Below are 121,896 nucleotides of genomic sequence, written 5' to 3'. Positions count from 1 at the left end.
TCGGGTGTGAAGAGCAACACCGACATCTGCTGCTAAGAATGCAGTACAACCCCGGCATCTGCAGTGGAGGAGGAAAGTTTGGTGCTTTACGTGGGTCAGAAACATCAAAACTATGACACCAACGTGGACTAAAACATGTTTTACTTTGCTATGATTTTAAAAGTCTTATTTGATATGAAATTATGAGTGAATGCTACAGTATTGCATTCTTATTTTGAGAGAGTAGAGCCGAGCAACAATCCAGACATGTAACTTAAGTAAAAAAAATCTTAGTAAAACTGGTTGTTTGAAACTCTTTATTTTTAGTGGATACAAAAAATACCTTTGTGACCAGATAAATATTGTACATACAGCATCAAATCATAAATCCCACGTGGTTGGTTAAAGAAAAAACACAACATCTATTCATAACAGAACGAGTAACTCTTACTGTATCGCCGTTAATAGTTGGACAAATCAGAAGACAGTATACTTTAGGGTCATTCTTATATTTACAGATTAAAAACGTTTTGTTCTTAGTGGTTGGACGATGAAATAAGGAACTAATTCAGCTCAACATTGAAGAGGGACTTGGCAAAAATGAATTTCAACAACTTCTCACCTTCAAACACAAATTGTCACATGCTCATTGACTGCAGTCTAGTGTTAGTCTCTAAATCTAAAGTGTCCACGGATGCTCTTTTATATCAGCCTCACGACATAATCGGCAGGTAGGCCAACAGCCAAGGCATTGTGCTGTATAGCAAAACACTTGTTTATTAACACCCCAGGTGGGATTAGATTGGCATAATGTTCTGATCCAGAGAGGACGAGGCTCAGGCTCTCACCAGCCCGGTCTTCAGCCGCTCGCAGGGCAGAAGTAAGGCACTAATATTCAATGCAGACCAGACACAGGCATGGACAGACTGAGGACATGAACTGCTGATCATTTTAAAATATACAGCTATATATATTTAATCAAGCTGATTTAAAAAGGAAAAGAAGAAGAAAACACCTTTATTTAATAAGGGCATGAAACTATTTACTTTTAGTTTATTTGGAGGTTTCATCTCATGGAAGCTTAAAAGTTCTGTCTTCAGTGCAAAAAATATCATTAGATTCACAGCATAATGTATGCTAATTTAATTCAAGAACCCAGAAACATTGCAAACAACTCGTTTCTTACCAAAGACAGCGCAGACTCATTATTATCTGTCTTGAATATGAGTAATATATTGCCGTAGATGTTACAGGTGTAGGTCGAAAAATGAAATTACTTCGTGGAGGAAAATGACTGTATGCGAGCGTGTCTGTGTACAGTATCGGGCACTTAAACGAAATTTGACCAGTGAAAATAGTGGAAGAATTCAAACATGAAGACAAAAGAGAAAAAAACCCTTATAAATAATGTAAACATACTCATATTACCTTATGCAGCTCTGTGGCGTTACATTAAGTTAAATAATGTACCAACAGTGAGACATATTTGGTCATATTTTGTCCAGACTCTGAATAATACACATTACACCCTTCTGCTTTTTAACAATTTCTTGAAGTTTGTCCGATTGTAAAAAAGTGTTGGGCTACGGTGTTATTTTAACTCGTCAGTCTGCTCAGTCAGAACTTCCCTGTGGCGTCGAGATAGATCACCCACCCACTCTAAATCATTGATTTTTTTTAAAGATTTGCTGATTTAACAGTGATTCCCAGATTTGCGTTTTTAGTAAAATGCAAGCTCCTTTTGGCTCTATACTACTCTATTGGTTAGTAGCTTTCTTGATATGTTTGGAGATTATGGTGCATGCAAGTCAGTGGTGAAAAGAGGCATCGCCTTCCTGCCTTTATATTAATCCTTGGAGGAGTTTTACATTTCAAACACGAGCTACACGAGTCTTTAGTTGCAGAACTATCATTAGTTCATCATATTTGCTCTAAATCCTCAACAGTTACAGAACATTCAGTGGTTATAGAGGAATTCTGCATTTGAGATATCTTTGATTCATAATTGTAACAGTCAGTAATACTCAAGAAGCACTATCACCAACAAAGCAAAGAAACATTTATCACAGAACTGAATCCAACTGCTGCAGGTTGCTCACAATACCAACCGTCTTAATGTCAATGACAAACACATACCACACACATACGCACACACTCCCACAAATACACAGAGAGCACAGGCACTTGTTTTTCTCACCAAACAAGCCTGTTTCAAGTGCTGTAAAGTCATTGGTTTTGTGACAGCAAAGAAGCTGATAGCACATTGGCAACATCTCCTCCTGACAAGGAGGTCTCATTTGCACATCAGCTCGCATCCGATCTGCTCAGCTGATCAGCCCTCGTCCTCTCTCAGCTCACTGGGCAGGAACTTGTATTGCTGCTGTCGGATTTGAGCCAGCTTCTTCCGCGCTTCCTCCAGCTCCCGCTCCTTCCTCAGCATCTCCTCCTGAGCTGCGATAATCTAATGAGATGGAGAGCGTTTGTTAGAAATGGCCTTCCACGGCTACATATCCGCATCCCTGAGCTCACACGTCTACATCCTGTTAACTCCATGCAAAATGAGAGCGCCCAGCAGTGGCACCTCAGACCCCTCTCCTCAGTCTCCTGCTGGTTGGAGGACGGCAGGATGTTTTTACTTCCTCGTAGAAGTCACTTTCCAGAACTAGGGCCACAGACGGGAGGAGAGAAGTCCAGGTAGAAAGTGCTCCAAAGATACGCTCCACTTGAGCCGATACTGATACAATACTATAATTTAAAACTGTGATTTAAGCCTGAGACAAGTCCAGCAGGAGTCTTTTATTCAGTTACAAGGGTTATTTTTCTTCTTTGACTCCCACAGAGCCTGAAAGTTAATAGTTTAACTGGAGCTATTTTGATCTTTTACGTGTTCACATCAGAAATAATGTGCTCAAACACAAAGTGAAATAAAATAGCACACAGTAGCACACTGAGGCAGTGTAGCTGAAGGACCTGTGGGCTCTGTCAGCAAACATTCCTGTTTGTGTCAGCAGGGGTTTGAGACTGAACAGGAAAACCACTGGAAGTTTGCAAGTGAAATAAGGTAAAGATTCAGTCACCGGATCACATATTTCTTTCCTCAAACATGTTGCTGCCCTCTTAAGGTGAAAAGACTGTTTATTGGGTCAGTTTATAACAACAAGACATATATTGTTCACACCTTATTACTCACAACTGTGATTGTCACTTACTGCGTAATAACGTAGAGAACGGCAGGAGCAAATTATTCTGTATTGCTACATTTTGTCCTGTCGCCTAATCGGTTGTTATCTGATAAAGACTGAACAGGATGGTGAATGTATGAAGATGTACAGTAATACGGAGGGAGGGAAAAAAAAAGCTTTTCACGAACGGTACTTGTCAGGTATATGAACATATCTATCAGTGCTTTAAGAAGACAAAGGTATCACAGGTTTCTCTCACATTAACAGTGACACTGGAGAGATTGAATGAGTTCCACCGCTGGCTGAGACAGAAACCCAGTCAAGATTAAAGGAAAAAGAAAATGAAAACGACAAAAAGGTTCCTGTTGATTTATTTTCAAAGATGGAAAAGAGCCAAAGATGGAAAGAACATTCTTTTAGGATCTTCCTGTGACGGTAAGATCCTAATACTCCTCACAAGATGATATTTTGCAGCTTTAGATGTCTCAGAATTTTTTTTTTAAAAGCTTGGACTCTGATGAGGTGTTTATCTGTTGGAGCTCATGGCAATTTCAGAAAAACTACTGTGGCATTTCAGCATATCAGCGAACGACACAAACACTGAGTAACATTCAGCGAAAAGGGCAAACCAAACAATTGGAAAGATTTCTATTCCAAGATTCTGTCTCACCTGAGCAATGCCTCCAACAAATTTCGTCTTTACCACAACACTGTCATCATCCGTCTTGTCAAACGCTGCTTTCTGAGCTGCCTTCACCAGGTTGTCGGAAGCTCGCTTCACAGCGTTGCCAGCGGCCTTTTGGAAAGACTCTCAAAGTTAGAAGGCACGTGATCCATAAGCTGATGAATTAGAGCTGTGTTTCAGTCTCACCTGTAGCCTCCTCATGGCTTCAGAGTCCTGGTCTGCCTTCACCTTGCAGGCTACCAGCAGCTGAGCGGTGGAGGCCGCAACCTGCTTGGCTGAGGAGATGAGCTTCTCCTCGCTGGCGTGGCCCTGGACCGAGGCATTCGCTGCCTCGCACAAGTTACTGGTGGCAGCCGCTACCAAACGCGCCTAGACCACAACAGATCCACATGTGCTCTTAGCCTGGCTTTATTTTATTTATCATCCAATCACATATTGTAATAAGTTCATTCAGTAATTTGTGAAAGCAACTTACAGCTGATATAAGGCCCTGTGACCACTGGCCATCATCTATTGCATTAGCTAGAATGGATCCCACCTTAGGTAGAGTTTACGGGGAAAATGGAAACATTTTATTGCACCATTAGTTATCATATGTGAGGTTTATATTTCTGATAGTGTAGAGACTGACCTTGCCTTGCGCCACCAGTTCTCTCTGAGCTGCTGATGCAGATTTAACAAGCGCGCTGGTTGCCGCGGCAATGGACTTTGCAGCTTCGAGAATCTGTTCCTCAAAATCCAGAGTCTCATCTGCCTGCTGGAGGGAAACCCAAACACAAATTTACAGAAAGCAATCTGTAATGGGAAAAAAAAACAGTGAAATGAGCATTTTGTTTTGTGAGCAGCTTATTTTTTAATCTGCTTATAAAATATCCGCCAAAATACTAGCTTTTAGCTGCCAAATCTAATCCAGCAAAAATCTCTCTAAAACTGTCAAAATTCCACAAAATCCTGGAAGACATGAGGTTTGTGTTCTCCGTGTTAGCTATCGTCCTAGAATTCAGCATTACCTACAGTCTTTAGATTTATCTTTTTCCAAAAAACAAATGAAAAATAAAGATCAATTTTAAGTGACAGCACATGATAGAATGGTTCATTTCTCACACCTGAACAAGAACGCAGGATGACGATCACGGGGCATTTGGAGATTAAATGTTTCAGGGACATTTAACAAATAGCCATCTCTGCATCTGCAGTCAACAGCGTGTGATTGACCGCAGACCTCCATAAACACAAAAGGCACACGTGGCTGGAGACAGGGCGGGACACTGTAGGAATATGTTTGATATATAGTTGGACTGAATAACAACCTAATATATCAAACATATCAGACAGAGCCCTGCAGAGAAGGCTTCCAGGTCTACAATGGCTCGGGGAGAAGGGGGCGGGGGCAAGGAGGCATGCTGGGAGCAGGAGAGCTCTTCCCCTTTTGGTGGGAGGGATGGAGAAGCAGAGAGGAGAGGGAGCAAAGAGGAGGAAGAAGAAGAGTCAAGGCTGTCATATAGAAAAATAAATGACTTTGAGTCTGTGGGCTGTTTAACGGTCCCTATGCCATGTAGGGATACAGAGTATGTGCTGTTTTCTTAGCTTTATAGTCATCTTTTCTGTCTCTGAGAAAATAAACTCAGGCCACAACATTGTTATAAATCCCCAAAAATAATAAATAGAGCAATTGCAATATTTAATTTGAGAACCACAATCTAGAACGAATGTTTGCCTTCTATGCAGCTTTCTCATTCCCAGAATGCTCTTTTTCTTTGCCCAGCCAGAACTTTGAGGATTTAATTTAGTCCTTTTAATAACAAATCATTAGATGCCAAATAAATCAATGATTAAATGTCAGCATGACCAGTGTGTAAAAGATTCTGACGCTCCCCTTCAGACGGTGACGCTTGGACCCCGTTACACCACTAGAGGGAGACACTGACATCTAAACGAGGGAAAACCTTTCACCCACTAATCCCCATTTCATAAACACAAAATCCTGATAAACACAATCTGTGGCTGGGGGATAATAGTATGAGACGGAGCTTTGTATGATCTTTATTAAAACTGGGGCAACCTAAATATGTGTATTTTCATATCACACAAAGGGAGGGTTGAACTGATAATCAGGTTTACAGGAAGAAACACAGAAAAGGGGGAAAGCACTAGAAGAACAAGACCACAAGTATCCAGTCTCCAGAGACAGATAAACAAACAATACACTCATGCAGAACAAAACCACAAAGACAAACCTGCATTGCATACAGAACAACGTAAACGTGGTGTGACTTTACAAAAGCTGTGCCTCTATCGTCTGCTTTTCTGTGCGATATATGTTAAAGTTCTTTCCTTTTTTTTTTGTTCTGCAGTGGGCGTGTATGCATGATGCCCTGAGTTCAGTTTAGAAATGAGGAACTCTGCAATAAAACAAAGGAAATAAGTTCAATAACACACAGAGCCTCTCTTTCACAAAGGGTCACGACAGGTCACTGCACATTTGTGCGCCGTCCAACACAAGCTTGACGACCCAGCTGTGTAATTGCGTCTCCTGGCAATGCAACTAAAAATAATGTCAGAGAGTACCTTTGAACAAAGTTTTGTAAGCTAGTTCACCAGACCGGCTCTGCTCTGTGAGTCAACGCACTGTTCGTAGCAGAGAATCATTCTTTTCTTTCATGATATCACGTTAGCAAGTTCAGTTACTGAAAAAGATGACTCCTCTTCAAAGTCAGAGTCACCTTTTCCTACCTACACCCCACATCGTCTCCCGGCTGATTAATGGCAGGAAGCTGCGTGTGGGTTTATGTAGGTGGAAAGGGTTGAGCGGGGCACTTATTACCTTGGGCTTGGCCCTGGGCTTGAGCTGCTCTAGTTTCTTGGCTGCAGCTTCAATGGATGCTGCTGCACCGAGAAGCTCGGTCTCAGCGATGATGGTGGGGTCCTCGGGGTCCACGCTTTCTGATCCTGAGGAAGTGCAACAGCAGACATTGATTACCAAAGGATTTTTTTCTTTCCTTTTTTGCACAGACTCCCACAACAAACAGCAGCACAAATACTCTGCTATCATTTTTCAGTAAAAAGAGACTTTGATTATGCTTTTCTCATGGCTTAATTCAAAAGATATCACGCAAAATCTCAACTCCCTTATACACCCAAAAGAATAGTTTGCGGTACGACAGTGATGCCTCAAAGTTAAGTAAGGTAAACTTAAGTTACTGTAGAGGAAATGCACTTTTGATGGATCATTGTCTTTTTATGGGCCCATAAAATGCTTGGGGACAGCTTGGTAAAGCAGATGGTATGATGTTTTCATAGATTATGTTGATCACTGGGGAAATTTCATGTGCATCCCCCTCCCGGGCCATCTATTCTCTACCCCCTTCTAACTCTGATGAAATGTGATATAGGGGAACAAAACACACCATATACCACTTACCTCCATCTGAGGCAGCGAGGAAAGGGGAGAGGAGAGGGAAATAGAGAGCACATGGGACATTAGAGAGGTGAAGTGGAGAGCCCTGTTGTGTCTCAGGCTTTGCACTGAAATCTAATTCACATCCAAACATAATCTATTACCCCCTGTCAGATGCAGTACTGCAGCTTCGAGAGAAAACGCTGTGGCGGCTGTCTGCCATAACACTCCTAAGGAGTTTAATTTGGAACACTTTGCATAACAATCAGTTTATGCTACAGTTTCAATATTCTGGAGGGATTTTCATGACCCGTCTTTATTAGATGCAGGCAGGTTTGGGGGCTTGATTCAATAGCCCTATAATGTTTGACTAACCCCTAACATCTCCACCATTGAGTCACATTTGGTTTCTCTTTTTGACATTGAGCACATTAAGAGGGCTCTTTCCAGCAAACACCCTTTGTTTCACATGCAATGTAAAACAGGTTCATCAGTTTTACACTGCTGGGACATTTCAAACTTAAAGTATGCCCCCCAAATTACCTCAATAGCTAATAAAAACAACAGAAAAACAAAAAAAGAAATTTTTCCCTTTATAGGGTCCCACAAACCCTTGAACTGCTACACAAACTTAAATTTTTTTCATACTCCATAAATTGATTTCTTCCATAAGAATGGGGTCATCTGTAGCTAAAAGTCTTCAAGCCTAGACTCTTGCTTGTGTGTGTGTGTGTGTGTGTGTGTGTGTGTGTGTGTGTGTGTGTGTGTGTGTGTGTGTGTGTGTGTGTGTGTGTGTGTGTGTGTGTGTGGCGGGCCTCACCTTTCATGGCCTCAGCTGTCTGGACGAGCTCTGTCACACACACCGCCACATGCTTAGAGTGCACAGCCAGCTGCTGCTTCTGCTCCAGTGTGGGTCTCTGCAGCACCTGAAAACACAAGATCCCAGCATGGTGAGATCCACACACACAAGCCTTTCTCCATTACAGCTCAGCCTCTCAAAGCTTTATCATTTTTTTCTTGATTTAAAAAAAAAAAAAAAAATCTGAAAAGTTGAACGAAGTTCAAGAGAGTTTTGAAAAATCTCAAAGGCCTTCTCCAAATTCTTTGGAATTCGGGGGTTTCAGAAGTCTTGTTTCTTTGAACTAAATTTCTCCCTTTTTTTCCAAAAGTACTTTCCCAGCACAAAATATTCACCAGATCGTTTCTGTATATCTGTGGCTTCATGTTTTACAGTGATTGAGTTTATAACCAACAATTTTGTACCCACTCGGGGATACCGCCACCCACTGTGGCATCGGTAATAAAACACATGACGTAAACTGCAGCGGTTCGGTGGGTGGTTGTGTCCTCATTTAAAAGCAACGTTGGCATAAAAAGGTACTTTGAAGTGGAGGAACATTTTCGTCTGCTCTCACATGTATCAAACCTTCCTTGACCACGCGTCAGCTCAGCAACACTAATAACTGACTGACAAAAACTGGAACTAATTGACTTTCTTTCGAAAATCAATTAACATTTTTTTCTTTTTATAAAGCACTTTTTCTGATTAATAAAGCCACAAAATACACACCGTTTAGTGCACAGTACATTGGTTACCCAAAGCCCAAGAAACAAAACCGCATTTTTATTTATTCATTATATTTAGTTATTAAATAAATGTGGAGACACAAAAACAGTTTATGGATAAGCAATTTAAAAAAATATTCCACCCTACGTTTGTTGGCACACAACATTCGTTAGTTAAGTTGTCAGTGGACGGTCATATTGCAGTTAGTGCAGCGATAGGTTCAGCTCTGAAATACTCGTCCAGCACTCAGGGATTTAATTTTGTACATTGGAACTGATTAACCTTCTATAATTAAATATCATGGTCCATTCACTCATGGTAAGAGACACACACACACACACACACACGCACATGTCCCCATAGCAATGCCCAGAACCTGAACTCTCACACATAAATCACTTCCATCATTTATTTATGAGACACGTGACTACTTCATTCCAACCTGCAGTACTTGCTCCAGAAGGTTGATGTATCCAGTTGTGCACTCAGAACCAAACTGCAAGGCCTTGCTTCTTGACTCTTCCCCCACTTCAGGATGGTGTGCTGCTTGCTGTAAAGTTAAGAAAGCAATGCTGAATGAAGGACATTTTAAAAGGGCATTGGTTTTGCACTGGCAATAAGTAACACATGTTTCAATATTGAGGTAAAACATGCTATATCAGGTCAGTAGGATCCTTTATACAATATACTATTTCATGTGAATTGTGATTTAGCTAGCTCTGACTATGAATAGAAATCCTAGGTAATGAAATCAGATGTTCTAGCATTTTTTTTTGGTGATGCTTTGATTTAAAGACATAGCCTACAACGGACAAGCTCCCATCTGTCACCTCCCATTTGTTACAAGTGCTCTGCAGGCGCTGAAGGACTTCATGACTGATGCTTCCCTGTGTGACTTTGAAAAAGTCTCTACCTGAGAGATCAGCCACGGAAAAGGCTAGACTCCATATAATCTCCTCTCAGAGGGCTGGACTCATGTGATCCCTGGCAGCCCCGTGTTGTCTGTGCGAGGCCTGTTTTTGGCAGGGTGGAGTGGATTATCACCTTGCAGGTAGTCAGCATGTCAGAGATGGCTTTGCGGCTACGGTTGGCCGTGGCGATCACATCCTCCTGCTGAGCGGAGTTGCCTGCAGCTACTGCCTTGCTTGTTGCTATGGTGATGCCCTTTGTCATGCGGATGAACTCCTCGGGCGAAGTGGACTTCTCTGGGACGTCCTTGGACTGGAAATTCTGACATGATGATGACCACATAAACAGTGTTTGATGGGTATAGAGGGGACTCAGAGAGGAAATCAAGTCGTGCATTCTATGTTATATAAACACGCATTGGGGACTCAAAACATGCATGTGCAGTATATATAACAATACATAATGTAGGCTGATATATCATATAGGTAATATAATTATCTGGGATTAGGCTTTGCTTTGGTAAAGTGCCTCTTAGGCTTGGGCGGCGGCGGTATCTGCACACATACACAGGGGAAGAAAAAAGAAGCTCTCTAAATCTCTTTTCCCCTTCTCATTCTGGCCGCCTGATAAGAGCAGTGGGAAACCTTCAGGGTCTAAGGGAGGAAGAGGAGGAATAGTGCTGTGCAGATAATAATAAAGGGAAAAAAGAGAACAAAAAGCCCCATCGTTTTCTTCAGAAAAATAGAAATGGATATCCCTGACCCTTTTTTTTTTTTTTGCCATTTCAAGCAGCTTTGCAAGAGAGGCTGTGTCTCATCATTTAACTCCCCACAGACCATAAGGAGGGGGCTCGGCCTGTCAGGCCCTCTTACTGTCAGCTCCTGCTTGATGTACTCAATGGAGGCCTCCAGTGCCCTCGTCCCACGAGTGGCCTCATCCTCCACGGCCTTCACTGTTTTTAGAAGGGACGTCACGTTGGTCACCATAACCTGTCACATAAGAGCAACAATAATGTGGCCTCAGCCAAACCAGGAGTGAGATCAACATATCTGATTAAATGTCATTATTTTTGCTTTCACTGCTCCTGATTCCTGCGCAATGAAAAATCACGATGTAGTTGCTTTTCTCAACTAAATTAAGGCCATGACAAAGGGGTGTATTTCAGGTGAAATCAGGATGATTTACTGCTGGTGTAGCAGTTTATTTGTGGGCTCAGGATTTAAAAAATAATAATTTCACTGACCTGTGGCAATATATATTGTTATGTGCGCTGTGTACAGCAACAATTTGCACACATTGTTGAGTATTATGTGAGTGTGTGTATGTGTCTGGTTATGAGTGTGGTTGAGGATGAGGATGATTGTTATCTGTGTATTGTATGTGTATGTGTTTGAATGTGTGATGAGAGTGAGAGAGTGTATGTACTGTTGGTCTCTATTGTGCACTTTATGATTTGGCGCTCTTGTTTCCGTGCTTTTATTTATTAGTGCATTCTGTCAAATTTTTAAATATTATGGTTATTATGTCTTATTTCAATTAATCTTAATATTGTATCTGCTTAGCACTTTACCTGCCCAGGGACTACAGGCGGAAATTAGCAATTGTTGCTATAACCTGGCTCAAAGCATCTCTTCTTGTTTTACAAGATTAATGTTTTTTTTGTGCATTGTCCCTGTTTTAAATAAATAAATTCAATCAATCAATGAATCAACGTGCACATTTGTTTGGTTAGGAATTTGAGAAACATGATGCTAGGACTTTGAGGGTGTCCCATTTGTAGGTCACCATATGTTGGAGGAACAGAAACAATCTGTCAATATGAGCATGTCCACGGGTGGCCCTAATTCCATTTGAATTGGAATACAGAAGAAACCCTGTGTAAAAGTTATCTGAACGAGTAAATATATAGTTATTCAGAAAATGTGCACAGACCTTCCGAGGCCCAAATCTCTTTGAAGGTGTTTCGAGGTACCTGAAAGTATGTTACTAATTAAACACTTTGATCTTGGTACATTCCACTCAGTGACCACAGCTGCACCAAGGTTACATGCCAAAGCTCTGATCTGCAGGTCCCGTTCCTCGGGGGGGGCTGCTGCTGCGAGCTAAGTGACATCTCTTAGTCTAGGCAGAATTTCTGAAAATGTGCTTATTTAAAGTGCTGAAGGCATTTTGTGAATATTTATAATATACAACATTTCTAGGGGTATTAAAGGGTGCTGAATCCAAATCTGCTGTATATGAAGCTCAAAAATGTCCCAAAATGCTTCAAAATTGAGAAATCCAACATGGCCGCCACTGCCAGGCTGAAATCTATTTTTCAGTATATCTTTTTGACTAAACAAGGTACAAACATGAATTAAAAGTGCTTTTGTAAGTTTTCCTACATGGGCAATTCGATGTCATATTCAGAATTGAGATGTAATGTGAAGAAACTGCTTATATATTACAAAAATAGTTTTTAACTATGAATAATTACTCAATTATTATTATTATTATTAGGCTACTTTTACTTACTTTGTATTTTGTTTTGAGGTAAAATGTATCAAATGTGCTGGAATGGAACCTTTGCCATCCCCAATATCACCCCACCACCCAAGCTTAGCTTTTCTCACACTTCTCAGAACGGCTGATCGGAAACATGAGACAGCTAACAGGTAAAGTCATGTCCAGTGTATATTTTGATAATGTGACATGTTTTATGTAGTTTAAATAATCGCAGAATATATTTTTAGCATTTTTGATCACTAAAAGAAGCGTAACTAGCTAATGTTAGCCAGCTAGTTTCTGGGATTAGCTAACGTTAGTGGCTAGCTAACATTACTGGCTCAATGAGCTAGCTAAAAAAATAAATATCGATGTCTTAGACTTTGCATTCGACTTCTAAGACAGTTATGCATCATATGCCAGGAAGACAATAAGCAAAATCTCATGACAATTAGTAAGGATGGCCTCCAGTCAGCTGACACTATAAGACAGCTCCGGATGAAATTACATCATGACAATTTCCGAAATGCAACCAATTGACTTACTGAGGTACTTCAAGGAGAGTTGCCTCAGCAATTCTTATGGCATAGGAACTGCCGAGCAAAATACATGAATAAACGTGAAATAGAAAGGAAATTGAAGGCAGAATCGAAAAAAGATACCAAACTAAGTTCGTCTGCATCCACCCTAACTCCGCAAAATGTTAGTCTACGGAGCAAAATACCTCCAATAGATTGGAAGCAGTGTATCTTTTGCCACCAAGATCAGAAAGAAAAACTACATCTCATACAAGAAATGAAAGTCAGCAGCAGAATCCTACAAGCAGTAAAATGTGATTCATTCTTAAGAGTGCGACTTGATTGAGTAAATTATCTTATACCTGCAGAAGGAAGTTATCACATGAAAAACAGGTTTGAACGTAGGACCAAACGCATGGAGTCACTTCCGAGCACGGAAATGCCATTAGAGTGGATCTGCCAAAAACTTGAACAATCAGCAAAGTAAGCGGATATTCTGGATCTTGTACATGTGTGGGACCGGCACTCTACACTAGCTAATGAGGCTCAATTAGATATACCATCTAGATTTCTAAGCCGAAGGAACTCCTTCAAGGAACAAATAGCTGATCGTCTTGAGGGCATATACGACTTTGTTGTACTGCATGATCAGCCTCGAAATGAACCTTGTACTGTCTTGGTTCCATCCAAATACCGGCACATTCCAGTATCAGCAATGGTGAAAGATGACACCTCCAATATTCATAGAGTCCTACATTCAAACACAAGGATCAAGATATGTTCCTGAACATGGTCCATGTGGCCTTGCACATCCGAAGAGATATGATCTCACATCCAAAACAAGAGGGGATAGACATCAGTGAAAACAGAGCAATAGACAGCATACCCAACAGTCTGTACATGTTCCTCAACTTGTTACTAGGTGGTCAGCGCCTGCTGGGGGATGACGTTGAAGATTATGATAATAACACAGCCAAACGACAGCTTAATACAATTCAATTCAATTTTATTTATAGCGTCTAATACAACAGATGTTGTCTCTAGACGCTTTCCAGAGACCCAGAACATGAACATAAACCCCCGAGCACATATTACATAAACAATGGCAGGTAAAAACTCCCCTAGTGGGAGAAAAGCCTTAAGCCAAACAGTGGCAAGGAAAAACTCCCCTTTAGGAGGGAAGAAACCTTGAGCAGGACCAGGCTCATAAGGGGGGACCTTCCTGCCGAAGATCCTCAGCATTGCACAGGATCTTATGTACACAGCTAGTGGAGACAAGTTCCTCACTCCGAAGCACATAGGACTGGCCAGTACCCTTCATCAAGCTAAACGTTCGAAGGAGTTGGTGAACATGTTTCACCAGGCAGGTCATGTTATGAGTTACCGTGAGGTAATCAAACTTGACACTGCACTGGCTAAGACGACCTTGGAAACCATGGGGGATGATAGTGCCGTTGTTCCACAAAATCTGATATAGGGTCGCTTTGTTCATTTCTCAGCGGACAATGTTGACATCAACGAATACACTCTGGACGGAAAAGGGACATTCCATGCCACTCAAGTGGCCGCCTGGCAATGTGGTCCACCTGAAGGTGATCTCCTTGAAGGAATTGATCTTTACTCCAAGTCAAAAAACCCTCAATATCCCCAAGGCAATGACGAATATAGTACCTGCACCAAAGAGGAATCACAGAGCGGACTGTAGTAGCAGACTGTTTCACGCAGCCATCTGAACAATGATGCCTAACTGTGGGTCCGAGGACATTAAGCTTTCTTGGGTATAATCTATTGCTTCAGCCATGGTTTCTGTCGCCAACTGACTAATTCAGACCTACAAGAAAGAGTGAGTTTTCTTAGAATACGAATGCAAAGTCTAAGACATCGATATTTATTTATTTAGCTAGCTCATTGAGCCAGTAATGTTAGCTAGCCACTAACGTTAGCTAATCCCAGCAACTAGCTAGCTAACATTAGCTAGTTAGGCTTCTTTTAGTGATCAAAAATGCTAAAAACATATTCTGCGATTATTTAAACTACATAAAACATGTCACATTATCAAAATATACACTGGACATGACTTTACCTGTTAGCTGTCTCATGTTTCCGATCAGCCGTTCTGAGAAGTGTGAGAAAAGCTAAGCTTGGGGAGTGGGGTGATATTGGGGATGGCAAAGGTTCCATTCCAGCACATTTAATACATTTTACCTCAAAAACAAAATACAAAGTAAGTAAAAGTAGCCTAATAATAATGATAATAATTGAGTAATTATTCATAGTTAAAAACAACTATTTTTGCAATATCTAAGCAGTTTCTTCACATTACATCTCAATTCTGAATATGGTATCGAATTGCCCATGTAGGAAAACTTACAAAAGCACTTTTAATTCATGTTTGTACCTTGTTTAGTCAAAAAGATATACTGAAAAATAGATTTCAGCCTGGCAGTGGCGGCCATGTTGGATTTCTCAATTTTGAGGCATTTTGGGACATTTTTGAGCTTCATATACAGCAGATTTGAATTCAGCACCCTTTAATACCCCTAGAAATGTTGTATATTATAAATATTCACAAAATGCCTTCGGGGTTCTGATTTTGTGAAAATTGACCCTGTCTATCTTCCCTCTCAGGGAACTGGGAACTGTTCAACATCGTTTCTCTGATCAAAGAAGTATACAGTAAAGCAGGTTCAAAAAGGTGATGGATTAGCCGGCTTCATCAAACCTTAACCACCCATTCGGAGACTGTATATCACAGCAGGGGTTATTATCTTTTTTTATTATTTTTCAACCCAGAATTTCTTCTTCACAGGAGGAGGTGTTTGATCTGTTACACTTCTGCCAAAAATTGGGAGCGGCTTACTTTAGTTATGAGGGAAAACACATTCGAAAGGAGATCTTTGATGATTATAAAAATATTAAGGACATTAGTCTTTTATAAACTACAGTGCAGCGTGCTATCTGTGGTTTCTGTTGATATCCAATATTAATTTAAACCTAGTAAATGATGTCTGAAGATACTGATGCAAACACTTAATTAGTGCTTTGTTTAACCCCTATAATGCCGTATGAATCACATTTGATTCGTGAATCCCCCGACACTCACAAAAAGAAAAAAAATGTTTTGTACAAAGACAAAACAATGACCGAAAAATAAATACTAAGTTAATATAACAATTCCGAGAAAACATATAATTTAGAAATTCTTAAAGACAAAATTGAGGATGTTTTTGATTTCTATAAAATATAAGCATTTTTTTTAAAAATTTATTATTATTTCACAAGGGATCATTTTACTTACTGATTTGTTGTCTGTGATGAATGCTAATAGACTGGTCAATACTACCATCTGTGTTCTGAGATACAACATCAGTTGTGTGAGGCATGCGGCTGCAAATCAGGACTAAACTCACAACCATGTTACCAGGTCAATGCACACACCGGCTCTTTTCCTGAGACAGAAGATGCAGTTTGCTCTTTCACAACAGCAGGGCTTCATTTTGTGGCAGGTTTGCATGCACGATGTACTCCCTCATAGAGAATATCATCAGGACGAGCAACGGTGATAGGGTTTCAGTTCTATTTATTTATTTTTTTGCTGCTGATTTAATCAAAAGGTCTGAACAAAACCAGAGCAGTGTTCGCAGGAGTTACCATGGTGACGAGACCAGGCTAAGACCTTGCTAGCATGGTTACACTGATGAGGTGATGGTGCTGAGAACAAACAAGTCCAGCAAAAAGCTTGAAGCCACTTGGCATCATTTTCCCCATTACTCTCTACAAGTTTTACTGTCGAGTCAGAACTGTCATTTTTGCACCCTTTTTTTTCGGCCCTTTACCATAAAGCCCACTTTAACTACATAACTAAAATGTTCTTTGGTAACCAGCTAAAACAACACAGCAAAAGGCAAAACCATACACTACATACAGTACTGCATGTTGGTGTATTTCTTAGGAGAAAAAAATAGCCAAAAGCTTATTTTATAATGACATCGTTGGTGTTTTTTTTTTTTGCTGGGTTGAATTTTACCTGAAGCAGGTTTTGATTTTGAAGCAGCCACAAAATCCCTGCTGTACTGCCGTTCAAGCAGAAACACCAGAAGCAACACTCCAGAAAGTGTTTGAGATACAGCATTCCTCAATAAAGCAAACCAACAGTCTCTCTTACTCAGACAAATGCATGTACACAATATGCAGGTACGGCTCAAGTCTAAAGAGATGGGAGAGAAGACGCAACATCTTGATAAGAGCTGTCACACTTTTCTAAAAAAAAAAAAAAAAAAAAAGGCTTTGCACTGTGCTACCGGATACATCAAACTAGACATGTTAATATAAAAAGAGGATTTGCAGAATCTATGTTAATAGTCTCATCTTCCGGGTGAAGGAGCGCATGCTGCAATCAAAACACAGCTAACATGTAGCATGACAGGTGTCTCTTTTCCTGGTTAATTTCTTTACCTTTGCAGCGCTCTTCAGCTGATACATGGAGGGGTCGTCAGGTGGTTTGCCAGCGGCACATTTAGTGGCACCGATGAGTTCTGCCAGGGCCTTGGCCACATCCCTGACTGCGTTTATCAGCACCACCTGAGGAGAGAGAACTGGAATCAATAGGGCACAATGGTCAGAGTGTGGGCTTATCGGTTGTGCCTTAGGGAGGGGATTTAGCACGTATTACTCCCAGCTTGTCATGATACTTGGTGGAGAGCGGAGATAGAAGCATGCATTCAGGGCCAAGAAGAGGTACAATATGAATGACTGGTGTTTTTTGTGGGAAGGGTGAGACAATAAGTGTAATAAGCTGATTATTAATAGCATATTATATATGTTGTTATGACAAGCAAAAAGAGCGTTGAGTCTTCATCACCTGTGTCTCGGGGTCCTCAGAGCCCATGCTGGTAGCTCCCAGTTTGACCACCTCAGTGAGCTGAGTGATTGTCTTGGCCGATGAGTGGGCAGCCTGAGCCAATTTCTCCTGACTGGACGCAGCTCCCGCGACCAGCAGCTTGGTGTCCTCCACCAGCGTCTTGGCTGTCTTCAAGATGCTTTCCCTGAGGGATGGGACACATTGTGTGACAATCTGCTCCAGTCACGCTCAAGCACCAACAATATAAAAGGAGGCTGCTTTTGCTTCTCTGAACATAATGTTTATCTAGTACAGGCAATGTATGTCATTCTTGAAATGCACCTAAATATGTGGCTGTGTTGGCAAACTCCAGGAGCTCCGTAGTGTGGCCAGAACTGTAGAAATCTGGCAAGTTCTATCACCTCTGAGCTCCAAAAATAGCACATCTACTGCCCATTCTCTGTCTTCTCTTATTCTCTTTTTTTTAAATAGGCTTTTATGCAATTGTCTCGGTGACTTGTCCTGTTTGTGATGGGGTTACCGCACCTGTGATCAGCAAAACACTCTTCATTCTCAGGGCTCAGGGTTCCAGCTGAGGCAAACATGATGGTGGTGTCCAGGTCAGCGATGATCCCAGAAACGGCGCTGGCTGCTGTGATGCAGGCCTGGGTGCCTTTGTTTCCTGCTTGCAGTGCTGACAGTACCAAGGACACCTGCAACATGTGAGGGATTACATTGGACATGCTGAAAAAGCTCCTTGAAATATGCTGTTTCCTTCTGGCTCTGGCTTCTAATTATTAAACATTATTATTAAACCCTTTTATAAGGTGCTAGCAGGGCCTTTTATGTATCAAGTGTGAACATTTTGGATGCAAAAGAGGAAACTGGCACTAAAGGAAGGAAGAATTTATGAACATGCATAGAATCAGTTTGCCTCACAAGCGCATATAAACCAAACACAACGGATGCAAATCTCAAAGATGTCCATTTCAAAAAGGCAAAAGCTTACATGTTGAACGGACAATTATGTTTTGTAGTGAATCAATTCGAGGGAGAAATGTGTCAGCAGCATGGCTAAAAGCTTCCAGGATCACAGCATGGAGACGTGGTATTATTGTTAACTGCACAGTGTGAGAGTGGTCCGGAAAATCTGTTCTTATGATTGGTACAAAAAATGTATTTAAGCAACAGGCATTACTTCTTACAATAACATACAGTACATTAAACCCATTTTCTCGTAAATGTGTCCTCGGTTCAACATTAAAGTTAAATGTCCCTGTGTGTTTTTAAATCAGAGACATCCAGGGTTTCATACCCAACAAACCTCAGAAAGACCCTCCACCGTGAGGAAAAGTAGCTAATGCATAGATTTCCAAAAGCTTGATGAGGCAAAGTTGTGCGGGATTATTGGAATGAATAAAAAGACGGCAAATAGGTCATTGTGATGAATAACAATAACTACTTACGGTTGCCCAGAGAACACGCTTTTAAAATACAAGCAGTTCTGCTACGGTAGGAACAACAAATCATACCATGTTCTTGTGAGGTCTTCCATTTTCATGCAATTGTGTTCTTTATCTAAATATCTAGAGTCAAATGAAAAAAGGAACACCTTCTTTTAATTTAGAAGCTTTACCAGTCAGGACATAAAAATAAATAAATAAAATATCACCTGGTTCTTACAATGCAACATATTGCCTTGTGTCATGATTTATGGAGCAGAAACTGAGCCAAGATAAGCGGGGTACTTGGTATATTTTTAGCACTTCCATAGGAATTAAGAAGGAAGGTAGCAGCCAGGCATTACATATCAAACTAATCACTTGATTTTTTTTCTCCAATTTTCTGCATATATTTTGATGGTTAATACCAAATTTGTCAAAAAACTGATAGCCACATATATATGCTTTTTGATCTTGCAACAGAGGGATTTTTTGTGCTTGGGTGTGTGTGGGAATGCCTTTCCTTTACCAGCCCTGCTGACAGTCTACTGTATTTTATTGATCCCTATAAAAACCAAAAACAGATTCTGTCAAAGAGGACTAAATCACTGTCATTGGGAGACAAAAGAGAAAGTAAGAGAAGTCAAGACAACGGTGGGTGCAGCTTGGAGACTGTGTGGTGTGTATGTGGAGGAGTGTTTAATGAATTGTGGATTCCTGAAATTGTACAATTTTGACCTATGGCTGCTACAAGAGGTTCTATGAAGATGGCGAATAAAGATGGGGAAGGAGACATCTGAATTAATCAGACAATGGGCGATAACTTGCAGGAAAAGTTGGATCTTTGCCAGCTTTTATTATTTAAGACATGATAGCAGTGTTCATTTCTGTAGGGGGCGCCCAACAAACTCACTTGATCAACTGATCCTCAGTAAGAGGGACGGTGACTACAGAAGCAGAGGTTTTCACAGTTTGCTTGTCTCAAGCATTTAGATGTGTTAACATAATGTAAAGGAGGAAATAATCAGCAATAATCTTAGATAAACAATTATTGCTGCTGATCAATATGGGAATGGTTATGCAGTGATTTCCAAACAATTTGCAATCCATCATTCTACCGTCAGACTATTCTCATACTTCACATTAAAGTTCACACCTAAGCTTTCAAGAGAGTGGACGTCCTAGCAAGTTCCCCCCGAGGTCAAGAGAATTTTACAAAAATGCAAGCGACACTTTAGTCACAACAATTTTAGCGCTGAATTACATCATACAGAAAACAATGACCTCAAATTGTTGCTTTCTAAGTTGTGTCTCCAAGCTATTGAATCATAGGGCGTATTTAGTTTTACACACTCTGGCAATTTAACTAAAATAAATCATTTTTCAGCCCTGTCATGGACTATATAAAACCACTGAATAAATCAGCAAGTATTTTCATGAAGATTCAAACTTCTCCCGGGTTTCAAACAACAGATGGTTAACATTATGAACCCAAAAACAGAGAACAGGAACAACAAAGATTGGCATTTATTCACAAAGTTGAGGTGACTGACTTTTTTTTGTTGTTTTTTTTAATGACATCGCTTACCTTTTCTGTGACTGCTCGGGCACACTCAATGAGCTCCCGTTTGGAGAAACTGTCGGAGGGGCTGAGCTGCAGCGCTCCAGCCTTCTGGACCAGACAAATGCAGCCATGCCCTAATTCTTGCACCCGTGTCCTTATTTGGAAAGCAACCTGAAAGCATAACGCATCATCAGCTTACACATCCATGTTCTCATTTGAGTCGCGACGCAGCAAAACTCAAAATCGTCTCCTAAGCTTTCCAGCTGGTGGATAAAAATGATTTTAAGCACCTTCAGAAATGAAACGCTAGCAATGCACATTTTTTTTTTCCAGACTGCAATTTACAGGTGGGTACATTACAAGTATTGCTATAGGATTTTAGACTTGTAGAGGTGCAATGTCGCTATGGTAACCACTGGGGTTTCCAGCAGCTTGTTATACACATGATATTGATATGAGCTGTGTGTTTATTACCGGGTATATCAATATTTCCACACATTGCTGTTATCTTGACAACACAGAAAAGCTGTATGTAGAGTGTGAGTTGGTGATGAGAGAAAATGAATGTTGGAAGCACATATCTCTATTCAGCTCATATTGTTTGTGCAACCTTGAGGAAACTGCAACATATCAATGAATAGCAAATATCCGCTCTCATCTGTGTTTTAACAGCAGATGTAAGCTGATGTAAGTCGGACATTTCCGTGGCCCGGTTGTGTATGGATAGTCTGTAAAGCACAGTAAACTGAATATTTTGTATGAGTACAGTCTGAAAAGCCAAATATGTGGATTCCCACCTCCTCTGGCTCTGCAGTGGCTGCAGCAAGGCGTCCTTGGTGGGCGAGCTGTCCGTAGTCCACCGTCACCTGAGAGGCAAGGCCACCAAGCTCTTCTGTGCTGGTTACTGACTTAGTCATCTGGGTGCAGGAACATAGAATACTTTCAGCAGAAACCGACTAATCTTTCTTAAGTTATACAGTTCAATTATTTCATTGAAAACAGGAAAAGTCATAGGAAAAATTATCGAAAAAACAGGCAGGAGTCAAAGATAGATCTCATTGTGCTCACCATCTCCTGTGCAGTGATGGAGATGGCCTTGGAGAACTTCACCATGGTGGTCTGGTAGTCCACAAAAGAGCCCTCTGGTTCTGGAGGCGTTCCTTCATCCAGCTGTTGAGATAAGCTCTTTAGTGGTCTTTCACATGGGCATTCTCCCTCTGAGCGAGGTCTCAAAAGCTCTCACGCAGGTATAGTTGTCAGACAGGTACAGAACTACTTCGCAAACACTGAATATTAAAAAAAATCATCACTGCCAATAAAGAGTACATAATAGAATCTTTATTTTACGTTTATTCCGACCCTCTTACAATTTAATTATTACATTTAACAGCAAGATTTACTTCATTGTAAAGTGAGCTTGTTAATAACAGTCATCATAATCAGTGTCCACCCGCCTTATTGATTTATTTTTTAACGTTTTTAAAAATCATTTTTTATTTTCCCACCTTTTGTGTTGCCTAACTGTTATCTTTTGTTCTTGTCATTTATCAGCGCGGTCTGCATGATGGTGTGATGCCACCAGGTTAGCCCCTGGTCTCAGGTCTCCCTGAGCCTGTGTTGGGTTTTTCTTGGTAATCCAGTTTCCTCCCACATTCCCAAAACACGCATGCTTGGTCAATTGGTTATAATAAAGTCACACTCGGTGTTGAACATGAGAATGCATGATTGATTGTCTCGGTCGGGTCATTTGACAGCCTGGTGACCCAATACGGCATGAAGCAAGCATTACAAATGAATGGAATGAAAGGGTATGATTTTGTGCTATGATTGTAGTGCTCTGTTTTTGTGTTCCTCATACAAGTTACATTTTTGTAGCAGAACAGAAAAGGGGGATGACTTGAAAAAATGGACAGATTTTCTCAGTAATGTCTTATGATACTTCTACAGTAAAGCAGGAGCGATAAAACATACATAACCCCTCAGTGGGATTTTTACAGTGGATAATTTTTTGTTCTGTTTAATGTATTATTTATCAATTCTAAAATAGTTATTACAACACTTTCCAATGGGCCATTCTAAAAGCTTAATGAAATTACAAAATATTGTAAATTCGATAAATGTAAAACTGTATAAATGTATCATAAATTTAGTCATTTAATTGCTTTGTTGGCCAAATGTAAGGCCTCTCAGACCTTCTTGCTTTCTCTTTCTTGAAAAGACCTCCAATCGACCTGTTTTGGAAAAAGGTTGAAGAATGACTTAGAGGGTGACCGTTAGACGAGTTGAGACAAGAACCTATTCAAAATGTACTTGTTAAATATGCATTTGCATGCAGTGATGCATTCTGGCCCAACAGAAAGTGAAGGAGGTGGAGATTATCAGGTGTAAATGTCTTAAATGGTTTGCAGGGTCCAAGTTAGTAAAAGGTCATTTAATAAACAACGGAAAAGAGGCTACAAGGATATGCCGAAATAAAAATGCAAATAAAACAAAAACAGACTGGACAAAGTGTATTATTTCTGCATAATACACTGATGTGTCCTCTTGCAATGATGAGTGACAGATAATGTCACCATGTGCATTTCAATCTAGTCATCTGTTGGACGGATGATATTTACTGGCAAGGACAGACCTTCAGAACGGCCACTGCTGAAATAAATACCCTTGAGTGTAAACCTTGTTCTGCCCTCAGAGGAATGAGACAGGAGAGACATTTCCAGCGGAGATCATTTCAAACCACTTGAAAAGATGCCACGTCAGACTGCAGCCTGCATAGATACATGCAGTACAGGCAAACACATGGCCTGACTCACCGTGCACATGGACTCGGCGATGGCCTCCACCATGCCCCCGACCATGCCGCCCTCACTCGCAGCTTCATTCAACGTCACCATGATGTCGTCCACGGCCTCTCTCATCAGCAGGGCTGCCTCGGAGACGGCATCATGCGTGTGACATGCCTGAGGAAGCACGAAGCCAAGGACTGATTGTTGATGATTACTCATGATTGAAGCAGCTGTGTTCTGCAGCAGTGGTTCACCACTCAGAAACTACCTGAATACACTTTTTCTTGGCTTTAATGAGGCTGAATGCATTTGAGTAAAATCACCCAAGAGCATGACTAGAAGCTAGGGATCACAGAGCTTTGAATAGAATATCAATAAAAAAAGAAAAGAAAGAACACTGATAGATTCATAAAGTCCAAGCACAATTGCCTTGGGCTTTTCTTCTCCTCTCTTCACCACAGAATAAAATATATAACTGACAGAACAACACAGATGATAAGAAAGTTAGAGAACCTTGGGTGAAAATCAACTTTTCGGCCTAGAAATAAAGAATAGCTTTATTGTCCTTAAAATAGAGAATTTCGCTTGGAGATATCTGACTTTCTTTTACAGTCGAAGTCACTTCTGAGACTGGGACTCATGGACGGTGGCATTATAAGCTACTACTGTATGTACCTTGGGGTTTCCTCCGCCTTCCTTGGCAGCGTAGAGCATCTGCAGGGCTGACTCTGAGAGGGTTTTCGTCTGGTCCAGGATGGTCATCTGCTGCTGATGGTCTTGGAGCTTTGAAGCCAGCCCGACTGATGCCACAATGAGAGGATCAAAGTAACTGGCGAGCTGGGTCACCTGGGGGAATGTTTTTTAAGAGAGCTGTCTGAGAGAGAGTTGAACCACAGCAGAAAACAGAGAGCAGTTTTTCTTTCATAATCCAGCGGGGATGAAGAGAGACACGATGAAACCAGCACCTTGTGCCCGAGCTGGGCGGCTTCGCCTCGGGCTACTGTGGAGACAGGATCAATCAGATGACCAATCTCTTGCACTGAGGATGTCAGCTGCTCCTGGAGCGCCTGTTGAAGTACAACGGCAGAGAATTACAGGAAAAGTCACAACAGAAAAGCTACAGATCCCATTAAGTTCTTTCTCTCACACAGGAGAGTGATGATGGGCTACTTGCACTCACTTCCATGGAGATATCATCTCTGCAAGGCAGAGTCTGGCCAACTGCAGCCAGAGAAGCTTGCTCAATGTCCCGGATACACTTGTTAATGTTGTCAATAGAGTAATCACACTCCCTCTGTCCTGGTGCCTTGTCCCTGTCACCAAAAAATGGAAAGAATATGTATTCATTCATACACTGTGGGGCAAAATCTACTGTATTTTCTGGACTATAAGCCGCTACTTTTTTCCTAAGTTTTGAACCATGCGGCTTATACAAAGGTGCGGCTATTCTGTGGATTTTTCTTCCACCGCTCGGGGGAGTGCTAACCGGAATTAGAATTAAAAACTAAGACAAAATAAATGCAAAGAAGAATACGCTACTTCTTCTTTAGCAGATAGAAGTAGAAGCAGATTTCAAACAGATAAACAGATAAATAAATAGCTGTTATTTTCTCTTGGTTCTGTCCCGTTTTAATCAGCAAAGTTGCTGCCGTGTTAAAAGACACTGTTAGGAAAGGATCTATTTAGGTACAAACATGTACATCATTTACAGTTCAAAATCCTTCTGTACATGTAGTAAATATCTAATCTGACAACATAAATATCTGCGGCTTGCATATCTTTTTTTTTTAAATAGAGCGGATGCGGCTTATATACAGGTGCAGCTTGTATATCTTTTTTTAATTGTTTTTTAAAAAATAGAGCGGATGCAGCTTATATACAGGTGCGGTTTATAGTCCAGAAAATACGGTAATTTAATCTCTAATGATAATTCAATTTAAAGTCATACTTGAATATTTTGAGAAATCCTCTTTTCTTGCTGACTCTAAAGAAAACTGATTCTCATGTCTGTACAAATATGAATCTAAAATCCTCAGCCAATGAGCTTAGTAACATAAGGAAACTGGAAACACGGGGAAACAGCACAAATGGCTTCGGCCCAAGCTAAAAAAAATCCACTACCCATGTTCAAGCATCTTAAAAGCTTACTGATTAACACATGTTTATTTAATCTGTAATCTAACTTTTCTTGCCAAGGGTGGTGACTTCCTGGAGTCTTGTCATCACCAAGGAGGTTACCAGGCAACCAGCTGACACTCATAACACTCAGCACTGCTAATCAGCGGCTGGCCTGAGATTTGCATTTAGCATTAGTGGGATCAAGGTGCCACATTTATTATCCAGCTCTTATTCAGAAGGTACTTATCCAAATGGTGGACTATAGCTTTAAAAAGCTAGTTAGGAGGTGTTTTCCAAACTTTAGCTGCTGTCGGTTGTGTGCTATAATGATGATGAAGCTGGGTGGAGTACCACATGGTGAAATGTGTTTCAGATCAAGCGTCCTTGTCTCATTTCTCCGGAGTGTGAACTGATCTACCGCAAATCAGTAGGAGCTTTCAGCAGCTATAAACTAAAGTATTTATTTACTACTTAGTGAGACACACATTAGGGAACAAGCCCCCTGGTTGCAGAAACGATTATACCTTCAGCTTTGCAACAGCTTTGCAAACGTTAACGCTGGATAATCTCACAGAGACAGGTGAGATTGTGACTGGGATTCATACCAACCTAATGGAGGTGATGAGACTTTTGATGGAGTCCGAGACTGTCCTGGAGTGACCGGCTAAAATGGACCACGTAGGGGGATCTTTGGGGTTGAGGACCAGCGAGCGTGCCGTTTCTATCAGGTAAGTGGAGCTATCGAGCATTGAGCGGGCCGAACGGACAATAGGCTCCTGCGCTGCTGAGCCCTGGGGAAATGAAAAAGATTAGTGTAAGTGAAACAGCAGCCCAGGTAGCAGCTGAACAGCTGAGGATCTAGCCACGTTGGTCTGACAGAGTTGTTGATTTTCTTTGACTACCTTGGAGAGATCAAAGGTGCAATCAAAGGGAGGGATGAGATTAGGAAAGGTAGCTTTACACAGACACAGGAAGAAACACCTCCAGTCTTTAACGATAGAAGCCAAAATCTCCCTTGACAATTAGATTAACAAGCTAAAGATCAGAGCAGCTGTGCTAAGAGAAAGTGCCGTTAAACACTGCCCTCCAACAGATTACAGCCATAAAGCTTTAGAGGACTATGCAAGCGCTGTTCTGCTGAGAATGGAAACTAAAAATCCATCCTGAAACTTGCCTTGATATGAAAAGAAGGGAGAAAAAAATGGATTTCAATTAAATTCCTCCTAATATAACTGCAAAGGTCATTACAATTCACCACAACCCGGCTATAATATGAAATTAACTCATACACTTTGGACTTTTTCAATACCACGAAAGCCGTTATTGTGTTAAATTGTCGGGATTGGAAAATACAGATTATGAAAAAAAAGGTGTGTTACAAACAAACATCAGAACTGACAGCTACCTCGTTACTTATTTGAGCTGGGATGCTTGCAAACTCAGGGTTGTTGGCAAAGGTTGACAGGTTTTCTACAGCCTCGAGGAGTGGAGCTGTGGCAGCCCGGCACCTGCTTTTGTTCTCCTCGGAAAAATCTCCATCCAGAGCCTAAAGGAAGACAACATTACACAAATAAAAATCTGCCCATTCTGGCCTTACGCTGGAGAGAGACTTGAGTTATACATACACATCTGCACCTTCTCACTTGACGACAAACAAAAATTCTGTACCAAATTTACACTCAACGTTTTGATCAGTTGGGGAGTTGACCTTGATGGTTTTGACCAGGTTGGCTGTGGTGTTGGCCACCTCTTTGGCTGACTGGACAAACTGCCTCCTAGCCACCGGGTTGGAGGTTTTAGAGGAAGCTAGGCGGCAGGCGTTACAGAGAGCCGAGGTGTGCTTGGCTACAATTGTTGCTGCAGACAAGACCTTATAAATAAACAAACGAGAAACATCAAGACAGAATACAACAGTTGCATACATTCAGATAATCAAGAGGACTGTGCAGCGCAAAGCGTTTAAAACAATAACTGGATATTTATTTAAACTGACACAAGATACCCTGCATACACAGATAAACCACTGTCTAGTTGGCTGTCTTTTGTCCAAACAACTCTGACTTGTCCAGGTATGGACACAAGAGGGTCGAGGCCGTTGGTGGACAAACAGCTATTTAGATATTTAGATAAGTGTTACATCTCAAAGTGTCATCCACATGAATGCCAGGATTCGGGTTTTCCGGGCAGAATAATGCGACTGTGACAAGATGATCAATTTATTGATTTAACCTAGTCATAGTTTCAATGTTGTGGTTTAATAGCCGTGTTAAGACTAATTACTTTTAATCCAACTCACAATGGAAGGACCAAAAAAAAAACAAAAACAACCAACTTCATCTCTTACCTACGGAGCCCCTCTGGTGACATTTGAAAAAAATAAAATAATGCGTGGCCACGCATTATTAACTCATGGCCACGCATTAATAACTCGTGGCCACGAGTTATTAATGCGTGGCCACGAGATAATCAATGCGTGGCCACGAGTTATTAACGCGTGGCGAGTTATTAATGCACGCATTGATTATCTCGCCATGACAATACTCTTGCTCTTTAATATAAATAGACTATAATTACCATTATTAATGATGAATAACCATCCCACCAAGGAAGTTGCATCCACGAAGTCCAGACAGTAGGTTATAATGCCATCCACGAGTAAAATAATGCGTGGGCACGAGATACATAATGCGTGGCCACGCATTAATAACTCGTGGCCACGCATTAATTATCTCGTGGCCACGCATTGATTATCTCGTGGCCACGCATTGATTATCACGTGGCCACGCATTGATTATCTCGTGGCTACGCATTATTTTATTTTTTTCAAATGTCACCAGAGGGGCTCCATACTTACCATTATCTTTGTATGAAAAAAAGAAAAAAAAGGGAATATGCAAACCAGCATCTTGGTGATAGGATGCCATGTGAATAGAAAAAAAAAACTAAAACCAAAGCTAATTCTATCTTAAACTAAGACAAAAGTGGGTATAAACTTGATACAGTCTTTACATCAAAAATACCAGGTTTTAACACATTTTAATATGGATGCATCCACTAAAACAAACTGATTAAATTCTTTCAGGTTACGACCCCGTAACTACCTTCATGTGGACCCGACTTTAAGCTACAACTGTAAACTGTAGACTGCAAACCAGTTTCTTTTCCGAGACAGGTGGGACTGGTTTATCATTTCTGACTGCACTAAGGACATAAAATACACACGACGAGATTCAAACTGATCTGCAGCTGTCGCGCAGATGGGTAAAGTCTTGCCCCTTGTATCAACGACTGGTCGCTGTCAGTTTAGGAGCATCCGTCTGAAGCGTTACGGTTGCTAAACGTGTTTCTAGAAGATCAAAAGAGAACCATACCCACTCTTGCAGAACCCTCATTGAAAAGAAACTGTGATACAGATTCAAGGTAGAGATGATGAAAGTCTGTGTCTGCTGCCGAGTCGGTATTAATCAAGGCTCAGTTGATTATTAAACACTGAACACACAAGTCCAATCAAGATGTTTAAATGTGTCATTACCATAATTAAGTAAAATATTCAAATGTCAGTTGTGGACTGCTATTGTTCTTAATGTTAGGCTACAATAATGTGTCAGTATTGAAACTCGTGCTATAGTGGAATATTAGAAATAATATATGCGTTTTAGGTCTTATCAAATGTTATCCACGCATTGTTGGCTTTTCCATGTTTTTATCTTCTTTATTGCATTTTTTTGGCACCTACTGTCTCTGAATGGAGTGGATTTGTGTATGCTTTGTGTAATCTCCACATGTCAGGACACAGCTGTGTTATGAATGTTTTGCTGCTTGTTATATACCACGTTACCTGTGAGGGGCTACTGGCTGGGTCCACTAAGTTCTGACAAGCCATCTGTATAGCTTGATGGGCGCGTGCAAACTGAATGGGGTCCACCAGTCCTTCGTGACCTGACTGACTGTGGGGATCCGAAACGCCGACGAGATAAGACGCCTGCGGGGGAAGAATATGAAAACATGGTTAATTAGTATGTTGGAAGATCACTAGTGTGACAGACAAACACAACCCCCACCCACATGACTGACATGCTCTGACTTACACACTTGAATACTAAAAACATAAATAGATAGACCATACAGATTCAGTTTGTAGATGTAGATGGATGGTGCATAATAGAGGGACTTCTGGAAAGTGAATAAGAAGCGTGAACAAAGGATCTGTGACAGTGGCCTTTTCCTGAAAAAGCAGCTGCATGCTGCAAGGAGATGGGGATGTTATTTTAAAGCTTTAAAGGTGAGACTCTGTAAAATCTGCAATGAAAGCTAGTGCACCCCGCCTCGCTGTCTTTGGCTCCAATTAAAAGCACCCTGGTAGACTCTAAATGTCATTCATAATGGGTTTCAAGCCTTGAATTTATTTTCATGCGCCATTTAGAAAGCTTTGTTAGCCTTAACAAGATCAATAATTTTCAACAGGAAAATGCATAATTAATTTTTTTGGAGAAAATAACAATAGTAATATATTTACAAAGACCCACAGTAATCAAACTAAACTTCAAAAGAGCAGAAATGCCAGGATGGCAGCAGATTCAGGGTGTGTTGTTAACATGCTGGGATCTCACCTGTCCTGCCGCCTCTGTCAGACCACACAGGGCTTTGGATGCTAAACTCACACTTTCCCCAAAGGCTCGAACATCACCTGTCTTGCAGTGTTGAGAAATGCCTGCCATCGACTCTCCCAGGACCTGAGGCGCGAGGAAGTGGAGAAAATGTGCACAAATGAGATCCTCAGCTTCCTGCTGTTGGAAGTTGTAAATTGATTTCTTGGGAAAAAGGGGCAGATTAAATAAGATTCTTCTTCTTTCTGCTCCCTTTCATTCAGAATTTAGGAACGTTTGTGTTTATATTAAATTGTTTTTTTTTTTTATTTTATCAATGAATGAAATAAAGAATAAATTAAAATGAAAGTCAATGTGCACAGTGGACAGAATGATTTGGAAAACCTTTTACCTTTGAGTTCTCCATGACGCTCTCAATGCAGTCAAAGTAGGAGAGTTCGCTCACAGGCTCGTTGGGGTTGTCTAGGAGACCTCTGACAGCCTACCCACAGATTGAAGATGGCACTGATTTAAAACTACCATGGACACATCAATGAACACTTCTGCTATGATCCTACAGTTAGCCACTTAATCCAGATCTTAAAATGCATTTTCTGGGTAAAAGCAGCTAAGCGACCATGACATATATACACCTTTGCCCATACATTTGGAAAAAAAACAGAAAAAAGATGCTCCAATAAGTATCAGCAGTGAGGCTACTGCTAATTTTGATCTTTATAAAAAAGAAACAGAAACATACACTACATGCACATTTACACCGACTTAGAGGCATGTACACAAAAACAGGACAGTATCTGTGTGTTAAGTTGTGTGTGAGGCCAGCTACCTCCAACTCCCTCAAGGCATTGTCACACTCCTTCTGTCCCGCTGCTTGCTGGGTACATAGCGTTATCAGCTGGTTAATACTCTCCGTCACCGCCCTGAAACACACAGGCAGCAACACAAGCCTCTTTAGGTCCCACATGTGAGCACTGCATGCATGCAAAGGCTGGCTTCGCCTTAAACATGATATTAGCTCCCCTGTTCAAGCAGTGCAATGCTGGCCACTCTCTCAGTTCGGATAACACGGGCACACAGGAGTTCCAAGAGTGTCTTGAGTTTGCGTTCAGCCTTGCTGAGCACAGACAAGCTCTAGCCAAAGCCTCCATCTTCCTAATTAGACAGTGAGAAGTCAGTCAGGCCTAATGCCCTGTGGGACCAGCTGCTTGGCTCTCCTCCACTAAAGGGAGGATATGCACTTCCTTTAGCAAGGCTGAACACACATAACGTAGGAGTGGCATACAGATGCAGCAGGGAGGCATTTACTGCATCCATTGGGGTGTAATAATAGAGACAAAGATCTTTATTTGGTGCAGAAGAGCTGTTTACCAGCAAATAGAAGGTTTTATACCACGGTCTGTGTGAATACTCGATTCTGATTGGCTGAAAACAAGTTCGGTCAAATTGCCTGATAACTTTAATATCATTGCGCTGGATCAACTGCCAAGTGGTAACCACGGCAACAGAGATTCAGACAAGAAGAGCCGGCTACCGCAGGACGGCGACATGAGTGATTTTGTAATTTATTTTAATTTATTTGGTGAATTTAACAATTTTGATGACTGGGGTGCAGAAGAGGAGAGAAAAGAAAATAGCCGAGCGGAACTGAGCGGACTAGAATATCTCCCGTTACCAAGGAAACTGAGTTATGGCTTGTTAAAAAACGTTGTAACTTACCAGGTTACAACGGCTGCAGACGAGAGATTAAATAGTCCGCTCAGCTGTGGCTTGTTATAAAACTAATGATTTCAACTGAAAACACATTAAAGCATGAATAACTTATGTAATATTTATGTTTTTTGGTAAGTGACCTTGGTATAAGTGTTAAGTGGTATAATATTTCTGATAATGTACACCTTGTCGGGCATTATCCCTTACATATTTATCTTCATTATATTATATTCATATTCATCACAATCAATACATATCAGCTGCAGTGAGCATCGTTTGGCACCTTGCTGCTACAGCTAGAAGATTCTTTGCGTTGGCTGCGCCCGGATCCACGGACAGGGACTTAGCAGCCAGCAGCAGCTTACTGGACGCCATGGAGATGTTTTTCAGATTACCAATCACCTGGATCTGGTCGTCTTTACTCTGCACATGCAAGGAAAAGAAAAAGAAGGATACATTATAAAGAAAAAAATCTATCTATCTATCTATCTATCTATCTATCTATCTATCTATCTATCTATCTATCTATCTATCTATCTATCTATCTATCTATCTATCTATCTATCTATCTATCTATCTATCTATCTATCTATCTACATATACACACACATATATATATATATATATATATATATATATATATATATATATATATATATATATATATATATATATATATATATATATATATATATATTGTATACATATATATATACACACATAGGTCATTTTATATGAAGAAAAAGCTTCACGTAATTACAGATATGAATATATACGGCACTTACAATATAGGCCACAGCTGGCTAAAGATAATGAATTGTACTTTTTTTTTTAAATATATTGCTTCCACCTAATATTCTTTCTTCTCATCCAGCAGGCCTCTCTGAGCCTGATTGAAGCTTTGGCTTCACGCTACGTCAACTTCCATCCTTGACCATCTCTTTAAATTAATGAGCAAAGTAACCAGAACAAGAACATCACAAGATCTCATTACTCTTTGGGACTACCCACGTAATGTCCCTACGTGAATGAGATGAAAGGCTCCAATGAACAAGTTACTTACGCAGCCATGTTAATAAAGTGGCACGCATGCACTCTGCATTTACTGCCTTCAGTCCATCAAAGGCTTGAAGGATCCACCGGATTATTATCTGAGTGGAGTGTGGAGGGGTTTGTTGTATGATCATGAAACCTACTTGGGTGTGTCCTGCCATCTCAATGCCAGCATCCAGGAACTCATCAAAGTCTTGGCTGAACTTCCCCGACGCTGCAGCCAACTGGCTGCTTGTCCCACGAGAGGAGTGGACGACTTCGCCTGCTGAATGGTTTAGTTCTGCAGCTGTGTGGTTCAGATCAGTCTGGGCCTCCTGGAATGTCTTACTGCAGGGAGGGAGCTTCAAAGGACACATAATTAGGCCACTCTTTATCAAAGCATGGCCAGAAACAGTCAAATAGAAAATGGCCTGTTTGCATAAGCACTGATATTTGAATGGACTTGTACAAATTAAATGTTTTGTGTGATTATGTTGAAGCAAAACTCACAAAGTCTACCAGCAGCTTCTTGCTGGCCTCTCCAATGCTCCTGAGGGCCATATCAACATCCTTCTGGCCCGGCAGGCAATTCACACAGTTATTAAGGGAGTGTGACACCGCTTTGGCTACCTGAAACACAGCGCGACATCTTTCAACAGGCAGACATTAGAACGGCAACATTTATGCATGCACTACACAAAAAAGCCCGAGAGCAAAGCTATATTAGGGTAAACACTGGAATTGAAAATCGAGCTCAAGGCGCCGTCGCTAGTTTTTGCTGCTGTCAGTTCTGAATAGCTGCGGCAGAATGAATAATTTTACTCCTGAGGGAGAAATATCAGGCAACAAAGACTCAGCAAAGAGAAAATAGCAACGCTTGGAGATGATGATTAATTTGTTAAAAAAAAAGAAAGAAAGGAAAAGTTCTATTTACAAATCAGTGAAGGATGGAAAAGCGGGCCTGAAAAAACAATGTGATAACTGTACAACATTAATATCATTGCCGGTGGGTATAAATTACCCGGACCTATGCATAGCTAGAGGAGGCCAATTACGAGCTCAAGAGTATTCCTCGTGGGCCGCTTAACAGCTGGGCTGGTGTTCCATTTGGTGTGAAAATAAGATAAAATCAATTATTATCAAAGGCTTAATTCAGTCAAAGTATCCAATGTTTACTTTTTTGCAACTAAAACTGCGCAATATCAGCTTCAACTGAAGTTCATGAAGCTAAAAAAGACAAAAAAAAACAGGCACAAAACTGGCTACTAGAGGTAAAAAGAGAGATCCTGGTACAGTAATTATTATGGTCTGTCACACTGTCAGCATATTGCTGAGAAAAATGTCAAATCTAAGTATGTGCTTCAAATATCAGAGAAAGGTAAGAAAAGGTAAGAAAAAGACTTTTCTACGAATAAGGGATTTTCTTTTTGTCAAGATTTTATGCTTCTTGCGATATAATCCAATATTTCCAATCCAAATGTAAACCTTATTTCCTAACCTATGGGCCAACATGGGGTATTTCTCTTGTATGAGTCATTTCACTGTCAAGGAATCTCTCGATAAAATTTGGTGCCTGAATGACTTTTGCTGCACTTTCAATGTTGCATCACAATATATAACAGAACAAAAACAATAGGGATCCAGCAGCTTCACTGTTTGGACCCCTGATAACGACACTGATGTACCTTGACCTTGGAGTTCAGCTTAAATATCTTTGTAAGTTTTTCTGGGCTTCTTCAATTTATCATCAATTTTCTTCGAAGCCACGTCCAGGAAGGTTGGTTACAGACCCGTGGACCCTAAACCTCAGATTAAAATTTACAACTGTAGTCACAGGATCATCCCACTGCTGGGAGATGGTGTCACAGTCTTACCTTGAACAAGCAATTTTTGTATTATTTGATATTTACTTGTGTCAGTTTCAAGTTGTGTTTTATTTTTTTCGGTCCCAGTCTGGCCCAGGACGTGTGCTACCTGTGCAAGTCTCTGCTGACTCTCTGCATCTCCTGGGTGAACCAGAGCCTGATGGGCCTCGTGGATCAGCATGGCCGAGCCCTCCATCACACACTGGGCTGAGTCCAGCATTGCGGCTGCAGCCTGAGGCTCCTTGGTGCTTGCTGCCACACCTCTGGCTGCTTGGGCCAAAGTTCTCAGAGCCTGAGCCGTTTCTCTGGCAGCAACACCTGCAAAAAAAAAAAAACCCAGACGCACTTTGAAAAGACAATAAATACTGAAGATCACAAGGAGATAGGAAATGAGAAAAGCATGTATGACATTTCTCCACTGTGAGACGAATAAAGGTTCAGCTCATCCAAGATTTATCTTATAAAAAAAGGGTTTCGTAAAATAAGCATAACAAGAGCAGCAGGCCAAAACAAATGTACAATATGTTTCTCATCTTTGCTATTCCTGGACTAATACACTGTTAGCAGCACTGTGTTGTGACAGAACTGTGACACTGGCATGGCCTCATTGTTTAAATAAATGAGGTCATATAATAAGTACCACACCACATGGGGGCGGGGGGTGGTGGTGGGGGGGGTTGCCCTTAAATTATATGACCTTAAAAAAGGGGAAGGGGACATCATTTTGCATTAACTAATAGAGAAAAGCCATTTGCTGATGGAACACTAAATCCAGTGAAAAAATAATGAGCAGCAAGCAGCACCATAGGCCACGGCAGAAAGTGGTGCCTGGGCATGCCTTGTGACAAATGTTATTCTCTGTCCGCCTTTCATCTTCACAGCAAAACAGCCAAGCCATGCTGGATTTAAAGATAATCACTGTACAAAAATTTGAACTATAGTCAGCAGTGCAAATATATGTATCAAATCTGTCCACTGCAGCAAAGTAATCATATAGAAACTGAAGCGAACTGTTTAACTAAATGTCTATTTAAGCCTCTGTGACCTGTGGCATGTACAGAAAACACTACCTGTATAATGTTCGTTGCCCTGTGCAGCACATGTCAGCAGCTGGGCCATGGAGGAGCCGACAGCCTTAGAGGTACTTCCCAAATCCTGGGCACATTTTTCCAGCTGTGTCACACACAGAAAAAAAGAGCAATGAATTGGTGATTGGATCAAGTTGGTACGACACTGTTTTTAACTTGGTGAACTTGACATATGTTCCTGTATTTCTGCATAAATATGACTTAAAGCATCAACCTTTTAATGTCCTTTAAAAAGGACTCAAACAGAACATTATTAATTGTAGATGGTGATCCATGTATGGAGGACCAAAACGGACATAATTAAAAATAAAAGCAGAAATGTATATATTTTGTTTTTCCTTTTCCTTATACGCGCATTTTCGTCATGATTTGGGGCAAATGTTTAAGTCAAGCAGAAATTCGGTCCATTCACCCAAATCTAACAGAGATGTAATAGTAGGACCTAAAGGGAACAGTTCATGTGAAGAAGTGGTCCAGCATCCTGGGGTTTAGCTTGTTCTGTTAAGGTGAATGAGCCAAAGTGAAAATGTCATTATGTTTTGGGTCATTTTTTCCCCGAGAAATATCAAGAAAATATCCACTGTGTGGTTATGTGTGTTGCAATTTACTAACTGTTTCTCCAGGCAGAGGCTTGAGTTGGCCATCAATCACACACATCTTGGCATCCTGAAGCTCACTCTTGAGGGTCTGTACAGTCTTGAGAGCTGAGTCTATCTCCAGAGGACCACAAGCTTCATGGGCCTTTAAACAATAGCCAAACAAAAAAAGCTACTCAAATCCCATATTCAGAGAAGGCAGGAGAAATCACTTTGTTTCGCTGGTATCTCTATATGAGATCAAAGACCTGGACTGGCATGAAATATGCAAGCAGCAAATTTTAGCATCAGCGGGTAGAATTGTGTTGTCTCTGACAGTGTTGTGTGTGAACACCTTCTGGGTGGCGGTCCTGAGCTCCGCTAAGCAGGTTGCTAAATTCTTGGCACACTGGCCTAGTTGCATAGCGGCAGCCTGGTCAGCCACCGTTGGAACTGCTGACTTTGCTGATGCCACCATCTTACTCCCAGGCTAAGAGATGGACGGAAAATGCAAAAAAAACAAACAAACAGACTCTGGTGTTTTTAGTGTATCTTGTTATGCAGGGCTAGACTGTTAATCACGACATTCCATACTAACCTGCAAAAAGCTCTGACTGGCCATGATAAGGGTAAGCTGCGGGCCAAGCTCCTCAGGCTGAGCCTGGCTGCTCCTCATTCCTTGCACCAATTGGGGTACACTATCTGCTACTGCCTGAAATTACATATAATGAATTCTTTACATGCAATTGTAGTGCAATTGTATGACCAAGAAGGAAAAATGACTCCAGTGTGAACTAGAATTGATAAAAATGTGTAATATAAAGATCTAGCCTCCCAGTGCAATGACACTATCTTTAAACAGAATAGTATATTTGCACAAAAAAAGACATGAAAAAGACTACATGATCATACCTTGCAGCTGTGCACTAACTGCTGGTGTGAAGCAGTATTTTTGTTGGAAGCAGCAGCATTTTGGGCAGCTGCGATGGTCTGTGTGGCAGCAGCCGCCGCCTGCTTAGCTGCTATCTGTTCATCAGATACAGACGGACACAATTTAGTATAAATCACATTTGCTCTGTGTAATATTATGATGTCATGTTCTGTGTTTAGTCAGTTATATTCAGACAAGGAGTAGACATGGCCAAAATATTTAGTAAAAGAAGGGAATAGTGATAGAAATGATTTGTTTAGTGTTTATGTCGTGAACTGAAACGCTTCCTCGCCTGTGATGTCACGAAAAAAAGAAACACAAGCTTAGAAAAAATACATGATTGAAAGAAAGATAAGCCATCTTAACTGAATGCAGGAGGAAGGAAAAATGAAGACAGGAACATACAGTAAAATACACAGAATCATTGTACAGATGAAAACACCTATAAGTACATGAGAAATATTGATACTCCAGGTAGGACTTGTGACCTAAAGTACATCTAAAAAGAGTTGCAGATGTTTAGAAAACGCTGAATTTTCTTAAAAGTAAAAGTGAATGACATTTTGTCTGGACACAAACAAAAATAAGGCGTTTAACAGGGCCTGAATGTCTGTGAGATAATTGTTCCAAGCACACTCGGAGATTAATAACACTCTTCTTCACTGGCTTACATGCCGCCTTGATGGAAGCGACCATTAGCACCATTACTGTGACCATCTGATGCAAGGAGGCGGACTGAGATGCATGTCTGATAGCAGGCTGATCCCGGCCCCTGGGTAATGAATAGTTTATGTGCCCGGGAAATTGAACATTGGGTGCTCTACAGCAGAGAGGTGGTAGTCATTAGGGGCAAGCTGATACCAAGGGCTAAACACAGATCTTTTCACTCAGATAGTTCATTCATAGCACTACTGGGATTTATAACTCGCTGCAGTGGGAGAAATGACAAATATATAGACAAATACAGTATATACAAATGTTTTTTATTTGAACTAACACCACTGCAGACATGATTGTGAAGTTAATAGAGAAAGGATGAGAAAATGTGAGAATGTTTGTGTGACATCTCTGCCGGTTAGGAGGGTGACACTTGGCTTAAGGCTAAACAACAAATGGAAACGACTCACCTCTAGCCTGTTAACTAGTTTTTTCTTTATTGCATTCTGAGCTGCAGCGTTTGTAGCAACACGTAGCCCCTCGGCCGCCTCCCTTAGCCTCTGCTGCTGGTCCTCGTTCTCTGGATAGGCGGCTGCACCCTGGGGGGCACACATACACACATTGTCATGACACAAACCTTTCACAGAGAACGTAACGACATCTACTAGATTTCAGGATCCTGATAACTACCAGTGTTGGTTATAATGCACTCGATGCCTGGTAAATGCAAAAAAGCATTTCACTCCGTCTGCTTTCTGACTGTTTCCAAGGAAACCGTCAGGGCCAGATCCTTACTTCCTCTTTGATAATGGCAGTGATGTGGTGATTAATGTGTCACAGATCAAAAAAAAATCTTAACGAGCTATACACAGTGTTTGATTTGCATGGATATTTCACAGTGATGATATCCTGTTCCACAGTGCCAGGGGCTCATTAAGAGCCACTCATGCTGCACCCTTTTATTTTGGCTGTAAAATGATGCTGGAGCTCTGGCATAGAAAAATGCTGAGACGTATTGTCTAAAAAAAAAAAAAGAACAACCCAGCTTGGATAAGTTATTTTAAAATCTGATCTTTAAGCCAGTAGCACATACTATACAAGAAAGTCTCAGCATTACTTCAACATTCAGATCAAACTGATGGCCTTAAAGTAATAATTGTGCCCACAAATTAATTTGAAATTAAGTAATAATCTAACAACAGTGAAATAATATTGTTGCACATTATTTGAAAATGCAGTATGTCACCAGATTGAAGAAAACAGTTTTTAGATCAGATTGCTCTCTCACCTTAGCAGCTTCCACCATCCGAGCGGTGGCATCAGCCAGGAGTTTGGCTGCAGCGAGCAGCTTTTTCGAGTTGTCAACATCAACTTCTGCCTCGGCGTCTGACCTCATTGCATTGACCAAATCAGAGGTGGCCTGGGCTAACACCCTGGCCTGTCGCACCATTTCACCTGTTCACACAAGAAGATCCCACTTAAATCCACGTGGTCCGAACAGAAATCAATGTGATCGACTAATACAAGTCTACGATGCAGCTGGTTTTTAGCACAACGCTGATTTTGTATATGTTTGTCAATGAAGTCAAAAATGTTTGAAAGAAGTGTTTGCGAGTCAGAGTTGTCATGACCCATCTAATAATCAATAAACTCAGACCAAAAACAACAATACATCCACGTCAGTGGAGAGAGACTAGGGTGGATGTGCCTCAGCAGTTTCCCTTCTCACATCCCCCATTAATCGTCTGACTGACTGATACCTTGTGTAGTAAAACATTATGTGTTTAAAATTTAAATTGACCATATCTAATTTTGGTGCGCCAGTTCAATAATACAGAGAAAAAAAAGTGATTTATGCACCACATTTACTGATTTGCAATATTGCATAAATGTAGATACAAATACCAACAGAACCTTGTAAGGAGTACTTGCAGCAGGGGCAATGGTAAAGTTTGACCAAGTAATATGGTATATTCATCTAAAAGAACCCAAACGCTTGAATCAGAAAGTGCAGTGTGTGTTCCACTCTTGCAAATGCATATAATCGTTTTCACCATTATGGTTTCTTATAGCTGAAGGTTCCAAATGACTCATCCTCACTCACAGAAATATCTTTGGGATATATGTAACAACTCCCCACACATCTGCTATAAAAGGCCGTGTTTCCCAATCACCCACCTTCGGACCAGAATAACTCATCCAGAGAAGTCTATGAAAGACATCTAGGTGCTTTACAACCTGATCCAAGGACCTTTGGAATCAACCAGTAGTGTCATCACTGAAGGCTGAGTTAAAACTCCGAATCAGAAAGCAGTGGGGCAGTATGGGGAAAGAAAAGAAAAGACCCCCCCCATCTAAGATATTTCAAGTTGTTTCAGCAGCTAGATCTCATTTTTTAAAGTGGATTTTTTAACACATTAAAAAAAAAGTCTGGATATGTGTCATTTATTGCTACTTGATTAGTAAGTAAGTTAGTAAATGAATGAATTATGTAATTTTATAACAGGTAATGTCAACAGGTGATTTTAATAATAATTTGGTAGAAAGCTCTATCCATAAAAGAGTCTTTGAGGCACAAAGACAGGCAGAAGATTTGCACCTTGTCATAAATGTGTGATAAACTGATTAAGAATGACCAAAACATTTTTTCTCAAGGGAAGATTGGAAGGGATTTGCATATAATATTCATGAATAATGCAAAATACCATCTCCCTCTGCGTGATATGATTAGACGATTGAACAGATCTGGGTAAATTTCAAGATTTTTCAATCAGGAACACAATCCTAACTTGGTAACAGTATGATCCCTGATCCCTCAGATGGCACTGCATCATTCATGGCATTATTACTGGAGGAAACCTTTGTCAAGCATGATCAGTATGGAGCTACGTTCACAAACATCACTTAAAGCTTTACTGTGGAAAAAAAAAATGTCTACATGTAAAAACAGGCTTGAAGGCAGAGTCCAGTGGATTAGTGTATCATGATCAAACTGACAGGATTGTTGATGGCAGCATTAATGTGGAAGAGAAAAGTACAATTTGAATATGTACTGCATATAAAATATCATAATTTCCAGAAACGTCCATGCACCTTAGCATTGAACAATACAAATGCATTTTTTGCACACATTACAAAGGCATTGTTGCAGAAGAGGAGGGTGCTGGACCGGCCTGAGAGCAGGCTTGAAGGGTCCTGAATGGGGAATGTGGGCAGAAAGATAAAACAAGAAATAACTAAAATAACTATTTCTGCTCCAGACCTTTAAACATGTTTAAGGGACGAATGGGACAAAATAACGCTTTAACTCCTTTCCTAATTTATTTTGTCAGAGCTACAATTTCTTTCAAGCATTGTGAAATAGGAAAAAATGCAAAGTAGTGACGCATGACTGTCCCGGGCTTTTGAGAATGACATGCAGTTCTAAAATAATTTAATGTACATATATTTAAAAAATACAATATAACAGACAAATCCATAAATATATTTGGTTCCTACATTAAAGCAAGTTTAAGAATTTCTCTTTCTCTTCTCTTTTATTTTTCTTTTCTTTTTCTTTGCATTTGTTTTGGTGGAATTGCAGTCATGTGGTTCTTGTTACATTTCAAAGGCACTCAAAAGCGGATTGAGACCACATTGTGAACCCTGGAAAGGTTTTAGATGACATGTCTCCTAAAACTCCTTGACAGTTGACTTGCTTTGAAACTATTTAGGCCCCATGGATCAAATCATAACAAACAACCTGAACTTTAAACCTTCTCTAAGGATTTTTAAGCTCACTTAACATGGAGACAAATGGAGACAGGATCTCAAGGCCCCGATTGCAGACAAAACACATCAGAGCAGGTTACATGAAAGCAGGTATTCACTTAAGAACAACTCATTTCCCTCTGTGCTTCTTCTGTTACTCACCAGCATCACCCATGGAAGTGAAAATATTTTCAGTCACGTTCATAATCGTGTCTGTGGCCTGGTCGTAGCGTCCGATGGGCTCTCCGCAGCTGGCGTAGTGACGGACGTGTTGCAGAAGGTCGCTGAGGGCCTGGCTGACCACCCCAGCTGCTGCAGCGACTTGTTTCAGCAATTCGCCGTCGTCATTGGCCGAGCGGCAAGCTTTTACGCAGGTCTCAACAGAACGGTCCACCAGTTTCCCAGCCTCAACAAGCTGCTCCTGACACACTGGGGAGCTGATGGTTGGACTCACCACCTGCACCGAACACAGACGTTGGCAGAGTCTCAGACAACTCAGAAAGTGAAAAGTACTGCATGCATAACACATCTTCAATAATTTTTGTTTCATCCAGTCAAGAACAACCCGGAGAAGCTTCGAACACATTGCGTATATTTGTGTGTGTGGAGTTGAACAAGTTCACGATGGGTACCTTGGTGCAGGCTACCAGCTGCGAGGTGGAAAGGGCACACTGAGTGGCAGCTGCGATCACTCGGTTCTGCAATATGGTGTCCTCGGCCACCTGGGCCACGTTCTTGGCCTTCAGGACTAACATAGCAGCTGCATTGGCCACCGCTTTAGCCAGATTCATCAGGGTGTCCTGCAACATATTAATCAGTGTCCTTCACTGAAACACTACACAGCTGTGCGCAAGTGACAGAAGGGACCACGGAAGTAAATGTTTTTGTTTTTTCATTTTGTTCAGCTAGTGTGATGTGATTACTGCTCAAGTGATACAAAAGGACCAACAGGTCTCTCACTGAGGCGGCAGACCGTCCGTGTAATATTGTAGAATATTGGTAATTGTTTTAATGTAGTGGAAGAATAATGGCTCGAGATCAATGAGACCAAGAAAGCGGGTGATTCATGAGTTCTCCTCTCCACCCTAAAGAATGGCATGAAAAATGTGAAAGGGGGGATTTTGACATGTAAAGAATGTGAACGCACAAAGGAAGCAGTCAGGGAGAACTACTGATAAGCATGTATCATTAGAGGTCCTTGGCACTGCATTTTCATTTAACAAGTAAAAGCTCTTCGTCATATTCTTTGTTTTAAATCCACATGAAGAGGCAGGCTAAGAATAAAACCCGAGGTAATTACATAAATCTGCAGTGACACTTTTAAAGGAGCCCTGAGAATGTGTGTGTGTGTATCTTCCTGCTTGGTCGGAAACAGTGTGTGGGCGGCGTCCAACCTGGAACTTCTCATCAGTCTCGCCCTCCCCCATGTGACGGAGCAGGTCCCCGCTGGCTTGTCCAATGCTTCCTGCTGCAGTCAGCACCGTCTGTCTGGGCTGCATGAGGATGACATCAGGACATTCATTACAGAGGCCTTGCCTGCTCTCACAGAGGGCTCCAAACTTTCCAAACAGCAGACTTCGGGATCAAAAATCATCGCTGTAAACGGCCTCTGCAATACATCTTCAGTAGTATACTGATATAAAAGATGTATGCAGTTCAACACCATGTGCCTTTTTGTGATTACTGGGATTACAGTCGATAACCACAATAATCTGTAAGTTCCTCACCTCGGCGGCTGCAGGCTCAACAGATCTGAGCAGATCTGACACAGCTCCCGCAAGCATCCTGGCAGCGCCCATGAGCTTGTGTCCGCTCCCCACCTCATCATCCATTAGTGCCGCGAGCAGCTTGACACCCTTAGACATCTCTGTGAGGTTGGAGGAGATGGTGGTGATGGCGCAGCCCACGGCTGTGTAGTCAGTCTCTGTGGGCTCACCTGAAGAGGAGAGACAGCCATCACTGCAAACGACATCAAACCCAATGTCTGCTGTGCATCTTAATTTGCTATGCTGCTGTGGCATTGATTTAGCAAAGCCAGAGGGCAGCTTGCGTGTCATATGCTTTAACACAATCATCAGTGTTCAAATTAGAGCCAATTTGAAAGGGCTCCACGGAGATGAGCATATTGATGGATTAAGTGGCCGTGAAGAAGAAAAAACATGAACTAGTGGAGGATGCATAAGGGAGACCAAGCAGATGGCACGGTAAAATATAAACTTGACAAACATTGTGCTTCAAGACACAGGGAGCTGAAAGAGCTGAACTTAAGAGAAACGAGTTCAAGATTTACTCCTTAGTAGACATATCTACAGAAGAAACTGGGGCATGACCCCGTCACTTGTTAATAATGGATTAGAACACATTTATTGATTCTTTCCTTGAGTTGCAATCATAAAGAGATAAACTGTGTTTACACTTCTTTTTTTATTGAAGGTGCAACCCCCTCCAACTTCAAAAGCACGTGTTCAGCCTGTTGAAATGATTGAAAATGGAAAATTACAGTTGGTTCCATCTGGACACTTTAGTCTGCAAACTCACCGGCCGTGAGATTGACCACGGATGCTGTTCCTGCGGTGATGGCATCAACCTGAGAGTGGATTTCATGTTTGGATTCATCCACTTTGTTCTGAACCCAAACTCTGGATGCCTTTTAGGGTTAAAAAAAACAACAAACAAACAAACATAAAAAAACATGAGAGCCATGTGACACAGGGGAAGCTTTTTCAGCTCACATCCGATTCTTTTGGATTAAATGACCAGGCTGTCACCTATAGCTTTGTGAACACTCCTACCATCTTCACACTCACAGCCAGGTCCATTACATAATTAAATCTGAGAAATATGACTTGGATGCGATTAAAATGCTTGTTTCTTTTTGCTCTCTTCTTTGCTTTGAACATCTGGTGGCTTCTAAATAAGCAATAAAGTACTTTAAAATGTTAGAAAAGTAGAGCTTCAAGGAGATTGTGAGAATGTGCTGAGGGACTTTGTCTATTCAGGCTGCATTTGTCCTAATATATCACTCCAAGAGTTGCGCAAAAGTAGTGGAGCTCACCAAGTCGTGGCCCAGTGGAGGCAGATGATCGACATGTCCCAGGTCAGCCTGGGCCTGCTGGACCGCCTGCATACTGCTGTTGATGGTTCCCATCAAGGCCTGTTGGGCAAGACTCTGACAAAAAGCAAACAACAGACACTAACATTACAAAACAGAAAGCCTTCTAAATACACTGTTGTGAAATGTGCTCTTGGAATAAGATATATATGGACAGCAATTATCTAACAGCAATTGTCAACAGCCACCAGGAGAAATGTTTCTTTGACTCACCAGTGGGGGCATGTGTCCCCGGTGCATTTGCCCCGTGGTGATTTGCTGCTGGGCAGTGGGCATGGACCCCACGTTGAAGGTGTCAGGGCCTCCAATGGAGCCTGAGCGTATTATGCCCGGTATGGCTACCGATCCATGCTCTACGCGGCCTACCCGATTGAACTGCTGCTGCAAAATTGTGGATCTTATACAGAAGGGGAAAAAAGGGGGGTAAGTGTTGAATTTCACAATCAGTCATGCTTTAATCTTTGGTTGTTTCATTGTGCATGTGTTCTGGGTCACAGGGGGGAGTTTGATGAGAGATCTATAGATCTAACTTCTCTCCCTCTTCTAAACAGCACCATGGCACAAATTACAAAATTGTTATTAAAACAATTATAATATAATCCTTAAATAATTCCACAGTTTCCACCCAGGGGCCGGGGAACAAAAAAAGGCTGTAAAGAAAACGGGATTTTCATGCTTCTCTTGGCAGACGCTGCTTACTCCATTGGTTGATTATGGCTTGTTTAGAGAGGCACCAGTCATGTTTTTGCAATAGGAACTACAACATGAGTCAGCTGCTCCATAAGCAGTGCGATTAAGCTGCTTCATTCTCTCGGAGAGTAGTCTACCTCAGAGCAATGTGGATTTCCATTGTGATCAAATTTCCCAGCTCCACTGCTTTAAAAAAAAAAAAGAAAAAAATATAACCAGTGCGATACAGTTTCCTTTGCCAAATAAGACGATAACATTTTGGCTTTAACCAACATCAATTTGTGTTGTATGATTTTAAATTATTAGCACTAATTTGGTTTTAATTTGAACATTTCCAATGTCAGGTGAGAACTATTCCGGGAGAGCAGAAGCATATTAGTGCAGTATTACGGTTTACATGCACAAAGAGTAACCGGCCAGCACTCAGTGAGACGGAGCGGTCGGCACCCTCCTGCAGCAGATAAAACATGAACATGATGCACCTCTTAGGGGAAACTGATTCCTCCAGCATGGTGGATTCCTCATCTCCCTCCAGGCCAAATCGATCTTTGCTCTGCTTCTGGATGGAGGTGAGACATCAATGTGAACATTTATATGACGGCTGATTGTACAGAAAACTGTGTCTCTCTTGTATTAATACATTATTATTGCTTTTAAATCAGAATGACTTGCCTTTTTAAGAATGATGTCGATGTATCCAGCGATAAGTTGGGATATCTGTTCTCCTTCTGTAGTCTGGACTGAGTAGTAACTTTCCTGGTACTCTCCAAAATCCTTTATAGTGCAATAAAGACAGAATTCTTTCAGCCCAAGGATATCTGAATGAACTTGACAGCACTTTCATCATTTCCACTCTTAATGTAAAGATGGAGTAGTTTCCTCAGAGCTTCCCGTTCCTGTAAAGAGCTGGTTAGAGATGAGATTTAGCGACTCTGAAAACTGCTCACTTCAAAGAATTCTGTAGAAACACTGGGATGACTATTTTTAGTTTAAATCAATGTTGGCGAGTTCTTTTTAAAATTTGCACGATCTGTTCATCCTTAATGTAGTAACCTTCTCCAGTACAGGAACAAACAGCCAGAATCTTGAGAAAAGAAATTGAAAAATTCTTTAGATAAATAAAACATCTAAATTCTGCATCTTTTCCATTTGGAATCGGTTGTTTATTCAGATAAAATAGCTAGCTGGAATGCTGAAAATGCTCAATATGGCAAAAATAAGATAATTCTAGGTTGTAAATAAAAAGCGATGGGTTCAAACTGCACATATGAATAAATGCATAAGATAGAAAAAAAAAGTTATTCCTAGGTAGTGCTGAGGACTTAATGCAGAGTCACACCGTACCAAGGTGAAACTCTTGGGGGAGGCCGCCCATCTCTTGACCGTTGTGAGGGGCCATTCCTGCACCACATCCTTCGTCTTCTCATCAACCCGCATCACCGACTCTTTGGTTATCCCCAGCAACCGTGGGACCAGCTTATTTTTACCCTTCATCTTTTCCTGTCAGATAGGAAAAACATCAGACAACATTTAAAGTCGGTGCCAAACACCTACGCAGATGATTCATGCGAGGCGCGGACGCAGAATAACGGTGCCATTCAGGTGGCGCTGTCATAATACGCATGATGCGTCTGAGGCCTGAAACTCCCCGGACGGGGGAGGAGGAAGGAGACGGGTAGCTGTGAAGTGACCTGGCAGAGTTCAGGTTTGTTTAAGAGCTGGTTTACTGAGCAGGGTCTCCACTGGCTGTACACGCTGTCAGCCCAGAGGCTTGGTGTTTCCACCGAGCCGCTGCCTGGTCAGCTCTGCTGCCCACTGGAAATCTATTACCCCTCATTCCAAACTTGGCCCTCTCAGGAAATCTAAAATAGCAAAGTATAAAAATGTGGAGGTGAAAACACTTCTATCCATTGTCTCAGAGCTTTTGTTTTAAATTCACAGGGTCAAAATGGAGAGCCTGGAGAAGCACACAAAAGCCAGCTAGTACGGCTCTTACACTCAAGGACAGATAACATTATTCCAGTGTTCATGGCATGTTTGTGGAAAGGTGTACAGTAAAAACTTTTATTGTGTAACACTATGTAAATGTCATAACAATCAAGGCTACCGTACAGTCGAGCAGGAAGGGTGGATTTATAACCTAAAGTGAAAAGTTGATTTATTATGTCAATTCATATTGTTTAAGCCTGATTATTGAAGGGAAATATCTGCGAGTGTGAGACAATGCAACAGAAGTCTCACGTCACACATGCCTGCAGGCTAGGATAGGAGCAAACTCACATGCTAAACAAGCTTATTTACTTCAATGTTCTGCACTGCATCATTTTATTCAATGTATGTTCTTAATAATGTGACTCTTCCCTCCCTAAAACCTGCAGTCATTAAAGACAGACAGATGAGAGCTGGTAGGTAACTACAAATACTCCAACAATGCCTTGTCTGCGCTTTTTTGCATTTGCAGACTTCAATAGCGGAGTAAGCTGGGGTGAATTATTTAGCACAGCCTTGCAATCTGCATCTCTGTATCTCCTCTTTGAACACAGACAGCGCTCGCACTCGCACATTTCCATAACTGCTCCCAAAGATTGCTTGAACCCCGCAGTGTGTTTTAACTACGAGGCCAAATATTGCACTTATGGTCCATTAAGACCTCAGCAGATAACTGTGCTTTTAATCTTTTTTACCTCTTTCCTGCAAGTTTGAAGCTAAATGGGCTGTTGTTGTCGGAGGGCTTTTATAGCACTCGCCGGTGCAACTTCATCCCGCTCACATGCTGCACTTACAATCCATTTCGTGTTTGCCGAACCAGAGCAGAACAGAATTGCTAATGTCGTGAGTAACACACAGCTGTGGACAGCCGCTGAACAATGAGCGCACAAGCTTCCACAATGAAGCTTGTGATTTGTTGAGATAATGGGGTTATTGGTGTTTTCAACAAGATTTCATAACTGTTTGATGGCACAGTATAAATCACAGAACATATCAGAGCAGCTTCTTAATCACAGCTGCCAATCGCTTGCACAGTAACGTTCAATCACACTACCATATCAGTTAATAATGAGTGAAATTCACTAAAATTCAGTTTATGTCAACAAAACGAGACAAATATGCAGTCATATTATCTACAACTTTGAGTGGAGTTAAAATCAAAAGCGCATTTTGTTTTTGCTATCCATATAATTTGGAATATAGAAAGAAATCAGTGAATCGTATAACTTTTATTTTGTTCAACATATTTATTTTAATGGCTTAAATCCACACAGTTTTAGCCCTTACCTTAACCAGAAAGAAGGACACTCCATATGTCTGCAGGGACCTTGCAAGCTTCACGTATTTGACTTTTCCCTCGATCTCTGTCATCTCCCCACAGTCTTTATGGTCCTGCACAAATGACGGAGACGGATTTCCAGCTAAGTCTGATCCCTTTGTAAGTTAATAGTGAAGATGCTGTCCCCAACATGTGTGCATTCTGCCCATTTGTTTTTGAAAACAGAATAAATAACCATTTTCCAATGGATTTTAACTTCAATGCAACATTTAATCAATGTAACATACATACTTGGAATATTTTCTTCTCGGACCCTCTCTGCTTGACATATTCTTTAGGTAGGAACTCCTTCAGGCTAGAGAGAGGGATAGAATAATTACACGGTTACTTGCTGGAACTACAGGCCTTTCCTCTTCTATCAACATACCTCTACATATGAGGTCACTCTTGCTTTACTATATATGTATCAGGAAACAGTTGTAACAGCTGACATCACTGCTGAGCTGCTCGCTAGAGGAAATCCCTGAGGTAACAGACTGTACTGAAACAGGCGATAACAGCTCTACAGCTGTGAAGTGAACATACAAAACCCCCCAAAACATTGTTATACTGAACTTTGTACTAATTGATCACTTTGATAAGAATGCTTACTCCAGGAATCCAGGCTTGTGTTTGTGTTCCACGTGGGGGCCGAACTGGATCTGGGCTTGGAAGCCTGCAAACTCACAGGCTTTATCAAAGGAGACAGGGTGGGATCCATTCAATATGTCATCCCTCGCCTGGAGGAGACATGAAGACAGGGAGATATGGCGTTTAAGGGAGACGCACATTTAGAAAAATGACAAAACTACAAAGTAGTAAATCAGAAAGATGTAAAATTCACCCAACAGAACTTCATTTCATGAGCACTTGACGGCTGGAAAAAGTCTTCCTAGTTAATGACTAAGCTCCTAGAATGCATACGTCTTAACTGAGGAGCCAAATGAAATTTGTTCGTGGCAATACAAGTAATCGTGCCAGTGCTCGAATATAACAGCTTCAGAAATTTGTCATCAGAGCCAATTATGTGTTATGAAATAACAGCGGACAGAACAGAATATAGACGAGTATCACTCTTTCACAACAGTCCGTCTGCATTAAAGACCTGCTCTCAACGCGTCCTATCGAATCATTTTTCCTTTTCTTTTTTTGCCGCTTATTTGGCAATTGAAATATCACTTACTGTATGCGTCAATGCATTTTCAGGCAGGCTCTCTGCATTATCTCCCCCGTTTCCAAAGACAGAGAGAGAAAAGCCTTTGTTGACATCTCCCGAATAGTTCTCCCTGTGTGCTGTTTTCTCCAGGGGGCAGTCAGCTCTGCCTTACTCTCTCTTTCTAGTTCACTGCTGCAAATTTAATGGCTCCAAGAGCTGAGAGGCCACGCTGATAGTGAGAGAGGCTCCATCCGTGCTTTTAGGATTGGCATATCAGTGCACAGCGTGGACTCGACTCATTCTAATGTCCCATTACATCAGCGAAAAAGTAAGCAGCAGCTTGCTGTAATGAGGACTACGATCTCCTCTCCTCACAATCATTGCAATCACGTCCTCCACCAAGTGCAATTCACTATGAAGCACATAAGCTCTTTGTGAGCACAAGAAGACGCTCTAAATTTAGTCCTTGCACGCGCCATTCACACTGGCACACTTAGTGTTATAGAGAGTAAGATGAAAGGAGTTGTGAGAAAACTAAATGCTCTAATTTTGGAGCAAGAATTGCTTGCAGAGTATTTAGAGAGCAGGATCCACCAAAGCCTCCCAGGGACTCAAATTATTGATGTTGCAATAGACTAAATAAGGTGTGGACTGTGTAAGCCATTGCACAGACCCTCTACTATCATCACCTGTGATCATGTAAACTGACTAGATGCAGGCAACATTTTACTTTTTTGCCCGTTTGCTGGTTTTTGGTTTTGTGACGTAAATAATGGAGTCAGAGACACAGAGAAACCTACTGTATATTAGCACTTTTATTTTACTTTTACTACTTTAGTCATCTAGGAGATGCCTTGAGCCAACGTGACTTACAAGTGCATTTCAGTCAAGCAAGGAACCCTTGACATAAGCTTACATCTGCATACTGTAGTAACATTGAACTGCCCAGAATCAGCAAGTAAGTACCGGTACACAATGACAAACAATATGATGATAAATGCTGCAACTCCCAAAAATTGACTCCTAAATTTGATAAGATAAGGTAACTATTACTCAGCAAAGTGGTAAATAAACAGTGGTCAGATTTGACGGGTTAATAATTAGCCAAATGCAAACGTTCCCATTGAAGTGGAAGGAATTGAGTTTGTTGAGGCTGAAAATGTGAAAAACAAAAACAAACTGCGCAGCAGATGGTACCCATCACAGTTGACCGAGGAGAGCGAGGTTGTAGCAGTCACTCATTATACCTGCACGAGTTTCAGTGAAAGGTGCCGCACAGCTGACTGCTGCAAAGGTGTGAGTGAATCACTGACTTTGAAACATCTGATGCCCATCAATCACATCTTTGCATTAATAAAATGTTATGTGCTTAATGCAGTTCAGTGTTTACATTTAAATATTTCACAGGTTAGCTTCGCACCAAGTCGTGAACTCAAAGATAAATGTGTATACGCTGTCGAGCGACCCCCTTTGGTGTTTTCTGCCTTGTTTGTCATGAGATGAGCTAGCAAGAACATATTTCTGATGAAGGACATTGTGGGAGTTACAGAAAAAAACAAAAGCAAAAAAAAGAAACATTTTCACAGAGCTGCATGAGTGTAAGTGAACCACAAGACATCACAATCCATGACACACACACACAGCCCGAGGCTAAAACACAAAGGTCGGTCAATCCGCCGCATCCATGCCACAGAACATTCAGAATAATGAAGCCGTAAATATACTTGAGCTGAAGTTATTGATTGACTGCTTGCAAATAAATCATCAAATAAACAAATCTCAATATAATTTAAGTAAATTGATCAGTTGATTTCTCCTCTCGTTATATCTGCTTAGTTTTCCTTTTTTAACAGGTAGACAGGTTTTTCTGTCTTTGCTCTGGACTACATTGAAGAGTGAAGGCTTGTTCTTGCCTTAAATAATAATGCAAAGAGCGTTTCAGAGCAGTCAATCAGAAGAGTCTTTCACCAGCAAATCTTCCATTTTATGTGTCTGCAGAAGTCGTTCGTCATAGAACTGCCAGGATGTCACTATCTGAACAGTAATTATTAGACGTCTCAGTGCTAACAAGTTGCATTTTAAGGTGACAGAGGCTGATGTGAGTAAAACGTTTAAAAGAATTAAGGCTCTTAATGCTGGTGGCCAAGACATCGTTTTTCAAGCGCTGTCGGGAAATGTTTGACTAAGCTGTCTCAAGTTTGCAGTGACAATTTCAACTTGTCTTCGTGTGTGGCTCCACTTTGTTGCAAGAAAGCCACTGTTGCAGCTGTACCTTGGTAACCCATCTCCTGGCTTATTGATCGCCTGACTGCTGCTTTAACATCTGTGACTATGAAATGTGAGAAGACTGGTTATATCATACATGCAACATCCGTGCTCTTGCCACATGCTTCACAAGTGTTTATCAGATCTGTAAATTATGCTATTTCAGTCTTTTCAAAGTGCTGCTTTAATACACCTTAAAAAAGATGAATAGCTATATCAGAATAATTATTAATGACTACAGGTGATAGTGAAGAGGAAGACTAGACAAACTGATGACTCTGAAGAACCGCAGGAAATGGTATGGCAGTTGCCATTGATGGAAATAGATTTCCTGGTTTACACATCACAGACACAAAACCTCTTAAAATCAGCGGCACCCTCAAAAGGGCCCAGCAAATGAGTTCGACACTGCTCACGAGTTTTGGCATGAATACCAAAAGATGCATATGGAAAATCACACATTTGCGTGTGTTACTTTTATTTCACTGTGTTTTGGTTCCATTACGAGTGCAGCGAGAAGAATAGCAATCTCTTATAAGAGGCCGGTGAAGATAAAATCAAGTCTTTGATCTAACAAACTTCCAGCGGCCGTACACCAGCTGGATGGCCCCAGCCAAGAGGCACGATTGATCTTCATCATCCGAAAACCATCACGCATCTCACCAATTTGTCAGCGGTGTGACATTTCCAATCATCTTTCACTCAGGGTTAAAACCCTCAAAGAAATGAAAATATATACGTCACAGTAGCAGCAGCTTTTTCCGGAAAATATCTGAAATACAGATATGTTATTTAATTCAAAACAGCCGCTTCTACCATCATATAATATAATTCCTTTATGTGTAAATTATGATGTGACTGTTCCCAAATTTACACAAATGTAGACAATTAAGAGCATGTTTGTGTCAGAGTGGCGCGCCAGATTGCAGCATGCTTCCAATAACGATTGAGACAGCTACAGTAAGAACACATCATACCATTTAAGCCACAAACTGCAAAAAGAAAAGCCAGAAAATTATCAAGAGACACAACGATCCAGCTTATGTTCAGCAGTGCTCCTTCAAATCAATAAATTGGGAGAATCTGCTTTCACACAAATGACATTGGGTGCAGGGTGACCAGTCTTCATGCGTACCGTGGGAGAGTACTGGAACTACCTTTTATTTCAATTGGGAAGTACAGAAAATCTGAGCTATGATTTCGCACACATAGCAGTATTATGAACAATAGCTTTTAATGAGGAAAATGGATGGTTGGTCTTCAAAAAGAGGCCCGAGGTATGTTCCACTCTGCTGAAGATCTCTCCTCCGGCTCTCTTTGGCCCTTTTAACAAAGTGACAAATTACAGCCACCGCTATGTGAAGAGTCTCTGTGATCTGTGTAACAATCCAATGTGTGTGAGAGACAGAATGAGGAAAAAGAGAGAGATGTGGGGAGGGCGAGGGCTGGGGAGGGGGTGGAGTTGTTATTGTGGAAGGAAATATGAGCCTGTGTTGAGAGGAGAGCATGATATGCACAGTGCCGTCATGTGTGCCAGGGCAGGAGGGTGGGGATGTATGCGGCTGTGTCGCTGTGCGAGAGATGCAGAGGGAGTGGAGACGGGCAGAATTTGAAGGGAAGGAAACAGAGGGTGAGAAAAATAGAGTGAAAAACAGGAACAGACAGATAGAAGGGATGAGAGCAGGGTGGATGGTTCACTGTCTTTTACGAACGTATTCAAGAACTCTCATGGCAGTAGGGATTGAAACACGCAGAGACAGTATATCTCCAAGCGGGTGCTGTTCTTAAAAAAATTATGTGTTTTTGTGTGGGAGTGCATCCAACAACCATCAAATGATGTTTTGCATTGGATTCTGCGAGTGCAATAACTCCACTTTCCTTCCCTGGCTCTTTCTCTCTCTCTGTATCTGTCTTGCTGAATTCCAATATATACTCGCTTCAATACAGCTCTCACCTTTCCTTGACATTGCATGTTGGCGTTGTATGTATGAACAAAAATATCCACATCTCTCAGACCAGATACTAACAGGCCTGGCGTTGCCAACTTCCCACAACAATGTCCAGGTGATGTCTGATCGGGCCCATGTGCAGACAGAGCAGGTAATTCACACGCCCGACACAAACGCTGAATTGTTTCCGCTACACATGTGAAGAGGCAATGTCCACAGTCACTTTGGACACTGCCGTGTAACTCCTGGGATCAGCGAGGACATGTCCTCCCCTCGGCTGGCGGGGACTCAGCTGTTTTACCTTCCCCGAGGAGGTCGGCTGATCCAAACATCTCACTCAGGTCACCTGCCTCCCCAGAGAGAGGTCATAGTTCTACGGCGAGCCACAGAAAAAATCTTAAAAGTATAAGTCGTTACATAAAAATTTAACGTTTCACCTGTCATCATTTTATATTAAAGGAGATGTTTTTTTCTTACTTTCAATCAATGTGGCGTTGAATGAAGCCTTAAAGAGACAGGAGCTAAAGCTGAACATTCGGGGCAAATATTGAGACGAAAGCCTGCGTTTGCGTTTAACATCTGCTACTAGGCCTTTGCTCTCGTGCAAATATTTATGTTGGTTTACTATTGTTCTGCATGAATCAAGAAACAAGTCAAACCTGTCTGGACCACATCGAAGCTAACCACGTTTTTGTGTGTCTGATCCATGGCAAAAATAAAATGCCTGCCATATAACAGACATTTGGTCTGCTAACTTTCCCATTTAGACATCTGTTATGCTTCTTTTCTCACATAATTCATACCCTTGACTGTTTGGGTGTGACACAGTAAAAAAAAACAGCGTCACTCTCTAGTCAGTTTTCATTCATTCACTCACACATTGTTTCCCAACGTTAACGTGTGTGTAGAAGGTTTACCTGAACATACAGCAAGTTTAGCTGGACGGGATCCCGCGAATCCACATTCTGGTCTGAATAGAAGAACTTGCGCCTGAGCAGTAGGGTCTCACTCTCCTCCACTCCCTGCTCCCTGAATGTCCTGCTGTGATCCAACCAGTTCACTGTGCAATCGGTACACACACTCCGTTACCACATGTGCAAAACCCGCTCCATGTTCACTGCACAAAGATCCTGCTGGGTGGGGATACCGGGCCCAACGGTAACTGGACTGGTAAACACACATGAGCTCTGGCAGACAATCCCCCACACGTGTCCCAGAGTTGTGAAAAATCTTGACAGCACAATTATTTTGTTCTAGATTTGCTGGATGGCAATGGGTACATTTCTATGTTTCGAAACTGCTCCCGGCAAAAGAGAAACTTTGGTATGGTAACTGCATTAAACTTTCATAGATCCATGCAATAAATTAGACTTGAGAGACGGTGTAGGCGTCCAAAGGATGGTGTTGTGAAAACAAGAAACTGTAGTAACAATTCAAGAAAAATCCATGAAAACATCAATAACGCTTTTGAAAGGCTTTCACAAGCTCGTACTCACGATCATCATCTGTGTGGAGTTTGGCTTTGAGCTTCTCCATTTTCCTCTCATCTCGCTGCAAAAGAGTTCGATCTTTCTTCAGCGTCCCCATCCCATCTTCCTTTTTGTCCTCCGTCAACTCTTGGATGAGCGAGTACTCCTCATAGTTGGTGATTCCTAAAAGGTTAGCCGCAGAATTATCATCATAACTATCTGCAATTTTACCGCATTCACTGTTTCTCTTTTCTCTCCGCTTTAACAGAAGCGAAGAAAAGCTTCTATCGCGTCAGCAAACAAAAATAGGAGACAAGGAGGAGGAGAAACTAAGCAGAAAGCTCTGCTCTAAATAAACATTCTCTAATAAAGCTATCCGCCACACACATACTTCTCTTCCTCACCCAATTAGGCTTGCTAGCAGCCCATTATAATTGAAATATACAGCTGAGGGAACACCTCTGTAGCAGGCATGATGGCACAGACTGGGCCATGCCCAACACACTTCAGCATTTATTAGAAACACGCTTGTTTGAGCTTGATAAATCATGCCCATTGTAGTCTAAACATGCCATAATTAGGACTTCATCAAGCACACATAGGTACACTGACGTAATGCTGCTCGTCAACATGAACATGAGGGCACATAATAATGCTGCACCGCTCAATATGAAGCCGGGTGGTGAGACAAAACAGAAGATGAATAATTTGGGTTTAGGGCGGTGGCTTGACAGAAGTGCTTTGCACAAAAGGTGCTTACCTATTCGGCTGCATATGGTGACAAGCAGCTCCCCAACTGTTTTTGAGTCATCCACCATGATGGTTTTTACTGCACCATCCAGCATTTTGATCTTTTGAGGCCTCTGTTTCTTTTTATACTCCAAGACATCCTGAGAAAAACAGGAGGGTAGGCAGGATGACATCTCCATAATCCGTCTCAACTGTAAACCGCAACAGCTCCCAGCGAGCGGGGGACGCATGAATATCTCAGCTCCCACTAGAAAATATCAACCACTTCAAGTAATGATAAGTGACACTGGCAGAGTTTCCACCCCAGGACAACATGATTTAATCTTACTCCATTTCGCAGCATGTAGTAATCCAGGGTTCTTCCAGACTCCAGCCAGATTCCTTTCCTGGGATCATCGTCAGACAGGAACAAGCCATAATCTGAAGCTGAAACACAGGACGAAATCCAGCTTGCAAAATGTTGATGCCTAGAAATTTCCATTATGTAAATCTAATACAGCAGTCAGCATCCAACCTTGTCCCGTCTGGGCTTCTGGAACTCTCTCCCTGATGATCCGGCAGGCATCGTACACAGGGGTGAACGGCTCGAACTGCATCGTCTTCACCACATTGCACTGGCGTACACAAATCTTTAGTGACAAGGCCACCATCTTGGTGGGTAGTCTCAAGGCCTCACCGACCTGCACACCTGTAAAACGCAACAGCAGAAAACATTACATGAGGATGAAGAGTGTGCAAAGTTATTTGGCTGTCAAATATAATAAATAATTGGTCTTTGCTTTAGTACTTATGAACAGACCATGATAAAAACAAAATGTGTTCTTTCAAAACAATCAGGCCTGTTAGTGCAAAGAGGAAGCCTCAGAGGAAGAATGTAACACCACACAGCATAGAGAAAATCATCATCACAGTTACTTCCTTAGGGACATTTTGAGCCGATCACACTAAACGTGTTTGTTATGAACCTGCCCGAGCAGCCCGTCATTCCTCAGCCGTTCTGATGTTGAAGGGTAAAGCGAACAAAGCGCTGCTGCGTTATTGCAGCGTAGACAAAATTAACTGAACTAGCTTTTAAGCAGAAAAAGGGCAACAGACTGCAAATCTTGATAATCATGGTTTAAAACAGCCTGAAATACAATGTCGTTATTCACATCGCAAGCCGGAGTCGGTCTGAGACAAATCTTGTGGTGTTTTATCATGTGGAGCCATTAGGTTGAAATCAATTCTGGTATTCTGGGACAAAAAGGAAAGGGCTGATACCGCAGAATGTTTTTTTTTTTTTTTTGTCTTTTGTGCTTGACCTTGGCTTCAGCACAAAGGGAGCTGAGAGTGATAAATAGGCCACACACATAGAGAAGGCTGGCCATTTCTTTTATGATTACAGATGTGAAATTAAGTTGCGATACAACCGTATCTACAGTATATCTATATAACACGTTTTCTGGAGAATGTGTGCATCACAAACCATAACCCATATAGGGTTGGACCTATTAGTAGTTTGCATGTCTCAGAATAACTGAGACCACTGATTTCAATGCTGAAATGTTTGAAAAAGATAAATAATGCCTTTTTTCCTCAAATTTAAGAGGCACAAAAAATGTTTCGCAATTTCCAGGTGGTGACGTTGCTTTTACAACACTGTCCAAGATTTATCCTTGTTTGGTCTCTCGCTCTGTCACTCTCCTGTTTTTACTTGTAATACTACTTTCTTGAGCAATCCCGTCTCCCCAATTAGGTCAAAAAATACTCCTGAACACACCAACCCAACGCGCAGAACGTATGTTCTGCGCGTGTCCAAGGCATAAAAGTTCCCCATAACTGCAGGCAGCGCTAATCTGTGATGTCACCCAGAGGTAAAAGGAAAGACTAACAACCAGAAATGATGGATCACTCTAGTCTAGAGTTCTGAACAGAGCCTGCTGTCATCAGTCAGTGTTTTCACTTCTGAGAATACGATGGCTAATAATGATAATATAATAGGATCAAACACAATCCAATCAAAACCAATACCATGATAGAGTGTAGTGTAGCGTCTGTGCTCGCTGTTCATCTAGTATATTTACATCGTCATTTCAGGTTAACTCTGATTCGCTAGTCAACGGCTAGCACTCCACCAATCAGATTGGTCATAGAGGCAGACAGCTAGTGGCCGATTCTATATGTCAAATCGGCCAAAATGAACGCTGACGCAGACGCCGAGAGAGGACTGCACGGGACACACCAACCCAACTGGAGTCACCGACCTCGCCCAACTGCTCGACGATTATTTGATTATCGGATTGGCGCGTCCTGGGCTTTAGTTACCTCTGCCATGATTTCCTCTGCAGCTCTGTGTGTTACTTCCATCACTATTGATGTATGAGAGAAAAGTGACACAAATTCTGGTCCATCCATCCATCCATCCATCCATCCATCCATCCATCCATCCATCCATCCATCCATCCATCCATCCATCCATCCATCCATCCATCCATCCATCCATCCATCCATCCATCCATCCATCCATCCATCCATCCATCCATCCATCCATCCATCCATCCATCCATCGTCTTGCGCTCATCCATACCGGGTCGCGGGGGCAGCAGTCTCAACAGAGATGCCCAGACTTCCTTCACCCCAGACACTTCCTCCAGCTCTTCCGAGGGGAGTCCGAGGCGTTCCCAGGCCAGCCGAGAGACATAGTCTCTCCAGCGTGTCCTGGGTCTGCCCCGGGGTCTCCTCCTGGAAGGACATGCCTGGAACACCTCTCTAGGGAGGAGGGACATGCCTGGAACACCTCCCTAGGGAGGCGTTTAGGAGGATCCGGTACAGATGCCCAAGCCACCTCAGCTGACTCCTCTCAATGGTGAAGGAGCAGCGGCTCGACTCCGAGCTCCTCCCGAGTGACTGAGTTTCTCACCCTATCTCTAAGGGAGCGTCCAGCCACCCTGCAGAAGAAACTCATCTGCGATCTTGTCCTTTCGGTCAATACCCAAAGTTCATGACCATAGGTGAGGGTGGGAGCGTAGATTGACCAGTAAATCAAGAGCTTGGCCTTTCCTCAGGTCCTTCTTCACCATGACGGTCCGGTACACCGTCTGTCAATCTCACGCTCCATCGTTCCCTCAGTCGTGAACAAGACCCCGATATATTTGAACTCCTCCACTTGAAGCAGGACTTCTCCACCCACCTGGAGAGGGCACAACACTCTTTCCATGGCCTCGCAGTCAAAGTCGGGTCCAAAGTTACTTTGGATGGTTTTTGTCAACAGCACAGAGGTTGCAGGAGCTACACAACACTTTCTAAAAGTAATAAAATATTCCTCCTAATGACACTGAAATAGATATATTCAGATGAAAACGAAATCCTTTGTGCTTTTATTGAAGTTTATTTAACCCTGACTTGTGACAAGATTTCAAATTCAGCTGTAACAGCGAAGGAATTTAGCTTTTTCCTCCATGCTTGGATGTAAAGTTAAAAGTTCAAGTCTTCACACTGACACGATTCAGAACTCAGCAACAAGTGGAAACAAAGAGTTTTTTTGTGTCAGACTTCACAGTTCATCCACACGCCCTTTCAAGGCAGAGCAGAGAGGCTCTGACGAGTACATTTTCTGTAAGGACGGAGTCGTGAATGGGCCCGTCTGCAACGGTGCCTCTGTCAGAGCTGTGGGTTCTTCTCCAATAGTTCCTCTCCTTCATCCAGCTTTGTCTTCACACAAAGACGGAAAAAAGGCACAAAGAATATAAGGTAAAGGCGCTGCATGAACTTTCCTCCATACAAGCTGGCGGAGAAGCCCCGCCGAGTTTTTGTCATCCACTCCTACCACAGATGCTCTCCTTGAGACATCCCTGCGCTGACACTTCAGCAGGCCACACGGACGTCCACCGCATGGTCAATAACTATTCCTTCGCACACGGTAAATAAACAATCTGCTCTGAAGGATTTCAAACTGCTCCATCTCAACCAGCAACCACAGGCACTGCGGTCACCTGTAATGATTAGCATTTGAATGAATAAAAACGAGTGTCGGCTTAACACAACAGCCACTGTAGTATCTCTAAAATCACGTACTTCTGGGAGTAAGTGTTGCAGAAATCACATGATGTAACCCAAGGGGATAATGATAATCTGTCAGTACGCAGTTGTGTGAGAAAACATCTTTCAGCAGGATCCTCGTGCAAATACTCCAATGCAGCCAGCTCCTCATTAGCTCTGCTCTCAAGTTGGGTTCAGACATCTCTCTCATGTGAGGCTCTGTAGAATCATATTCTTGTGTTTCATTCTGCTGACTGGATCAACAGACTTAAAGACTTAAAATGCAATTGTATCTCCCATGACCATCAAAAGTCCATCAGAAGGAGACCTGTATTGAATTAGGTTTGTTTACTACTCCAAATATTAAGCCAAGAAAATGACCAAAGAGCAGCTTACCGAGGAGTCTAAACAAGGACAATTCAATAGAGGGTTGGGAAGGCAGGAGCCATCTGGAGAGGATACGGCCCTAATGAGCGGCTGTAGTACCAGCAGCAGAGCCGAGCCCAAGAGCAACAACGGCTGTGATTACTGCACCAGTCTGTCACACGGCAGCACAGGAAGGGGCTGATGAATTTTTTTTTCTTCATTATGTCTCATAACAGAGTGACACATTTGAAACAGAGCAGCAATAAAGAGGAAAGAGGATGACAATCCCAGCAGAGCATCAGGTGATAATCCAATAAAAGAAGGTGCTTGAGTTTCATTGTTTTGATTTGTTCAAGTGTGTATTTTTCAAATACCAGCATGGGTTGTTGTCTTGCTGTACACAGTCTGGAGCAAATGTTCGTTTATTCTTACCCACTTGAGTTTAATAAAAACAACAACCAGCAAACACACACAGAATAGGATAACAAGAAGTAGCATCAATATTGGGCTGTTCTTCAACAACAAACAGTGGTACAGTAATGATTTCCTGGTAAAAATGATGATTTACACTCATTCTGTGATGCAAATGCAAACACCTCATATTTTATTCACCCAACCAGGAGTGATTACTGTGAACTCAAAAAGAGCCACACAGGAAAAACAAAGGTTGATTTTTTTGGCAATTCTGCAACTAGCAGAGCGATAAAGTTTAACAAGATACTGATGCACCTGAACATAACTCCAGAAGCTCAAACGTAATCGTCGGTAAGGCAGCAGGGACGCACTGAAGGTGATTACTGAACATGATGAGTGCAGTAATACTGCAGGCCTGCTGGACTCTTGTAACTGTGTGATTAAAACATTTACTGTAGCATGAATGGAGGGCAGAGAGTAGCCGAAGTCGAAGCTCAGCAGATCTCAAGACTGTCGAGAACAGCAGCATTAAAGCATGCATGCACTGAGAAAATGCTAACCGTTTGGCCCCACACCCCTTCTTTCTCATCTGCACATCCAGCATTGACATTCTCAGCAAAACATCAGCCTTTTATCCCTGTCTGACAGCAAGCAAGGTCACGTTCCTGCGGATCCATACCACTCATCCGGAGAACCGCTGGAATATATAGGCTCTGGCGTTGGATCACATGACAGAAAACAAGGTCAGCTGTGTATTTCAATTCCGTGCTCCTGCAATCCAGGAACTCCTCAATGGAGGTCAGGAGTGTTGTGCTCCCCAGATGGCCATTACTGTACATGCAATGATTGTTTTGCTATCATTTCCAGCACTTCATTCGGAATATTGCTTATCTGATCATTACACAGGTAGTACATTTCAATCAGTTTCCATAAAAACACCTTTACTGTAACAACAAGGCTTCATGAATTCCTAACAAAGACACGACAAGAAACTCGGTCTTAAATCTTAGGTCCGTTTTGAACACATGAGGCAAATTTGATAATAGTGACACAAGAACTTTATTCACATGCTGCCAAAATACTGATAGATTGAGGTTGTTTGATCCTTTAAAGGGAGTACACAGATATCACAGTTTGTCACTTTTTTCCCAGGTGGCTATGTTCTGAAACGTAGTTCTAAAACTCTACAGTTTGTAACACCTTGTGGAAATCCTTTGCATCAGGATTTTTTTTTTTTCCACCTTGTCTGCACACATATTATTGATTGATACCATGACGGTAGAAACCAAAAGTGTATATATGTGCATTGTTACTATATTTAATATATATACATATATATACGCACACATATGCGTACACGTACATAAGTATACACATACAAACCCAGTGTTTTTTTTTTTTTTGTTTTTTTTTTTGGGGGGGGGGGGGGGGGTGACGACATCCACTGCCAATCCAGGAAGCAGGAACACACGGAGACACACGTCAAGCACTGGAAATCTGCAACAAAAAAACCACAAACAAAGCACGAAACCGGCACGGAGCCAACCAAAACAATAACAGCAATCAACCTAAATCTTGAGATCTGATCACAGTCTGAGCTAAGCTATCGCTACCGCTACCTAAACCCAAAAACTAGAGAGCCAGCATGCAGGTGAACAAGCCAGTGTGTATGTCTATGTGTGTGTGTGTGTATGTATATGATCATGCGTGTGTGTGTGTGTGTGTGTGTGTGTGTGTGTGTGTGTGTAAGCATGTGACTAAGTGACTATATGTGTGTATGTGTGTGTGTGTGTGTGTGTGGTAGTGTGTGTGTGTGTGTGTGTGTGTGTGTGTGTGTGTAATAAACCAAACAAAGCTCCACCTGAAGTGTATCTATAGTGGGGGAGGGGGGGGAGCAACCCCGCCACCCGCGAGACCAGAGGCCGACACGGAAGAGCCCGGAACCCAGGCCACTGGCAACCCCACAGAGGGGAGAAGTAGGAGGGAGGCAACCCACCGCCTGCGAGGGCCCCCCCCCCCCCCGGCGGCGGCCAAGGGGGCCCGCGGGCGGGGCCCCCACGGCGCGGGAAGAAGCAGCCAGGGATCCCGCGGCGGCGGACCGCGACCCAGGCAATCCCCGGCCAACCGTGTCCGGGCCGGACACGCGGCCAGGAGGCCCTCACCCTTCAGGCCAACGACCCCCACCCGGCAGGGGGCCAGCCTGCCCGGAGAGACAGAGCCGCCCCGGCCGCCGACGCGGGCAGGCGCACCCGTCCCCCACGAAAGTGGCCCTCCAAGACCAGAGGGGCGCCCCGCCGCAGAGGCAGCGGGGGGGACCGGAGACGGGCCCGGAGAGAGGGAACCCCCCAACAAGGCGACACCCGCGCAGGCCCGACAACGGAGGGCCCCAGACCCAGGCATCCCATTCATTCATCCATTCACCTATCCGATACCTATACTAATAATAATATAATATACTATACATAATAATAATAATAATAATAATAATAATAATAATAATAATAATAATAATAATAATAATAATAATAATAATAATAATAACCATCTTTGTATAATATAATATTCATAAATTATTAAGTTTTGATGTCCTGCCAATGGAGGCTCAAATCCTCCATGGCAGGACCCTTCCATACCGCATTCTCACCGACACAGACATACAATCACGCACCGTTTCCCCCTCCCCGGGGGGGTCCAGCACCGCCAGAAGGCACCCCAGGCTGCACGGCGGGCCCCGCCAGGCCCGGGTAACCCGACCCACCTGTCCCAGGCCGGTGAGGGAACGCGGGTGATGTGGGACCCCCTCCCGCCCCTGGTGTTGAGTGCGTGTGATTAATGCCATAAAAACAGGGAGGGGGGAGGGCCAAGTATCGATTGACACCGACCCCCCCCCCCCCCCCTCCCGAACTACGTGTCCTTGTCAAATGTATTTATTAAGTGTTGAATGTGCAGTGTCTATTTTGCTGTTAAAACCGTGAGGCGGGGAGTGCCGGGCCACGCGGGACGGTGCCCCCCACGACCCGGACCCCCCGCCCTTCGCCTATGTGCGTATGAATCGTGTAGGGGGGGAAAGAGGGGGAGCGGAGGCCGAAGCCAGGAAGCAGGACCAGCAAAGCCGGCCCTGATAAGACACCCGCGTCCCCCCACCGGCCATCCAGTAGACGGGGGCCGGCCCTCCGAGCCGGGCCAGGGCCCCACCGTACCTCCACGGGCGCCCCCGGCGCCGCCGGAGCCCCCAGACGGAGGGGGAAACGGTCCAACATCCTCCCATTCATACTGACAACATAAGACATAGATACCTGGGAATGGTGCCACCCCGCCGTCGCGCCCGCCCGTGCACCCCCCGGTCAGGGGAGGCCCACTCCCCGGACCCGGCAAATACAATTATTCTAAAGAATAACTCTAGCTTTTTCAGATATGGCTGAAGTACATCTTCACCGGGACACAGCAGTCACCAGCCATGTGACAATGAAAAGAAGCCTGCCGCTTTAAATTCACCAGGTTTACGATAGCCGAGGCATGATTAGGCAAGTGCTCTAAATCCAAAGCATCCCAAACCGGTAAACAAGATGACACTTTGAGTAAGATTCTAAAATAAACCTTTTCTGTTATCCAGTCTATACATTGCAGGGTCTGCTCTTGTGCACGCTGCTATAATCCAATTCCTGGGAATAGAAAATGACAGAAAGCACTCTCAAATCACTTTTGCCCTTGTTGAAAGGAGGAAAAGAACATCTCCTCTTACACTAAAAATACCCAGTGATGTGGAGCTTCCTGCAGCAGCACTGCTTCAAAAAGATCCACGGCAGAAGCAGAGCAACAGAAATAGCATTTTTTTTCCTTCCTACCAATTCTTAAAAAGCAAGGCATTCTCTGTCACTTCTTCCTGATTTTCATCAGTTAATTATTATTCAATGTTTCTTGAAGGTCACGGAGCACTGTAAATTAGACTCTAAATAGCTCTGACAAAATGTTTTAGGATAAGTTATTTCAGCAGTTTGGGAGCTATAATTGTGCAACACAGAGAGTCATCCAAAGTTTCCATTCCTCTCCTTCAGATATGAAGAATTGGCTCCCTAATAAATGGAGGCAAACACAGTCAGTGGAAGAGAGGAGCTCCACCCAGCAGCTGCAGTCACTCAACCAATAAGTGAACTTAGCCAGTCGATGCACTCACTGGGGGTTGACCTGACTTCTGGATCAGCCCTCGGAGGGACCAGATACTGCGGCTCCAACAGATGTTGCCACAGCATTTAAAAAAAAAATTCTAGTGAATGTTGATCAATCCAAAAAAAGAAACAACCCAGCCCATGATGACTTCATTTTCATTACACACAAACGTGCAAGCCACAAGCCTGATGTTTTACAATGGAAGCTATGACACAACAAAGGATGCAATGATGCTGTATGACAAAGGAGTGATGCTGGGAGGCCATAGTTAAATGTTAAATGTTAAAGCTAAAAACACTTCTTATGGGGAATTTCAAGTTACCATCAGTTCCCTCTGTAGAGGACCATGCTGAGCTTCTTTGTTGGGTGAAAAAAAAAAATAGAAAAAAAACAACTTAACTTGCATAATTCCTCATTTATTAACACATCAAATTTATTTATCATTAGCCATATAAAATATCAGGATATAGTAAAACTGCACTTATGACTAATGTCTGTAAAATACTGAACAGGTGTTTTATAAAGTAGCTTCAACAACACACTCCACACAGTTTTGCCTATTATGTTCTGCTCACTGCGTACAGTACCATATGGAGGGTTTGAGAGTTTCCAGACTGAGCATACTTCATTGTGAGCAATCTGGAAGGCATTTATTCCCCACAATTACACCCAGAATATAATTTCAAACAAACAACAGACACAACAGCTTTCTATTAGTTGTTCTTTTGTTGTTGTTTTTTTTTAGCACACAAAATCAAAGCTTTCATACGTTTAAAGTAAATGATGTCAACTGAAATTGATCAGAAATCTCAGACTGCAACACAAATTCAAAAAATATTGCATCCTATGCACTTTTATTGTCACCAAATGTGCACGATGTACCAACTTATTGTACATTTGCATGTTGTGTTACTGTGATGCGCCACTCACTTCTCAAATCAGAGTGTCCCCTCTGTGGTGACATTAACTCCACATACAGTTCATTAAACATCTTGGTAATGACACACGATTTCTTGTTAATGGATGGGACCAAAATCCCCAGTGAGGTGAAATGAAAGATATTAAAAGAACAGGCAACCATCCGATGAATGAAAAAAGAAAACATTTGATTTAAATCTCCCATCAATGACTTCCATAACAATCTGAGGTAATTGGACTTTGGCACTTGCATGTCCCTGTATTAGTGCTAATATACAAGCAGGATACAACCTTGTAAACATGGGTGATCAGAGATAAAGCATTGCGTGGCCCTTTTACTCACTTCTTTTATACAACTCTTCAAACGATGAAGATATAATGAAGTGGGAAGATTGTAATTTCTGTTCAATTTCCTTCATTTTCATTCAGTTTGTCGGAGTCGAGACCTTTCACAGAGTCACAAAAATGTTAAAAAGTGTTGTTATTTCATTTCATTACAAAGCAACAACATTGTAGATTGAAGAATAGCCACAATCATGACAAAAATAGTGAACATGAGACACAACCAGTTAATCCATGTTTGAAACCAATCACGTAACCACATTTATTCTTCTGATTAGGGAAAATGAAAAACATTGTGTAATTTGCATGTGTAATTTTTGCCTTCCAGTTGTTGTATGTGTAATTATGTGATACAACTTTTGCAGGCAAGACTTGACATGTTAGTGACACACAAACTAATTGTGGATAGGAGCAGAATAATCACCACAGAGCTACGGTATGCACTGTTCCTTTCCACCGATAACAGTAGAAAGCAAAAACTCCACTTTAGAGCTATTTCAGCAGGCAACATTGTCAAATCAAGAGGTTTTTTTCTTTATTCAGCTATAATACAGTATAAACGTCAGGAGGGAGACACCATGACCTAACACAAGACCTTACACCTGACAGTAAAGGAATATTTGAAGGCAGACTGACGTGGTTTGGATTTTTGCTCTGGGTTCATTCTGGGTTTTATTGTAGCCTCTACAGTACAATGTAGAGTCTGGGGGCATGGCTTACGGGTGCTAAAGCTCCCCCCACGTTCACACCTGAGCCTCACACAGGTTCATCTGCAGCTGCATTACCTGGTTCCCCTGACAACGCTGCCACACTGTTTCTGTTTTCTGGCAAAAATAATATGTTGAACATAGGGCTGGGCGATATATCGAGATTTGAATATATATCGATATATTTTCAAACGCGATATGGTACGAGACAATATCGTTTATATCGATTATTAATTTTTTTTTTTTTTTTTTTTTTTTTTTTATTTTGATATAGCTTATTTTGTGACAAATTGACTTGAATGTTTTATTTGAGATTTGCACAAACGTTTTGTTATTTGCACAACTGTCAACCTCAGTGGAAAAGTCTGCCTGTTACTGTCTACAGTTGTATTAATTGCACAGTGTATTTTAATTTAATTGTTATGCAGGAAAGGGATATTTGTTTTATTTTATTCAAGAAGCATTTTTATTCTATATATGCAGGCAGTTTATTTTTATTTCATTTGTTTTATACATTTTGATATTGTGCAAACCTCTGTTAATAAAGGAACCTGTGTGACATTTGGCACGAGGCTTTGTATTAAAACTGACTGTTTTTTTAAGGGTTTGCCTCAGAAAAAAATGAAGCTAACAGAGATGCTATGCTATAATGCTTTGGGGGAAACCCCAATTATGGCACAGAAAAAAATATCGATATATATCGAGTATCGCCATCCAGCTAGAAAATATCGAGATATGACTTTTGATCCATATCGCCCAGCCCTAGTTGAACACCAACCTGTCCTTGTCAAGATTGTCTTTTTTTGTGAGAATACTAGAGGCTGAACTCCTCCAAGCATCTTGTCTCTTCCTCGTTTCCAGTGCATTCATTCCGCTTACGAGCTGCGCATCACCTAGTCTGGCGGTTCAGCTTCACTTTTATCACAACACAAGCCGCATACGGCACCCCTCGATCACCAGACCTCAAAATTGGCTAAGGTAACAGCAACAAACCCATTTGTCTCTTCAAACCTGCCCATAAATGATTTAAACCTTTCACCTCAGGTCTTGAGCCCACCTTAGAAAATTACATGTGAACCATAACACAGAATGAGCTTGTGAGATCATTGCATAAACACTGCAAAGGTCACAACGGAGAAGCCCGTCCCGCTCTCAGCAGCTCATCATCAGTCCCCTCCCTCCTCACGCCATACGACGGCATCTAACTAAGAAAGAGGCCTCCGCCGCAGATTACTTTATGGATCAACAAATTCTGAAAAAACATAAAAAAATGAGGAACAGAATCTGAAATTAATGGTGCGATAAATCCTGTGTGTTTGCATGGATAACAAAGGGAACAACACACAGACACATACACTGAGCATACACTCAGACACTAAATACAATCTCACCACACTTCACTGACTTTAATATTCATAATAAATCATCTTGCACCAGGCAGTGAACATGGACTTTGTAGATGATAGTGACACCTCTCGCTCCTGTGATCAGTCTCCCTGGAATGTCATTTTCCTCCAGATCAGGTGACTCTAATCTCTAGTCCACACTGACCCTCTTTCTTTGACTTGAGTGGCCAGCTGCCCACTACCACCGTCTGATTACAGTATCAAGGGCAGTGGAATGGAACACACGCTGGCTTCACTCCAACACACCCAGCGACTCCAACATCACTTCCTCTGGCAGGTTGTAATGGCAGCGGCCTGACGCCCAATTGTACAGATTCCCCATTCTGGCTCTTTAAGCAAAGTTTCTATGGGGTTTTCTTTCAAAACTTTTTGTGCTATTATTGCACTCTTAGCAAGTTTATTCAAATATAAAAAAAAGGCTAATACAATAATTTGTAATCATAACCAAAAGTTTCTGTTGGTAGAAGGTGAAACTCCGGTGAAAAAAAGCATGTTGTTTCCCCATCAACAACTCTTATTATGGTTGCCATGGCTGTGAGATTGCCCACCTTTTCCTGGACATATAAGGCCGGACAGCGGTCGCCACCACCCCCTTTCGGCCCTCAGGTCAGAGCAGCTGGATTTGTGATGCTCTCTGCTGAAACGTAAGGATTTTCAGCCAAAATCAGCTTTCGATTATCAAGTAAACAAGGTCTAAGAAAGCTGAGACAATATAAAAAAATCCTCCTCTATCCACTCCTGGTTCCCTCACAAGGCCTTAGAGCGACACTGTCACAAGTACAGGAAAATATTCAGCAAAGAAAGAAAGTTGAGTGAGTGCACTTTGATTTACTTTGATAGAGTGTGTGTAAAATGAAAATGCTTCTTTGTGAAAGTGTCACTTCACTGCTGCGTTGAAAAGTTCTGCGGAAAAATATAACATGCTGCACCGTGAGAATGAGTAACTATTTGAAATAACTGTCAATTGGTGTTTTGGTTCCTATGTTGAGGAAGATGTACCCCTGAACAGCCTGGCATATTTAGGATGTACACAGAGAGCACTCAAGTGAGACTCGTTTCCCTCTAGTCAATCAGTGAAACGGCTATCTATCTACAGACTGTTCCCTCCCAGACCGACTAATGATCGGTCAACAGTGGAAGGGAACGATGAAAACTGAGGGCAAACGCTGTGGGAATCAGGCAAATCAAACACCCCATTATTCAGTTAACGTGATGGTACATTCCAACCCCGGTATCATTGTGTGATTCCTTGCATCTCTGCTTTTCTCTCAGCGAGGACTAAAAGCATCCAATGTTTAGATTGGCTGTAAGAGAGGTGTACAACAACCTGCCCTCAGAGCGTACGTTTCAGAAAGGTCTTGGAGCAGATGCTGTGTGCCGGGCACCGGCTGACAAAGTAGATCTGTTTTCTGAGGAGTCGTCTAAAACTGCTGCTGTCTCTATGTGGGAGCAGAGGCTTTAGCTCCTGTTTTCAATTAAAATATCAGTAGAAAAAATGTAACCACTCCCCAAAGTAGTTGTCCTAAGCAGTAGACAAATTTAAATATAAAAGTTCTGATTTTGCAAGAGTAAACCATTTTTTCCCATCTTTCCCACTGGATTTCCAGCCGTGAACTTAAAAGTGTTTCCAATTACTAGAAACAAACATTGGAAACATCTGGGCGACCGACTACCAACCCACATGGTGAGGAGCAGGGTCAACTTACAAGAACCATGCTGGCTGCTTGAAAATCTTTCTATGCAGGCGTCCAGTTCTTCACCTTTGAGACAGAGAGAGGCCATATCAACCTCCGCATTTAGACTTGCATGTACCAGAGCAGTGCACGTGAGAGATGCTGTCATGCTTAGTTAAAAACTCTGAATAGTAATGAATGAATAGCTGGTTGCCGTAGCAACCCTGGTTTGGGGCAACTCCCAGGGCAGGTGGCTTTTGTCAGCTGTGTGAAGGGAAAAGAAATGCCCCTTTATTTAAGCAGAGCAATTTAAAAAAGAAACAAATGGATGACAAAAGGACCTGACTTTCTTTAATGGCTCGTCTGGTGGTAACGGAACTCTCCTGAATGGCTACGCACTCTCACGCCTTCCAGGCAGAGCTGTGACTTTTGTAAACTGTCACTACTATGAATCAGCTTAAATGTTATGTTTACAAAGCTGTTGCGCCGTTTCTCACTGATATCAGAAATAATTATTCTAAAGAAAAATACAAAATAAAGCACAGATAGGAGAGGTGAAATGCAGGACAGCCACCATAAGCGTGACTGAATGAGAGCGTTTGGGGCTCAGAAAAACCAATAACCACCTTTTCTCCGTACTAACACTAACACTAGTTTTACGATGTACTGTATTTCTGCGGATTTGTGAGAAGAAAGTCATGTACACGGCTCTGTTTTTATAGGAGTGCATCATTGTTGATGCTTTTCCTGCGCAAAAACAGTCATTTTCAGAAGTGAAGATTTGCTGTTTAATGGCTGCGTGAACCACATGAATTGGATCAAGAAATTCAGGAGAGAATGAGAGTATATCAAAAGGGCTTTGCAATAACAATCTGGTCATTATGACAGCATGGGTGCAGTTGAATACTCCAGTGTGGGTTTCATACAAACAGAAGCAGCGGGAGAGGATCATTACGAGCGAGCTTCTGTGGGGCTGGGTCCCAACAGCTCAGTCTGAGTCAGTCTGAGAGGTTTCCTTCTCACTGGGGAAGTCCAGAGGAAACATATCGTCCATACACTCTCCAATTCCCCTCTCTTTAACCTGATTACTGTAACAAGCTTAGAGGCTGTTGAATGCACAGCAACTAGGATGCAAGCAAACACGGCGCTCTCACTGGCTGACTCAACGGGAGCTGAATGCAAAGCAAACTGTCTGGCTCACACCCACTACAGCTAGATGGTTCATTAAGCCAGAAACCTTTAGAGGGACAGATGAGAACAGGAAATTTCCCTTTGTTCAAAGGGTAAACAGGTCAATGAAGTAGCTTGCTGAAAAGTTGTCTAAATGCCAAGAAAGTTACACCAGTAACAAAGAGAAAAAAAAGAAAAAAAAGGTAAATTGCTTCAGAGGAGGTTTGCAGATCTATATGCATAAATGCTCTGCCTACTGACGAATCAATTGTATTAGAAAACTCCAAAATATACACCGATAAAGGCACTAAAATCTTGTACTTGTTAGCAAGCAAACCCGAAAACCGGATTCAGTTACATCTAAAAGGTCACTTCACTATCAGTGTAGTACCTGAAAAAATAACACTAAAACCTTCTCATGAGGTATTTCTACATCAGCCTGGCACCTATCATACCTCCAAACTGTTTGCAATTCCTTTAGAGCAATAAAGAAAATCCATCACGACTATACAACTTCCTTTAGATGATGATGTCTTAAGAGTTTTCTGAATTACCAAATGTCTGGAAGTTTTTAAGTGTCATCTGATTGGTAAAATTTCTGTAAACTATTCATGGGGGGTGGGGTTTAGGGGTGTGCTTCATGAGTATGCACAACTTGTGTCACTGCCAGGTCAGGAAAGGGACATAGACCTCCAAACCTACCTACAATAACAGGAATTTGGGAGATGAATTATGTTTTCAGAAATGATCAGTAGACATGCTCAATCCAGAACTGAACCTGAGGTATGGTATCGTCGACAGGACGACCTGTAACAACAAAGATCACAATCCAGATTCCCAGTCATCCCCTGTCGGATAATGAAAACTTCAGAAGCTGATTACTCCTTCCTCGGTGTGATAAAGAAAACATCCGAGGGTGATCACTTCCCAAGCGTACTGTAGAAAAATGTTGTCAGTGGGCATGATGTCCATTAGGAATGGGCAATATTTTACCGTTCACGATATACCGTCCAAAAAATTCCCCACGGTAAGAATATTGTCATCTCGCAGTAAAAACGATAAATTCTCGTTGATGACGTTTTTGAGTTACTTGAGTTACTAACTGAGTTAATTTTTTAATGAAGTAACTAGTAACGGTAACTAGTTACTATTTTTCAGTAACTAGCACAACACTGATGAATACTGACGGGCCCTCAGATTATGGAAGAATCTGACCATTCCAGGAGTTTGGTGACATATGCCATGTTGTTTTGTATAGAAATGCAATAACACCTCATGCATCTTTTTTTGAACTTACATTACGTCTCATTGCAGCTGTTGTGTTTAAAAACATAGAACAGTATTCGCATCCTCTTTAGAAATAGTTATATAAGCAACACTTTAGTGGAATGAAATATATAATCGTAATTAAAAGTCCTGTGGTGGTTGAGTCCTTTAACCATTGACAGTCTCATCAACTTTTTATCAGCTTTCCTTCCTAGCCAAAGCTGCAGGGACTGTGCTGCTTTTTATTTGCTTGACATGTTTAAATGTCTCCTGTGTATTTGGGACAGTTTATTTTCCATTTAAGAAAAAGGTAGCTCTAGGCTTGTGTGTTTGATTGGTTATCTGGTTTAAACACTGGCTCTTTCACAAGAATCCACACTAAGCTATAGTCCAAAAAAAACGGAGGTGACTCCATGAATTGATGATTACCATTATTTGATTGCAATTTTCATAGTCTTAGTCAAGAAAAGCCTTGCAGCTAGTGAAGTAATCATCCCTATAGTCCCAGAAGATAAGACAGCATACTTGCCGATGAGAATTAATATTGATAGTCCTCTTGATTTCAAAGCTGCACTTCACAGTTCTGTAGAGAGAAAATGTCAGATCTAACAAGTTAAGAAATGAGGTGCCCTCTAAATTTAGGAAGAAACATGCCCATATGTTCCATCACGTCTTAATGGGGTGAGTCAGATGAGTGAAGGCCCATTAAAGACTCACTGCAGTGAGTTGACTCTGGCAAGGAACCAAAGAACCTCAGTTAACAAAGGTTGTAAAATCTCAGAAACAACATCAGCAGATTATTCATTTTTAAGGAATTAAATAATCACTTTACTAAACATGTAATATTTAAATGTAATTGTCATTAACCATTGCATAAGGTTTTTTGTGTAGTTTTATATATCGTTATGGTTAATTTATTAAGAAAACATCAACACTCTTAATACATTTAATGACTCTTTACAGGGTGGGAGCATTTTGCAAAATAATTTCAATCAAATGCTATGAAGGGCATCCTAGGTTATCAGAACAGAAGCAAACTTTACAGGATTTCTCACATGACATTGTCTGATCAAAGTCAAGTCAACTCTAAGAACAGTTAAAAATGTCCCGGACTTCAAGAAAAATGATCTTTATGGCTTATGCTGTACTCATTAAAAACCCATGAAACTGCAATAATTCAGATAAGAGCCAGTCAGCCATGCTACAAGCTATATAAAGATATCCCGGGTACATCCTGATGGGCCTATCGGGGTTTGATTGATTGTAACAAGTACAAAGAGAATCTGTTACTTAGTGACTCCCATTTGGAAAGACAAATATCTGCATATTGATACATCGCCCCTCACTATGTGTTTTAAACATTAACTTTACTTGATCGTGTAAAATGTGATTTTCCCATAGCATCATGAATAATGGGTTAATGTATGTATTTGTGTATGTGTGCAGCAGAGGATGAAGTCCAGAGTCAGCATGCAACACCAAGGGTAGGGAAGCTTCCTTCAGGCCCTCACAAATAAAAGAGAAAAAAAGTCATTGACCTCCATTTAGTGATCGGTTAATGATGCTTCATGAGGGAATGGAAATGATTGTGCACGGTGCAGGCATTACACAGCAGACATGTTAGAAGCAGAGGACATTTAACCTCCAACATTTTAACTACAGAAGTGGCAGAGGGTCAGCAATGGCTTGCTTTGCAGTGAAATTATTTCCAACTCTCATATTCCCTGATCTTTTGTTCAAAATGCATTTAGATCAACACAATATAGATTTACATCTCAGTTGATGACATGTCTTTCTGTAAGAAAATGGAAAAACTATTTCCCACAGTTTTCATTTTAATCCCACACTAACCTATTTTTCATCTTTCCATGCATTTAGTCATTCCACTAAATGTCTTACGTATCTGTGAACTGCGAGGGATGATTGCCAACGGTTTCTCCTCTAGGTACATAATCAGTTCAAATACTTCACTTATCCAGTTATTAATTCTATTTAAATAAAAAAAATCAAAAAAAATCTTCGGACTCTTGAAATCAACATGTCTTACATTCTTGTGTTCTTGCACTTGGTGTTGAGTGCAGAGCTACTGTATGTTTGGATGGCTCATGAAGTCAGAGACCTGAATGTAAAATGCTCCACACATTTCAGGGAGGGGGGCAAAAATATCGATATGGTGATATATATCGCAATACTTTGCCGGCCAATTTGATATTGATTTTCAAAATTTGAATTTCTTTTTCAAATAATAAATCATGTTTCAGACAGGTTGTAAATTCAGTACGACTTTACTGTATGCATGGGCTTAAATAATATTGTTAATGTTAATGTCATATTATGTAAATAATAAGAAAAACATATGCAAATATGTTGTACCTTTAGCTTGTATAGTTACAATAAAATATCATGGATAATTTAAATTACATTGTTTTGACTCAGTTTGTCCCATGAATTATCACGATAATCTGCTGAACGTGCAACTCAGATTTCAAGATGCATAAGGCCTTTTGCAGTTTTCAGCAATATATCGCAAAATTTGGATATCGCAATATCGAATCGTGATGTGCATCATATCATGTCATATCGTGAGGTCCTTGGCAATACCCAACCCTAACACACATTGAATGGTCACCATTTGGGCGGCATAATGAAGCAGAGGAACTGTTGTTGTTACCGAACGCAAACTGCTATTCGTCAAGGTTTGGGGACAAAAGACCTGCCATGTGTTGCCAATGCAATGCCCAGATGCTTAATACAGGGACAGTCACTGCAAATACGTGGTCACAACACATCTTGGATATCAGGTGACTGCACCTGAAGTACACAAGGAGCTATGTATACCATCAAAATTAATAAGTTGAGAGATCTAAAGATGTCATATTTAATTCCACCATGGTGCTGCCAAGTGGTGCACCTGCAAGTCACTGGGCAGTTGTGGCAGGAAATGTCAGGCAATTTCCAAACCTGGGAAATGGCAGTGCAAGAGGCTGTAGTCACACTCACTCACACCCATCCCCGGTCACGGGAGCAGACAAAAGCTGCAAACAGTTTTGGCAGTTTTTTTTGTCAATTTCTGTAAGGGCATAGACTAACACAGTGTACATAGGTGTACAAATGGATGTATCTGGAATTATACACACTGTTACATGGTGACAATGGTGAATAAACAAACTAGTATGTTAACACTTTTATTTTTACTATTTTGGCATGATTACAACAACACGGATCTCAAAGAATCCCACATAAAATAATGCTAAACTTTCATGACAGTGGAGTCTAAATAAATAGGTTTACAGAATTAACTTCAAGGCAAAAAAAAAAAGAAGAAAAATCTGAGAACTGAAAATCTGAAAACTGAACTTTTTTCCCTCTTTGTAAAGAGCAAGTCAAAGCCATTGGTTATGGTGCAAACACTCACTTCATACAAATGCAGATGACGATCTGACGGTGCTTTGATGTTAGGGATAACAAAGGTCTCCTTCATACTGCCATCATCTGCTTCTGATTTCCTACTATAGAACGTTAATTTTTTACTCAGTAAAACACATTTTAACATCACACATGAAACAGACAGTACATACCATTTCAAACTAGACAAGACATAGTTTAAGTGTAATATTTTAGTGAGACTGACACATTTTGCACACCGAAGGTCAATTTTCAGGGTTGTGCACTGCTTTCTGCTGCCAGTGGCTGCTCCCGTCCTGAACAGCTCAGCAATTTGCCATGGAGTACCATCCTTTTGGAGATTCACTAATTGGCTCAGTGAATTCTGCCTCCACGGCGCACAACTCATTAATTCTGACACACACTTGTAATTAGTTAAGTGGGGGCACTGAGCCAGCTGATAACTTGAATACTTATTATTTCTGCCTTTTGAGCAACTATGACAGAGATAACATTTTGTTATCTACACAAAACATAACAGCTACAAAAACTGCATGTTATCCACACCTTATTCAGAACATACATTCTTTTCAATGGTAGCTTTTGGCAATTTACTTAAAGAGGAAATGCAAAGAAGTGATCTGGGAGTGGTAATCAAGTCTGCTACAAAGAGCAAGTCTGTGGATTTGCACTACAATCTTAAAAATACAAATTTTTGAAAAAACCTCTGCTAATGATTTAAGTATAATTTCATGCACATACCTTTTCCTTCTTAGACATCAATAAAAAATAAATTTTTGCTGGTTGAATAGCAGGAAACATATACAATGTCCAAAAAATAGGAATTGCAGTCAGTAGTGTTGACAATTTTCTATCAAATTAGGAATTATACTTTTTGAGTTTTTCCTTGACTCAAGTGTGAACCTTTTGTGCACAAAGTTCTGTAAAGCTGCTATCTTGAGTTAACTGTAACTGCTGTCATTTTTACCCCCGAGTAGCAAAATCACCTTGAACAAATAACATTTATGAACATAAATCTCTAATGAACACAAATTTTAAAATGACAGACACGGTTCATGTAGATTACTCTCAGCCAAAGACCGCTTAAAGAGAACTGGACAAACCCTTCCGTGACATCAACCACAGGTTTCTGACACATGATTGCATGAGCTCTGGTCGCCACTTGGCAGGGGCTGAGTCCTCTCATCTTACAGCCTGTTAATCCAAAACGTGGGCAAATAATGGAAGAACAAAGCCTGGAAGTTGCTTGGAACACGCCCAGTTTAGCAAGAGTTGGCTAATCCTGCCCAATGATGTTAATTAACTTTACCGTACATTAGTTTTAATCACATCCATCCACCCTAGTTTCAGATGTTTCAGTAGTGACTGTACGACTGTCAAGGATTCCAGAGCTGACACAAGAACTGCCACTTCCTGCTAGCGCTCCACCCTCAGCTCTGGCCAGCACTCCAGCTGTGCTCCTTTTGCCCCCGGACTTTTCTAGGCCAACCCAGAGCCAATTGTAGCTGTGTGCTGAGTAGCGTGATTAAGCTCTATTAGGTCCTTATTGTCGGGTCAGAATACAAATTCACCAAAAAATGCCAAGTCACTTAAATTATGATGGCTATCTGATTAGGCCACAGACTGCACTGTCGTGGTCATTTATAAAAGAACAGATTTAATGAGTGGGTTAAGCTATAAAACACCTATAAAGTTGGAGATTTGAATGTGGGGCCAACAAAAGTTGACTCACTTTTGTTGTGGCTGCAGGCCGATGTAAAAATAACATACTGTGACCGTCTAGGTCCCTGAATGTTTTCAGCTTGTCGCCAAATATATAGAGAAATTCTATTTGTGGGTATTTGACTGATATTTAAATGCACATCCATTCCATCGAGATCTATCATCTTCCTGCTGACTTCACTCATGACCCTGCACCTCTTGCGACCAGATTCGGCTTTTTTCACAATCTTCCAGGTCGCCATGCCAACGATCTGCAGAAAAATATGCCAACTCTTCGTTTTTTTCCTCAAACAAGAATATATTCCCTCTCGCCTTAAAATGTCCTCTTTCTCTCCTTCATTTTCTAAATGCCATGTTGATTGGTAAACTCTTCTTCAACACCCATTCTTCACTTCCATTTTTCAGGTGAGATCGGAAAGGCCCATGCCTGCAAACCCCCTTTGCCGTCCTTTCGCATGATGTTTTACTGTTCATGGGTTCACCGTATTGCACTCCTGCATTGACTTTTAAAAGAAAAACCTGTGCTCTTGTTTCATTTCTCACAGCACAGCTCATTCCTTTCCCTTTTCTCTGCATTAGTCAGAGAGTGTACTTTTAACCATCGCTAGCTCACTGACTTTGTCCATGAACTTTTCTGAAAATAAAGGAAAGAAAGAGAAAAATATAGCACTCTTGAGTTATACTGTAGAATGCCAGTCCTGCGAGCCCTGCAAGGATAAGCACAAGCACTCAAATTGTCTTTCAGATGAGCTCCCTAACACCCTGGAAACTGACATAAAATAAAAGTCCCATATGGACCTTGAACCTTCTCCTCTGCCATTTGTAGCCAATAAGCACAGAATGGGTTTTAAGAGGTACGAGCTGGATCTCAGGCAGAAATTCAAATGAGTTATTGCAGCATTTGTGAACATAAAAGCATGTATTATAGAAGACCCTTGAATACGTCTGTTGACATCTGTAAATGACTGTAATAGGGCCTCTTTAAATGGAAAATTCACTTGAAACAATTTGGACATAGCGTCCTTGGTGACTGTTCTTTCAGGTCTTGTTAAAAGACCTATTGAAACAATATGCCTTTTTTATTGTTTTGTCTTTTCTTCTTTCTTTCTTTTTCTTTTTGCATTACTACCTTTTCAGAATTTTAATTTCCACAGGTTCGATACATAAATTATTGAATAATATTTATTGAAAAACTGTTGAATTTACCATTTTGGTTACTAAAGGTTTGAACATATGATCAAAAAGCTGAGTAATTACGATGAAAGAGGATAGTCAAAGAAATCACTGGCTTCCATGAGTTTTCAGATATCCCCGTTTTCAGTGCTTTAATATACAAATGTATTCAGGGCACACTGAAGGGTAAAACTCGGCAATTCTTTGAACAAATTTCCATTTCCACCATCAAAGTGCTGAGATAAAAGTTAAGCTCAAATTGCATTTATCTTTCACTAAGAGGTGTCATCCAGTTTTGGCATTGATTTGACGTTGGAGCAGATGCACTGTAGGCACTGGGTGAAAACATGGGTTTGAGGGCAGGCAATGAATTGTCTTTTTGTGTTCAATAATCACTAGACAAGCCATCCATTTCATCACGGTGTCTCCACAGATCTCTGACTGGGGAGCTTCGTCAGATTCACAGACAGCAGACATGCATGGCTGAGTGAAAGGAATCAAGAAGAAAAAAAAGAATCTCGCGAACCTCCAAATCGAGCTTTGGTGAACAAGTTTTGCGTTCCGCTCCATGAATCTGCAGGAAGAGAGATGAAGCTCGTAGTAGTGAGTTTCATTTTTGCTGCTCTCTTCAACGCCCTGCATCTAATTATGAAGCTGAGCACACAGCTGTGACACTGCAGTTGGATACAGATCCTTTAATCTCTCCTGTTATACGACATCGTCATGTAATCTCCATCTACCTACCCAGAGAGCACACAGAGAGGCAGGAAATGAAATCAGTGCTGTGTCTCTGCACTGGGTGTTACTTCATTAGCATGGGTACTACAGATGTAGCAGTAAATCTGATTTATGAATGGGTGACAACGAAAGATGAGGGGATCCATTGCGGATGATAGGAACACCCAACGTTGTGTCGTGCCACAGCTTTACCAGCGTTTAAAAGGTCAGAGATTGACTCATTCCAATCTAACAAAGCCAGCAGCATCTCAGCGCAGAGATCTTAATTTATGGTGCACAAAAGACAATTAGTGTGGAGTTTCTAAGTACGTGGGTATTACCTGAAGAAAAAGAAGAAAAATTCAAAAACTGTAGTTAATGTTAGTAGGAGGAAGTCGGTGTGTGTGACCTCCAATTACTGATAATCACAAGATCCATGTGTTCGTTTGTAGGCGTTTTGTGCTTCTTCTTTGTTTACAGTTTGTTTTTACGATACTTCTCAGAAAGAGCTCCCTGGATCTCAGCAACAACGTTTAATGTCTGCCACAGTGGTTCAATAAACTGGCTTTTTACTGAGTTCAGTGTTGACCTTCAGTATATCTGCATCACTTAAAAATGTTTGGCTTCAAAGCACAAGCGCTTCATCCCACCATGTGGAAGTTAATTTTAAGCATTTAAGGTTTCGGTTTACAGATCAAATTTCACAACAAGAATGCCATGGTATCTATTTCAATACAATGCAGGAAGTTGAATGCATTGTTATGATGATATCAAACTGAATGGTGCATATTAAAATGCAAGGTTCGAATCTGAAATGGTCACTTAGTATTCTGAAACACTCTCTGAGGGTAATTTTTCAGCATGCACGGTAGCTCCAGAGATTTCAGTAGAAGTCCCTCAGACTGATGCTCTGAAACTACAATCAAATATTCTCTGCAGCTCAGATCACAAGGATCAGGGGTGCAATGCTATTTGCATACCTGAGTACACCTTTAATGTGAGCACACAATTTAAGTTCCTTTTGCTTTCATCATACTGGAGTGAGCAATTAAAATCCCAAGATGCCACAGGTCTGCTTCATCATCCCTATCCTATCATGCAATTCTGTGCTTTGACACTAACCCAGAATGGATAAATCAAACACTGGCTCCAAACCAGGGCATTTATTGTTACCAGAACAGTTTATTTCTACCAATGCAGCTACTCAGAACTGGGCCAAGTCCAGGAGATTTCCTTACAGGTAGTTAGATTCCCCCTCCCTCCTCCAGGGCATGCATGCTTCCGACAATCAATACATGTGTACAACTGCAGAGTGTTACCAAGAGCCAGGAAGCCCTTCACTAAAACACATCCGCACAAATATATGGCTACCTGTTCAAGACATGGGCTGCTAGAAAATGACATTCGTCTGGTGTCGTGTGCATATCTCAGCAATGTCACAGGCGTTGGCGAAGCTGCACAATTCAATGCTCGTGTTGAATTTGGACTTTCAAGCTTTCGAAAGTTTCGTGTTTCATCCACTCTGAAGCCCACGATCACATATTGTGATGTGGAGAAGCAGCTGTGTTGTCACCACAGCATTTTTTGGTCAGTAGATTAAGCCCTTCCTGGAGGGACATCTAATCACGGTTGCTATGGAGATGTTACGGAAAAGTAAATGACAAGAGCTGTTTCTTTCTCATAGGAGAAACATTGATACCCCATCCCCATCTCCCCCAAAAATGCAGACACCCCCCACCCCCCACCCGCCAAGGGGACTAGGAAGCTGAGGAGGAGAATGTGTACATGTAATTCAATAACTCCCACAATTATGCACCGAAAGATGGCAGACGCTTCCATTGTATTAAAACCACCACGAGGTGCAAGCCTGGTGTAAGCGCTAAAAACATCAGTCGCACATAATACTTACTGTATGTCTAATTTAGTTTTATTTGTTTAAAGACTCTGCGATGGACTGGCGACCTGTCCAGGGTGTACCTGCCTCTCACCTTTAATTAGCTGGGATAGGCTCCAGCAGACCCCCGTGACCCTGCAAAGGATAAAGCGGGTATAGATAATGGATGGATGGATGGACTGTTGGGAATGCGGAAAAAAAAGGTCTCTCTGCTTTTCCCTTCCAAAACCAAGCAGTTCAATTTTAAATATATGTTAAAAAAAATATTATCTGTTGAAAAAGGCCGAAGCTAACAGACAGCAGAAGAAGCCAACTCGCACAGCAAGCCAGCCACGTTTGAAGCAATGCCTCTGAGCTTGTGCCATGAGTCGAGGATGCTGTCTCCCACTGAACTTGCATACAGATCGCCCTTTTTTAGAGCACAGCCTCCTCCACTGTCTCTTTGTCCCTCCTCCCGGCGGGGGATTTATAAGGCTTCACAGCGCCTTACTCCATGAGATTCCTGTAATTTATGACAGCCTTTTCCCAGCCAGAGAGGAATCAAATCAAACTGTAAATATAGTGCATGTTTCCCAGTATGAGCTATTCACATAGCCCATAGATCACAAATAAATGCCAGATACCCTGACAGTCATTAAATAACAGCATCAATAATCCCACATGTGGCAGCAGTACATTTGATTTTGGATTATGAAAAGGGAAGAGGACTCGGTTAATGAATGAAATACACCAGGACCTGAGCAAAGGAAATTAAGAATTACCAGAGGAATCGAGCAGCAAATCAGCCAATTCGTAGTGTTTTGAAAGGGAGGATGGCCAGTTTGGGACATTGATACGAAGGTGACCCTTGACCCCAGGCAGAAACACACACCTAACCATGTTATATGATACCATACCAGCCAGACTGGAGGGAGGGTGTGACATCTCATGGGTATAACCTCGCAGGTGTAGCATGTCCACTGCGAGTGGGCAACAGCTCTCAATTAACTGCAGATCCATTAATCTACGTGTCTGTTAAAACTGAAGACTAAACAGTGAAAAAAAAGCTAACAGCTGCTGTGTAGTGGACGGAGCAGATGGTAACGATGGCAAAAAAAAATCAAGAAACTTTCTAAACTTCTACATCTCAGTTTTAGCACAGGAAACGTACACACGTGCAACACTTCAGTCATCTCATCAACATTCATTTCACAGGCCATCCGGAGCCCTTTAGTTCTTGTCTGATTTCTGCTTTAAATTACCAATATTAGGAGCAGCCCATTACAATTGGTCGGGTTTATTAGTACAAAAAAATGGTTTGATGTTTCCTGGATGAAAATGAACAGTGTCTGTGGTACAAACGCTTTCTAACATCAGCGTCATCTATCAAAGCAAATTCACTGATGCGTTTGGCATGTTGTGCAATGAATGAAGAAAAAAGCTGACAACATGAGGCTTTTATAGACTTGCAGGGGTGCAATGTTTCTTGTGTTACTGTAAAGTGTATAAAATATTTGACGCGCTTCACTGCATTCTCTACCGTGCATTTAAAGAGTACACAGGCTATAAGGAAAGATCTGTGTCCCAGTGGTGCAGTTATTTAAGCGAATAAAGTGATGCTTAACAGAAAACAAAAAGACAAATGGATTCAAACGATATGTGTTATTTGCTGCATATTCTTCGTATAAACTGGCAGTTTTTGCTCCAAAGCGTGATGTTCACTGGCCACAAATAAAATGGATTGAAGCATAAAATGTGTTCTGCATCATGGCTCTGAAGATCTCAATCAGAAAGATCTATTTTTGTCATTGGTTGCGATGGACTGGTGACATGCACAGGGTTAACCCCTGCCTTTCACCGAAGCAGATTTAAAAAACAAAAAAAATGTTACTGTGATTGACAGGATTTTGCATAATCGGGTTCTCTGCGATAAAAAGAATACCATTTTCGTTTAAGTGTGAGGCCATGTCATCGACTGTTTCCAGGCACAGCTCCTTTAAAACACACAATGATCTCCTGAGACCTGGCATCCACAAACATGCACATCAGTCTTGGTGGTCTGCACCATAACGCTAATATCTGTCTAACTATCTAATGTTGTACACGAATGTGGACACTTTAGACTGCTATCTGGTGGTATCATAAGAGAACATTTTTTATTTAAAATGACATCTAAAAATGTGTATATGTATAACAATATCTGCATAATATCATACAAGTCAACAGTTTGGGAACGCATACTCATTCAACTTTAATGGGTCAATTTGTCCACATTTCTGCTAGTACTTTATATGTTAAATATAAAATATACTCTAAATAAATGTTTATAGTTAATACCAAAATTATATGTATTAGTTCCTATTGACCCTAAATAGCTAAAAGGAATTTAAAATGCAAATAAAAACCAAAGCCAGGTCTCAAGAGGTTAGAAAACTATAGTTGAACTATGTTTCCTGATGATTTTGGTTGTGTTCACAATTAATGTCGCTGAGGAAGTTATTCAACACACACAGCTCGGCTCACTTAGTGTGCTGCGCAGGTAGTCGCTGTCGGGCTGCTGCTGCTTTCTGGAACGTTAATAGACAGTAGGCATTGTTTGTCCAACAAAAACATTGCTAGATTGAAAACTTGCTTTTCCAAAAGCACACAAACAAAATTCGCCAACAACAATGAAAACATTCGAGCAAGTCAATCAGTTAGAAGCACAGACAGACAGAAGTGACGAGGCTGCACTATGAATGAGCAGAAACACACATGCTGGCATGGGTATACAAAGAAAACACACTGAATGATACACACTGGCATAATCAGATGTTATATCTTACCCAAAAATATTAAATATAAATTTAAATGTGTATACGTATATCACCAAGCACTATTTCAAAAACCACTTTACTTGAGCTCCGTGTGCCCAGTCAGGGGAGCCCAATAAATACAAGCCATTCAAAGTTGAAAAGCTCTGCTCAAGTACCACAGCATTATTAAACCAAACATACCTCCTACAAACTTTTATAAAAATCTTGATCTTGTAATTAGCTGCTGAGCTGAGGAGTTTGTCTCGCCCTCTTGATTAACAGCTAAGATGAACTGAGGCGTTTCTGCAGTCGACCGGTGAGTGCGAGCGCCGCAGCCTGCGAGCAGGTCGAATGCTGATCGGTTGACTGTTACCTTGGGCTATAAAGAAATAAACATCAACTGAATATAAAGAGGTCTAAGTGCCAGAGTGTTAGTAAGATAAACAGATTCACTACAATCTAAATAAAGGTTTGTGTTGATACAGTTAAAAACTAAATCCCATGCAATGTCATGAACAGAATTATGTGCATTAATATAATAATAATAATAATAATAATAATAATAATAATAATAATAATAATAATAATAATAATAATAATAATAATAAAAAATAAAAAATAATAATAATAATAATAATAATAATAAAAATAATAATAATAATAATAATAATAATAATAATAATAAACATTCTGACTACTGAAAAAGTTAATAGGGTCTACTTTAGGAAGATGCTGATTTCTGTTTAGTTACTGCTGAATTAATTAGTCCAGGAAATTCAACACAGGCTTAATTGTTTAAAATCAATCCGGCCATTGGCTCGGATTCGTCACACAATCCATGTTCTGGGGGAAGTCAGCATTTATATTCAGCTCCTGTTCGGCACTGGGAACAACAGCATACGGACAAACAAGGTTAAAGTGTGAGGCACCACGATCATGTTCGATGAACGCAAGACTTGAATTAAAAACTCCTCATTTGCTATAGACGCTGTGACATCAGGCCCGGTGAGCTGATACCAACAGGGATAATTAAGGATTTATGTTGCTCTCCACAGCCAGGATCAGCATTACAACTAAGGCTGCACCAGTGCATGTATGAGGTCATTTGAACGCTGCTATTATAGATAATGACACTAAACATTGTACTTGTGAACTGTAGTTATCTTTAGAGAGTTTACTAAAACGTAGTTTTGTACGGTACGCCCCAAGCGCATCGTCGCTGCGCCACGCTCGTCAAATCATAGAGCTTAGTTAAGTTAAGAGTATAATTTGATGTCTTGATGCAATCAAGAGGTTTTAAACAGTTTAGACACATATGTCACAACACAATAAGAATTTGCTGTGACTAGTTTGTACACAAACAGCTGCCGATTCATACGTCCATATGACACTGAGACGCTTGACTTTTCAATTCAGTTCAGTTCAGCTCAGAAATCCCCGAAGGGGAGTTTTTAATGCCTCACTGTGTCCGTTTCCTGCTAATCTGAAGAATATAAATCTATTATTTCTTCTTTTGCTTTGATTTACAGTGACCTTTTAGGATTCAAACTATGAAATTAATTTGTTTAACTGGTTGATGAGTACTTGCGTAACAGCACCTGCTGTGGCCTACGTTTAAAAGAAAAGCATTTTAAGGATGTTTGTGACTGCATATCACCTGTGCATTATTTGACAGATACACATGCATGTTTACGTAACCTATTTTAAATGTGATCTGCTTTGATATGGGGGCGTGCGAAACGGCCAGCTGATGATAAGAAAACCTCTCCATCACACGGGAGCACACCCCTGTGTATCAACATCAAATATATGCTAGGATTGTTTGCGTCAGGCTGCCACTGAATACTAATGAAAATCAGTGAATATGAATCTTGAATAATTACGTATAAGTGTTAAATTATATCCATGAATTATAAACTAACGTTTATAATTTCAAAGGATTGAAAGCTCCTGAGTCACTGAGTGATATGAGTTGCTCTGATTTTCTGCTCAATTCATGCTTGCTGACTCCAACTTAAACTGAATTTGATCTGGATGAAACAAAATCTCAGTTTCCATTCAATTATAAAACAAATTAAAAGTCCCCACCAGCATCTGAAATTATTCTTGCCCTCAGAAAAAAAAAAACATTTGAGGCATTATGACTGCAAATTGCATAAGACATCCTTAAACATGTTTTGCTGAAATCAATTTCCAAGTCACATGCGCAGAGGAGACGAGGTGGCACGAAGCAGACAAGAGCCTTACACTTTTATCCCTTACCTCTATGTTGGAGAAGCACAGCTCTGACTATGTGAGTGAAGTGGTTTGCTGCAACAACATCCCTGTGTGTGCAAAGACAGGATTTTGTAAGGACTGATGTGCTCCTCCTGGGAGAAAAGGAGGAGATCTACAGCTTTTCATTTGTGTATTTTAAGCAGGAGTAACAACTAGCTGCAAAATGTGCATTACTGTTGATGGCTAGTTACACAACTCCTGATGACATGGTGGACGGGATGTGACCTTCTGGCCCAAATAAACCTCCTCTGGAAATTACAGGAAATATCACATGTTTTGCTCTTGGTTAGAACTGGATTTTGAGCGATCTATCACCTATACAGCAAGACTTTATGAAAGGATAGTATATGAAATAAGACAGATTTTCTCTATAAACCAACCAACCAGACCAAGTACAAAATTAGTCAAATAGCTATTATGACTATTAATTAAAAAAGGATTATTTTTGCCAAAAAGAGGCCTTCATCTTACTAGACTGTCAGCTGTATATTGAGATGCACAAGCACTTAAGCTGAATTTCATACTGCTTAGTCGACTACAGCTTCAGAAGCAAACTAGTAAATGTAATTCTAGATCCTGCTTCCACTGAGGATAACCTGAGAATTCCTCCGTCCGAACACAAGGTCATTTCACTGCTGATGAGTCACAAACGCAGAGTTAAAGCAATAATTGATCCTACTTCCCAGCTTCCAGCTGCTAAATGCACGTCTACCAGGCTGAAATGAAATAATGTTTGACGAGAGTGGGACACAGCAGCCCACAGTGCTTTGGGACGAAATGAGGTCCTGAAATCACAACACGATAGTAAACGACCCTCAGTCTGAAGAGAGAGAGAGAGAGACAGAGAGAGAGAGAGAGAGGGAGAGAGAGGGAGAAATGGAGAGAGAGGGAGGGAGAGAGAGAGAGGGAGAGAGGGGTGAGACAGAGAGATTTCTGCAAGGTCAGCAATCCTGGCAGGCTGCATTGGATGAGAGCAGAGGATAGCAGTAATTTCAGTGCTTCTCTTCAGATATGGGAGACCCCCCCACCCCGCCCTCCAGGCCCCAAAAGAAACACTCTGAGACCTTCTGTACACGCATGACCTGACTGCCCACGATAACATCAATATGAGAACGGCTTGTCACCAATCACACAATTTCATTTAGTAACAAAGCAATTTTCATCTTACTATGTTATCACACTGTTGCAGACTAGATCTTGACCCAGCCCAGACTTTTGCAGTTGTTTTTATTATTATTATTTTATTTTTGGACTTACTGACATCTGACATCTCACAACTGACTGTTACTGAAACTGCGCCTTCCACCGAGCTCTCCAATATTTGCTCCATCTATTACCTATCACAGCCTCTGTATCAGACAAAACCAGTCGCAGCAATAGAGGTTCATACCGGCTTGGAACAGAATGGCAGGTTTCTATAAGAACAACATCATGTCCTGCATGCAGGATGTCCAGGCAGTCAACACAACCCTCTGCCCAGCGTGGTTTATTGGTCGCAATGAAGTAACCCTAACCCAGGACAGACCCAGTTTCTAAATATTCTTGTTGCAGGGTTAGGGTTAGGGATAGGGTTAGGGTTAGGGTTAGGGTTAGCTGTTATTGGAGACACCACGTTTGAGGCCCCACAAAGACACCCCCGGACCCCTTGATAAAGGAATCCGCCCTAAAGTATCAGTTCTCATATTATCTTTACTTCAGGGGCTCTCTGTATCTCTATCTCTTTTAAATCTATTTTTTCAAATGAAGTCCTCATGATAATTTATCAAATGATTTGTGTCTTCTCTGTACTTCATTACAGTATTAAGCTGTAATCTATCTTTCATGCAGATCAGTGCTGGATCACTCAGATCTCAGCCCCTCCGTCACCGACCTCCGTGTGACGTACCCCCTGCCAGGAAGATTCAAACTCAGCGTGCTCGACCAACGTTTGAAAGTATTCCACAAACTTTATCAGGCAGGAATTGTTCAGATCTCAGGCAGTGCACTTAATATAAAGCACATAGAGACTGGGCAGGTTACAACAAGGTGACTATTCACTGGATACATACAAGCATTATAACTCAACAAAGACAACCCAACAAGAAACAGTTGGGAGCAGATGTTTTCATTCTGAGAGCACAGGGTACACAGTAACGTAAAAACTCCTCTTGTTCTCAAAAGCAAAGTGTTCAAAGTGAATTTTTAATCATATTCAATCATCACAGACAAAAAACCCCATTTGTTCATCCACTGTCCCCTTCTTTCAAGAGGCTAAATATATCACATGATCTTCAGCGAAGTCATCACATGTTGTTTCACCACTGATAATCAGTTTGTTTCGAGCTGAGTGCGTCACGTCCTCAAACATTCCAGTGTCCTTGTGTAAAACCAGAGCAAAGACTTTTAACTTTAAAGGACAAAGATTCTGTTTGTCTATATCTGTGAAACCTTTCCAAATTCCTGTGCATTGACATTTCCTCCACTGATCATTCATTTACACAATTTGCACATCAATTTGGGCACATATGCTACCCCATTGCTAAATAACCTGACTTTTCAAACACAACCCCCTGAAGAGGTTAGATGGAGCATCAATGGATTTTGATTTGCATTTATTCATAAACAAAAGCAGCCAGGCAGTGAAATCCAAGCAGACAGCTGTTTTTGTTGTATTTACACTGACAGATGGGAGCTCGGGGAGCCATCAGAGCACCCTTTTTTTTTCTTAAATTCCACAAATTCAATTTGGGACCATGCTCAAAAGTGCGTGACACTGGAGTCAAACCTGCTGTCTCTTGATTCAAATTGGTATCTCACTTAACCTCCTGGGCTGACGAGGAGCGCCACGGGCCGTATTACTGCATCTGACCTGGACAGTGCCATGCCAGCTTTTTCTGACCTACTTCCTGGGTGTGCTTACGCATCACTGACACTTGAAACCAAATATACAATAAAATAACTGGTATGCATTGTGTCAGCCACCACTGCCGGGCTTGTGAGGGTCAGCTCGAGCGTGGTACAACTTCAACTTTGGTAGTATGCTTTCAATAAACGCCACACTCTCTCGCACAAATGATGTCTCCTTAATAGATTAGATCTTCAATTTAAAGAGAAGCAGAGTGCTTCTCTGTCTTATCAGCATATGTGTGAAGAAAACAATAACAGGACATTCATATTACTGAATACACAGCGCTTTCTGCACAAATCAGCAAGTTCAACAAAGTAATGTAAAAAAACAAAAAAAAACCCCAAAAAACATTAAAGTATCAAAAAATTCAACAACTTAACTACCCGTAGATGCACTGATTCTGAATGCAACAACATTTTGAAGGCAGTTTATTGTACTGATGATATTATGATGTTAAACTGCTGAGATCAACAATTTCTCCAATACTAAAGCACACCAGGAAAGTCGTCAGCTGTTTGCTTCTTACCAATTATAACAAATTAGATTTAACTGGAATATAATTGGACTAAATTGTGAACTTAAAGTGTAAAGGAAAACCTTCAAATACTTTGATCCATCTAACTTACTGCCTGCCTGCCTGTTTTGGGATTTGGACTGAAGTACTTATGGAGGGGTAAGAACAAGAGGCAGCTCTATAGAACTGGATCTGGAAGGAAGCCAGGCCCTAAAGAGGCTGGGATCACAGAGAAAACAACAAGAGAAAAACACAGGTCTATCTCCCGTGTGAAAACACAACACAAAAGGCTGGGTCACAGCGACAGCATGGGGTGTGTTTTACTTTCCACCTCCTACACACTCATGCATTAAATATGGTTCAACAATCACACTCTCCAGTGGCTCTCAAAGCCCTTTCTTCCCACCCTCCAACCGAACACTTCCTGGGGAATTCCAACCAGGAATGTATTCTTGATGACGGAGCAACTCCAACAGCTGAGAGGAAAATCATTTACTAATGAGCAGCGCAGACACCCAGCTATGGCATTGCTTGCTATCTGCACTTTATGGCGTAAAACACTGACTCAGGAATGTGTGACCTTGATATTTCTACTATTGGAACAATCTGAGAATTGCATATTTCCTTTTAGATCACAAAAAAACCAACAAGCAATAAAATGCTGATATCACAAGAGCGTGCAATATCCTCCAACAGCGTGTTTCAGATATGTGACTGTCATTAAATGAGGTGCTGAACTGAAAGTGGAAAATAAAGTTGTCGTAGCAGGAACACTCTTAATAGGTTCCCATAATACAAAATCACTGCAGTAATGGCCATTTCAGTGGCTGGCAATGAGTGGGAGAGGGTGCTATTTAAACTACACTGGGTTTTGATTGCTGCTGCTCTAATTACCACAGAAGAAAGCGTAGAACCTTGGTGGAATATGCATAGTTGTGTTGCTAATTTTCATTTAGCCCGACTGCTTCTGTGACTTAGAAACATTTAATAACCTTAACCTTAGTAATTCTAGTGTTTGCCTTGATGGAACAGTTATTTGCCTCTGGCAGATGAAAGCTGCATGTGAGCGAGTGACATTAGTGCTCCTACAATCTAATTATATCTGAGTATCTGCCGTGTTGTGGGAAAGTGGGCAGAACTCATTGTAGGTTTGCTACTTTTGCATCAAACAGGGGGGTGGGCAAAGGTCTTGTGCTGTAAAACAGTAAAGCTCTGATGCCCAAGAATTTAGCATTTCCACAAAATAATATCTTAGCCAGCCTCTTAAAATATCGTATATTTTTCTCCGCTTTTTCAGAAAACAGGAAAAAAAACTAAACCAAATATGTGGTTCAGTTGTTTGTCGTTTTTGAAAAAAAACTTTAGTAAAACATGGATTCGGCCATTATTTTAAGGTGGGGGAGTTTTCATGTCCATACACTGTTCTTTGCTCTTGTGGTGCAAAAAACAATTATTATACATGGAATAAGCTAATGTAGCGTTGCTTGTATCGAAGGATGCTGGATTTCACTTCTTTCCTCTTGAAGATATTTCACCTGCCATGCAGAAGGTGTTATCATTTATCAGTTATTATCAGTGACGTGGTGTTTTTAGGTTATAAACTGTCGAGGTCATATGCAAATCACTAATCCTCCCATCAGTCCTGTGGGTCCAATGTCAGTTTTTTTTACCTGGTTTTGGTCAGATGAATCAAAGTACGAATGCTTGTGAAATTGTTGGTGTTTTTTTGTTAAGTCCACTTCCACTATTTAATGTTGTTTTTCCTTCATACATCTGGCTAGAATTCTCCTTTTTTTCAGACCATCTTCTAAGTGCAAAACGTGTACATGATTGTTATCAAAAGTGTGTCCCTCATCCTCGAGATGTAGGTGAATCTGGAGCTTTCCTTCGGTCTGTACCCTACGGATCCTCTCCAACACCGTTCTCAAGTGCAATGGTCAGTTTTACAGACAGAGACGTGGATGTGCCGATTTCGATGTTGCCAACATCTACACAGAGGAAGTGGAAAGCAGAGCATTGGACTCCTACAAGGGGACAACAAAAAGCCACTAGTTCAGATATGTGGATCAAAAATCCAAACCCTGGAAGTAAAGGCCTTCACTGAACAACTTAGTAGACAGGAAGATTAAGTTCACCAGAGATGTTGCAGAAAACAATAGACTGCCATTCCTGGACTGTGCTGTGCAAATCCACGAGGGGGAGAGTCTGAAGATTGATTTTCACCGGAAACCTACACACACAATCCAGTATCTGCTTTTTATACCACCTACTGACACACAAACCCTTTGTCATTAGAACTGTAGACCATCAGGCTGAAAATATCCCCACTAAGAAAAAGGAGAAAACCACCCTCAGGGGGGATGGGAGCATCACTCACGTGGATTTGACCTCCCCAGTTTATAAGCTCAAAACTCTACCCAGTCAACTCCAACTGATGATGCCTTCTTGATGCCAGGCGAAACGTGTTCAAGAACTAAGAAATGGACGTCCAGTTGCTTTTATTCAAGCCTTTGAGAGCTTTGCTGTCCATTCACCTTGAATGGGGTGACATCAAGCGTCGCCGAACTGAATTGTGAGTAGCCAAAGCTGCATAAACTTTTCAGGTATCAGTCAATCAAATTGCCGCTACACAGCCTAACGCTAGCAAATGGAATTGTACATGGGGAGGAGCCAACATCAGCCACAGGATCTTGTATGTTGGCAAAATGGAGGAAAAGCAGATCAGTGTCAAGGGCAATTTTTTGGTCGTGTTGTGGTGTACCCAGCAGGAGGAAATTTCATTGGTGGTTTATTGGTATGACAAACGTGACAACTAGTGATAACTCAAAGAATCAGACACATCCACCTTCAATGTACAGTAAGGAATACATATTTCCTCATGCTTGTATATACTGTATATTTCATACTTGATTTCCCTCTACTGGGTTTGGATACATTCATAATAAAAACACATTAAACCCTATTTTCTGAAAAGCAATCTATTTAAAACTAATACCATGAATGCACACGCTTCAGAAAGACCAAACATGCTTTACTTGCTGACCAACTCATCCAAAACACAAAATAACAAAAAGTGACTAAGCAATGCGAATTATCCTGTTAATTGCGAGTATGTTTCGTGTTTTTTTTATTAGCAGTGCTTTTTATATGATAGAGGGAAATTTCTCAATGGAAAATATGTGGATGCTTGTAAGCAGCACTCCCTTGCGCCTTACTGTACCACGAAGGAGTGCATTTTTAGGTTGGGTACTCCCAGTTGGAATCAAGCCCCAAGCATGTCAGTGCTGTGTAAAGTCACCCAGAATCCCAGCTGTCGGAGTGCTGCTGAGGCAGCACGACCCTTCTGGTTACATCACTCAGGTAAAACAAGTCATTCTAGTTCAAAGTCCGCGGTATGTCATGATTATCCTTGAAATGACCCTTAACATCACAGATACCTCTCTTGGCAAATGCCCAGGTAGTGTAAAGTGGTGGGGAGGATTTTTTTTCAAAACTTCAGGTTGCTTTTTATAGCACACCCAGTAACTAAGGAAAAAGAGGCTGACTTGTGGCTTGTGAGGATCGCTTTAGTGATTCAGACCAACACTATTACATCCCTTCTACGAGCTACATAGTAGCCATTCTTGGAGATATATGTACATGTAGATATTTACTCTGACTCTTTCACTTCAGGATTACTAACATTAGATTTACTGTCTTGCTGTGTAAAACAAAAACATGCCAAAGCTCCAAACATCAAAACATCTAATTGAAAAAACACACCTTTGAGCTTCTGTGTAAAGCAGAACTTTGTGGAAGAAATATCCTTGAATCAGATGATACAGTCTTTCTGCTGGCATCTTGCAGAAAATGAGGAGTATGTTCACTCTGACCTCTGCAAGCAGGCAGGTGTCACAGGGGAAAAAAAGATTTCTATCTCTAAAGCAATCCACACCAAGGCTCGCAAGCATAAAGTCTAAAAATGTTCACCATCATTGCTCATCCTCGTCGCACTCGCCCCAGATTTCCGTGTGCCTCGAGTAAATGATCAGCGGTTGCATCCCTGCATGAGCGCTAATCTCAACCCGTCAATGTCAGTTTTGATGGTGAGCACATCCAGATAACATTCAGGTCAAGTCCAAGTTACTGTACTGCACATTTCTACACAGAGCTGCAGGGATGCTGGAGCTGTTTTGCACTAGAAACCTATTTTTACCTTATTCTAAGCCGGAGAATCAGAAAGCCTTAACATGCAATTACAACCCGAAACAAGTAGGTCAATCAGATATTCATTTTTTTTTTTTTTTTACCTCTTTTCTGCCAATGTCAAAATCTGTCAGCCACAAATTTTGTCGGAAAACAAGCAAACAAAAAAAAAAAAAGAAAGAAAACAGACTTGAGAGGTTTGCAATGAAGCACGGAGTCAGGGGTTGCCAAATGCAAAGAAGATCAAGGTGATGACAGAGTTGGAAAAGACCACGGTAATCCTGGGGAGAGAAGAGGTCGTCTGCAGACTGTTAATGTGAAATGTTGTCAGCGCTTCTGCCGAGCAAGAGCGAGCGGTGCGCCTCCCTGCACTGAGACCTTTAGGGAGGATACTCCTTACACAGCAACGCCGGGGGTTGGAAAGACACTGGAAAACATGCTCTATTCAAAGATAACACAGCCGGAGAGCGCAGACCTACCTTGCTGTTGTCACTCTTTTAAACATGCGAGCTGACTTGGATGTAGGCGAGACGACACACCGCAAGCGGGTCAGCTCAGCCTGCCTGCCTGCCTGACTCCTCCACGGCATCAAGCCCCTCCTCATTTATTGTACAGTGGGAAGAGATGGGGATTTAAAAAAAAAAAAAAAAAAAAAAAAAAAGGCAAACGACCTCATATGCATGCAGTGCAAAAAGGAAGCGTCGTCACTTTCACCTTTAGTTTCCGAATATTATACACCGGTTTCAAGAACCAAATGTCTAAATTCAAAGATAGGCTGTGGATTCAGAGGAGCATATTAGATCAGCTCTAAATCAATCCCATGCATGCGTAAAGATGAACGCAACCCTACATCTGAATGGCTGAATTCTCTTATTTTGAAAATGCTCCAGATTTGTGCAGTCACTGAAGTGCACCTTCCAACAGTGTGTCAGGGGACTGAGCATCAGTGGGAGACAGCCCACAGTGCCAGTTCCCACACAAGATAGGAGAACTGATGAGGGTGGTGAGGAGGAGGATGTCTATATGAGGATGTCCATTATAGAGACTCACTATGCTGTGCATCCCAAATATATGCCATGTGAAAGAGAACGCATGTACGTTGAGGTCACCAAGGTTTTGACTTAGGCTATGTTGAAAGGCAATGCGCTTCATCTATAAAATGTGCACCTTAAGAAACAATTTTGATATGTGTACATGTTTGTAATTTACAGTGGGTTCAATCGTTCAATCTGAATTGCCTCCCACCGAGCAAGTGCACAGTTTCCTGAGCATGCACCGCCCCCTGATGGAGATAAAAGCCCTGAGAACAGAACAAGACATCTGAAGCACTGAAAAGAGATGGTTGGTTGGACAACAATATTAACAGTTACATACCCATTTTTAATATTTTACATATTCAGATATCAGGATGGATTCTCAACCCTTTATATATCTCCGTGCCATATTTACATACAGCCCTACAAACTGAATTTCCACGTCAGTGGAAAGCAGTGGGGTTTTAATATTTGTATCGTTTCTGCCTTATCTCAAAATGTGTCATGTTTTACTGCTCTCTTGGTTGCAAGGAGCCTTGCAAGGAAGGTCGTGCTTGAATAACTGATTTTATTTGCACAGCAGGGAAAGCATTTCTAAGAAGTACCCCTCACGCCTTCCAGGTATATTGTTAGCTCTGACATCACTCTGTCCTTTAGTGCCTGGTAATAGATGGCAACCAAGACGCTCCACTTGAACCTTGTATTAATGCAGAGTGGAGGTTTTTGCATTTATATTTTTGGATCTATCCTCTATGAAGAGCCACTTCAAGCGTATTTATAGGAAAAAATCCACAAAAAGACAACCTACTTTAAAAAGGCATGAATAAAGGCACAGGGACAATGGAAACAGCTTATTTATACAAAGTAAAACTGTTTTCCATTAGTTCTTTATTAGGAGCTGCAAACGTCTGACCCCCGCTTATCTGCCGGAACTACACCTCATGTTTCCCCACTAGAGGGTAGCACATACATTATGTGGAGGTAAAGATTAAGCACTAAAAGGCAGTTTTCTTTCACTGAGACATATTCTGTCCCACCGACTGTGGAGTTATATGATGACATAGATCCACGCCTTAATATTTCTGACCTCAGAACTCATGTTCATACACAAAAGTCATAGCTTCACAACAATTTAAAATAGACTGAGTAGCTACTCCCAGCACAATTATAGTCCCTCCAATGTCAGAGAATTCCCTTCATTCAGATTCAAAGTCCCACTGTGCAGACAGGGAGCCGCCTGTCACAGCTACAAATTGTACTTTTAAATTTCAATTTAACATCTGAAATATTCAGAGAAGGAAAACACGCTGGGATGAAAAGTGAGGCTGTGTATGCGATCAGGCAAAATCCACAGGGAATGTTGTTTTCCTCCTCTCTCTTTTGGTGTCATTACATTACCTGATGGAAGTGTGGAAAGAAACAGATGTACAGAACATAGTACATTCACCTACTTCTGCTAACAGTGTTTGCTAAATTTGTTTCAATACTAGATCTTAAGTAAAAAGTTAACAGATACTGTTTTTACTGAGCTTGTTTTCTTTTTCTTTTTACACTAAACTAAACTAGTCCAAAGAGAACAGATTTGGTTCTTGCTCTGTTGCTACTAAATGTTAGTAGTCGTGATTATCTTATCAGTATAGTCACAGAACAAGGTCATGCACACCATCCACCTTAGATGTAGGAAAAACAAACATGGGAACTGGAAGTGTAGCATGTCTATTCAAAAAAAGTTGTTCACCTTCCCAGCTTATCTAGCTGCGCAGCACTCTACAGGGGCTCAGCGCTGTTGTGATTAGGATATTTCCATGGGAACCAGTGGCCAAGAAGAGGGAGGATCCTGTTTGAGCAGCACAGGGGGCGTGTGCTAGATTTATGGGTTTCCTGCTTACTTCAAACTGCCTTCGTCAGATTTGCTGACCCTCCATCTGCTGTCAAGAGAGCATCACAACTTCCCTGTCTCTCAGTATCTTAGCAGGAGCTCTCATTCCAGTTTGGGACAAGCTTGTGGATTGTAATCTTCAGAACATAAGGTAGGAAAACCTCAATGACAGGTTCATGTTTATATGCATTATATCATGACTTTGATCCGGTTTGAGTGTTTGATCTAAAAACCCAATGCAGAAAACCAATGTAGAATGTCTTATTTTGCAGAGTTTCTTTAAGCTCTACCAAAAGATCCATGTGGGTGGTGGAGAAGATTCGGTTGTCAGTCGAGAGATCCAACCTGCCGATCCCTACAGCAGAGCTCAGCTTGAAAACGGTCGACATCATGTTGGGAGAAAAACCCGACAGACCCAAAAGGATTTCTCTCTGTCCTAATATCATTACCCCTGACAACATCCCAGAGTTCTGCATCCCACCGACAATTCTGTCCCTGCAGGAGATGAAGAATACAGATCAAAGGGGCACGGCTCGCGCTAACAAGGTGTCCCTCTGTGGGAGGGAAAGCCCTGACACACAGGTGACATTTCACGAGCCACTCAATCCACACATTATACAAGTTGAAAGTGTGGATGAGAGTCCTTACGACGGCTTCAGCGATGAGGAAACCACCAACGCGGATCCTCTGAGCCAGGCTGCCTTATCCCTTCCTCACCTGGCCAAAGCCCAGACCAGCTATGGCTTCTGCACCTTGCTGGAGAGCCCTCACACCAGGAGAAAGGAATCCATTTTCCATTCTGATTCGTCGTCATCCCCCCTGCTGTTGCCCAGGAGTCGATCAAGTATGTGCTCCAAACTGCCCCCCTCCACCTCGCCTTCCTCCTCTCCTTCTTCCTTCAGTCTTAATGGCCTGACCTCGAGGCTTTCCCCGAGGGGCTACACCCTGAAATGGCAGGCTGCTCTGGACAGCGACACAACGTCCTCCACTGAGTCCTCACCTTTCAGCTCACCGCTGCTGACCAGGTCCCCGGCCAAGTCTTGCCTTTTCAAAGCACTGAGTCATGAACTGTTGTTGTCAAGAAACATGAGGAAAGCAATGGTGTCCAGAAACAATTCCCTATCCACTGATGAGGGCAGCTCCACAGACAACAGCCCAAATATCATGAGGAGGGCGTCCGAGGGGTTAGCTGAAGGCCTGCCAAGCAGCTACAGCCTGGCACCACCCAACATCCTCCCCTCGGACTTGACACTGCACAGAGAGAGGGTAATGAACGAAAGCATGGTGCCCATAGGAAAAGATGGCAGTCTGAGACTCTCAGCAGAGTACTGCCCAGATAACCAAAGACTGCGGGTTCGACTGATCAGCGCCGAGGGCCTCTATCCTCTTTCTATAGACCCCAAGATTATCAACTGCAGCGTCAGCCTCTCACTTGTTCCTGGAAAAGTCCAAAAGCAACGCAGCACAGTCATCAGAAAGAGCCGTAATCCCATCTTCAATGAGGATTTCTTCTTTGATGGTATCTCCGAGGAAGACCTTGGCCAGCGATCCCTCCGCTTTAAAGTGGTGAACAAGATGTCCACGCTGAAAAGAGACTATCTCCTTGGTGACTGCGATTTGCCTCTTTCAAGCATTGTAACGCCATAAATCTCTGTGCTTCGATAGCAGTCTGTGGTGTATTGAAATATTTATCTTTATTCAATTTTTTACAGGAAAGCTGGATTTTCTATGAATTAAATTATGAGATTTGTTGAGGATGTTTGTTTGGAATACATTTAGAGAAAAGTACTGTGGCTGTTCTTTAGCATTTGATTCTCAGGTACAGTTTCTTCCTTTTAAAGCACCAAATTATGAGGAAAACGTCGGAACGTAGTGTATAATAGCAAACAAATAATCAGCAAATGTTAGAAATAATCATTCAGGTGCACCATCACCTGGTGGCTGAAAGCAACCACCGTATATTTCCTGAGCCTGTTGTTTTCTCTTCCTGACCTTTCCAATGATTAAAAATATCACCAGAAACCTGAAACCTTGCTGGGGAGTTTGCTGTCTTCATTGTTGAGCCTGAATATTTATCATAATTATCAGTTATCAGTGCATAAAAAGCCCGGTTTTATACTGTGGAATAGGACATTTAATGTCATTTTTAACAAACATAAACTGCAGAGGGAGTGATCATCAGTTTGGAGTTTTAAAGATAAACTGAATTGCCAACTCTGAGGTTTTATTTTTTAAAAGTTCAGTTGCAATATACACATATAATCCTCTTTCTTGAAAATAACGAAGCCTTAGAGATACTTCACATCCACCAGATCGTGCAGATAGGAGGTTTCAAAAGAAGCAGCTGCAACCACAGCTATCAGTTAAAGATTAATCGATTCTCGGGACTAGGAAAGACTCTGAGAGGACCGACAGGAGGCATTTGCAAATACAAGAAATTATCGTTAACAAAGACACAACCAGCTTGCTAACTTGATAACAATATGCAGTTTTAATTGCGTATGTTTCAATAATGGATCACATCCGGTTTGAACTACAACATATAAAAAGACCTGCAATCATTCTGATTAAAACAGAGATTTTTTTTCTGATATACAGAAACATCTCATTCTTTTTCAAACTTTTACATTTCTTACACAGACAACCAGGATGCTTCAACTATACCTTTGAACATTTTCTGATGCTTTAAGGAGGCTGGTTATGCTGGACACTGTTGACTCTGCTGTGAAATAACCAGTCACAGGCTAGAGCTGTCCAAGATTCCCTTTTCTGGTTAACTTTAGATCACTTTAGAAAGATCTCCAATGATTATTCTTCAGCTGATGTGTCGGTATCGTCCTTGATCCATGCTGCAGTGACCCTAACACAAATGACTAATCAGATTACAGCCACTTTCCTAAATACTGGATTTTATGCTAAATAAATTCCACATAATATAATAACATTATCAAAATCTTAATTTTTCCATAATTTAAATTTTAAAAAGGAATATTTTCTCCAAGATTGATCACATTTAAAAAAATAAAAATGATATTACATCTTTTAATACTAAAGATTGTCATAATGGGGTCAGGTTATTAATATAATGAAATTATGGGTATCTTTAGGTAATTGCAGCCCAATCATTAAGGTGAAGTAGGCCGGGCATTGTTGTGGGCTTCTTCATTTCTGTTACATCAGATCTGGCGGATGTGAAGTTGACAAACAGCAGTCTCGGATATTTTATATTATTTTACTTGAAGGATATTATTAAGTTACAGTTTTGATTTGGTCAAATGGACAATCCAGTTCTTTTTTTTCTAGTTATTCTATTTTTACATTTTTTTTAAATTTTGAAATCCAACAAAGAAACCATTTGTATTCAAACAATGTTTCCATGTTTATCACCTCTTAAAGGCTGAGTTAGTTAAAGTTGGGCTTAAATCTGGAGATTCAGAGCATCTGTACAGAGGAAGCACGCTGACTTCATCACAAGTGTCCTAAAACGGTTGCCTGGTTACCGTTCTTCAACAGGATGACTTGGCTGGCAGTTGCTTACAACATGCATTCGATCGGCAGCAAGTATTAGCAACAATTATGTTTAGACATTATAAAATGTGCTTCAGTGTCGTGCATCTATTCAGTTCTCGAATCGATGTTCAGGTTCTTGAAATGGAAAGAAAATATCTTTCTAACAAGAAATACAAGCAATCCCAGTTCCTGTGCCATATCTCACTTGTCCATTTTACAGCCACTTTACGTACACGGGTCTGTTCAGAGCAGTGTTCTTATCTTGTTTTCTGTTTAACCAGGCTCCTATTTTGGTCCAAAAAGTTGATGTAGACGTGCATGTCACATCATTTCTCATGTCACACCCTTTATACCAGTTTCTTATGTTCTCAGGGTCAACTGTAGTTTCTTATGTGCACTGGATGTTCCATTTAGAAAATTAAACTATTACGACACTACTTTAATAACAGTGGTCAGGATACTCCATGATGTCAGCGTTGATGCTGGGAGTATTTGTTGTTTCAGGGTCATGATGTCACTGTTTATGGTCCCCTCTTTAAACCAACTCTGCCCAGAACAGCTTCGTACCACATTAGTGGAGATAATGAGAGGATGATCTAATATACTTTAACGTCATCATTATGAGGCCAAACCAGGTAAGCTGAAACCAACTCTGACTAAAACAGACCCAGAAGCACACATTTACATTGGTAACATCCTAAGAAGATGCGTTCACTGTGTCAAGACATTTCTTTTAAATCATGTGCAAAAGAATTAAATTTGATCATTAGATGTTCCTTTCATAAAGTATAAACAATTTTATGTTGATCTGTCTACCAGCACTATAAAACCAGAGCTTTATTGTTTAATTGCTTGGAGTATTTTAGTTTACTCACTTAATTTCCTGTGTTCCCAGTCACCAACTGTGCCATTTAATGTGACTCCATGCTTTTACTTTATTGCTCACAGCATCTGTAAAACGACGGCAGTAAATGGACTTGATGCAACCTCCTAAAATATCCTTTCTGCATAGACATCTACAGTTTATGATAACGCCAAGAACGCGACATGGTGCATCTGCACGTAGGAGACCCATCACTTAGCCCCTGCACCTGCCTTGTGTCACGCCGCCCCCCCCTCCGTAACCTCGGGCCCCGCATGGAGCTGTGTCCAAGCGTGACCTGTTTCATACACAACAACCAAACATTCGCTACGCTGGACCTCCTCACATCTGATCACCCTTATATAAACAGAAGCAAAGTGTTTGACCTCGCTCACCCCCTGCAGAGGTGCAGCGGTGCCACCTGAAGCGTTGGTGGTCTGATTTGCTCGTCTTTACAGTGAACGAGTTAACACAAGAACTAATTTTGAATACATTTGTGTTCCTCATTAGTTGCATGTGTTGGTTTCTCAGTTACCGCCTGGCATACGTCTGTTCCAGCACAGGCAAACAGGCACAGGTCTGGTGGTGTGACAGTTAACCGCATTAGGGCAGGGATTAGCATGGGGCTTGCGCAATATTGTCCAAATAGCCATTACACAGCTAGGCAAACAATCTATCACGACACAGCTAGGCCATGTGAAAGGCTTGTGTGAGAGTGTGTGCTTGGCGGGATCGTTTGTTTGATCGATGCTAATTTCAGGCCTTCTTAAATATCATTCCATATGTGTAATGTTAAATAGAAATAGAGTCTATTGTTACTTTTTTTTAAAAGGAAAACTGCAACAGCTCGATAGCAAGTAAATATTTTACAGTAATTTAAAATAAAGGATGATGAAGTGTGAATCATATTCATGGAAAGACGACACCGTCTTCCTGCCTGTCTTTCTGTATTTTTCCTCTTTTAGAAGCACCTTCCACTCCCATGGCAACGAAACCAAGCTCTGGGGGAAACCATGGAGATCCTGCCTTTCATGTGTGAGATGCTTTTATTTTGACACATAAGTTGATACAGGCTGTCCCTGACTGTTTGATTCAGATGCACCTCAGCCTTAGTTGTGCTGCCGCTCGCATCCGAAGCCAGCCGTCAGCAGAAGCGGCGTGTATACCTGAAACAAAGACGGCGCTGAGAATGAGTAATGCTTCGTTGATTCCCCACACGTTTCTGAACCAAATATACATTTCATTTCCTGTCCTGAAGTTAATCACACTTATGCACTCTATAGTAACACATTATAAGAAAACAGGTCCATCCAAAATGTTTATGACAGGAGGGGCATCAAAAGTCAAAATGATCATCACGACACAACTCAGTTCAGTGGTTTTCAGAGAGAATGTCGCAGAATTAGAAATTCACAATATCTCCTCTTAAATCAAAGCTCCTTGTGCGCAGTGCGCTGGTGTTGTTATCCAGTGTGTAACAAGTCTGCTGCTTGATCAGCTTCCCAGAGAAACAGAAGTAATGAGACACATCTAGGTCTGTCTGTGTCATTTTTACTGTCCTACTTAACATGATCTACTTACACAATCAACATCCAACCCACTAAGGGGCATCACAGCCCTTATTCCCTCAACTGTGTTTGTCCTTGACTTTGAAATATAGCAAAAGTTGTGAACTTTATCTGATTTCTTTATTTCTTACTTGTGTTTTCAGTTTAATTATACTATATTTGAGGGAAAGGGGAAAAAAAAGCACCGTAGTACCTGCATTTCTGTAAATATAGCATCCAATGAAATTTCATTTTCATTTTACAACCCACTTGCACAAAAAATGTGATTTGTTTATCTGTTTAATTTTGTAGGAAAAAAATTTTGGTTTCACAAAACTTACCAACAGGAAAAATGAATAAAATCCTAATCAATAACAGTTATTTTCGGACCACCTAAAGAAAACAAATATGCAAAACTGGCAGAATCTACCGTCACATGATGATTCATAAAAGGCTTGTACATAAATCAACTGCTTGTGGACGATAGATAACAAATGGTCTACAGCCGGGAATCATGTCATTAACCTGGAGGTAAACACGGCAGCTAGGCGATGGCTTTTTGTTTCCCGGTTTGGTTTACTTGGCAACTGACAAACACAGATCTGGACACATTTTTTTTATTTTCAACGGAGTGTTTTTGACCAACTTGAGTACAGAGGGAGCATCAGACTTTGTAACAATGGAGAGAGGGACAAGAGAACATTCACCCTCCAGTATCTAAGGCCTGATGCTGCTCTTTTATTACAAATATCTTCAATTTATTATATCGCCTATGTGTCGATCTGAAGGACACTTCATGATTTCATACATTCTCCTCATACCAAAAAGCATATTCACATGTGATACAGTATTTTACATTTGATGGATAGAGTTTAGCTTTTTATCTAGAAGAAAACAGTCGTTTTAACCACAATAATCCTGACTGGACCACGGCTGCCCAGCACGTACAACCCCCAGAATTCTCTGATGTATAGATCAAAGAGCTCCCACTGCCGTCTGGTTAATGAATGAGGGCCTTTTGTAGTCGCTGCTCTGTAGGCAGAACCAACTAATAAACATGAGGGGTAGCAACCACGACACACGGACATGTGATTATGTATGTGTTTTTAAGATACTGCATTTTACTAAGAAAGCCAAATAACATCAGCTGGAATTGGGTTAAAGAAAAGATGTCTTTGCTGAAACACGCTGGCTTAATGTGACCATCCAGCCTGACGAGGAACCACCTGTGAAGCAAATATTACAGTCAAGGCAGCCAATCTAAGCTGTGGATCACTTGACTGATTGAAACATCAGCATATCATTGGAAGGCTTACTAAATTCATAATTTTTGTTTACTTTTAGAGGAAGAGGAGGAAAAGGAGAACAAAATCTTCCGGTCTGAGATTCCATGTAAAGTGGGCTTTAAAGAGCTCTTGCTGTTTTATGCTGTGACAGCTCTTCTGGAAATCACTGCTCCGCAGAAGATAAGCATTTTTTATTTTTTTTTATGCCTTAAATATACTTATCTTGAGTTCCCTTTTTAGCTGTATCATTGACTGTGTACCAAATCCATTTGTAATATCCTTAAATGTTGAGTGCTGGCACTGTGAGGATAAAGCCGCTTGCTGAGAAGCTCATGTGCTGCATTTACGTTGCCGATAGCCAGAGAAAGGCTTATTTATTTATTCATTTATGTATTGTTCCTCTCTTTGTTGTTTGGAACATGCATTAGCTATAGTGCTTTACTGTATTTGGTTTATGTGCAACTGCGTGACCAATATGTAGCTATTTTCCATGATATGGATTGTATTGAACTTAAGTCACATTTTATTGTCATGCTTTGCTATGGTTTTGTGTGTTTTCAAAAGACAAAAACAAAAACAACTCATCTTCAAATCAAACTGTTGTTTCAAAGCTATCATTTGACATTTTGCAATGATGGCCATTTATTTATGCTTGGGGGTCATGTTCTGGGTCTCTGGAGACAATTTGTATTGTAATAGACGCTATGTAAATAAAATCAAATTGAATTGTTTGCCAGGATTAAGAAGTTAATACAGGGTCTAAATCCTTTAAAGGATTAATCCGCTTTTTTAAATTTGCAGTTGATAAATGTTCCTTCAATTAACAAATGAGTTTTAAGTTATGTGCCGCAGTATTTCAGATGTACACACAGGCCTTTAGCTTTTCCATTCAATTTGTGTTGATTCTCTGTAATTACTGAACTCCTTTAAAGATAACTATTATAATAGCTTTACACGTCCACACAGAAGTATCTTATGTCATTCTTTGTGTTTTCAGTACAACAAAGCCTCCATAAATCACAGTCTCTCCCCTCTGAATTCGTGAAGTGTTGTGATAATTATTCGCTTCATTGGCTGTTCTGCCCCGCTGTCACACCAACAATAGCAGAAAACACGGTTTTGATTTGAGCCGCTGGTATCCTAATGTGCTGTAGGCGTTGTGAATCACTAACACGCTTCTTTCATGAAAACTTTAATTGATTCAGCTGCTGAATGTTTGCCTCTAGTTTGACGAGAGCTCCAAAACCGCCCGTGTCCATCCTTCGCTCAATGTGGCAAACTGAGTGTTTCAAAGGCCACGGAGCTCAGATGACAGCAGGGTGCACGTTTACCACCGTGTGAGGCAACGTGTGTGTGCTGGTACACATGACAAAGCTCTGATGCAGAAAGACGGTGTATCTGTGTTTGTGCACACGTCGTGTTTTGCCTGTCTCCCTGGCCTTGAGCGTTAAAGGGCTTTTAACTGAACAATGTTGCCATGAAAACCTATTTTGGAGTCAAATGAACTGAGATAAGAATGTTTTATGGGGATATAAAAGTGACTCATTCAGGCTTATTAACGTGTTACTAATACCGATAGGAAAGAGGAAACTCATGATTCTAGTTATGAATATAAATATAGGTTCCATCAATATTGAGTTTTTGTGCACTCAGTTTTACTTTCCTTTTCATGAATTTCAAAAGCAATGTTCAGTAGTGATTGCCATCACTGTAAATGCTGTGATTTGCAACATTCATGATATGCTCTTGTCCTAAAACATTAAATCAATAAATGCACGACCCTTACAGCCTTAGTCACAGTGAAACAATGAGAACCAGCGTAATCTTGCCCCTCTGACTTGCTGGAACTGAGATCAGATACAGATCTGTTCCGGCCTGTTGAGTCAAACCACTTGCCCCTGACCTTTTGAGGAGGAAATGGGATTTTCATTTCACCGTATATTACACTGCACTGTGTTTAAATGACTGTTTATTTATATATATATATAAATCAATAAATCAATATATATTGTGTATATATATATATATATATATATATATATATATATATATATATATATATATATATATATATATATATAATAACCGTCAAGGGTGGGTTGTGTTTTTGGTAAAGAACTTGAAGAAGTGCAGTCCTGTAAATCTGCTCCTCCTCAAGTGTTATTGGCTCTGCTGAACTGATACCCACCCACGGAGCCTCCCTCAGGCCTGCGAGCACGTCGTGACAGTTTCCATGTCCGATTCTAGAGAAGTCAGAGTGCCGCCTCGGGCACTGCAGCCTTTTATTCCTCCGAAGAGGAAATGACCTGCAACTTTGCCAAATGAGTGCAGGCCTGCATCTACTCAAACGTTTCCGCTCGGCCCAAGGAAGTCTGCGTGTCAAGTATTTGGTGAATTAGCATTGTCTTGGAAAAGAATGTTCCATTACTCATATACTGTATGTGCACTTGGAATAGTTACTTTCATTAGGAACTAAGCTAATATTACATTAAATGTTCACGACAAGCCGTCTCCCTCTACAACCCACTTCAAAAGTGATGTAATGGGTTAAATTGTTTGAATTGTACTGAATTAGGATCATTAATATAATGTTTTCATCAGATAGGTTACTCTCACCAGTGCTGCCATCTGCCGGTAATAAGGCCTCTGCATTGTGTCTTGGGGGGATGACGCACTCTCACTGCCAATCTAACATTTAGGGGGGGGGTATTTTTGTCTGCTATCAGTCTTTCTTAGCTGCAGTTACTAATTCCATACAACCAAAAGCATACAGAGGCATATCTGTGAGATCCTCGCATAATCTATGAACAAAGGCTCCAACACTCCCCCTCACGCGCAGCCACAGTTATGTACTTTCATCCGCATATCCTCCTCACCCACATACACCAAGTACCTAAAGATATATTGACTGAGTTGAGGAAACAAATAATAAAGGGAAATGAGCCACACAAGACTCTGACGGTTTGCTTATTGTGCCTTGAACATCTTCTCATTTTCCCCCCACAGCATTTATTTATTATCAGTGCTTACTTAACAATGTGAAGAATCTTCTCAGCAAAGAGACATTTGTTTACAACCAGATGACTGGAACTGGGCTCGGGAATGTCGGGATGCACAGCGAGAGTCCCTTTCTCTCACCATACTATTTTTAGTAGACACCAATGCCTTCCGGCAAAAATCGCATGAATATGGATAATGTGCTTGGCTGTACAGAGCGGTTTAAAGCAAGAGAGCAGTGATTCAGACAGGCAACCTGCATGCAGCCTGCATGGAATAAACGCTGCTCTTGTGTTGGCCGGTTTTCCAACGTGAAAATAATGTTTCTGTCTCTCAAAAGAGTCAGACAATTAAGATTATTATTCCTTTAACTTCTGTACTACTTATACTATTGTGTATTAGCTAGCACTTTTTAAAAAATTCTAACACTTACTGAAAAAAGCACTAAAATTCAATTAAAGTATAATGTAAAAATAATACTGCCAAAAAAGGAAAGGAAATCTTGACTCTGTTGTTATTTAACCATAAAATGTGATTAATTCTTAAACACAGGAAGTGTTTTTTTTAAATATTGATTTCATTTTTACCCCGTGACCCTGAAAAGGATAAAGCGGGTATAGATAATGGATGGATGGATGGATTTCATTTTTACCCAAATCTATTTTTAATGTTTTTCTTGTACTTCCTCAAAGCTTTTTACATACATATATGTGTATAATATATACGTATATATATATATATATATATATATATATATATATATATATATATATATATATATATATATATATATATATATGTATATATATATATATATATATATATATATATTATACACATATATATATATATACCAGAAATGTGGTGCTTTAGTCTTTACTTTGCCCCAGCCCTAAATGTATCCGGTTTACTTTTCATCACTCTTGTGCTAACTAGCACCGTCTTGCATCCTGTCCTTGACCTCAACACACTTTGTAAGTCAATATTATTCAAAGGCTGTCTATGCTTTATGCCTTTAAATAGGCCAAATTATGCTCGGAGCACATGCATCTTGGAAGACAGGTTTATTTTGGTGTTCCTCAATTTTTCTTAAGTCTCCTTGTTCGTCAGGATGTATCCTTGAGAAAGAGGCCATAGGATTCTGTACTTTTTGAAGCATCTAAAAGCATCAACCATTTCTTTAAATAGATTCTAAGCTCTGCAGGTTCAGCATTGTCCAGCAGGGAGTGCCCTGCCTCTGCGTAAGGCGAGACGGCACACACAGGCCCAGCGGATGACTGAAATGATCAAGGCCCACCCTGCAGGACATGTGACAGCACCAGATAGCTGTTGTTAGAATCTTACTATTACATGATTATGCAATAAAACAGAATTAGAAATGAGTTACAACCTGATGATTTTCCCCCCCATCTAGAATATATTTGTGCTACAGTCGCTTAGCACCAAATCTATCCATTAGTTTAGCAGTTTAAAGCCCAAGGCTTATGGAAAACATTTGGGAAATAACAAAAGACTTGATAGATATATTGATATGTTTCCTAAGGCCAGCACTCTACTATTCTCTCTCTTTATCTCTTTTTTTTGTCTGTTATGGATGATGTTGGGAATGGTTTACGTGAAAAGGCTCAACGAAAGGATCTTTTTAAATCAAAATCTCATCATCCTCATCTCTTCTTTCAATATTTGTATTCCTTATCTCCTTTATGCCTATCTTTCCTAACTGCCCTGTCCCCATGGAGCGGTCCCAGTCCCTTCACTTGCAGATGATGGAGTTTGGAGGGCTGGAGCTGATGCAAAGTGACGTGTCTCGCCATCACAGGACTGGAGCTGAGGCAGGGCCCCACTTCCCCCGCACTGGGCTGTTTTTGTTCGCCGCAGCTCATGCGGATAATTTGCCGGGATGCATTGGAGGGCTGTCACAAGGACTTGGCTCAAGGGGTGTGGGAAAATAGCAGAAGCGTCTTCCATCCTCAAACCCTGCCTTAATGATGAGCATTAAATATGAACATCTTCTTTGTGTAAGTGATGCATTAGGCATCCTGCATGCCCCTCTCTCCTGGCTTTCACATTTCCACTTTTGGTTCTTTCTTTCCCTCCTTGATTCACTCCAGCCTTGCCTAAAGTCTTATTTGAGAATCAGTCAGCTGTCAAGGAGCCTTTAGATCGTTGCATCCACGTTCAGATAAGATTCAATTCTTTTTGAAAGAACACCAACAAACACTGTCCAGTTTCAGAAATCTCATGTCCACCTACAAGTGGAACATGTTCGTTGTTTTCTCCAATTCAACCTTTAAACTTTTATTTGTGGCTCTACTTACAGAACCAGGCCAGATGTTTACTAACAGGCAGCAAGCTCTTTTATACTTTAATGAGCAGAAATAAGAGTCTGGGTTTAGCTGAACAAACAGTTACAGAAAAAGTAATCTCATGAAACTCTGAAAAAAAAAAAGCTCCCTGGGTACTGAAACAAAGGACGCGTCGACATTGCCGACGCCAACATCTGTGCAGAACCTCCCTTTACCAAATGCCCCAACCCCAAGTTTCAGCAGACTCTACCGTCATCCTCCAAGGAGCAGCCGGTTTGGACGGCTCTACCGGCGCAGATGTTGCATATTAAAATGTAGGGTCGTTTTAGTCGAGTACATATTATGGAGATGGGGAGCTGCTTCTCTGTGGGCTTCACCTGTGCCTTCATCCTTAAAGCCGATCCAAGAGAGGATACCGTCCAACCACCCAAAAACAAAGTGACATTCAAGATGAAGTCAGCCTGTCCCCTCCTCGACCTGGACAGGATATGGACGGGGACTAATCATTTCACACTTTAACACTTTAACACAACATGTTTATTTCATTTCATTTCATTTTATTCTTTATTTCATTCAAAAAACAAAACAATTTAATACAAACACAAATACAAATGTTCCTAACTTATGAATGAAAAGGGAGCAGAAAGAAGAAGAATCTTATCTGATCTGCCCCTTTCACAAATAACATAAATTAATAATAATAAAAAATAAAAATAAAAAATAAAAAAAAACAACTAAGTGAATAAAAACAGCTAAAATAAAATTAAAATAACATTAAATAAAATTACCACCGCCTACGGGTATGTCAATCAAACTCAACATTTTTCGTTATATTTCCTTAACATACAGGCTTTAATTGTTCTTTTGAATGTAATGTTTGATTTGGATTCTTTGTTTTCTTTGTTCAGATTGTTCCATAAATTGATTCCTTTCACAGAAACACAACTTTCCATTAGTCCATCAACATGTTTACAACATGGAAGTAAGAAAGGAAGTAGCAGCCAGGTGCAACTAATCCAATGCAGTTAATAACCTGATCAGCAGGCCTGAGCACCTCGAAACTGTGCCACTAGACTGCGACTAGACTTTGGCAATGCTTAGAAAAATATACTCTATTTACAACTCTGCAGGCATTTGTCAGTATTAAACATTAAAGCTAATAAAAGTGTTTTTTTTAAAAAGGACTGTTGGGAAAGGTGACCAGAACAAAGTCTTTTCCCTCCAAAATGAACATGAGTACAGCTTAGCTTCCTCACAACGCTATGTACCCGGTATACAGAAAACTGAACACACAATAAAAGCGAAGACATCTCTCACCAACTCCCAGATTTGGCAGTGGAGAGGCAATGGGCTTGTTTTTCAGCCACAGGACCCGGGCACCTCACAGTCATGGATTTGTCGGTGAACTCATCTGTTACCCAACGTAAAAGAGACAAATGCAACACCATCTGTGTGACCACTAGGCTATAGCTCGGCCAAAATTGTGTCATACGTCTGGAAAGTGATCATGAGCACTACAGCAAATCTCAATGAGCATGGCAGATAAAGAAAATAATCAAATTCTTGTGAAGACCAGACCTAAACCTAATTGAAATGCTGAGATGAGACCTTGAGAGAAACGAAATGTCTACGAACTGAAGGAATATTTTAGACAACAGCCAACAGAATCTTTCCACAATGGCGTGAAAAGCTGACAATGTTACATTTCCTTCATGCTAATGCTGTTAAGTTTTAGTATCGAGGCATATACTACTGTAAAAGGTGTCCATCTGATGCTTTTGTGGGCCTAATTTCAACGACGATTGTGATGAATCCTTATGGGTAAACTCATGCAGCTGAACGAGGGTGTGTTTTCTCCTTCGAATGTTTGTTTCTGCACGGCGCAAGCGTCACACTGATCAACCACGGCATGCATTTCTGCAGCCTTCTCTTTGAAATGTAACAAAAAGACGTGGAAAAACCACACAGAGAATCAGCTCTGTGATCATCCCCGGTCTCTCAGTATCTCTGAGCAGAAAACAAACACTGTCCACAAGATGGAGGTGTTTACCAGTTTAATGCGCGCCGCTTGACTGCCTCTCCCCGGAACTGACAGAACGTGTGAGGGAGACTCAGAGGGAGATGCACTTCAGGGCTGTGTGTGACAGATTGTGTTTGCATGAGCAGTGTCTGATGCCTGTATAATGTTTGAATGTGTCACTTTGTTGTGTGCACAGTGTACAGCGTACATGTTAGGGTGGTTGTGCGTTTTTCATTAGAAGCAGCACTGGTCGGCTGAGGGGCTGACTGTGTTCACGGGGAAGCTGTGCGCGATCCCTGAATTTATTGGTGGGGGTCCCAGGGGCCCTGAGCAGAGGAGAGGTCAAAACATATCAGCTGTCCTGTGTGTTGCCGGGCTCCGTGGCCTGTTCTGCACTGGGTAGGGTTCAGGTGTGTCTCGACCTCCTGCTCCAGCGGGCTGTAAGTAAAGAGGCCGAGGTCTGCTGCACACATCCAGAAGGCAAGCTGCTGCAGCAGGAAGCCCAACCTGGACACAGAGAGGCCTTTTCCCTTGTCATCCACCTTTACTTCCACCTTTAGAGTCAGCGAATTCTTCGTAAATGCACGTTTACACTGATCCTTAGTCTTTAGAACTGGAGAGCACAAGTGTGTCTCAAAATTGGCAAATTTGTGAACTGCTGATTCAGTATAGTCATAATAAATTCTTTATGTGCTAAAACAAATTGGGAAAACAAAAGAAAGCTTAAACCTTTAAAAAAATTATGCTGGAAGCAATACATTTAGCAGAAATTGATGTAAATATCCAACCCATGGGTTACGGAGGGCACAAAGATATCACTTAGAGGTTTGGAAATATCTGTTTAGCATATTCTACCATTTATTGACATTTCATAACATATCGTTTTTTTCTTCTAAAGTGAAAGGAAAACAATGCATTGGTATGAATCCCCAGGAAACTAGAGAATGATTGTCCTCTTGCAAGGATAAAAACACATCTTGCTGCTCAGGGTCGCAGTCAAACGAAAGCAGACGCGCGCTGGAAAAGGAGCAGTGGAACAACTTGATGACAAAAATACCAATCAAATTCATTCTTTCCAGTGAACACTAAGTTCAAAAACATCATTAAAGAGGCTGACTTGATCGCCAAGAATATCTTTGTAAAAGAAGCCCTCGTTCTCATGCAGCATAATGATGGAAAGCCAATGTAACGATGCTCACGAGGCCAGTGCGCGTCTCTTTGTGAGGAACGCCGTCGTGTTTTTCTCCCGTCATTGTATTTTTATGTGAGTCATTCAAGGATGCCAACTAGCAAATGCAGACAATTGACATAATAGCTTTTATGAACAGTCGAGTGCACGCACCTTGAGTATGGATGCTTTAATTAAGACGGTGGCTTGAAATCACTACGAATGTAGTGTGTCAACACACACTGCACCAAAACAGTGAATGGTAGCCAAATGGTAATGCTGTCATGGCACCTGGTCCTCGATAGGCATTGTTTGGCTACCTTTTGTGCCCGTGTAGTGTGACATATTGCCCTCGAGCATTGACCATCTGACCAGGGAGAGGGCTGAGACACTGGGTTAATAATAGGAAAGCATACCCAGGCAAATGATTTTAGTAATTATACCCCACTGTGGGACATGATGGGTGGAAAAGAGAAGATGCAAGCAGACAATAGTGAAAAATCAAAGAAAGTATCAGCTGGTGTTGTATTTCAAACTGCAAATGAAGAAATATGAACCATAATAGCAGTCTGAACAATTAGTGGTAAGTCAGACTTCGAGGTCACGACGGCAAGGACGAGTCATGTTCCTCAATTGGATCAATACGCCTCAACCTAATGAGGGGGACTTAAGGTCCTGGTCAGTGCAGAGTTCAAATTATGTAGAAAACTTGCGAGGGCATTGTTGGAGCCAAGGTCTTGGCATGAGTCTGCCTCTCTGAGATGCACAGACCTGCCCTTGAACCGCGTTCCCAGGGAATAGTCTCATTCTCTCTTCAAAAGTGGAGAAAGGAAGCTATTATCCGACACAGCCTGTGGAGGAGACGCTCGGCGATGATAGAGAACGTAGCCAGGAAAATGAGGCCGAAGCGGACCACCAGACCAAAGTTTGTTTGCACAGTGACTTTCATATTGTTTGTATTTGAGCTCTGCCGTGCACGCGGACACGCATGCGCGTGCTTAATTTGCAGTATCACAGGGTATGTGAGCCCCTTACTGTGAGCAAAGGAAGGATGCAATTTACATTTTTGTGCACATGTACAGGAGCAGCAACAAATAAAAACCCATGCCTAAAAATAAAATGACTTGAGAATTAATTAAAGCCTGTGAGTGTGCAGCAACAAACAGATGTGTCCTATTTAGGGCTAATATCAACTTTAGCTAACTAGTGTAGGGAACTTGTGATTGATGGCGTCTGTCACTGTTACGGCTCCAACATGCCTTAATCCTATCCGGTGGTTGCAGAACACCTAAATGCACAATGCCTGATCTTTTATTCCTTTATTCAAATTCTATTGATTGAATAGAGTGATCAGAGGCGTTGCCCTCTCTGGAAGAGCGTAATCTCTCCCTGACACATGGAAGACTTGCTGGACTTTGATGATGCAGCCGCATATCCTTTTGGGCTTTCAAACAACTCTGCGTGCGCCTCTAACTCCGTCAGTTGTCTGGAGAACAATCATTGAGTACAAAGCACTGTCAAAGCTTCAGCAAGCAGAAGCCTCACCCTGCCAGCCTCTAATTCACCCCCCTGCTCCTTCCCCGGCTGCAGTGCACTGTGGGATTGGATAACCAAATCCCAGATGCAATTAGTACGCTTTCAGAGGCCATGGCTTAGGCAATATGCTGGAATACTCCATTGTGCCCCTGCGCACTGGTTCCTGGCAAATTGGAGTTTCATCAGATCGGTTGTGCTAAAGACATTTACAAAAAGCCAAAATCATGGTGGACAGTTCACTTTGTTACATTCACGGCGCTTAACAAGAGCAGTCCCGAGGATCTTTTAATTGATGGGTCTATTGTATCTTTGTACTCACAAAGGACAACCTAATTACCCTGTTTACTACCCCTTTGTGAATATGTTAAAGAGCCCGTTATTTGAGTCGATGCAAAGGGATGTACAGCTCGCTACCCTTGTTGTTTTTATGATCCATGGCTTGCTGGGTATATATGTGTACGTGATGTCTCGTGACTTTCATCATGAAAGGGTCCGTCGGGACACGGTGACACTCGGTCGATGCTGAATGAACAGAAGATGATATATTTATCCCTCAAATAATTCTCAGGTCTGACTACTTCTCCATTAAAATGATAGATTTGACTTGAATAACACCCACTCAGTAACTGATGTCAGAGCAGAGAAATGAGCCCGTGTTGTCACAGCAGGGACAGAATGTCATCTGTGTATCAAATGTGATCATCTTCACGGGCTTCGGGTGTCTGAGGAGCAGCGTGCGCCGTCCGGTAATGTTTTCTGACAGCCACACTGAACCAATCCCTCACGGTGTGCCCAGATCTACCTGGGAAGTGACCATTCTCAACATCCCACTCCTGTCATCTACGACATGTCAGAGTGAGGCGGCCTCGTGCGGCCAGACGGCCCAGATGTGTAAACAAAGACGCACATGCACCCAGGCTTGCAAGCCTGCACACTGTACTGTATGTTCATGTCATAAATACGCACGGTTCTATTAAATAAATAAATGATTTGTTCCTGGATTTCAGAACTTTTAAAGCAATTATAAAATGATTCATATTGCTGATGTAATTCCATTTTTAAATGAGAGTTTGTTTATTCATACTTTTTGTGGACAAAAGCATCCGGTAGCTTACTGGTTCTTACATGTGGTATCCGCCTGTTAAAACAGGAACAAAGGCTTGCTTTTCTGTTCCCAACATCTAAAATCATCTCAAATTAAGTGAACTGCTCTCTGACCCACAGCTGAGGGTTTATCTTGTTTATATGTGATTTAGCAGGCAGTCCCATGGCTTGGAGCAGAAATTCATCAGGATCCTACTTGAGCTATAAACATCCTTGAACCACCAAAATAAATGTAAAATTAACAGGAAAAGGATGTGGACTGTTCCAATGAGAATGGATCTTTTAAGGCTATAAATAAGTCATTTCAATCATGCTAGGGTTGTACTTTTTTAACACCTTTGCATCGTCTCCACTTGTGTTTTAATAAAAGATTGATTGTTTTTTTTTAAATATTAAAAGAACAAAATAAAAAGGAGCGATTCTGCTCTTCCTACCTGACAAAGTTTGCAAATGCACACAATTCCCATTTATCTTTGTGTCTTCATTTTGAAATGCTGATCTCATTTAAACGCAGCTTTGAACAATCTGCACTTTTTCTTGTCAAATAACTTTTGTGCATTGTGTTGCATCATGAGAAACGAACCCCCCCAGCCCCCACCCCCCGACCCCCACCCACCCATGATTGTGTGCAGTCTACTTGAGTTGAGGGGCTTTGCAAAATAAACCAGCTCCCTTTTCAGCTGCATTAGAAGACAGAGACTGTGCTGACGCGCGCACTCTTGAAGAGAATCCTACATTTGTATGGCTGAATCGATACAATTAAAATTGCCTTTTACGTTAAGCAGTCTGCCTTCAAACTCAAAGTGGGGACCTCAGCAAAGTTGTTGTTTTCCCAGTCTACACCATTTACTTCAATTCTATCATCACTGACAAGCTGCTTGCAAACTTCAAGGCCAAGTGTGCATAAAACAAATCATTTCAGGGTGTCAGCAGATAATGTGGAGTAGTGATGCAAATCTGTTCACCACTTTTCTTCCGATACATTAAAGGTGCTTTTGTGTTGCGCGCTTTGACGGGATGTCATGAAGCAAAGGATATGTGTGTGTGATGTGTGCGTGAAAGAGACAGAAAAGCGCAGGGAAAGTGATTTCGTGTTTGCTTTAAGTAATAGCAAGTGGATTCCAGGGAAGCATCTATTTCCTGAGTGTCTTTTGAAGAAATCTGACTCCCATCTCAGAGTGTGAGATGAATATGAGAACTAATTATAATTAATTTTAATAATGTGTATATATTACAAAAGAGGAACAAGGATGCTGTCAGCCTTTTGATGTCGTGTCCTCGTCCGTTCGAAGCGCTCAGCACTGATCACCTGTGGTTTTGTCACTGTTTCAGGCTCTCTGATTCGGATTATTTTGTCTCAGACGTCGCCAGCATGAATAATTATCACCTGGATCTTTTTGTTGTGATCTCTGATGTAAGTTCAGACAACACAGGAAAGTTGCCCGATTCGTGCAGCAGATACCTCTTGCAAAAACGCTGTTTATCTCTCCCAGCCTCAGTTCATCCTCATATTAAGCAGCCGGCTCTTTAATTATGATTAGGCTGTTCACACTTCTCACCCTCCTCATCGCTCAATTACAACCCAGTATTGATTTGTTCCTGTAGAACCTATCAAGGATGCACAACCAGGAAATCACTGATGTGCTCTCTAATATGATAAATGTCCTTTAATCCAAAATTACATTAAAATGCCATCTTACACTGCTATTAGTCACTAAATTAATGACAGGAATTAACTAGTTTGGCACTTGGAGAGAGAGAAGCTCTTGAGTCCCTCTCATTGGTCATTTTAGTGGGAAACTTTGTCCCCATACCTAATGAACCCATTTCTTTAAATGGAACTTTTGCTAAAACAATGATTTATCATCACCTATAAGACAAGTTTGTTTGGACTCTTTTGTTCCTTTAAGTTCAAACACCCTCCCCGAGGTGCAAACATGTATAAATAGAAGGCGGAGATACACTACATCTAATAGCCGTCAGTTGGTTATAGATTGTATCTGCAGTGGCACCTCGCAGTAACTTGAACGCATCATGTGGAGAGGGCACAAAGGCTTGCAGGCTGGACCGGCCACAGAAGGAGAGCATGTGGCAGTGTCAGCAGCCTAGTGCGGCGCGGCCAGGTTTCCTGGGGCGAGGGCTGTGCTGTGCTCCATACGGAGGGCCTGTGCTGGGAGCCCGGGGGCCATGCAGTCCCAGGTCAGCAGATGGGCCTGTGATTATTATTTCCAGGCCTGTCTTACCTGACCACTTCCTCACTCCGTGAACAGCTGTTTCGCTCGCTTCACTGAGACGCTACGTGTACAGCCATTTTTCTTCTGTTCTTTACTTTGTACATAGTATAAATCTTTACCGTGACCCCGCTCTGGGCACCGTCCACCTGTGTCGTACCTCGGGCAAAAGCTCCCCCGGAGGACTGTTTGTCTTTTTCCCTTGGTCTTCACCGACACAGGGATAACGGCTATCAGGATTGTTTTCCAGACAATAGAAGTCAAGAGCCAACTGATCTTAATTTCCCAACAAAAGTCCTCTTGTCCGTTTGTGGCTTCAGCACAATGTAACAAAAGAAGCAAGAAAGCGTTTTACCGACACCCCATCACACACCGCTGCCTCTATTACTTTTTACCACTTGGCTGGATCTTTTTCTTCATGAGGTCTATTGAGATTTGACAAAGAAAATGTAATTTTGCCCATGACAATGTAACATTGATGTCAGTATAATCTCTATGAACCAAATTGATACATTGCAAGCTGCAAGAACTCCCCTTTTTCTTTTTGACTCCGTCAAGTTTAGCAATCTCATATTGCAGACTGTGTTGCTTTTGGATGAATACCCTCTTTAGTCAACCAATTCATCACACTGCAGGGAATATTGTTCTACTGCACCTGGTGTTCAGACTATTTCTGTGTCCTAAACACTGTTGGTACAAACCATTTGTTCTCCATCCAACAATACTTGCAAAGCATCATTACCGCTCAGTCGTTCCTGAAAGGTCTTAAATGTTGCAACACAAATTATACTTACTTTTTAATTTGCATTATCTGTAAAGTCTGGAAAGTGTCATTCACTTTGATCAATGACTCCTACAAGATTTTGTGTAAAAGAAAAAAAAAATCTTTGAACAAAGAGTGGGAGATAAATACAGTTTAAAGGGCTCAAAGCGTGAAAATGCCCTTTTAAGAATTATTTTCTGAACTTTTTGAGTGGAGTGTTTTATTGGACATCTCTGGCTTTGGTTCAATAAACCAACAGACACAAGCTTCCTTTGTTCTGAGAGAACAACTTCAAAAGTAATAGCTTCATTGCACTGCAATCCAAAAGAGATTTTTTTTTTTTTTTTTTTTTACAGAGAACAAATGGTTTTAGTAAGTAGTTTAACAGCAACAAAAACAAACCGGGGGGAAACATCTAACCAAGAGCACAAAGAAAACTGCATATGCAGTTTTAAGCCCCTCAAATCATTTAACATAGATTCCAAGCATGAATGAAAGAGCAAAATCTGGCTTATTTATTGATGAAAATGAAATGGCTGAGAAAGGGGATTTTTCTTTGAAATGAGCAACATGAAATAATAGATTTTCTCGACTGTGTGAACTCCAAACAAAAAAAAAGAAAAAATTGAGGTATGAGACACTCACAAATGCACGCACACACAAATATTAAAAAGATAAGAGATACACCTGTAAGGTCACGTGATGGCTTTCAGAAATTGGAGCCCGAGCCACTGAGCTGCTGATCAGACATCCCTTTTCACACAGCAGGCACATTCAGATTCAGGCCCCTCCCTCAAATCCCACAGTGTGCTCTCAAAGAAATGTGTGGAAATGAATTATGGAAATTTCTGATGGGAAACTTGGTGCATTAGTGTTTCATTTACCTTGCCCGTGTCCCGAAGCACTGCTCCAACCTACAAGGGACGGGGCTGGAAATATAACTCAGCAACAGGGAAGCCCACAGGGGTGCCTCTCCCAGCCAGGGCACGAGCTAGTCGATTTATCTGCCAGTGGCCTGGGCCTGTCTGATACAAGCTCTCTCACAGGTGGATTTATCACCGTTGCCTGGAGCTGTGGGCCTACAAACTCAATACAGGCCTCCATTTTTTAAAGTGGCTAACTACAGCAACCTCTGCTAACTCCCCTCAACCTCTGAAACTTATGGCGCACACCTCGAGACATTTGTCATTTGTGTCAGTGCTCCGTTTGGAAAATAGTTCAGGAAGAAAAGCACAACTATACCGTTGCTTGTTGTGCTTTTTAATATTTTGTACAGATATTTTCAAGTGTTTGACTGTTCATGTCTATAATGGCAGAGATCATTACTAACAAATATTATTAGGATACTTAAAACTTATATTTTCCAATTTTTCTTTACATTAATATTTTAGATAACTTGTATATGAGACATGACAGGAGGCAGGAGCAAGAAAAAGAAAAAGAAGCACTTTTAACATGGTTTTACATGGTTATTCAAGCATACTCATATAATAACTGGCAGGGTGGCTGTTGAATACCATCAATGCAACATTGAGACTATATCTTACTGTACGTTACAGTAGTTTGCTTACGTACATTATAATACAGTGGTAACACTCATATAGTGTGCATTTAACAGAAATAGAATTTAAATCTGCTTAAAAAATGCATAGATTCATGATTTCTCGCAGAATAATTATGTTTGGATGCATTTTATTCATTTCCCAGAATTAAATAATTTTACACCAGGAATTCTGTTATCATTAAAGAGGAACCTGTCTCCAACCGTATTTGTATAATTTCCCTGTCTCCACTTTTTTTGGTGGCACTAACAGGTAATAATGTAAATGTTTGTCATGCCGCTGGTTTTCAAGTAATTGAGCTAAAGCTGGTGTCTAACGTGTAGAAGCAGACTTTTCTAATGAGTGTCAGGTTCGGAGGATCTCAAAGACAAAGACAAACAAAGACAAATAATAAAATAGGCAATGGTTTAATTGTTAATTCATATGACCAAACACACAGAATAATAGACAAAAGAAGACAATATTAGATATTAATATTAGATATTATATCACAGTAGTAATGGACAATAACAACATGTGCAATAACAACATGTGCAATATCTGTGCAATATCTGTCTACCTCATAAACATCCTACCTGCTTTTTTTGCACAGTTTTTTCTTTCTTTCCCGTACTGCACTACTTTTATTTTTCATTCCCATGTATATACTGTTTATATTTTGTAATTATATATTTTTTAACTTTTTACCCTTTCCCTGCATGTGTGTGTTGAGTGTACTGCTGCTGCACAAAGTAAATTCCCCCATTGAGGGAGAAATAAAGGACAATCTTATCTTATATGAATTCATGTTTCTGCTTTAAATCTTAATTTTATTTGTTGAAGACTGTATAAATAACCCCACATCGTCAATTCAGTTTCATGTTATAACTTCATATTTATTTATTGATTTTACATTTTTTATCTATTTCCTGGACGTTTTTTCTTTGTATTTTTCTTTCTTTGACTCATAAAATGTAACAATGTTGGTAACTCAGTTTCTGGTTCTTTTAAAACTCTGAAACTCTTCGTTGTTTACCAGATTTACGGCTCTCGTTTATGCTGCTCTGAGATCTACTTGTACTTTACTTTTAGGCTATTTCAATCTTTTTGGGTCTTACGTCTGTGTTTTAGAGCCGACAGGAACTGAATGATGATGCTCATCTTTGACAGACATAGCTGATAGGCCCTGTAACAGGCAAATGACCAAAACGTAGTCCACTTTGGTGTCCAACCCAGCCTGAAGGCAAAAGAGAACAGTTAAAACAGAAAACTATTGGTTCACACCCAGAGGAAATCATTTTTGTACTTACTGACTTACTGAATTATAGAAAAACACATGCATCATTACCGTTAGAAAATACTATTGCATCAAATCTAACATGCTTTAAAAGAGACTGTAACATAATTTAGGCCTTTGCTTGCTCTTTATTTTTTTCATGTTGTATACACTAAAAAGTATTTAGTTTTGAAAAAAATATCAAAACTTGTATTAAAACAGAAACTAAAATCATTTTCCAGGATTGTGGCAGGTAAGAAAAAAAAGAGTCTTGGCTGAAACCAAAATAGAAAAGTGTTGTTTTTTTTTATTGCGTCTTATGAACATTTCACATTTTACCAACAGCCCAAGCTGGAGTGTATCAGCAGCATTGCTCTCTGTGAAGTGTGTCTCCCCCAGAGTCGTTTTACCTGAGAACAAAGCTGATTTTGCCCTTTCCAACGGGAGAAAAATGTAAC

At 41.2% G+C, this 121,896-nt stretch overlaps 2 protein-coding genes across 4 annotated transcripts; one reads left to right on the top strand and one right to left on the bottom strand.

Moving 5' to 3' along the window:
• Positions 1-293: 293 nt before the first annotated feature.
• Positions 294-94,959, bottom strand: tln2b (talin 2b). Of its 3 annotated transcripts, none has more exons than XM_061721832.1 (57): positions 94,858-94,959; positions 56,899-57,072; positions 56,713-56,810; positions 56,395-56,524; positions 55,662-55,817; positions 55,083-55,225; positions 49,408-49,535; positions 49,048-49,111; positions 48,765-48,869; positions 46,833-46,988; positions 46,161-46,262; positions 45,971-46,047; positions 45,012-45,195; positions 44,742-44,855; positions 44,225-44,333; positions 43,414-43,622; positions 43,081-43,179; positions 42,319-42,486; positions 41,849-42,143; positions 39,225-39,391; positions 38,407-38,535; positions 37,261-37,374; positions 36,947-37,060; positions 36,704-36,838; positions 36,386-36,514; positions 35,756-35,858; positions 34,795-35,003; positions 33,331-33,450; positions 32,985-33,182; positions 32,072-32,211; positions 30,905-30,998; positions 30,470-30,559; positions 30,082-30,204; positions 29,310-29,453; positions 27,156-27,341; positions 26,877-27,017; positions 26,081-26,262; positions 24,534-24,666; positions 24,319-24,420; positions 24,029-24,199; positions 23,381-23,527; positions 21,636-21,737; positions 21,365-21,484; positions 20,592-20,738; positions 18,108-18,274; positions 17,583-17,766; positions 17,177-17,302; positions 10,592-10,708; positions 9,855-10,040; positions 9,253-9,360; positions 8,064-8,169; positions 6,671-6,795; positions 4,478-4,603; positions 4,322-4,384; positions 4,033-4,215; positions 3,832-3,957; positions 294-2,440 (listed from the first exon to the last, which is right to left on the bottom strand). In XM_061721832.1, the coding sequence occupies exons 2-57, from the start codon at positions 57,032-57,034 to the stop codon at positions 2,312-2,314; spliced, it is 7,659 nt and encodes a 2,552-aa protein (XP_061577816.1). In that variant the 5' UTR covers positions 57,035-57,072; positions 94,858-94,959; the 3' UTR covers positions 294-2,311. The 3 variants fall into 3 exon arrangements, with proteins under 3 accessions (XP_061577816.1, XP_061577815.1, XP_061577817.1); XM_061721831.1 differs by lacking the exon at positions 94,858-94,959 and adding an exon at positions 93,956-94,077; XM_061721833.1 differs by lacking the exon at positions 94,858-94,959 and adding an exon at positions 93,956-94,077 and having other exon boundaries at positions 27,180-27,341.
• Positions 94,960-97,319: 2,360 nt separating this feature from the next.
• On the top strand, positions 97,320-99,312 carry c2cd4a (C2 calcium dependent domain containing 4A). The gene is made up of 2 exons (XM_061722632.1): positions 97,320-97,442; positions 97,564-99,312. Exon 2 carries the CDS (start codon positions 97,592-97,594, stop codon positions 98,936-98,938), a length of 1,347 nt encoding a protein of 448 aa, XP_061578616.1. The 5' UTR covers positions 97,320-97,442; positions 97,564-97,591; the 3' UTR covers positions 98,939-99,312.
• The last annotated feature ends 22,584 nt before the right edge of the window (positions 99,313-121,896 follow it).

The sequence above is a fragment of the Cololabis saira genome, chromosome 5 (genome assembly GCF_033807715.1).
Source record: "Cololabis saira isolate AMF1-May2022 chromosome 5, fColSai1.1, whole genome shotgun sequence".
Taxonomy (NCBI): domain Eukaryota; kingdom Metazoa; phylum Chordata; class Actinopteri; order Beloniformes; family Belonidae; genus Cololabis; species Cololabis saira.
Note: the sequence above shows the minus strand (reverse complement) of the source record. Positions and strands in the feature narration are given on the sequence as shown.

Excerpts from the sequence above, each read along its gene's own strand:
- tln2b (XM_061721832.1), bottom strand. The coding sequence starts at position 57,034 with ATGGTGGCCTTGTCACTAAAGATTTGTGTACGCCAGTGCAATGTGGTG. Across the intron at positions 36,515-36,703 it reads TCAGGACCGCCACCCAGAAG|GCCCATGAAGCTTGTGGTCC; the intron begins GTGTTCACACAC and ends TATTGTTTAAAG. Across the intron at positions 18,275-20,591 it reads CCCGAGCAGTCACAGAAAAG|GTGTCCTTGGTACTGTCAGC; the intron begins GTAAGCGATGTC and ends CACATGTTGCAG.
- c2cd4a (XM_061722632.1), top strand. The coding sequence starts at position 97,592 with ATGTGGGTGGTGGAGAAGATTCGGTTGTCAGTCGAGAGATCCAACCTG.